Source organism: Athene noctua, chromosome 15, assembly GCF_965140245.1.
Source record: "Athene noctua chromosome 15, bAthNoc1.hap1.1, whole genome shotgun sequence".
Taxonomy (NCBI): domain Eukaryota; kingdom Metazoa; phylum Chordata; class Aves; order Strigiformes; family Strigidae; genus Athene; species Athene noctua.
This window is the reverse complement of record NC_134051.1, coordinates 8,841,954-8,978,584: the sequence shown is the minus strand read 5'-3', so window position 1 is coordinate 8,978,584 and position 136,631 is coordinate 8,841,954. Positions and strand designations below refer to the sequence as shown.

Below are 136,631 nucleotides of genomic sequence, written 5' to 3'. Positions count from 1 at the left end.
CTCACTTCTGTAGGTTGGTGTTCACTGTATGTGCTCCTCCAGCAAGCCCAGGGTATGCCCGGGGTGCCCAAAAGAAGCAGAGCTCTTGGCTCTCATTCCACTCCCTCTCTGAAATCAAGAGACTTTTAACTTCAAAAGAGGCAGGCTTGGGGCTTGCTGGAGAGGATTCAGCGGGAGCACATCCTGGGAGCAGGTTCTTTAGCTGTTGGAAGAGCCTTAGGGCTCATCCTGGTGCTGTTCCTTCCAGGTGCGAGGGAAGCCTGGAGTGACCTGCAAACAACTCTGTCTGCTCCAGCCTGTCCCACTTTAACACCCTTGAACAGAGACAGGATGGAGGATGCTCATGCACGATTCCCCTTGAGGACTAAGCTAACCAGCCACTGGATGTCATTATTGCTCCAAACCAATACATTGAAGAATCTATTCCAAACCTCAAAAAATTGTGACTTTTCAGTATGGAAAGCTTAAAATGTGCTTCCTGAGGATACAAAGCCGTTCACCTCTCCTCCTACAGCTCTTGCCTTCCCCGGCACACCTCTGCATGCCCCGGGGACAGGGTGCCTGGGGTTTGGCACAGGGAGGACTCGATCCCGTATGACCTCTCTGCCCTTCCCGGGAGCTCCTGCACTACCTCCTCATCTGCGGGGATGACATCATGGCTGTTTCTGTAGCAACAGAAGGGGGCACCGCAATTACTGAGTGATGACACTGTAGCAGGATTGAGCAGGAGGGAGATGTTCCCCCAGCAGTGTCCTGTGGGTGCCCCTGGCATGGCCCTGGGCTGCGAGCAGAGCTGGTGAGTCAGAGGGCTTTTGGCTGGTATCTGATCCAATAAATCAGGAAGAAAAATTTTGGTTCAGGTCCCCCTCTCCTCTCCTTTTGTCTTTCAGCTGGGGCCCCAGCTGTCTCAGTGGACCTGAATTGAAATGTTTTGCTTTAGGTTATTTGACCTGTCAAAAACTTTTCCTGCCTTCTCCCTGCTTTGCTTTAAAGGTGAGGTCTGGTCTAAAAGAAAACTTCCCTTTGAAACTACAGCATAAAGTTTCATTTACAAAAGGGCTACATCTTCCCTCTGCCTCCCTCCCCCAGGGATCTTCATTGCAATTCTCCCAAATTCAGACTGATTTCACCAATGATTTTGCTTTTGATTGTCCATTTACTTGATGGTTTGATATTTACTGAAAACATTGTGCCTAGTTTGATGTGAGAGCTGATGGAAGTAGGGGATCAGGGGTTTAGCTGATGCCTGACCCTCCTCTCCCCGAGCTGCTCGCAGGTCCTCTCCCAGCACTCTGGATGCAGCTGTGCCATCACAGCCTCCCATGAGCTCTGCCTGTATCAGATGGCTACAGGCTTTTCCCAACATACTGGAAAGTCTTGGGCATCCCATTTGCTGCCTCCATTTGCTGCCTATATGATTAAGACTTTATGGAGAAGTGGAGAGCAACTGCAGAGGACTGGCGTTAGCACCGCAGTGCACTGTGGAGAGGAGTGGACAGTCCCCAGGGAAATCCTGGCACAATGCTGGGGAGAGCTTCCATATAGCCTCACTGATCTGTACTCTTTCATCTTTATGTGCCTACTTTTAACTTGTCCTGTTTCAGTTATATCACTTTCATTGGCTTTTCTTCTTCCACCACAACCATAAAACAAGCTGGGGAAACACCAGCTGCTGCAAGTTTGATGTAAAGAAATAATCCAGAAACAGCAGAGCTGGATGCACACAGGCTGTGCCTCATCTCTAGCGCTACCTCGGGTCCCACAAACAGCTCCTGCCAGCGTCAGCATCTTCTGCTCCCACTGCAAACCACTGCAAGGAGCTACAGCCCACGGGGGGAAAAAAAAAAATTCTGCTCAGCCTTGATCTTAAGCTCTTGCAAAGAAGAGTTTAGGATAGGCCTTGGGTGCATGTCAGCAGAAGGGAAGCTGTCTCACAGCCCTGGTAATAGCTCTCAGCATATGCCTGCTCTCCCTGCTTGTTTTGACTTGCGTGGGAATCTTTGCAATCAAAATGATACGACAATTCCAATCACTGTTGATCGCTTTAGGCAGGTGTAATTCAAGCTCTGGCTGCAGACGGTTGTCATTTAATTAACAAGGAAAGAGCCAAAATTCTGCGTAAGACTGAGGAAGGCAAAGAGAAGAGCCTAAGGGGGACTTGGGATAATAGAGAGCGGAGGATGCCAGCAGACTTACTCAGAGTTTAGCTGTTCACACAACCGGGTAGTGCCGACATTGTTCCCTGCGTCACAGGCAGAGACATGTGCTTCGCAAGCTGTGGCAGGCAACACAATTATCCACTTACTTCAGTCCAAAACGTGGGGAATGACTTGAGGACAACACAGAGGGAAGCCCTGTGCAAATCTCTTCTTGGTATTGCTCTAGGAATTCACAGGCTCTTAACCCTCTTATCTCTTCTCTCTTGCCATTTTACTGCTTTGATTTCATTCCTGGCCCAAGCAGCACTTGCTCTCAGCCCTCAGTTCCCCAAGTTCAGCTGGGGTACAATGGCTGCAGCTCTCTCTGGTCAGTGGAGCACTGCTGGCAATCCAACAGTGCAGGATTTGTCCCTGTTGCACTCCCTTTGCAGCTGCTGACTTGCCCAGGGTGGTATTGCTTTCCAGTGGGCTATGTACCGTGCATGCCTCTGCTTTCCCCACTTCCAACCCAGATTTCAATTTTCTACATCTAAAATGTAATTTATAGGTCCTGTTACTGCAGCAGAGGAAGTGGAGGCAGTGAAGGAAGCTCTTCAGCCCTGTTTATCATGGGCAAATTGAGCATGTTATGAAACCATTTTCAGTAACTCATCTGATGTTGCAGTGCTTCACCTTCTGCAGCACCTGCTGTGCAAGACTCTCCCTCTTCTTGGTCACCCAGAGGCATCAGCAGCTGGCTGTGGAATGTGTGTCTGAAGCTCGCCTTCATGGAAGGGAAACTGAGGCACACACCTTGCAAATACCACACGTGAGGTCATTGGATGGAGATGAGCTCAGAGATCAGTTCTGAGCTTTTCCAGCCCTTGGACCATCCCATTATGGAATAACTAAGACAAAGGAAAAAGTCAATCTGTAAATATATAGGCAAGCAAGGTCACTTGGAGAGACACCAGAGGAGTTTTGTGTCTCTGCTCCAGCACCTGTGGCAATATCACTTTGCTCATACAGCCCCTCTAGCAGGGATCCTGCCGGCTGCTGCTGCAGCCCGTGCTGCCATACACAGACACTGCCATGCTCGAGTGAGGAACTGAGGGGAAAGACCTCCTGTGCTGGGAGGTGTTGAGCTGATGAAGGGATTTCCAGTTGCAGAGATAGTAAGGAATGTCCCTCTGCTGTGTGCACTGGTACAGCCTTGCACATGTGTGACCCAGAGTGTGCATCATGCGGGACCTAATCCAGCTCAATAGAACCACCCTTGGTGTCCCACTTGATGCACTGGCTGCTAATTTGACATCTCTGAGCTATGGGGATGGCAGGGCCTTGTCGTCTTTTAATTTAGTCCTGTCACAGCAAATGGCTGAGATACTAAGAACCAAATTTTGGAGAGAAGGGAGATGAAAATCCAGAGGAAATTGATGGCATCCCACAGTGCTGACTCTGAGCTGTTTGATATTCTCTCTTTTTTAAGGTTTGCTTGTTTTAAAGCAACATTAATTGGAAAGATGCTGGAGTGTCAAATAGAAACCACTCCCTGAATAACCTCGCTAATGAGCATGTTATTAAAGCAGGGTTAGGAGCTCCCTAGAGGGTTCTTGCTGGATAGGATTAAATTAAAAAAAAAATCATCTAAACTAGAGAGAAAATCTCTGTTAGTCTGCAGTGATGAATATAGAAAAGTCCAATGAAAAATGGCTTTGAAAGGTTTAAGCGTATGTCTTCCTATCTGGGACTAGTCTTTTCCATCCCTCAGGGCTCGCTCAGGCAGGGAGGAAGGTTTTAATGAAGCAGAAGGTGGAGGACTTGCAGTGCAGAGCCTGGCAAGCCCACTCTCCAGGTGGTCACATCTCCACGTCCCCAGCACTTGCCCCTGTAGGTCAGCAAGGGCAGTCCCTGTGTGCCACCAGGATGGACAGTGTCTCTGCCCAAGCAGCGTGGCTTGTAGAAGGCAAAGGCCAGCGGAGATGGGGCTGCTGGGACCTTGTGTCAGGATATGAGAGGGTGCCTGTCCTCTCTGCAAAGTGCAGCTTTAATCCAAAAGAATTGCACTGACTCTGTGGCAGTGTTCTCTCAGTAAATCCCTGCAGTGCTCTGACTACCTTGACCCTTGGAGATGCTGGAATCTCTGGCTCCCTGTTCATCTACCTCTCCCATAGGTCTGAAGGCCTCTATGAGAGCAAGGAGACAGTGGTAGTTCTGGGGCAGATGGGGCCATGGGAGGGGGTCACACATCCACCCTCCCCTGACAGCAGTGTGGGGATGCTGGTCCCATCTCCATGTCCAGCCAGGAGTGCTGGTTGCTGGGGCAGTTTTGGGGAGGGATAGGGAAGGAGAGGTTTTGTGGTTCCCGGTCCTTTCCCTCCTGCTGGAAAGGATATGAGAGGATTTAGGGCAGGAAAACTGTTCTCATACCATCTGATAACAGGCATGAAATGCTTTAGCAAAGCTTCCCTGCAGGCAACGATAACTTCCAGAGCAATTCTGGCTTTTTGTGGCTTGCCCTTGCTTCCCATGGGTGGTGGGCAGGTCAGCCCTGCCCCAGCCACAGTGTGGGGCTGGCTGGAGGACTGGTTTACTGTACTTGCAACCAAGGAGTTTAAGGCCATTCTTTGCTTGCATTACCATGGAGCATATTTTCAGGAGAAGCTTGACTGCCTTGCCTGCTCCTGCCCAGATATTTGGGCTTTGCAGGCACGAGCATCTCTTCAGAGAGGATTTTGTCTGTGTGCAGAAGGAGGTGTATTGCCTACCTTTGCACAGCACCATCTGACAGGCTGATGCACAACATGCCAGCACCAAGCTGTGACTCTAAACAAAGAGAGGGAAAACACTGTATTTTTATTTTCTCCGCTGCTGGAGTGAGTTGGGATTTTTTTTTGCTTTCCTCTTGGGTTTTTTGTTGCTTTTTCTTTAGTTGAGACAGGTATTTGGATTCTCTGTGCTCCCCAAACTCTTCCCCAGGCTGTCTTCAGCAATCAGACAGAGTGACAGCTCTGAAACTCTCCAAGTTAACAAGTTCAAGTGCTGATGATTAACTAGATTCACAAAGTTGATTGGAAAAAAATAGGGATATAAATAAATATTCCTGGAGATATTCCACCCCCTGTAGTCATGAACTTTGAATAATTGGAGGGAATTATGCTGAGTACTAATCAAAAGTTTTTTTTTTTTTTTTAATTTGCTAATTACTGCTGGGTTTCATCAGTGTCAGACTCTAATCATCTCAAGACATGTTAATTGACCCTTGGGAGTTGTTTATCTGATGCTGAAAGTTTTAGATGGGGTCATACAAAGAAATGCAATCACTGAGGTTACTTCTTGCTTGCCACTCAGCTGGAGGGAAGAGTTAAGGAGACTTTGGGCCATGAGGATGCATGTGCTGCCCTTCCCATCAGGTGAGCTCCAGAACGGCTCCTCCTGAATACCATGGCTTCCTCCATCCATTGGGGACCTTCTCTTTCTTGTCCCTTGCACTTCAGTATCCTCTCTGCAGGCCTCTTGTTTGTTACACACACAGGTATTAACTTCAGCGATCCACATTCAGTGAGTGCTAATAGTGACATCCCTCCAGGATGTGGCAGTGCTGTAATGCTGCTCCTTTCCATGGTAGAATCTGCTGGGGCAGGTCTATGGTGCTCCAGGAGCTGGCTGAGGGTCCCACTGTGGAGGTCCCTGAGAGTCTGCGTGGTCCCCTGCTCCCCACGGAGCCAAGGGTGCTGAGATGCACACATCAGAGTTGGGTCACCTTTGCACGATGTGTGTATGCAGACCAGTCTCTTCCTTAAGATGTGTAATCTTTTTCCATTATTACCCCAAAATTCACTTCCCAGACGGTTTCACAGCCTGGCTGTGTCACCTAACTCATGCTATTAATTAAACCAGAGGAGGTGGGAATTAGTGGGATAAAAGGTGGGGTGGTGTGGATCAGGGAAGCACTTAGAAAAGGGCTGACAGTTCACCAAGTTTCTCAAGGACAGGTTTTAGGAATGACAATGTTTTCATCATATAATGTTTTAATTAGTGACCTTGGTATAAAAATTAGTCTTATGCTAATGAAATGCTCTGGAGATGCAATGCTGGGAAGTATCCTCAGTACAGAGGCACATAATGTCATACCAGAAGACCCGGGTGATCTTGACACGAGAAGAAGGGATTAAAGCTAAGAGTGCCGGTGGTGCAAGGTTGCACATGTAAGGGCAGATGATGAGAACTTCTGCTACCAGCTGGGAAATGAGCAGCAGCTCAGGAAAAATGCCTGAGTCACCTAGTTAATGATGGGTGCTTGCCAGTGCAGGATGGGTCTGTCATGTCCATCGTGGCATCACAGCAAGAAGTGGATGTCAGTCAAAAGTAGGAGGCAGAGGAGTATTCCCAGATGGTGTGTTACCCCCATAGTATGTAGGGATACCACCAGGGAGCTGTACCAGGCTCATGAAGAGGGATGAAGCTGCCACATTGGTAGCTCCAAAAGTGTGGTGTAATGGACAGCATCCAGCTGCTGGAAATACTCAGAGAAATGCTCTATTGGTGCTCTGTTAGTGACATCCCAGCATGGTTGTGATGGTGTTACCTCGAAGGGCTTTATATTGCTCTGGTTCTTTGGCATTGCCCTGCAGGAAGAGCAGAAATGGTACAAAGCACCTCTGATGGCTCCGGCTGCATCTGTGCTGCACATATCTGTGGAAGGAGGAGCTCTCAGGCAGGATCATGCTTCTGGAAGAAAAGAAATGGTGTTTCTGATTTACAAAGGCTTGCTGGTGATGGGAGGTTGAGAGCAGGGCCAAAGAGCCTCATGAAATCTGGTAGCTGGATTTCTCCCAACTCCACAAAAAGTCTTTAAAATACATCATTGCGAAGGACAGGGATTTGCCCCCATGGCTGGTGGGGGTGGAGGGCAGCCTGCTTCTGCCCCACACTGCTGTGCCCAGCCACAGATGGTACCCAGGCAGGTTTGGAGACATGCGGAGGCTGGAGAGGAGACCACAGCATCTCCCCGAGCTCCTGGTACCAGTCCAAACCCTCACGGTGGAGCAGCAGGCCCTGGGGCTGAGCTGTGCGTATCTGCTGGAATTGCAACTTCTCGGTGACAGTGATGGAAGGACCCATGTTCCCATTCCTGACTGATAATATTTCACCACCTCTTTTGTACCCATTTTCATTTTGATTCCGGGATAATTTGTATCAGTTTATGAAATGTGGTCTTTCTTTCACTGCAGAAAATCACAAACCCAACTACAACATCTAGGTGTTATTGACTTAAGGCATATATATGCGTGTGTTTTTATTTCATCATCATCATTATTCTAATTTTCGCCTTCCCATCTTCTTTTTCCTCTATTAAATTTCTGACTGTTGAAGGCCCTTGGAATGGAAATAAACTTTCTAGGTAATATTTCTTAATAAAAAACATCATTTATTATTGTTTGTCTCTACGAGTAAATGCCAAGCGCCTTCTCTCATTTGTTATAAACCCAGTTTAATGTTTCTTCTCACAAGGCTGGGATAGATTCCTGAATATGATGGCTCTTGTGCCCCATCCTGGCTGTACCCAGCTGTAGGTGTGCTAACAGAGGTCAGGTCTCAGCCATGGACAGTGTGTCACATGTGAAGATGTGGCAAGTCCTTGCTGCCACAGCAGCAGGTGTGGAACGCTAAGTGTGGAACAGATTTTTTCAGACTCCTGCATTTACCCATAGCGGTGAGAGACTCCCAACTGCAGCACCTGATCCTGCACCCCTTGTTATCATCGAATCAAGCTGCTGCTCTTGTGTAATCTCAGCTCAAACCCTTCCCCTCCTGTTCACTTCAACAGTTCACCTGAAAGTAGAGGTAGAGATGTCTCCACAAGACACCTGAGCTGTTGTTTACTATATCGCTGTTTCAAGGAAAAGCCTTTTCTGTAAAATACACAAAAATAACTAATGACATTAATATAAACATATACTTTAACTACTGTTAAAAGCTGTCACTGGGTTAAAAAAAACCCCTGGTGCTACATCCCAAATGCATGGTAATTATGTGGTGAATCTCTTTATTACAGGGTGTCAATCAGGCAATGATGTAGCTGTGAGTGAAATCGCTTTGTGTCTCCACTGATATTCCCATCACGGAGCTGCAGGCTTTCGCCTCTCCACAACGCTTCTTGAGGTCTTCGTGCCTGTGCCCAGTGCATCTGATTAAAAAGTGGCTGTAGGAAGGAGAATTGGGCACAGCATCTGCACTTGGCTTTTAGCAAAGGAAATGGTTCTGCAAAGTGTCTGTCCATCTTTCTGTACCAAAGGGAAACACACAAATACTTGTCCTAATTATGTGTATTGCCAGGAGATGCTCACAGACGACTGCACTGCAGTCCTCCAATCTGGATGTCCAGGTGGTTCAGGCAGAAACTAGTCCTGCCTTTGCTAGTCCTGGCAAGCACAGAGCCACACAGGCAACCACCCTCACCCACAGCCCCGGGGTTCAGCCCGAGCGAAGCCGCGGCGGTGCTCCTGGGAAGGTCTGCCCGCACCACCGGCCGCGGCGCGCTGCCTGCCCCGTGCATGCACTGGGGTTTCTGGGACCGTCTCTTCCCGTTCCTCGTGCTGTGACAAATCCACAAATGCGTGGTGGCAGGTACTGTCTGCCCTCGCAGGCACACGGGGGATGGTGGCACTGCGCTGGAGGACTGCCAGACCCTGAGTGCAGCTGGCTGGTGGCAGCGGCGGCATGGGGAGATGCCCGAAGGTTCCCGGCATCCCCATGCAAGGTCCAGGAGGGAGGTCAGGGCAGCCTGGGCTAATTCTACAGAGGTGGAGTCTCTGGACCTGGGTGGGGTGGATTATTTGTGTTTTGGCCTGGAGGCTGCAGGGTTTGGGCTGCTCTGTCAGTCGTTTTGGGAGAAAGCCACTCAATTTTGTGTCTAAACACAGTAGCAAGCTTCTGCTTTCCATTGGAGATCTGTAACCCCATCGATTCTCTCTTTTCTCAGCTGGGAGCGGGAGAACAGATGCCAACACCTGAGCTTCTCAGAGTCAATGGAAGGGTGATGCAGGCATTTCCCCACCTGGCAAAGGGCTTTCATTTTTCTCCTGCTACTACTATCAGCTGCTGGGATCGAGTTGCAGCTTTTGCAGGGAGATAAATCCTCGGGCAGAGATACGGCATGCATGCTGTGGGGCTACAGAGCAGCAGGGACTATGTGGCTGCAAGCAGTCTCTCCCTCTCCCACCCTTCCTGGCCATTGCTCATTGAGAATAAACCTTCCCTTTGCTTTTCCTCTACTAGTCTCACTCCTTCTCCCACTCCCCTACCCCTCCATTTTTCATCTCCTTTTCCCTCTAACACCACCTTCCCCATGTCTATGCTCTAATATTGGTGGGTTGGGCGGTTTTTTAGCAGAGGTTACAGAAATAACCCCAGGTTTTGCTCTGTGAGCATCCTTCCACAACAAGGGCTGGAGAAATGCATTTCCATGTGTTCTTGCATGAGGATGGTGGCTCAGGCCTGGCAGTGGGGGTGAGCACAGGCTGTGCTCTCAAGGGCAGTGTGGGTCCAGTGCAGAGCAGCGAGAGATGGGTTGGGCTTGAGGCAGGAGCCGCCCCTTTTCCTGGGAGTCTCTGGTCCGAAGCTGGCCAAGGTTGGAGGTTGCTCTGTCATCCCACCAAGCTAGAGAGACAGAGTGAACTTTCTTGTACACAGATCTTTTGGGAAGGACCATAAATCTCACATCCTTGATGGTTTATGTGGGTCTGAGGAACCAAGGACGTGATTTTCTTGGTCCAAATTCCCCCTTGCCCCCACCTGTAAGTGGGGTGGCGGCTGCTCTGCTGTTGCTTCCTGACAGGGCCTGTGTTTCAGCAACTCTCAGAGGACATAATAGCAAATCACTCTGGGAACCGTTTGTGATAAAAAGTGCAATACAAACAGATAATATCATCATACTCCACTATTAACAGGTTTAAATCCCAAGGATGGGTGAAGCTCCTGTGGAGAGCAGAGCTATCTCTCAAACACTTCTGCTGCAATTTAAAAGCCCTCCCTATCCTGGCAAGGCTAATTTCACATCTCTTTTTTTCTCCAGGGAATATATCTGGTTTTCTCCCTGCTTGAGGCCTGAGCCCTCCGTGCTGATTAGATTCAGCTGGGGGTTTTGGTTATCACTCTCCCTGAGTCCCGATGGAGCGTGACGGAGGTGCCCAGCTGGGCTGCGTCCCACACGCTGACCTGCCTGTGCATCCCTTTGGCGAGGGCAGACCCTGGGGTGGTACCTTGTCTCCTTTCATTGGACCCTGCTCAGCTCCTGGCATGAGTTGTCTTTGCAGGCACCTCCCCAGGGAAAAACAGTTCTGGGTTCCCACTCTCCCATCCGGGATTAATCCTGGGCTGTGGCCAAGTGTCACTGTACAAGAAGGACACATTGGATGGTCACAACAACCCCACTGTAGCAAAATGAGCTGTGAGCCGGGCAGGATGTGCTTGATGAATGGGGTCCCCGTGAATATGCCACCTCTGGGGAGGATGGCTGCTGTATGGCTTGTCCTTCTGCCTGCCCCAACTCCCCATCTCCCTCTGCCCTCCTTTCCCCATGGGATTTTCATCCTGAGCCATCAGGATAAAAACTTGAATTAGCACTGCTATCTGGTGTATGCATTGCTGACCTGCCTCCCATCTCCTCTCCCATCATTTTGTGGGTCTCTTCAACCACCTCCTAGTGGGTGATTTAAGCCTCCTCTTTGCAGTGCGATGGATGAGGCCACCTCTAATGCCCGCAGTGGCACAGGGGAGGGATAGTTCATGGGAACACAGGGCTGCACCACTTGGGGCAGGCACTGAGGGCACAATCATTGCCCATTGTTATTAATTGCTGCTGCTACGGTCCATGTGGGAGAGACTCATGGGTGAGGCAGGAAAGTCAGTAAAAATAAAACAGAAAAGGAAAAAAGCATGAAACGCAAAACCCCTTTTCCTAATTAAGCCAAATGTTCCACCCTTTCAGTTTGCATTGAGGGATGGAAATTTCTTTCTCAAAATATTTCTCTTGGCTGGAAATGAGGCATTTATATCCAGATGTTGCTGGTGTGGATGGTGTCCTGACTGGGCTTTTTAATTTTGGTGGCTCTTCTGGAAGAGCTACGTTTTTATGCATTAGGTTTGGTTTGTGCTTTGAATGCACAAAACCTGGTGCTGGGTATGGAGAGTGGGTGCAGGGATGTCCTCAGCAAGAGGAGTAGGGGTAGTAAGTTTTGAGAGGCTGTGCGACAGCTACAGCTGCATAGTGCCTTCGGGAGAGCATCTTCAATCCCTGCTGCTTACTCTCCCACCAACACCAGCTCAATGCATGACTGGGCCCCAGTTCAGATACTACTTAGTTCTGACTGATTTTAAGTCACTGCATTTCCCTTCATCATTTCTTTTGCAGTAGGGGCTTTTCCCCCACTCGGCATCATTTCCCTGCTCATCTCCGGCTCAGACAAGGCAGGAAACGTATTTTCAATGTATTAATTAAAATGTCTTTGCAGCAGAACATCTGCATGGAGAGCGATAGATCACCGAAGTGTGTGTGTGTGTGTGTGCGCGTTGCAGGCTTCCAGATAACGCATTGCTTTGCATAATTTATTCCAGCCAGCACAGCAATAATTTTCATAGCCTGTGATCTTCAAGTATGCGATTATCAATCTGCGACGCAGCTTCATGTTACCCAAATGTTAGATTATTGCCAGATAAACCTATAGGAGATGCAGGACATTTGGATCTCCATCACCTCTGGCCAAATGGGTTGTATGGGATGAGATCAAACACTCTGTTTTCTTAGATCCTACCGTGCTGAAATGATGGGTCTTCTCAGGTATTCATCACTGTCAGATATTTGGGGAGAGGATGGTCTTTGCCTATGATGCTATTCAATTTCCTGATTGTTCAGCTCATATCAGTTTAGCTTGAAAGATAATAAGATAAGAAACAGAGACTTCCCAGTCAATAAAAGAAAACCTCAGGGGCTTTTTCCATCTTGCGTCTGTCATACTTTGTTGATATTTTAGCTGCAGAGCATTTGACAGCTGGCTGTAAAACTTATTTCCTCCTTTGAGAGTATTAAGTGAAGAACATTTAATTTATCCCATGGAGGTTTCCCCAAGTGACCTGTGGAACAGGTTCCTCTCTGGCAGCTGGACCAAAACGGGAAGATTTTGGAGCTTTCTCTACCTGGAGGAGAAAAATGTGATTTCATTACCTCTTCGCTTTTGTTTTTCATCATCAATCCAATTCCATGTTTTCCAGCATTTGTTCTACCTCCCCTGAGGGCCACAAACTGCCACTGGCATCTGTGGGGCCAGCCTGGCCCTGCTAGTGGTGACCACTCCTCCTGAGAGGAGACCTTGGGGCAGGATTGCACTGGGGTCCATCCATCTACAGGCACTGGTGCAACTGGGAATGGCAACTGGGAGTATTTCTTCTTCAACAGGCACATGGTGCTCCCCCCGTGGGGTGGGCAGACACAGAGGCGGGTGCCTGGCTACATCACACTGTGCATCCCAGCCCGTTTAGTGGGTCAGGACGTTAATGGGCTAATGGTTAATGTCATTAACTAATATCAGATGAAGGCTCCCTTAACTGTGCCAAGGGCAGGTGGCTGTTCAAAGCAGCACAATAATTATGTATAGCCCAGGTAATTATTTTTGTCACATCTTCCTGGCAGGAGAAGACCATTTGTGGGATGGGTTTAGCTACCTTCCACAACACGCCTATGTCTTATTTATCCAGAACAATAAGCTCAGCATGATTTTTCTGTCTCCTTTTTCCTTTTAACGTCATTTCCAGCCCACACGGCTTTTAATTTGGCGAGGTAAATTGAGATTGGGAGGGGAAGCTGCAGAAATCCTCCAAACTCCCATTCTCTGAGCAAAATATTCTTCGAGGATCTGATGGCATTGCTGAATAGCAGGTCCTTCCTTCCCAAGGGGCTTGTGAGTCTCAGCAGAGACAAATGCTATTTTGGATGGCTGTAGTTCACTGCATGGCCGGGTCTCATCATGGGATCTGCTCCCAGCTTTGCAGCCTTCCTGGTGACTCCTTCCTTACCTGGGTACATCTGAGTCAGCAGCCCTGCATGCTGTTCTATTTTGAATGTCATGCCAATAAAAAGGAAATTACCCCAGTGCTGCCTTCGTAGTCCTGGTGCTGTGGGTTGGTGTGGATGGAGGTGAGTTGCTCCCCACACTCTTATGTCAAGGTTGTGTTCAGCCTGCCTGGAGTCAGATAAAGAAGATGAACGACTCAGAGGTCTCTGCTCCTGGGATCCCAGCAAAAAGGAGATGCACCACGTGACTCATTCTGAACCCATTTCCAAATCTCTTCCTGAATATGTTCATGTTTTAGATCCTGGATGTTCTGGATCCCTGGTCAGCCTTAAAATAGTGGAGTAAGATGAGATGGTGACATTAATCCCAGATTAGGTGTATTGGATAGCTGAATTCCCATCTGAATTTCCAGTTTGTCCACTACTTTCACCCATCTTGGGTTTTTTCTGCTTTTCAGAGCCAAAGAGTTTAAATGGCCACAGCCATGGCCTTAACCAATCCTGTCTTGTAGCTTCACCTACACATCTCAGCTCTTCTCTTCTTTCTCCCCAACTCCCTTTGGCCTGAAACACAATTGACCCTTAAATAGCCAGGTGGCCATGCACAGGAACCAGTAGCCAGTCTCCACGGTGGCAGTCAGACTATTGCACTGCCATTTGCCCTTGTTGTGGACATCTCAAAAATGCAGCTTGAAGGTCCTGGTGAGGTTTCCCTGTCTGGATTTAGCACATCTCATCTGTTGTATCTGCTGTGGAGTTACACACTCTATTTTGCATGGGGACAACCTCCAAGACTGTTTAATACACGAGTGCTCACTCAAAGGTGTCCTTTCATTTACTGCTTTCACCATCAGCAATCTATAAAAGTTTAGGGTGCCTTAGGGAATCACTTGTTTTAACATCTTTGCCTCAGTGAGAGAGCAGCTGCTCCTGGTGCAGATATCTGCCAACCCCCTCCCCGCCACGTCAGAGCATTGCCCATCCTCTGTCTTGGCTTTCTCCCTCCTCCTTGCTCTTCCTCTGGGTCTACTTGCAAAGTGTTTGCTATAACTATTGAAATGGATATAGTGGCAGTTTGGGAAGAAGATGATGTTTAAAGCTCTTTAATTTAAAGGATGCTAATTCACTCTGCTCCAGCCTCGAGTGAATTATCCAGCTATGTGAAAGCCTTCTTTTCTCTGGATGTCAAATGGAAGAATGATTTTCCTCAGTCAATATTTAGAGACTTTGCTGAGCCCATGGCCCACAGGGCAGCCTGCTGAGGATGGTGGGGGAGCAGGGAGCTCGCAGGAGACAGGGGCTCTTTGGGGCACCATCCCCATGGAGCTGGGATGCTGCAGCCCTGGCTGGCCCTGAGGTCAGCCCCTTCTCCTTCAAACTCTGCCTTTTCTGTCCTGCTTGGGACCACAGCACAGCAGGAACCTGTGGCGGGACTGTGTTCGGCAGCCAAGGATCTGTGTGAAGGCAGTTGCTGGGAATAATAATGAGAAACTTGGCTACCGTTCTCCATCCTGCAGACACTGCTGGCCTCCAGCAGGTCGGGTGCTCTAAGGGCTGTAGCTAGCCCATGTGAAAAATTGGCTGGAGACCTCCCTGTAAACCAGGTGCTGCCTGCAAGACAAGCTGGATAAATTGCTCTTCAAGCCGGGAGGGGCAGCTCCAGTGAGAACCCGCAGGGTAATTCCCTGTGTTTAAAAGATGCCCCCACTGGCCACCATCCCGAATTATTCCTGCCCTGTGCCCAAGCATGCTCCGTTATCTCTCAGGCTGCTCCACATGCCCCTGTGCAATTGCTCTGCAGTCTCCCCCCATGTGATATTGCGGGACATTCCACTGCATTAGCAAGTTGAACTTGTTTTCACTGCCCAGTGTCTCTCGATGTAATATTTCACTGTCTCGCTGGCTATTATCCTGGCGGCACAAAGTCCCATTGAAATTCATGGTGCAAGTCGCCCATTTGTTTCCTTTGAGCTTTGCAGGTTGTTCTATGCAGCTTTATGCATATCATTTTTGCTATGCAAAGTGAGGGTAATGACTTTACCTGCTCTCTTTCAAAGCACTGAACAATGCCTGTCCCCATGCTATAGACTGATTTTGGAGTATTTGTTCTAGGGTTTGGGAGGGATGAATCAGAGCTCTTAGGGAATGTGCAATCTGATGCTGTGTAAATAAAAAGAACGTCATGCTTCATCTACATGTCTCTGAGGCAGGCGTGTGCTCCCTGTCAACTTTTCTTGCTGGTGATCAGCTTCAGGGATGGCTTTGGCAAATCCGAGTAGCTTCATCTCAGTGACTGCCCTGGAATAACATTACTTGGTTTGCCCAGTGCAACCGACAAGCCTTGAACCAGCTCTGCCTTTTGAGGGACAGTTGAGGTCCCTCATGAGTGACAAGGTGAGGGTTCTGGAGCAAAGAGTCACTGGAGATGTCCTTGGGTGGACGCCAGGAGCGTAGGAGAACTGAAGGCAGAGCAACAAAGGAAGAAGGACTGTGAAAACCTTCAGACCAAGGCTGAATTACCTCCATCACCATTCCAAAGGACACTAAACCCTGGGTACCAGCAGCATGCCTTTAATGTCTTAAAGGAGGCCCCCAAGTCAGTGGGCGCTTGTGAAAATGGGGGTCATTATGTCTGTCCTTGGGTCTGTGCAGTGCCAAGAAGGGCAGAGACAAGTTTCTTCTCTCCATCCACTGATGTTTGGAGGTGGCTAAGTATGCGGGGTGGATTTTGGACATTGACCTGGGACACATGGTTTGAAATGCATGTTTTATTGGGCCGTGACCCAAATTGCAACTTGAAGATTTGGTGGCAGACTCCTTGGTTTGAAAGCACCTGCAAGCTGAGAGTTATTCACCAAAGAGACTTGTGAATAACACCAAACAAATGCACTGGAGAATTTCTCATTCTCTTCATGGACAATGTGTGTATGAGAGGGGAAGAAAAAAATCTTTAAAGAAATTACTCATTGTGAATTATTCACTCTGTTTACTTGCTTGGAGGTCCTCCGGCAGAAGGCACTATGTGATCTGCACTATGTGAGGGTATCTAGAGGGGCCAAAAGAAACCATCAACAATGGGATGGGTCACCTGGGGCCTTTGTGAAGGACACCCAAACTTTGCTGGACTGAAGTCATAGGCCATGGGATCCCTTATGCTCCATAGGGATGCAGACATGGTAGGCAGAGAGTGATCAGCATCAATGAAGGGCGATAGGAGCAAATCAAGCCCATTTTCAAACTATGGTGGTCAATACAAACAGCACATGTTGTAGGGAAGTGCATCTGCTTTGAGAGGTGGTTGAGCGGTTGAGTGTCTGCATGACAACTCCACCATCTTCATGGACATCACCTTAGCTGCCAGGCCCAGCAAGTAAAGGTAGATCTAGAGACCAAACCAGGCCTGGATGTCTCCACCACTTCCAGGTGAGCAGAGAAATTCATGATGCACAACCACTCTGCACTTGGGCTGTGGGCAGCCCGACCCCTGTCCCCACCACTGACATCTTTTGCTGACGTAGAACTGACTTCTTCAGAGTTTCAAAGACAAAAATGAAAAAGAAAATCAAAACAAATGGGAATCTATAAAAATGCATCCAAGCTGCCAAGTCTACAGCAGATATGATTTGCAATGGATGAGGTATTAGCACCCTGAAAAATTGGAGTAATAATGTGCAGTAATATTTGTCATCACCGAGGCTGAGTATGTTAAACAAAAATGTGAAATGCAGCTTCTGCCTGAGCCCGGTAACTCTTTCCCAGATGTAAATATTGCAGTTGTTTTCCAAACATTCTTTAAATACCATAAGGCCTCAGTCCACTTACAGCACTAACAGCCCGTAAAATGTCATTTTTTGTTTTCTAATTAGTCTGATGATTTTTAGATAGGATTTGACAACAACAGCAAAGAAGCATCTCAGGCTGCAAAAAATTATCCCTCGGATGGCGAGTCACCCACAGCTGAGCTGGAGCACCACTGGGAACCGCACAACAGCATCCCCTTGTGCTGCTGGATGGTGACTCGGTGGTGGGCAGATCTGCTCACCCTCCAAGCTGGGGGACACCGCCAGTCTCAGGGGGATGTGAAGGGGGAGATCATGCCCTTCCTGCAAGGATCGTTCTCCCTTTTTGCTGGCGAGAGCTTCCTGTCATGGCCCGTTTTGTGCGTGGCCGCGGCAGGACTGAGGAGCTGCAGGCAGAGCCCTCGTGGGAGCCCCGGGTGGAGTGAGGCTGGTTGAACTTTTGCCTTCTGTGCATGGTGGGTCGTTGCTGTTATGGGTGTCAGTGAGGGAGTTCAAGCACTTGTGATTTTTACAATACTTGCAGGCATTGCTTTTGGGAGGAGAGGAATAGTAAAACTGATCAAAGGACCCCCAACCTCCACCCCTCACTCCACATGGGGTCCCAGGAAGGTGGGGGCATCTGACTCTCCCCCAGGCTCTGTGCAGAGGCAGCCACAAGGCTGTCACGTTGCCACCTTTCCCTCTGGACTCCCCTATTTCAGGGAGTGCTTTCCTCTCTTGGAGGACACCAGCTTGTCACAATCACTGCGACACAAAGAGAATCCAGAGCCGAGCCCTGCTGCTGTGGGCACCGAAGGGGGGCCAACTCAGTCCCTGCCCTGAGCAAGGCCAGGGGCGATGTTGCTCACTCAAGGTCACACTGGTTTCAGAGCCATTGATGTCCTTACCTAACTTAACACCTCCCGGTTCTGCACAGACAAATGGAGCACTGCCCAGCCAATGCTCTGTCCCTTGGCCAGCATTTCCCTTCCAGGTGATGCTACAAAAGGCAGCAGAAGAGCTCTTGTTCCCATACCACCTCCACATCACTGGGAGAAGCAGCCAATGTTTTATTAACCACCTCTCCCTCCTCTACCACTTGTTAAACTGGGTTAGGACTGCTCGAACCTGCTGTGTCAGGCGTCTTCTGCTGGTTGAGGGGAGGAGCCCGCAGAGGCTCTCCTGACCTGAGACACCTTTCTCACAGCACTCCTCCCGCCGTCTCACGTAAATAGATCAGTCATCCCAGCAACGCTATGTCTTCTTTTACTCCTTCCTGTCTTTAATAATATTATCAATGTCTGGTTTAGATTTTTACTAAATATAGGGCCAGAGGCTGGGCTGGCGTCACTTCCTCCCAGAAGAACTGGAACAGCTTGCTCAGAAGTACTTACTTCTTTTATTAATTTATCTTGGTTTGCAAAGTTATCCCAAGACTTTCCACCACCCCCGTTGACCTGGCAGCTGGTAGGAACAATGCAGCTTTAAAGCCTGTCCTGGATACGGATCCATGGGGGCGAGGCTCAAGGTTTTGGGGGGGGCTGCCTCTCCCAAAGCAGCTGGGGGAGTTGGGTGCTGTGTGCCAGTGGGCAGCAAATTTGCAAAGAGCATTTTGCAAACCTGTCCTCTCCTCCTGCTGATCTCCATGGGTGAAGACCTGCAATGGAGCACAGTGCTGGTGGCATCCCTGTCCCCTCTGGGCGATTCTTCTTCCAGCTGCCAGGGGCCAGCTCCAGGGCTGGCATGAACCCACAGTGTTTCTGGCTGCCCCAGGGACTGTGTGGCACTGAGGAGGGGGCTGCACCCTGGGACACCCTGCTCCCAGCACCAGGAGGGTCCTGGCAGTTTCCTTTCCCTGCCCAGCTCACTGACACGAGTCCTGGGCTTGAGAGACTTCTCCAGCAGAGGCAGAGGAGGGATGAGCAACCTCTTATCTCCAGCCTCCCCAGGAAGATGTATTTGACCCCAGAGCAGCCCTTGTGGCAGCACCCTGCCTATTTCGTGTCACTGCCTGTGCATTTATTAGTCCAAAGCAATTTCAAGGGGAACCCTTTGAGTTCAGGGCATCCCATGGGACATGGGAGAAATGGGATACCCCTGCTCCAGGGAGGGAGGGAGGGGCCTCCCATGCTTCAAGGGCATGAGCCCAGGTGGTGGTGGTGGGGAAGGGGAAGGGGGAGGGGGAGAACCTCAGAGCAACCAGTTCACACAGAGACCAAGCCCCACAGCCTGCCCAGCAGGTCAGGGGCCAGGCCAGGGCTCTGGAGCAGAGGATGCTGGAGCCCTTCTCCCTGCCCCGTCCTCCCCATCACGCAGGGGTGTCTCCTGCATTTCCGCGGGTGCTTCCCCAGGGCTATGTGTCTAACGCAGCCGAGCGCCGCGCCAGGTTGCCAGCTGCTGTTTGGAGAGGGGCCATGGCTTGCCTGTTCCCAGGCTGTCTCCTAGCTCTATTACTCCATGCTTCAGGTTTTTTGGCTGTGGTGGTGGTGGTGTTGCTATTAAATGAAAGCAGTGACATTTCTTTCCTGCACTCCACCTTCTCTGTCTTGCTGGCCACCTCCTTGCAGGGCTGCAAAAGGGACTTGCAGGCTCAGAGACGGCTTGAGGCACCTTGGCCCATCATGAGAAATGCACTGGGCAGTCCTCACCTCAAATGACAATGCCTGGGGAGAGAGAAGAGCACTCTTATTCTGAGGGCCGGCTCAGTGCCAACCATTCAACCTGAAGTTGCGTGCTGGGTTGATAAAGCAGCATAAAAAACCCCCAAACAAACAGAGAGGTGGGACAGCAGTCTCTGGGTCAGGCGAGGGGGGGTCTGGGGCAGGAGGATGCCTGGGAAGGGCTGAGCACAGGGGCTGGGGACCCCGGAGGGCTGTGGGTGGTTGTCCAGGCCCAGCCCCGTTGCTGCCCCGGCTTCCACAGCCAGCTCACCCCAGAGCCCGTGCTCCCAGTGTCACCTGGAGCTGCCCAGCTGGGCCCGGTTTGACCCACAGGGGTTCAGGATGGGGGGGGGGAGGCTGTCATGCACACATGGGGACACACAGATGTTCACATGGACTCACAAAGATGTGCATACATGCAGACACACCCAGGCTCCTGCTACTCCCCCCACAGCCTGTGACACACATGCACAGACACCCCCCAACATATGACACACACCCCAACACACCCATCCCTGCAACCCCCTCCGGGTGTCACCACACACACACAGAAGCACAGCGTCACACACACACACACACACACACACACACACACACACACACACAGAGGTATTGCCGACATGCACACTCACACCTTCACAAACCCCGACAGGCTGACAGGGTGTCACACACACAGTGTCACAGTGTCACACACGCACACAGGGTCACACACACAGGGTCACACACACAGGGTCACATGCGCAGTTAGACACACAGTGTCTCACACACACACGCCCCCCCCCTTCCCCTCCCCGCTCCCCCGGTGCCTGCCCGGCTCTCCCGCCCAAGCCGCTTTATCGCTTCATGTCGTGACAGCGCGGCCGGACCCAGCCGGGTCGCACCGAGCCCAGGCGAGCCAGGCTCAGCCGAACCGGGCCGTACCGAGCCGAGCCCTACCGAGCCCAACCGGACCGTGCTAGGCCGAGCCGAGCCGCGCCGCATCCCTCCGCCCGGCCCGCCGCGCCGCGCCTATCCCAGCCGAGCCGAGCCGAGCCGGTGGGAGCCCCCCGGGCCTGGCGGCGCTGCCCGGCACCGCCTGCACGGGCAGGGCTCTCCGCCTGACGCAGTGAGGAGCTGCAGCCCTTCTCTTCTCGGAGGCCGGCTCCAGCGCTGGGATTTGCTCGGCTCCGGCTGCGTTTCCCTGCCCGCCTCCTGCCCCCGGTCCGCCCGCCTGGAAGGGCGCGGGGAGCCGCAGCCGCGGGTGCGCCCGCCGCCCATCACCGCGCCTCGGGGCTGGGCGCGCCGCCGAGCGCCGGGAGCCGCCGCCGGAGCAGGTAGGCGATCCCGCAGCACCCCCTACCCCCCCCGCGGCCTCGACCCCCGGCCCAGACCTCGAGCCGAGACCCCAGCCTCTGCCCCGCCCCGGCCCCGCTCCCGGTGCCCGCTCGCCCCGGCCCCCGCGGCCCCCACCCGGTGTCTCCCCGCCGCGGCGGCGCCCGGCGCTGCCCGGGGAGCCCCGGCGAGCCCCGCGCAGCCCCCGGTGGCCGCTCCGTGTCGCCAAACTTTTGGCGGCTGCAGCCCAGGTTGGGACTCCGGCGGGAGGGGACGGCGGGGCAGGCGGCGGGGGGCAACGAGGCGCCCTCCCCTCGGCGGGCGGGGGGGCCCGGGACGGTGCTGCCCCTTTTCCCCCGGGTGCGAGGGGGAGGTCGGGCCCGGAGCGGCTCCCCTCGGCCGGGTCGGGGGCGCGGAGATGGGGGAGCCCCGCCGGCCGCCCGGCCCGTGTGTGTTGTCCCGCCCCGCCCATGGGGGATCCCCACTTCGGGGTCTCCCCACCGCCTGCGGGGTGCGCCCGAGCCGGAGCATCCCCGGGGGCCCCCTGCGTGCCGGCGCTGCAACTGTTGCCTGCGGGAAGCCCCTGCGCTCCGGGGGAAGAGCCGGTGCGGCGGGCAGCGGCGTCCCCCCAGGGCCAGGGGGCTTCTGCCCGCGTCCCCTCCCCGCCTCACGGAGCCCTGGGCGGGGTGTCTCTCACCCACCACCTCAGATAACCCCGGCGGCCCCGGGCCTTGGGGTGGAGACTGTGGTAGAGCCGCTCCCCGGCTCTGCTCCCCCTGCCCCCCCAATCCCTTCTGCATTCCCACGCCGGCAGTCTGGACCTGCCTCCCCACATGCGCTCCCTCAGCGGCTATTTCTGTCCTCGCGAAACGTGCCGCACATAGAGCTTTAATTAAAGAAAATTAGTGGAGGAGGGCGGCGGTGACTGGGGGGTGGTGGTGGTGTCCGTGCTCCTGGAAGGGGGGCACCGCATCCAGCCGGGGGCCGGTCCCCGGGACGGCGCCGGCCCCGCATCCTCGCCCGGTGCGGCGGGGGCCCGGCTGTCGTCGCGCTGATGGCTCGGGGGAAGCGGGGGGCAGGTGCCTGTCTGTGAGTTTAAGCCGCTTTCGCTTGTTTTTTTGTGTGGTTTTTTTTTTTGTTTGTTTGTTTGTTTTTTGTGGTTTTTTTGTGGTTTTTGTTTGTTTGTTTTTGTTTTGTTGTTTGGTTTTGTGGTTTTTTTTTTTTTTTTTAAATAAAGGGTCGGGGGGACGGACGGGAGCGTGTTCCTGCCCGGTGGGTGTGTTGCAGTTTTAATTATAATGGCTGATCTTGCTATAAAGTTCCCCCTTGGTTCCCAAATTCAGGCTGAGCCCGGAGGACCGGCGCACTCGCCGGCCGGCGGAGACCGTCTTAAACCGCGGCCGGAGTTGCCACACAATTTTCTTGATTGTGCTTTAATGAAGCTCGGCCGGGGCTGGGGGTCCGCGGGACAGCGTGACGGGGGGGTGCCCCGTCCGCTCCCCGGCGTGGGGCTGGGGCGCTCCCCTCCTTCCCTTGGGGGGTCCCTAGGCAAGACCCCCACCCCTCACCCACCCCCCCCGGGTCCCGCCTGACACCGCCGACGAGGCCGGGGATGTCAGGGCAGTGGGGGACAGTGGGGGGCAGCCCCCCACCCCGGGCAGGACCCCTCCAACCAGCCCGACCCCTCGGCGGTCCCCAGCCCCCGTCGCGCTCGGTGTGGAGCGGGGCTGCTCCACCCGTGCGCGGCGGGACCCGGCCGGCAGCAGCGTCCCGGTGCCGGGGACATGCCGGCCTGGCGGGGTTGTCCCCGTGTGTCCCCCCCGCACCCTCCTCTCCTCCTCCAGCTCTTGCCGGCCACAAACCACGTCCAGGCTGTGATTTGCAGCCCCGGTAAAGCCCAGCGGAGGGAGGGGAAGGGCGGGGGACCGGTATCAACAGGCTCCCCCGGGGGCAGAGGCAGCGGGGCCGCCGGGCTCAGCCGCTCACGCCTTCCCCAGCCGGGGACTCGCCTCCCGTCGGCTCCGTGCGTTTCAGTGCCGGTTTGCACTCTATTAAATATTTAGAAGTTTGCAGCGGTGAATAAAGCGATCGTTAATAGAAATGGATGGCAACGTTGCGAAGGGGGTGGCACCGCCTGTGGAAACGGCACGGCTCACCGGGGAGCGGGCGGGGCCCTTCGGGGAGTGTTTTAAGGGGTTTCACCTCAAATTAACGGTTCGTCGCTCTGAAGGATCCGGCAGCGCCCAAACCCAAACGCTGCTCTTCAAATTTCCGACGGCGTCTTTAAGAGAAAAAGCGGATTTTTCCGCCCTGCCTGACTGGAAAGAATAACCCCGTGCCTGTGCAGAGAGGAGGCAATTCTCCTCAAGTTCAGCACCTAAAATCACACACCCCCCCCTCACGCACTTCTCGCCTGGCACCTTGCAGGGCTGACACCCCCCAGCCCCCCCAGTTTCGCCCCTGCCTGGCGGGGTGTGCAGGCAGCGGGGGGCACCGGGGTGCTGTCTGTGGGGGCCGGGAGCCTGTCCCCAGCCCCCCCCGAAGTGCAGCGGGAGGGCAGGCAGCGCCGGGCGGCGGAGGGACCCCCGTCCTGGGGAGGGCTGGGGCGGGGATGAAGTTTGCCCACTGAACGGGGGGAGTCCTCCCCGGGGCGGGAGGGGGGCTGCGGAACCGGCCGAGGGGGGCCGGTGCCTGGCTGGCCGGGGAGCCCTGGCTCCCCACGCCGGGCTCAGCCGCTCCTCTCCGAGCTTGAGTCAGCGCTTTTGTAAACCGCGTGGACGGGGCAGCGCTCCGCGGAGCGGGCTGCGGTGCTGCCGCAGGTGCGGAGGCAGCGGAGGACGGGGAGGAAGGACGGGCTGGGCCTAGCGGGGGGGCGAGCAGAGAGGGAAAGAGGGGGCGAGGGTTGCCCGGGGGGTGCGGGCCCACCACCCGCGGCCTCTCCGCGGCAGCCGCTGCTCGGAGGCGGGAGCGAGTGGCCACGGGCAGCGGCGAGGGGTGGGATGGGGCAGCACGGAAAGCGCTGGGGGCGACCCGACGCCCCGGTGACGGGCGCCAGAGACCGCCTGTACCCCCCAGGGCGGGTCGGTGCCGTGCCCACGCCCGCTCCCCTCTCCCCCCACCCCCCTCCACCTCTCCCCCCACGCGGGGGGACGCTCCCACGCCCCGGCAATGCCCACGCGTGTCCCAGCTCGGCCGCCGCTCCGGGCTGGGGCAGCGCCGCTCTGTGACAGCAGAAAGTGGCTGGAAAGGGGCGAGGCGTCACACGCTCTGCCTCCGGGAGGCAGGGAAACGCTGAGGGACCGATGGGAAGGCATGAATGAATGAATCTCCATAAAGAGCCCCAAGCAGCAGGGAGAGGGAGAGAGGAGGAGGAGGAGGAGGAGGAAGAGCCGGAGCAGGGCAGGCAGCAGCAGACGTGACGCCGGCAGGTAAGGAGGTGCCGGTGCCCGCACGGCCCCGCGGTGCCCGGGCTGGCAGGTTGGGGGGCACAGCCCAAGGGGGGGGACGACGACAGGAGCCACCGGCACCCCGCGTGGGTTGGTTTGTTTGTTGTTTTTTTTTAAGGGGGGGATTTTCTCTCCTGCCTCCCTGCAATATGTGTGATTCCCCAAACTTCCCAGGACTCCCCCTCCGCCGCCGGTACTGCCGCCCCGCATCCCGCTGGCGCTGGGGGCGGGGGCGGCGCTCCGGCCTGAACCCCTTCCCCGGAGCAGCCCCCTCCGGGCAGGGGGGCGGCCGGCTCGGCCCGGCCGGGCTGTGCTCGGCGCTGCACGCCGCGGCGGGAGCCGTGCCCCGGCCCTGCCGAGCGGGGCGGCAGCTCCTCGGCGGGGACCGCCACTGGCGGCCGGACCTGCCCCGCAGCGGGGCAGCCCCCAGCCGGGCCCAGCCCACCCGGTGGCCATGCACCTGCCTCGACCTGGCGTCTGGATTTACCCTACCGGGGGCATCCAGCCTCTGCTCCGGCCCCTTTGGCTTTGGGAGGGGTTCCGTGGGGAGCTCCTCTCCCCCTGATCTCCATCCGCCTTTCGCCACTACATCCCTGCTGCAGTTACATAAGGCAGAGGAGCGTGTAGCCAGCGCTAACGCGGCCCAAAGCATCGGGGTCTCACCCAGGGATGCCCAGAGCTGAACTCAGCCCCGTCCGCCTGCCCCCCATCCTCTGCGGCACCTGCCCCACTGCCTGGGGTGAGCCACCCCACTGCCTTCCCTTGCCTGCTACAGGGGCTGTGTCTGCGGGTCACGCAGGCGGGCAGCTGGGGGGTACAGGGCCACACAGACATCCACATGCGCACCCCCTGCCCTGCCCTGCAGCCTGCGCTTTGGCAAAGCCCGTGCTAACGCTTCTTACATGCATACAGTCCTTGCTGTGCGCACACACACACCCCCCCCCCCCCGTTTGATGAGGCAGCCTGGCTCTCGCAGATGAGTCCACTCCAAAGCGATGCATGCCAGAAGTGTTTGCACACAAGCACACGGCGGTAGGTAGCCCACAGGTCCTGCTCTTGCACACACGTGGGCTAGTGCATGCCGTGGGGGCTCGCCAGTGCCGGCACAGGGGTGGTGTGTGCTCTCCCTGCCTGCATGCTGAGGCAGGGAACTCGTCTTGGATGGGGCTGGCTCTCCCCTCATGCCAGCTCCTGGCCCGGGCCAGCGCTGGGAAAGCTGCAGGCCTGGCAGGGCAGCCCTGGGTGGCTGCGGTGGGCAGCTCTGCGGCTGCCCGTGGCTTTCCCCTCCCTGACTGAGGTGCTCTGAGCAGGGATCAATAATGCCTTTCTGATTGGCTTCAATTCCCCATTCAAAGTAGTCACTGCATTAGGACTTGATTTTTCTCCCCTTTGACTCCCGGCCAGATTAGATTGTGAATTTGGCTGATTTCAAGCAACTGGGGGAGGGAAGAGTCATACAGCGAGTGAGAGAGAACTGAAATATCCTACAGGATCCCCTGGAGGGGAGAGAAATCAGGTCTAGATAAGAGCTTGTTCTCCCTGTCTAGCTAATGCTTTCCTGTTTGATGATCAGAAAACACAAGATCTAACCTCTCACCAGGATGGCTTAACTATGAAAGGTCAGGCTTTTGGCTTGTTCGAGGTGCAAGGTTTATTATTATGAGCTATGGATTATTTATTTCAGTTCTCCCATCATATGCTAAATATAGGATTGCACAATGCATGCAAACAGAAGGACGTGGCTGGTGCTTCGGAGGTTTCTGAGTCAGGCTCTGGATGTAGCGCTGAGGTTGGAGAAGCTGCAACGGGGACGGGACACACGGTCCATGCTCCGGAGAGCCTCGTGCTGTCCTGCCTGCTTGTAGAGGCTCAGCCCCATCCTGGGGCAATTTTTAACGATGCTTGTCTTCCTTGTGCGTGTGCTGGGGGTTATGTCAGTGATGCCCTGTGTCCCAGAGGGACACAGAAAGCAGTAGCCAGGAGCATCCCAGCCATGCTGGCCCAAGTGGAGTTTCTTTGTCAGCTGCTTTAGGGCCAGGATTTCACATGGAGAAAAGCCACAGCAGCACAGCAATGCCTGCAGCATCCCAGCTGCCAGCACTCGGCTGTGAATTGGTGTTAGCTCCAGGTGTAGCAAAAACCTGGGTTTATGTGGTTTCTCAGTAAAGGGCACTGGAAAGCCCAGTGGAGCAGAGGAACTTAAGGAGCTGCTGGAGGGCTGTGAGGAGCCTCAGGAGGAGAGGGCATGGGGTTGGGGGCTTGCTGCAGATAGGCTGTGCCTGTCTGAGCTATCTCTGTGATGGGTGGTGTGGGGAGGCAGCTGGTGGAGTCACCAGCAAGACTTTGAGGTGGAGGGGAGGGGAAGCTACCTCAGGGACTGCAAGGCGGTATGAGCTGGGAGCACAGCCTGGGTGGTGTTCTGCCTGATGCGGTATGGTTGCTGGAATTTTTGGGTGTTATGAACTGTGGTCCTGGGGAGAGTCTGAGCGAGCCTGATGACAGGACAGCACTGGGGCTGAGTGCCTGGGTGTGGTGAGGTGGAGATGTGATGGTCAGCAGTAAACTGGGCTCAGAGGAGACTGGTGGTGGAGAGAGGACCTGGGTGGGGCTCTGTGGGACAGCTTTGGAGCCAGGTGTGACCCCAAAGGGTGGCTGAAGAAGGAGGCAAATCTGTGAAAGCAGTAGGGCTGTGGGGATCTTGTGGTGAAGGGGCTGGAGTGGAGGCTCTGAGCCTTGGTTCCATGTCTGTTATACACCCAGGAGAGCAGTGGCAGCTAGGGTGGACAGGGCTTGGTGCAGAGGATGAGCACGAAATGGTACATGAGGTGCAGTTTGGCTGTTGGAGTGATGAATATGTGTACAGTCCTTAGTACAAGGGTTGTCTGGGTCTCTGAGACCTCCCCATAATAGAAGAAAATAATAATAAATATCTAAGAAAGGAACTGTGAGATTAGCTCTGGGGGAGCTGAGGGGAACCTCGAGCCTCCGTGCACCACGTAGAGCTGGGACAGGAGGGTCTGGAGGAGGTGGCACTGAGGGCTCAGGGTGTGTATCAGCCTGTTTAAGGGAGCTGGAGGGACATGGGAGGAGGCCGGGGAGGTGGAGATGGGGAATTGGTGTGGTTGTGACAGTGGCTTGAGAGAAATCTGCGTGCATTTAAAATAAAACCAACCCTCAACAAACAAAAACCCCCTTATTAGTCAGGGGAGGCTTACAATCAGTCATTTGGGTCTGCCTTCTGTACCGCCTGGCATGGACTCCATGTGATGTAATGTTCCAGGTGTAATTCAAGATGACCCAGTGGCCAAAGACCCACAGGTTATGAGGAAAGCCCTCTGCAAACGGAATTGTTGTCAGCTGCCCTGGGGAGCAGAGCAGCCCCCACACCCCTGCCCTGGGAGCCTGAGCATGTTCTCCCCTCTGGGGACCGGTGGGGGAGAAGCGGGTGTCTTGGTACGGGGTCAGACCTGTGACCCCTGTTCCTGCTGGGTGGGACCCTGCCCAACTTGAGGACCAAACCATCAGGTGTTTTGTTCAAACACACGTGTATGTATTCAGGGCTCTCGGTGGGAAAAGACAAGTGAATGCAACCCCGCTGGCTTCCCTCCACCCCTCTCTCCTTTGTGCTTAGGGGGAACCGGAGGGGAAAACTCAAGGTTTGTGCCTTTTTTTTTTCCCCCTCCCCCATTTCAGCATTTCTTTAGGAGCTGGACAAGGGCAGTTTCTGTAGCTCACTCATATTTTTAAATCGGCAGGAATAAGTTTATGGAAACGTGTGTGTTTTACTGTATCAGCTGCTCTCAGCTTTTAGCTTTATTACAGTTAAGTGCAGAGTCTTTTGTGGGCCAAACTCATTCATTGTATTTAATGGAGTTAAACGGCAGGCAAATTTGGCAACTTGTTTGTGTATATCTTTGTAAAATGGACAGGCAGAGATAATAAAATTTTATATTTTATATGACATCTTTTAGGGAAAAGTCTTCCAATATGTTTGATAAACAGCTTGCATATTTTGCTACAGTATATGCTTATACCTAAGTACGAGACATTAATGCTTCTTCTTTTTTCCCTTTCCTAGAGCTATGTATGTGAGTGTGAACTTGGATTCACCTATGTTATTTTCTTGTGCTTCTTTCCTTACAAGTGCCTTCATCAGTTTTAAACAATTTCATTAGATTTCTTTTTCTTCCTTTTGGTGTATTTGTATCTCTTCCTAGAAACGCAGGTGTAGTAAGAGCCGTAAGCCTCACTGCGAAGGACTCGGAAGGAGGGAAGAATAATGTATGTAAAGCCTCTTGCTAAATACCTGAAGCACTTCTAAACTGTCCCAGCTGCAAATGCAATATCTCGGGACCTTTCACAGGTACAAATATCTGCTGTGAAACCTTTGAGGGGCTGTGGTTCTTCTGTTGTGTTTTGGGTTTTTTTTGTTGGTTGGTTGTTTTTGTTGTTGGTTGTTTTTTCTTTCCCCTGAGATGCTGTTTTCCTCTACTTCCAGGGTGTGATGATATAGGTTTCTTGACCTATTATGGGCCAGGCTTAATTCCTGCTTGTGCAGGGCCTTTCCCAGTGTAACGGGAAGCAAAAGGACACTTGAAGCTGTAGAAAAAACTGTATTTCTAGAAGATGGATTTGTTTTTTTAATGAGGTATTTGATGTTTTTCCAGTCTCCAAACAAATTAGACCTAGACCTTTGGCTACTGAGCATAGGGAGGGGAAGTGGTTGATGAGCTGAGCTAATTTATTACACAGTTTTGGCTTATCAAATGGTCATCATTACCCCGTATGGAGCACTTGGGGGTGTGGAATTGAGGGGAGAGGATACAGCTGCACAGGGTAAATGTGAAAAAATGGTGAGTGATAACAATGTAAAATTCTGGTGACATTAAAATAAATTGTGGGTAGTGAGGCGTGAGATGTATCTGATGTCAAAGGAACTCTATAACGTATTTATATCCCTGCTCAGGATTTGCTGGCGTTTCTAAATAATGCATTAATTTAATTACACATTCTTAATTAGTGTTTGCTCAAATTGGAGCAACACCATTAATTTACTTTTACTGCCTCTTATTTTTATTTTGCTGGTGTGGTGAGTTTCATTTTCTGACTTTTTCCCCTCTCAGCTTTGAGACTTTTAACACCCAGATGCGATGCCCATGCTGTGAACTGCAGCTTCTTTGGTAATACAAGTTTTCCATATTAAAAATAATTTTTATGCTCACAGGCTGAACAGTGCTGACCTGACCCTGTAATTGGAGAAAGAGAGAGAAAAAGAGCCCAGATGTGAAGTGGCTTCTTTCAAATGCTGAGCATCATCCTTTCTCGGTAGAGCAGGGCGATTGGTAGCATGCTGGAGCAGGATTAGGCCCTTTGGGCTCCCCCAGGCAGGGGGACTTTTGTGTGCATTTAATGTGGTGTATTTTTTGTTTGTTTTTCCTTCCTGGAAACTCATGGTAGTTGCAGGAATGCGTGCTCCCTGTCCCTCTGTAGTCTCGGGAGTGGCTGCGAGCATCCAGGGCTGCTCCTCTCTGCTGCTGGCACCTGGAGCAGGGTCGGGGAGGCACAGGGTGCTGTGTGTCATCCAGTGGGGCTTGTGTCTGTCTGCTTCCACATGGGGAGAGGTGAGGGATAACGTGTTCAGTGCTGTGCCCTTTATTGCTTTGTCCTGAGGGAAGACATGCTCTTGAGAGCTGCTCTCTGGTGTTTGCTCTTCAGTGTCTCCTGGCGAGGGCAGCGGGGTCAGGGGCACGCGTGCAGGGTGGAGGCTGGTGGCTGGGGCACTGGTCCTCTGCACGAGCCAGGTTTGGGTTTAGCACTCACTTGTAATAAATGTATTAGCTGATTTATTTAAGCTGTAGGATGATAACAGATCAGGGGAGGCTAACACAAGCCAAGACTGCTCCATCCAAGCCGTGCCTTCCAGCAGTGAATGAACACTTGTATCAAGTTTGCAGTGAGCAGGTTGGGCTTTCCTACCCCCCGCCCCTTTTCTTCCTTTTAATTCTTGTTTTTGGCTTTGCTTCTCTTCCCCACCCTCTGCCCACGCTCTCCTCTCGCTCGGAGGCGAGCGATGCAGCCTCGGAAGCCCCATTCATCACCGCCTGCTAGCGAGGCACTAGCAGCCGCCGCCGCTCCGTTGATTGACTGTGGCGGTGAGTGAATTTAAAATCATTACGCTCCTGAGACAGCTTTTAAATATGACGAGATAAAAATCAAATCTGTAAGAAGCCTTGTGAAAAGGGTGTCTCCAGCCAGGGAATCCCGGGTGCTGTTTGGGTCTAGGGGAGACCCCACTGCTCTGGAGCTTGTGCATGAGCCTGGACCGCTCCGTGTGGTGAGATGAGAGTGGGCAGGCAGCTGCCGGTGGAGAATTAAGTAGAAATATTTCACTGTAGAAAAGACTATTGTGTAAAGCCATCCATCTGCTGTCCATCTAATACTTTGCATGAATTAATGAGCTGATTGATTAGGAAAAGCTTGCAGCAGCCGGGTGAGGTAAATGATTCTTGTCCTCATGTTACAGGTGGGGGGAACTTGGAGACGCAGAAGTTAAGGCTAAGGTTTCTAAGGTGGGTTTTTTTTGCCATCAGTGAATGCTGTGGTTAAGACATTTGTCTGTGTCTTGTTTTACTGATTGATCGACCTGATTTTGGATGCCTTTTGGCTTGCAAGAGCAGCCGCGAGAGCTTGGTACAGCTGCAACTCAGCCCTGAAGAGTCTCAGCTCGGGATCTGATCTTTCAGCATGTTTGTGGCGAAACAGCACAGTCTGCTACAGCTCTTGGCTGTGATGTTTGTAATCAACAGCCTCTTCTCCTTCCGCTGGATAAGACAAACTCTTGCCATTTCTTACAACACTGGCTGTTTAACACGCCTTCCTCTTGCCCCGCAGCCTTTGCCAGGCAGGGCTTTCCATAAGCATCCCCCTGTTTCTCAGAGTAACTCTCCTGACCACCTGCAGCTTGCAGAGTCTGGTTGCTGACGGCTGGATGCACGGAGCATCTCTCTCCTCTACACTACGATGAGTGCAGCTTTTCAAGAATGGTGCATTGAGAAAATGTCACTCCACAGCCCCAAAATCTATCAAAGGAAATGACAGCGGCTGTAAGCATTAATCATCCAGTATCATCAAAATAAAGTTGTTGCAACAGAGCGTTGTCAAAGGATAAATGTCTTGACTTCAGCTCAGTGCTGGTTCTATTAATCTGGCAGTTCACCAAGGTATTCTAGGAGGAATTGGTAATTGCATAGCCCAAGTGCTCGTGACATTATTAATTAACTCTTCCCTCTCCAGGCTGGGCAGCTGGTCAGTCTGATCACAAGGAAAAATCTTGGGACAGTTGTGGAGTTGAAGTAGCTTTTCATCACTGCTGAGAACTTTGTGCCTGCCCCTGCTTGAGTAAAAGCAGGGGTGTGTGTGTGGACCAGCACCAAAAGGGCATTTCCTAACCATCCTTCTGAGCTCTCATTGCAGAAAGCATAGAGCTGTTAAGGCAACGCAAAAAAAGGCAATGATTAAAAAACCCAAAAGTATTGAACATCTGATTTGGTGTGTAAAAATACCTGCTTCTGCTTTACTTCTGCCCCAGGATGTGGCTTGGGAACAAAATCCATAACCCTCGTACTGGTTCTGCCCCTGCTCGGGGCACAGCAGGTACAAACGCTGCGAGCAGATGTGAGCGTGATGAATAGGGCATCCGTCAGGGCTGGCAGGACGAGGGATGTGACCACTGGTATCACCAAACCGATTAACTCCTGGGGATGGGGGAGGCACTGCAGTAATGTCATTTCCAGCCACCTTCTTCTGGGAAGGTGGTGCTGAACAGTGAATTGCAAGGTCTGGCATGTGGCCCAAGGGGATGGAGAGCTGCTGGAAGTATCTTTCTGTTTAAAATCCAAGAGTTCAAAACCTACCTCTTGTGTTTTATGGCACAATTGAACTTTTATGCTGCCTGGGTTTGAGTCTCTGTCTCTAGAGGCTGCGGGGACCTGGCCTGTGCTAGGAAAAGGCTGTGCTTGGCAAAGGCTGTGCATGTGCCCAGCTCTGCTCTGCAGGCAGGTAGGACTTGAACTGCAGGGTGCAAACAGGCTGTGTGGGGATGGACACCCCCGAGCCTGTCCTGTGTTGCTCACTTGGCCTGGCTCCTATTTACCTTGTCTAGGGAAATGCCGAAGCATGGGTACAGGAATAATGCAACTGCTTCTGGAGAACATCTACCACAGAGGAGTAAAAGGAAGACTTCAGTACATCAGCATGTTTCAACACCTGTCCCAATTCACAAAGGAGAAGAAATTGGGCTGTGGAGTCTGTGTAACTGCTTCATGCTTAAAGAAGGGGAAATAAATCTGTGGGATGAGATTATTAAAGCAATCATAAAATCATTTAGGTTGGAAAAAGCCCTTAAGATTGAGTTGTAATGCTTACAAGCAAAGTGAACATCACCACAGCATCAAAGTTCAGAGTTTTTCACATTGCTTACTGTGTGGGTCAGGTTTTTTTAATCTTGAGCTTCTCTGATCGTTTGCAGAAAAATCCTCTTCTGTATTAAAAACCTTTCTAGTTGTGAACTCAGTTGTAGGTTCTCTAATTCTGCATTGGCTTTAAGAAAAAGCCCCAAACTTTCTGCATGGCTTTTTCCCTTCTCTCTCAATGAAGAATTACTAGTTCTTGTTCTGATTTTTTTTTGTTTTGGTTGTCCTTTCCAGTCCCTATCGTACTAAGAAAGCAGCCATAAAACAGCATCATGTTGTATAACTTAGGATGACACACTCTTGCACTGGAACTCTTACTTGTGAGCAGCATAATGCACTTCATTTTAATTAGGCTGGGCTGGGAAATAAGTGTTTCACTTATTGATCTTGCTTTTCTCCCCGTTTGTTTTGAAGTGCTGTTGTCCATATTTTCAGCAGGCCAAACTTGAAGTATTGTTGCAAATACTGACTTTCTTCTGTGGTTTAGATTATAAACGGCTCCTTGGAGCCAGGGCTTGTGGGGTTCATTGGAGCTGCTGTGTTACAGATGACTTGTTCTTCTGGAAACAGCTCATAAAGAGCTGGCCATGGGGACCAGATGGGAAATAGTCTTCAAGGCTTGTCAGGTTTTCTGTGACCATCTGAGAGCCCCTTATAGCTGTAAGGGGAATCGCGCCTGAAGAGCTGGCAGCTGTATTCAGTGGGTAAACCTGGAGGTGAAGTGACATGCCCAGGGTTACCTGAGGTACTGGTGCTGGAGCCTGTGCTGGGACCAAGTCCTCTGACACCTGCTTCTGCTCTAACCATGAGCCTTATTTCCTTTCTTTGTCCTTAGTTTTGCAGCGCAAGGAAATTTTTGCTTAATTTTAAATGTTCTCCTAAATCTTGGTGACGGCAGATTGACGTAAGTGTGTGCTGGATCAGGGCCTGTTCTCTTATGCATATGGATGCGTACACAGCTGTAAGCATTTTCCATCTTTAGGCTTCTGCAGTCCAAAGGAGAGCTCTTCCTTCCCTGCCCGTGAATGTGTCCTCTCTCCCTGTGCACCATGGGCAGCAGTGTTGGGTCTCCTATCCTCCAGGGTGAGAACATGGGTGTGAATTTAGGTAAAATTGCTGGTTGCTTTGATCGTTTGTTGTCCATGGAGTTTGCTAATGAAGCTGGTGTGTGTGTGCATCCTCCTGGGATGCTCAGAAGCTGGGCCTGGTGGTGGGATGAAAGCCTGAGTGTTGCGGGATGATCTCTGGACCACGTGAGCTCAGAAATTCTTCCCAGCCTGATGCTCTTGGAGGTTTTGGGTTGTGTCATTGGCAGAGAATTACACGTTGGTTGTGTCTTGTCTTCCAGAGCTTGTCCCCGGTCTTGCTTTTACTGGTGTCACTAGCAGCTAAAATGCAGCTGCTGCCTTGGGGGTAAGTGTGAAAGGTTCTTCGTCATCACTGTGCAGTATTTGAGTTTTCCTAGAGGTCTCCATCCATTTACCAGCATGGATTGTGCTCATGAAGCTCTGAGATCGTGCTGGATGACAGCCTGATGAAACTGCAGGTGGAAGATTAAAAAAAAAAAAATAGTGGTGGGGAGCAAAAGTCAGCCCAAGTCAGTTTATAGCAATTCCATCTTATTTAAATCAAAAGGGATAGTAATGTATAAATGATTTAAATATTTTTTATCCGTGTAAGAGCCCTGAATGCGTTCATATTGCACGCACACGTGTAATGCTTGAGCAGGGATGGCAGCAGGGGTGTCAGCCCTGCTTGGATCCATGCTTATATGTGAGGAAGCAGCTGGGCTCCCTTCAGCCCCAGACTGGCTGGAGGGTTTTGATTGAAGTGTTTTATTTAAACAGGGGATTCATTTTACCCTTCAGTTGGTGAAAATTATTGGTGCTCTGACAGGTTGGGTCTGACTGTCTGGAGGCAAGGGCCTTATCCTTCTCCTCTGTGCTTTCTGCCTGCTGGGTGCCTGGTGACTTGAGGATGCTCAAAATAGCCCCAAATCAGAGCTGTGCCTGCCCAACCTTCTGGAGAGTCACGAGGTCACTGGTGTAACTGGGAGGAGAACTTGTCCTTCTAGCTTTAAAAATAGCTGTATTTTCTGTAATGGCATTTTCCTTGGGGCAGCCCAGTCGAAGTGCTGCTGAGTGGGAAGGGGTGTCAAGATGCCCCAGTTAATCCCATTTCTAAACGACGTTTGTCTCGAAAAATGAACCAAACCAAACAAAACTCTGTGGGCTGCTTCTTCCTCCCAAAATATTTAATTTTCCTGGCTTCCTATAGCCAGGTTGAAGGTGTTCCCTCTGTGGAAAATGCTCTCTGATATCGCTAAATAGCATTCTGTGATCTTCAGCAGCTAAAGTGTTTAGTTAGGGTCCAAGGGTATGGGGTGGGGTTTTTTTTTTCAATCCCACCTCTGCCCGTCCTTACCAATGTACGGGGTTTCTGACAATGAGCGATTTGGGTCTTATCATTGGGAAGTGCCGTGAATACCAGACCTGCACTTACATGAGGAGGCAAATGCATGAATTTTTCCACATCAGTAGGAGCAGGAGATTTTGCTAAAGGTGTCTCCAGCTGCAAGTAGTGAGATATGGCTCTGCCAGAGACCTCCGAAGAGGTAGAAACCTGCGTAGAAAATTTAAATGTGGATTTCATGCCTCGGAAAGCCATCTATAAGGAAAGCTGCAGGTGCTGGCCATCTCTCGGCCATGCAACAGGTAACTCGGGCTCCCCAGTAGCGAGGTTGGTGAAGCACAGATATTGGGGCTGTCTTTTAATCTGACTTCAGAGATGTTTATTAGGGAGCTGTGGGCTGGATGCTGGCTGGGTTGTCTTGAGGCTGTAGCACAGCCAGGTACCCATGGGGATGTGTCAGCCCCTGGGGTTGGTGTTGTCCCTGTGAGTGCCTCTGTGCTCTGGCTGTGTGGGGCTCTGCTGGGTCAGCTGCTTCTGTCTCAGTTTTTATATTTAAAAGCTCCATTAAAGGTTGTCATGGACTGGGATGCAGACGGAATTGAGGCAAATTGACCGCAGCCAGGGCAGGGGTGGTTGGGGCAAAGTTACCTTCCCAATTACAGCCTCTAGTGGTACATGCTGAAGGAAAAGGAAAAGCAATAAGTAAATTGAACCTCTGTTTGTTGTCCTTAAGATCTGTCTCTTAGCTAATGAGGCAGACAGCTGAACCTCTTATTAAATAATACTACCTAGTTGTAGAGTTATAGGTAGTAACTTGGTTAAACCTGAGCTCTGTATTGACAAGGGGCTGAAAACAGCACCTCATTCTCCCAGTGATTTGATTTCGCTGTGGAGGCTATGTTAGGTGCCCTGGTAATGAGGGCATGTCCGTACCTCAATGAGCTCTAGAGCAAACCGACCCTGGGAGGGAGCATCACCTCTGGTTGTGGCTGTGCTATGACCCCTCAGTGCAGCAGTGCCCTGTTCATGGGGTTCCCACAGCCCTCTGTGCCCCCAGCTTTGCCTGCTGCCGTGTGCACCCCGTGCAGCGTTGCGTTGGCTACCTCACTCCTCTGCCTTGCCCCCTCCTCACACCCCATGGAGCTGTCATGTGGTTTGGTGCCCAGCACGTAGCTAATATCTATTTGTAAGACAATACTTCAGCATTACTTAGTGAAAACACAGACAGCATTGTACAGCTGGTAGCGACATTGATTGAAGTGATATTTAATCCAAGGAAAATACATGATACATAGTCTAGGATTCCTTGCTTATCCATCATATAATGCAGTTCATGGGGATTAAATATCCCTCCTGTAAAGTTGTTTGAGACCACTGTTATTATTTGTTTTGCAAATGATCCTGACAGGGATGCTGAGTGCTATTGATTACCAGTGGTTCTTTAAAAATTACTATTATACTGCGAATTATGAACCTTGGGGGTATCCAGTTATATGATAGGGGAAAGGCATTGGTGTGTAATGACACATATGCATCATAATAAATTTGCTCTTCCTTTATAACAGAGATTGAAAGGGACATGATTTATGACCAATAGCATTAGCTGCCTGCCATGGTACGTCCAAGGTAACATGATAGAATTACCTGGTTGTTCACTGTGGCAAGAAGTGCTAATGATTAGGAAAGCAATCTAGAAAAAAAACTGAAGGGAAAAAAAGCCCTTATTCTGAGCAAAATCTCCTCTATCCTCCCATTTAAAATATGTAAACCACTGTTCTAATTCATAAATAGCTAAAATCCCTCCATCATTCTCCCATGCTCTGCTCCCAGAGCATCCACAGAGCACTGCATGGAGGAAAACCAATGCTGCCAGTCTTAGAGGAACTCCTGCGTTTGCTAGGAAAACCTTCACAGAGCTCCTGACCACGGCTCTGATGAAAGTGCAAATGAGAGCCCTGAATCAGCGGGGAATTTCAATGTGTTGGTGCCCTTGAAGCTGATGGAGGATACTCGTGTTGAGTTGTGTGCTCTCATTCTTGATGATGAACACATGATAATGCAACTGCTTATCTTCCAGGCTCTCCTGGTGTTTCCCAGCTCCATAGCTGAGGACTGAACACTTCAAGCATTTGAGAGGAGCCAAAGAGCTAACTTTGGGCTATGGTGGCTTGAGAAGTGTCACAGAAACCTTCCCCACCTTGGCGATAGTGCTGGGTGCTGTGACCTTGCCCTGACCATGTGCTCTGGGCAGTTGAGAGGTGCTTTTGATTGTATTTCCATTATGGGATGGCACGGAGGGCTGGTAGGGAGGATTTGATGCCAGGTTTGCCATGGGTAATGCATTCAGGAAGGTGTGTGGTGTGAAGGTTAAATCGGATGCTTTTTACCGTGGCCGTTCTGTGCTCTTGGCATCCTGCTGCAAATACCAAACGATGGCAATGCAAATCAGCCTTTTCCTCATCATTCCGCTGATCTACAGTGGAGCCCACAGACAGCGAATGCCTGGGTCTATGCTTCTATATTATCGTGCTCAGCTACTGCGGGAGAAATACATGTCCAGGAGCCAGTGCCAGCAGAAGCATGTGTAAATCAAAAGGAAGGGAAAAACAGTTTTCCTTCTTCCTCCGGCACCTTCTCAGCATCTTTTGTCATGAAGTCATGTATTGCATTGAGAGTCAGCAGGCTGCTAGTGTGGAGAAATACCCATACTCTCCCTGAAGTGCCCGTGGGCAGGAGACCTCGTCCACAGTTACTAATTTATTTTCACCCTGTGTTCATTTATTTTTCTGAGCTGCAGTAGGGACACTTGCACAGTAATTTCTTTAAAGAGACTCAGCACTTGATAAGATGGCACTTTGAGGGAAGGAGGAAGTGTGTGCTTGTTTAGGTGTTATTCTGCAAGCTGTATGACATCTACAGATCCAGCTACAGCCTTCCACGAATCCCACTAGCTCACTTGGAAACAGAATGGAGTAAGGCTGAAGTAGCAAAAGGGAACTTGGAGCCCACACACGCTAGTGGTCAGTGGAGACTGGATGCATCCCTGAAGGTGAAGAGGACTGTGCTGTTAACCACCTTATCAAGAGGGGTTATTCCCCCTGCATGAGGTAGAAATAACACCCTGGGATGAGGCTGCCAGGCTGTGTCCTGCCAGTCTGGCTCCTTGGCAGAGGCTGAGGATGGCTGAACACCTTCCTCCCAGAGTGATGAGGAGCAAGGGCTCCTTGTGAGAATGCTATCAGTGGAAATGCTGCCCCTTGACTTGCAATAAAGTAATTATTTATCATGCTGTTTCCTCAGCCCAAGTGCTCTGCAGGTCACTGTGTGCTCTACCCCATCTCGCAACCTGTTTGTAACCACGGTGTGATTCAGGAGTAATCGACAGCTAGAGAGATGCTGTTTGTCATCAGGGAAGGGCCATGTGCAGAGGGGGCTTTGGATTTGCAATAAAAACTAAATCCCAGGGTTTTGTCAATGCTTCAGATATGAGATTCTCCACTTATAATGACAGAGAGCTTTTCAGAGGAATTGCAATTTCAAGATTGTGGAAGAGAGTGAATTCAGGAGGGGAGATTAAAAGGTGGGACTCAGAAATGTTGGCACAAGGGACCTCTGGGAGTCCACAGTCTAGTTTCTCCTTTGAAGCAGGACTTTATCAGGCTGGTGTTAACTTTGTCTAGGCAGGTCTTAAAACACCTCCCAATCTGGATGTAGATGGTGGTTTGGCTGCTCATGTCCCTGCCTCCCTGGCGCAGCAGAGGTATTTGGAGATACAGGTCATGGGTTTCATCCTGTGACTCCATGGACCCAATGCAAGATCCTCTTGTCACTTCAGAAAGGCGGGGGAGGACCTGAGCTGGAGAAGTTTTCGGGGATGGAGGAAAAGGCTGTCTCTGGCAGTTTATTCATCTTCTTTATCGTGCCCAGCTGAAGCTGGGTCAATGTACAGAACTGGACAGGAGATGCCCTTATCAGGAGAGCGCTTGATCTCTGCAGAGATGTGCACAGACGTGAATATGCTGGGGAATTAGGTTTTTCCCACCATTACCTTTGTACGTGACCTAACCTGATGTCTCTGATCTAAACCCTCCCAGAAGAGAGAGCTCTCTTGCAAGAATTCTTTGAATAGCAAACACTTCATAGCAACCCAGGGGAGGCTGGAGTGGGAGGAAGAGAGCCCTTGTCTCTTTCAGCTGCACTGGGTTGGATGGACCTCAGAGTGGCAGGTATGAATGCTACTGGCACTGTCATTACCTTAATGCTTTGTGTCACAACTGTAGTGGGACACTGTCACATGTATGGATTCTGGGAAGTCTTTTGATCCAGCATCGCATCACATTTTATGACAAAAATCAATGTAAAACGGTTGTGATTGGAGCTGTGTCCTTCAACCCAGTAACTGGCTGCATAAGTAAGTCACCAAATTATCGTGCACAGCAGCAAAGCAATGCATATTCAGGAGGAATCTCTGATGACATAGGGGCTGCACGGCTGTCGCTGAATTGTGCAAAGCAAGTTGGTTGGGGTGAAGGTGGGGAGTCCTCTCTGTCCCCTTGAACACCCTAGGCAGAACTTTGACTATGCTTAGCGGGACCAGCATCACTGGGATTGTGTTGCATGAAGGTGAGACACAGATTGGGGCAGGACTTGCTTTTCTTTGGAGGTTTTATCTGGAAAATGTGGATACAGGAACATTTCTAGGGTACCTGGCATGGCCTCTCCCCACCCTGGACCATTGCCTGTCTTTACACAAGCACTTGCATGTGTCAAGCAACACCTTCCTGCCTTGATAGCATCTCCCTTGCTGGGGGAGAGTGAGATGGGCAAAGGGGGTGTCGGAAGCAATGTGACTGTGGTTTAGAGAAGGTTGTAAAGAGATTTGATCTCAGTTTAGGAAAACTTCTTCCTCTCTTGTGTGCTAGTTTTGACTTTGAATTTTTTATTTTCCTTGCTGCCATAATGAAAGTCCAAGTGCTACACAACTGCAGAGATCCTGATATTGGAAAGTAGCAGCCAGCATGCACCGTTTCCCTGGAAAAAGGGATCCATCCAAATGGTTCCTTTATGTCATGCTCTAATTTTGCCACTGTTGGTTTATTTTTGTTTTTGGCTTCTTTTTTTCACTGTATTCTTAAAACTTCCCTTTCAGGGCTTAACAGCTTAACCATTTCAAAATCATGCCAAGCGGAAATATAGCATACGATTTTCTCACTAAACATTGTGCTGATCGCTCAAATGTATTCTGGATTTGTAGAAAAGCTGCAAAAAACTGGGCTGAAAGAGGGTGAGAATTGGCACTCGGATGAGGAGCCAGGTCTTTGCGTGCTTAGGAAAGATCTGGGTGAGCAACCAAAGTGCTCCTTGTCGCCTTCTTGCTCTGCAGCATCTCATATTGACATGGCTCAGGGCAGTGTTGGTGGGCAGGTGGGTGGGCTGACATGAGCTGAAGTGCAGATCTAAGTCCTGAGGTGGGAACAGTCTTTAAACGTGGCTCTTGGTCCTGGTTGTTGGTCCCTGATAACTGAATTATGCTCCAGGCTCTGCCAGATTCCTCTCTGGGTTTCAGTAGGTCCCTCAGTCTCTTGGGCCTTCCTCTCTTTTCCACAGGAAAGGGTTTATAGTACCAAAAATAGTCTGTTTTCCAAGGAGGGGCTCTTTGTGACTCTCCTTTGTAAAATAAGTCTTTCTCCCTGTTCCTTCAAGTGAAATACAAAGGAGATGGTGTTTGCCACTGATGTTGATGTACCGGAGCTAGCAGGAAAACCTTACTGTTGGTGTGCAAAGGATGTTTTGTAGTTGCACAAGTGCCTTCTGACATGCTGATTTTCTGCTGGGATTCGTGGCTGCTCACTCTGCTTGTCCTGCTGCAATGCTGGAGGATTCAGGGTGGGAATGGTCCTGCTTGTGGTCTCCCCTGGTGCTGATGGAGCACCTCTGATGGGAGCAGATGCTGCTTTTGGGAGTTGAGATAGGTGTTATCTGGTCACAGGGACAATCCTGTCCCATGAGAACTCATTTCTGAAGGATCTGTTGTGAGTCTGTGAAGAGCTGCATTTTCCCAAGGAGGGAGAGAGCAAGGAACACTTCTGTAAATGCAGACTATCCCTTGGTGCTAAAATGGATTATCACCATTTAATGACTGTTGTGGCACAGGTCATTGTGTGAACCTGGGCTCTTGGGGTGATGATATGGGCGCAGGCTGGGACACAAGACAACAACTTGGTGTTGCAGAGCTGTGAGGTTGGTTCAAGTCCTTCTTTCCAAAAACAAGGGTAATGGAAAGTTATTTCTCTGTCATTTTTTTGGACTTTTTATGGTTGTTTACATTAGAAGACCTTTGAGGTTCCTCACTAGTTGGAGAAAATGCCTGTGGACCTGAGCTGTGGGGCTGGGGTCTGGATCGCCGCAGACTCTATTAAAGATGCTCTGAGCTGGAATTTGCTCTTTTGTTATAGCTCTCAGGCTTGCAGGGTGAAGTGAGGGACAGCTGAAGATTATTAGTAGCTTTAAAATTAATAATGTTCTTTATTATTAATGAAAGATTAAACATTATAAATATAATGCATGCTGTCTTGTATCTAGACCAAGAATGTTCAGGTTCCCTCAGTGCTATGGCTCAGGCAGCTGGGAGCTCTGTGTTAATGTGAACAAGGGGTTTCCCAAATCCGGCTTATTTGGCAGAGAATGTGGGGAAGGCCTCAGTTTGATTCCCACAAGTCTCAGCTGCTTAAATCCTAGTGCAGGGGACAGTCAGGATCCTGTGCCCTGCCAGTGCCATGTGCTTTCAAAGCAGCCCCGAGTCCCTGATTGCATTGCAGACCAAGAGCCAAATGTGGTCCCGTGATTTATTTATGATATTCCTAGGGGGAAGGGGAGGCAATGTGAAGGTCTTTGAGCTGCAGGTGGAGGTGAAGAGTACAGCTTAGATAGAAACCACAGAGTGAGGGTGCGAGTTGTGGATGTTCAGCGAGGAGGATGGATGGGCACATCTGCTGCTTGAGAACCCTCTGGCTGTTTGGGGTGCAGGAGAAGGGAGGAGAGGGATTCCTCAGATTGTCTCCTCACCTCTCCCAGGTAAATCCCTGCGGGCAGATGTGGTTGGCACATGCAGAACAGCTTGGCTTGATGCGTCAACGTATGGTCTCCAGCCGGTGTGATAGTCTGCTCAGAGCTGGGAGGTGGGGAGCATTAAGGAAGCTGGGGGGCAAAATGTCTTGCCATGATCTTCAAGGAACAGTAATGAAGAGCACTTTCTGATATTGCTTGTATTGAAGAAAACTTTCCCCCTCCCTTTTCAATTAATAACCACCAGAGAAGGAGACTTTCCTAGCTTGTAGGGGAACAAAACTGGAGAAACCAGCTGCAGTCATGTTGTTGGAGAGTGTCCGGCTCCACTTGAGTTGTTTTTCCACTATTTGGGTAAATAAGTTAAGACAATAAGAAGGGCTGCTGAGATAGTTGGCAGTGAAATGAATCCCCTGGGAGATCAGGGCAATGTTGTTTATTGGTGAGGAGCTGCCTGTGCATGAGGGGTCAGTCTTGCAGTTATGTAGAGAGAAGGGAAACAAACGGTCTCTGTTTTAGCACCGGATTCATTGCAAGGAGATATGCCAAGGATCATTAGTGCCACAGCCATCATTCTCTTTTGCTTGGATTAGTTTTTTCCATTTTTCGTTTTTTTAAAGGCAAAAATAATGGCTGGTTCCTGTTAGATCAGATACAGACAAAATAATAGTGGTATCACAAAGATTGAGGTCTGCAAGATTAAATTTGAAAGGGAGGAGAAATGATAGCTTTGGCCTTGCTTGCTGTTACACCAGCTGTATGGATAAATGACTTGGTATGCAGATAAGCAGGGCAAAAATAAGAGATGCTCAGGAAGAGATGGCAAGAAAAATAGGAACTAATCAGCAAATTCAACCACTGTAATAATGCAGTAAACATGGAAAATCAGATTATATTAGCTCCTCTACCTCTCATTGTATATATTAGCCACGAAGTCATCGATAGGCAATTCACTGTAAAGATGTAGTGCTGCAGATATCGGGGCTCCCCACTCCCCGGGGAAGGCATTTGCGATGCTGAAGGGGAAAGTTGTCTTTTGAACTGCATAAGGAAGAAGCGGCTCAAGTCGAGCTGGGGAAGTGCTTGCAGCTCTCAGAGTTAAAAATCTACTCTCGGGAAAAGGACAGCCAGTCTATTTGTCCCCAGTGCCCAGGCAGCAGTAGCAGTACGTGCTGAGGCATGGCTTCATTGCAGGCCTGGGATGTTCCCCTGGTGTGGCAGAAATTGGTCTGCTGCAGATTGTTTTCAATATATATATATATATGTATATATATAATTTTTAATAGTGAAGTCTATTTCCATTTTGTTCAATATCTCATGAAGAATGACAAGTAGCCACTGCAGCTTTTTCCCTTGAGTTCAAGTAAAACCAGCATGTAACATTATTTGCAAATTAGCTTCATCCCTCTGGCTCCCAGTTAAAGTAGGAACGGCTTGGTCTGGGGTCCCTCCCAAAATATCCATTTAAGCCATGTAATGATTCCGACTCTCTCGCGCATAGTAGATGAAAGAAGATCCACGATTTATTTTTAAAGCTTTGAACCCCAAACATGGTCGATCATAGAGGAAAAAAAAAAAATTAAAAAAAAGAGAAAGTCAGGATAATACAAAGCTGGAAGAAAAGCAGCCCTATACTTCACAGTAAAATCAGTTTGGTTTTTTTTTTTTCACTTTTTTATTAACAGCTCCAACTATGATCAGTGCATAAATCTACCTGCAACACAGGATGTTGGAAAATTACCGAGACACAGCCACGTCCTCCCTGCTGCTTGGTGAGAAAGGAAGGATGCGCCTTCAGGTATGGGCTGGTCTATTGTTTTATCCTCTGTTCCCTGCTTGCATTGCACTAGAACTACTTATTGCACTGACTTAGAGGGGGAAAATAAGGTGTTTGCAAGAAGGAAACTTCAGAAGTGATTCTCCTGAACTTGTCTTGAGACACAGCTAAATTGTCTGCCTGAGACCTGCTCTGCACCCAAGCAGCTCTGGGCTCTGCAGCTCTATCTGCTCTGCCTGACTGGGCAGAGGTGGTTAACGGTGTCATTTTTGTCATGCGTTTGCTGTTGGTCTTAATCTGCCCCTGTGGAAGTTAATTGTCCATCTCCTCTCGATGATAAAGGGTTAGGGCAGCGCTGGGCGCTCCTGCAGCCGGGAGCGAAGCAGCTCTGCTCTCCTCCCTGCAGCAGCATTGGGAAGCGGAGCACATGCTCTGCAATTACCCCCTTCCCGGGTCAAGTCGAACACCGCATATGAAATTGCTGCTTCCCCAGCACTGTAGCAGCTTCTCGAGGACTGCACGAAGGGCTGAGCAGAATGAATCTGCGATGGCTGCTGCTGAGCAGCCTTTCTGGTGTAGGAGCAGAGCTAGACACTCCTCCTGGGCTTTCTTAATTCAGCCTCAATCCACGCACTTCAAACAGGAGCCTTGTTTTAGGGCTGTGCCGAGCACTCAAGTCTCACAGCAGGCTGCTCTCCTGCCTGTAAGGGCCAGCAACAAGAAAAAAAGCCAGTTTTACTTTGCTTTGGAGAGGATGAGGCTTGTTCCCCCTGAGCAGGGGAGGACAGAGGAGCAGCGATTCCTAGGACAGGGAAAGGGAGGGCTGGTGACTTTCAGAGCATGGATTTTCTGACAGTTGTCTGACACTAGGTTCAACCCTGACAAGCCACTGTCTCTGAAACACTGGCCCAGCATGGCAACCGGATTATAGCCATCACATCCATCTCCCTAGGGAGAGAAAAGGGATTTGCAGCCACCGAGGCCAGTTTAAAAAAGGCCAGCCTTCTCCTGCATGAAAGATTATGTGCTTTATGAATTTTTCATAATTCATAGCTATATGCTGAAATATGTGGTCCTGGAGCGAGCAAGGACCCACGAATTACTTAATTTTTGGCAACTGGTCAGCACTGCCGTGTTGTAGGTTGGGGTTTCTCATTTATCTGGGTTGGTTAGTTGTTTGTTTTGTCTCCTGAGCAAGTGGTTTCACGCAACAACATGAATTAGCCTATCTGCATCTTAGAGTTTATAAATGCATGTCCAGTGGGACTCACCACTTCCAGTAAAGCCCTTTCTTTTCTGGTGTCTGTCACTCCAGTTTGCATTTCCTCATCACTGTGCCTGTGTTTGCTCCCTGCAGTGACCATTTGGGACTTGCAGTAGACAGATTGCTCTCGCTGGGGCTGACTTTCATCCAGTGCCTCTTAGGAAATGGCTGTGTGTGAGCATTGGGGTCCCCAGCGTGTAATGTGGGGTGCTGAGGAAACCCATGGTAGGACCTGGTGTCCTGACATTGTGTTGGAGTGTGGCCATGCTGGTGGGTAAATGGGATAGTGAGATGTGCTGGGGGTCTCAAAGGAGCTGCAGATTTCATTGCTCGAGTAGGTCTTTGTTTCATGGATGTATTGACCAGCACCAAGGTTTCCTCATCTGGGAAATGCTGGGTGTCTTCGAGAAGCAGCTTAGATCAAGTTGTGACCACTGAGGGCTCTTGGAGTGCTGTTGAGTCATGTCTGGGTTATGCAGGTACTCGGATACATATTTTCCAAAGAAAAAGACAAGGAGGCAAAATGGGGGGGATAGGTGTTAGAAGGGGGTTAGGTGACAGAGCTCCTCTCCTCATGCAGGGTAACCATTTTACTGAGTTTTCAGCTGGTTTTTGAGACTTCTGCCACTTCTGCCTCAGCTGTGGTGCTTCATCAGCACATGTTTTAGCATGGTGAGCTCTCCCCAGAGCTCCTCTGCAGCCAGGGCTGGTTTATGTTTTTCTCTTTAGCCTCCCCTGCACTGGAACGCGCCATGCACAAGTGTCAGAGCCTGACACCACATGCTAAGAGATGCTGTGAAGGTGGGGTTTGATCCCTGCAACCTGCATTTCTGGGGAGAGCTCCAGCATCCTGCTAGCCCATGGGGGGAGATGCCTTTTCACCCCTTCCCATCCTGTATATGACTCCTCATGCTGCGGCACATCCATGCATGCCTCCCTCACCCCAGGGAACTCCGCGTTAGCACAGGGAAACATTGAGTAATGCTGCACATTCAATAGCTTGCTCCTCTAGAGTAAGGCAAGGCTGAGTGTAACGCCTTTTAATGTTCCTTCTCCTAATTATCCTCTTAATTACTCAATGAAATGCCCAATAAAACAAATCACTATAATTTCTGTTTTATTCTCTGCCTTTTGCGGTTTTCTTAAGAGCGCAGGATCCATTAAGGAGGCGCTTTCTCATGAGGGAATACTTTCCAATAGATCATACTTACAAAATGGGTTTATGTTCCTATCCTGTGTTTCATCCTCTTTTTCTGTGCCAGTTTGCTAATTACTGGAGACACTGGTGGTTGGGAAGCACTGCCTCCCTTGCTGCCCATCCCCGCCGTAGTGAAGTCACAGCTCTGGGTTTGTGACATCCCCATGGCAACGGCTTGTGATGTCACTAGTGGGGATTACAACTTTGTGAAGCATCCAGGCACAGGCAGCAGGCTGGAACTCTTGGGCTCTCACATGTTTTTAAATAGAGAGGAATTAATATGCAAGAAAGTCTCTAAGAATGCTTTAGGGTTTCCTTTTTTCTTTTTTTTTTTCCTTTCCCCTCTCCCTAAAGAGGGGAAGGGTGGTGACCATGGGGATGCCACTAGCAGTCCCATTCCCTGGCCTGCAGCAAGCCCAGCTCCCTCGTGCAAATTTGGCATTTGCCTGGGGGGAGCTGAGCCCTGCAGTGGCCCCTGTGGAGGGTCCTGTGGCCAAGGGCTGGTGTGTCGGACATATCAATGTCCCTGGGGACTGCAGGTGACCCCCCACCCCACTCCCTCTGACTCTGCACTTCTCGGTGGTACAGTGAACCTACACCCAACCTGGGGGCCATAGCCCCCTGCAACAGCACCCCCTGCCCAAGCTTTGCCCCCAGTCCAAACTGCTGTCTCCATTGGCTTTCTTCAGTGCTTTTTGTCTAATACTCATAGTATTAGCATAATAAGATGCTGTTCATGCACAGAGAGTGAGGGAGGAAGATTCATGTGCATACCTCTCCAGCAACAGGAAAATCATGTAATAACAATACTTTATTTTGCAACTGGGGAGGAAATCCAGCTCACATGGCCAGTACCGCAAGCTGTGCAAGGTGTTTAAACTGATGGCACCAAAACTTACATGGGGAAGACGCCTGACTGATATTTATGTACCTTATTTAGCCAGTAGAAGCAAATCAAGCAGGCGGAAGAATCAATCTCTTTATTTTAGTTTTTCTAAGGTAGGAATAAAAATGATATTTCAAAGGCCGATGTGTCTCAGCTGAGCGGTGGTGGGGAAAAGCAGGCGCCACAGAACATATTGTCCTGTCTCCTGGTTTCTCAGATCATAACTTCTAAGCTGGATTCAATAGAAATAAATGTTCAGTAGTTCCAGTGGTGGCCTTTGGAAAAGGAGCTAATGGAACAAGACAAAAAAATCGTTACAACATTTTGACAAGCGCTTAAATATTTAATGCTATGCATGGCACAGCCCAGTTGCGGGGAGTTGGTAGCGTACCTGCAGGAAGCTGTGCCCTTCGTTAGCGAGAGATGGAGGAGTCCTGCAGACGCGGGGAAATTAAGCAAATGCTATTTGAGCTGTGCATTGGTAAACAAGCTGAGGGCAGCTATGGCTTCGGCAACCCTGTGCTGTGCAGCAGGCGAAGGGCCTGGTGGCATTTCCTGCGCTGGGGACCCATGGAGGAAGAGGAGGGTGGATAGTTTGTGGAGAAAGCCACTGGAGGAAAACATGAAAACATGTAACGTTACCCTGAGCCAAGACAGGGGAGATGAAGAGGCTACAGTGATTAAATAGGATCTGCTGAAATCCTTCCAAAGCAGGCTTAAGAATTAAGAGCCATCAATGTCACACTGAGGGTCACTCACTGCAGGACACCTCCGGCCTCCCCCCATGCCTCTGTTTAGCCCCATCTGAGTGTGAGGAAACACATCCTTCATTTCAGAGCCCACCTGGCTATTCCACCCTGCTGCACAATAGCCGATCTCAGCAAGGAGAGCCTCTAAAAAGCAAACTTGCCCGCAAGGGAAGGATTTTATTGTGTGTGCTGAGATTTGCTTTGAATTTGGGTGTCATTAGGAAGTTAACAACGGGGGAAGGTGGTGAGGAAAGAAGGCAGTGAATGTACTGGCTGGGTTCACATTGCCTTCATGCAGAGGGCTGACAGCTGGTCCCCTGTCAGCAGCAGTGATGGAGACTAACCTGACGAAGTGTCAGCCAGCAGTCCCTCTGTGTCGGTGCTGGTGTGGTTTGTTTGCTCAGATTCTTCCCACGCCCGTGGGACTTGCAGTGAAGCCATGGTGCTGTGCTTTCTGGCTGGGGGTGCTGGCCATGCTCTGGATCAGGGTCTCATTCAGAGGAGCCATGGCCTTGGGCGATGCTCCTGCAATACCCTGGTCGCAGATAATACACACGCACCCCTGGTCCCTGCAACACCAGTATGGAAATATTGGTGGTACCAGCCAGAGCTAGGACTGAGCCCACCATGAAACCTGCAGGTGTTCCCTGCCCGGGAGTGAGGTTCCAGGGTGTCTTGGCCTCCTTGATCACAATGACCAAGGCTCCCAAAGTGGGACCTCGATTCCTCTGCTACCATGGAGCAGAAAGCCCCAGGTGCCACATACATGCACATCCCCATTAGTACTGTGAAGCAGGGCTGCCTCTTCCAGGCATACGTGGCAATGAGCAGAGCGCCGGAGGGACCGTCCTGAGTGACAAAACCTCTGTCTGATCTGGGGCTCCCACTGGACGAGGTTGGTTTTGTTAGTTCCTTCTCCCCCCCCCTTTCTCCTTTTTTTCCACAGCTGGGAATGGCTGGTCACAGCAGGGAGATTTTCACACATCATTAGAGCCAAGTGTCCAACTCCATACAGCCATCAACCCCAATCAGAGCGATTTAAAAGGCAGTGCTTCCTTTAATCATCCGGGGATGCTCAGATTTGTTAGTGTGAACCGAGTGCTCCCGGTGATCCCATACGTCGGAGAAGCAGGGGGTTGGAGTGATGGGAAATGATGCTGAGATGAGACTCATGATATTGAAAAGCAACGGCTCCTCACCTGTGCATCAAACCTGGAGGATGAGGTCCTTTGCTGACTGTCTCTTTGCGTTTTCCTGCACGGATGATTGGAGGTAGCCACAGGTCTGTGTCTGCACGAGCAGGGCCTGCGGAAGGGCTGCTCTCTGCAGCTGAGACCTCGAGCAAGAGGGGATGTATAAAAGTGTTCATATGCATAAGGAGAAAACCTCGGCACCAGCAGTTCTGGCTCATGATATCAAAGCATCAGTCTGCACAAGGGCCTGAGCATTGGAGGTGTCCAAGAGAATTCTGGGTGCCGCATCAACCTGCAGCCTCCACAGATCTCCCCAGAATGAATGACTTACCTGAAATCTTGGAGCTGTGCTTCATCTCTCACTGTCCCACCCAGCTGACCCTGACAGCTGTAAAAGTGTGTCCCGGGCTTCCTGAAGCGATGCACCTCGTGTATGTGCAAGCACCAGGAGACATGCAGGCACAAGGTCCCTCCTTCCTAAAGGGCATCCGCAGCCCTGCGTGCTTGCAAAGCTGTGCACACACGGTGCAGTGACGTGCATGCTGTATTTTTTCTTAACTGTATGCCACCATGCGACCTTCTCTTGGCCTTCTCCCAGGCCTGTCACAGCCCCACATACTGCGTACATTGCACGTGGATACGGGAAGGACAAACACATGAGAAGCATCACAGAATTACCAACGCACCTGACTGCATGGAGACAAATGTCCTTCCCAAATGCTCTGGCGTGCGCAGAGACGCTTCCGCAGCGCCTGTGTCTCAGAGCTTTCAGTGCTTATGATTTGTCCAAGGACAACTTTGCAAAATGTCAATGTTTTTATCAAAATTCCCTGTGACAGGCTTCAAGTTTTAATTAAAGGAACTTTTTTTTTTTTTTTTAAATGGATGCTAGATATTTTTTTCTAAGAAAGAAAATGTTTTTTCAGGGAAAAAAATGCCTGTCCCTGTGTTTTTGCTTCTCTGCCATGTCTTTTTGGCTGACTCGCTTTCTAAGACAACCCTGTGAGTCACTCCAGGAGGAAGCTCAGCAGCCTGGTGGTCCTGTCTCACGGGTTCTTCTGAGAGTGGCACTACCAAGACTGTCGAGGCAGTGTGCATGCACCATGCGGTCAGGATCCACAAGTGCAAAGACACCTACAGCGCTGCACGGACAGCCAACCAGCACTGCAGATAAAGTCAGTGGCTTGCAGACATAGTTGTGCCTCAGAATCCCTGAGACCAGCAGCTACACAGGCAAAGGCTGGGAGAAATTTTGCCATTAACCTCTGAAAACCAGGAAATTTGTACTTGTGAAGCGATCAGGTTGGTGTTCTGCCCTTACTGCTGTTAATTAAGGATTAATAGGACTGCAGTCAATGGTGTAAGAGACAGTCATGACATCCTTCTGGATTTTGATTTGATCTCTGCCTTTCGTGGTCCTCCCTTTTGCTCTTGGTTTTAAAAGCAAGTCTTTGATGGGAGGTGGCAAAATCTCACTTAAGCAGCGTTTTCCTGGCAACAAACATTTGCTTTTGGAGCTGCCCTCATCTGTTGGGTAAACATGAAATTATCATCTTTGACTGGAACTGATCCTCTGGAGCCATGCTATTCCACTGGGGAGAGGTATTTTCAACGATTTTCAATGTGGATTATTTTTGTGACTGACTGTAATAGTTTCTTTGGCGGTATTAGGGCTTATTATGTCAGGATTTATTTCGGCATGAAGTGATTCGACATGCTGTAGTTCTGTAACTTTCCTTTGCATGCTGAAATCCAAAAGCCCATCTCCTGCTTCCTCTACGGGCACAATGGAAACAACCTTTCTGCAGCCGGACTCATCTCCTGAGGTTAGCTTTCCCCAGTTGCTTCATAACTGCTGAAGGAGCAAATTTAAGGAAACAAATTTCCTGCAAAAGACATAAAAATTCATCTAGGTGAAAAGTCTATAAAAAAGCCTCCTAGAAAGAGGAGGAGAGGACCACAAAGGAGAAACTGTACCTTCAAAGGAGCAGTGCAGGCACTGGGAGCTCCCTGGCATACGCAGAGGGGTTAGCAGTGGAAAATGCAAGTGAGGATTAAATGTGGATTATACTGCAGCAATGCTGAAACATTATCAGTGCTGAGACATTTAACAAAGGGCTTTATTTCCTTAGGAGAGGAACTGCTGGACCCAAAGTAGTCCTAGACATCGCTCTTCAGGTGTTACTTGTGATGAGCTGGTGAGGCAATGAGTATATATTGGCTAAGGCAGTATGTTGTGGCATCTGGTACCTCCGGGACACCTTGGCGATGCAAGCTGGTGAACTTGCTTCTCAAAGATGTAATATGGGATTTTGGCAACCACTCCTCATGCTCCACCAGATATCAGAAGAAAAGGTTCCCTTAAAAACCTTCAGTGCTGTTCAGTGCCAAGTAGAAATGAATTGGTAACACTGGCATTAAACTGGTTACTGTTCTCTTAGCTCCATTAACATCATTAAAATCATCTAGGACCTTTGGTTTATGGTTCCTGTCTTGCTGGGATTGAGGAAGGATTCGGTTCGTAATTTTTGGTCTACTCTCAGTCAAAATTAAGACTTATGTGTAGGAGCTCCTCTGGGCTATGCAGTCAGACAGTCTTGAGGCTTTCTTGGTTTTGTGATCTCAGTTGAACACTTCCACGGGGCAAGCACCAGCTCAGATCAAACTTTGACATGTAGAGGTGGATGATAGGGATGGATTGACTAACTCACATTGATAGAGATGGTGGATGCCTGGAAATTAGGACTTTACTTGCCCCCAAATCCCACCATACTCAACAAAGGGCGATGGGCAAGTCTGACCTCCTTGAACTGAAGTCTGTATCACGCTCTACTTTGGCAAAAGGAGGCATCTGCAGCCTGCTGAGCAGGCTCGTCCAGTTCTCTTCACAAGCTGAGACCCTGCGGGGGTGCATGTGGGAAGGGGATGAGCCCTCTGCTCTGTAAAACAGTGAGCAAGGCAGTGCTTGCACCCTGTGTGTGGCAACAGGGCACCCATAGGTCCCCTGGCAAGAGCCCTGGGGCTGGGAGGAGCAGAAGGCTGTCTGTCCATCTGTCCATCCTCTCCCACCATACGAGCCTGAGTTAGCCTCAGCTACTTTTGGCAGCCCGATTCCCTGCTCCAGCAAGTACTGGGCTTCTTGGGAGGCAGCAGGGAGAGGAACACTCTGTTCGGCAGCTGCACATTCCATTAATTTAATGAGGATTTTTTTTTTTTTTTACAAGGCAGATGGTAAAATAGCTATTTTCTGTTGTCTGATAAATACCATCAGCAAGGCAGAAAATGTACAATCTCGCCAAGTCTTTTCTGATTCCTCGCCCTCCTGTACTGATGCATTTCCCTGTTCTCTACTGGCAGCCCGTGGAGCTGGGTGCTGGGATGGGAGGAAGAGATGGGACACCAAGGCAAGTCCAAAATTGCTGGTGGGACCCATGTAATAAAACAGCAGCTTCCCCCGATTGGGCAGAGCCTCTGTGTCCTGCTGGGAGAGCTGCGCTCTGGCAGCCTTCGCCGATCCAATTCTCACTTCATCTGATTGCAGTAATAACAACTCGCACAAATTTCCTGCCTCAACCTGAAATCTTCCAGCTCTGCAATGCAAATAATATAATGTGTGATGAGGAGCCCGATGACGGGGACAATAATAATAATAGTGATGATGCCTTTATTCAATGAATGAGTGAATCAAGCAAGCAAAAATAAATGGTATTCAGAGCCTGAAAATCAATAGAAAGAGAAATCAGGAGGAAATGCAGGGGGACTTACATCTTTGGGGGAATGCTGTCCTTAGAAATGGCGTGAAGGAGAGATGAGCAAAGCCCTTTTGGGCTGGGCACTCCTCGTCAGCCTGTGTCGCTTCTGGGCTCCCTCCTCTCCTGTGATTATATTGCATTTGCTGAGCTCACTGCTGCTCTGTGCCTGGTCCCAGCCTCTCTGTGATCTCTTTGCCCCCCTTGATTTACAGCTCTCGTGGGCTCTCTGAATGTGTCTAAGCAGTTGGCAGGCTACAGACCTGACCTGGGGTTGGTAATAACTTGTCTTTTGTCCCATGCCCAGGAGGTTGGCTGTAAAAGACCTCCAGACATCAATTTTCCTCTCCACCGGGGTGGAATTGCGAAATGATGAGTTGGTCTTTGCCCTCATTTATCTCTTCTTTCTCTTTCTCCTCCTCTTTTTCTTTTTCTCTTTTCTCCTTACTCTACTGCTCATTGCTCTCTCCTTCCCCCCCCCCCCCATTCTACTATCTCCTCCACCATTTATCAGCCTCCCTCCCCTTTTCACATCACTGCTTCTCTTCTCTCCCCCTCCTGTCCTCTTCTGCCTCATTTTTTCCATGTGTTTCTTTCCCATCTCAAAACTTCCATGTTTTTTTTGCTGTGCATCACAGTTTCATATCTATACCCATAATAGCTTGCTAATACAGTAATTCTACAAGAGACCCTTTAAAAACCTAAAGCCTTGTCAGGCAGCAAAACTCACCTTTTAACTTGGCTTCCTCTTTATCAGGGATTCATTTCAGGCAGGATTTCCATGTGCACAGCTCTGCCACTCTCTGTTAGTAAAAAAAGGATTAATTCCTTCAACAGGTGAATAGGTTTCACAGCTCTGATGAGCGGGATATATTCCCCATTTCCCGCAGGTACATGGGGGATTTAATCATCTAACATGGTGCTTGTCTTTGTCGAGTGTGTGTTTAAAGGTTTGTGTTACATACTGGTAACTGTGCAGAGACCTCCTGGGGAATGCCTTCTTTCACCAGCAGGGTATTCCCATGAAACCTTTGCATTATCCAAGGGATTCTTCCTCTTTCTGAAGAGATGCTGTGTATCAAGTTTGGAGCTGACATCCTGCTCTCTCAGGTGGTACTGGTGTGGGTTGAGGTTGCTAAATGCTCTACCCCAGCATCACCAGTGCCAGTCCCTGCCCTGAGGATCTCAGATGCTTGGACCTATCTGCTGAAGCCTCCTCTGCCTCCTGTCTGTCCCTCCACACAGTGCTTGCTCAGGTGAGGGTCTGGCACTGCTGCTGCCTGGCAATGACCCTTCTCTGAGTGGCATCTTCCATAAGCCTAAAGAAAAAGGACAAGTTTCTCCTGCCCTTTACACTCTAGCCTCTTTTGATGGTGTCTGCAGCTTTGTATTGTGCTTAAATCTATGCAAATCTGTTAGTAGATAAAATATTCAAAAGATAACACTGGGAAATTGAATCTGACTTGCAACTGTACTGGAAAGAGGCACTTGGTAAATTGAATCAGACTTTTGCTCCTTTTGCCCCAACACCTCCAGCAGGATCTGCCATAGGGCAGTAGGGAAATAGCAGTGTCCGAAAGTCCTCTCCCTCTCCACTGCCCTATGGGCCTGGGGATGGGAGGGATGAAGAGACCAGGACATTCTCCTGTATTGCAAATACTGCAGAAGGACTGATCTCTCTTGGGCTCCCCAGTGTCAGCCAGTCTCCCTGCTGGTCCCTAGGCCTGTGTGGAATGGGTAGTGTTGGATGTGCCATGTGGTTTCTCTGCAGTAGTGGCTGAGGTAGTGGTGTCTTGGGTGGAACATCGTGTGTGATGGCAATAAGCAGTGGGCAGCCCTCAGTGCTAGCAGCAGGCAGCGAGTAACTGACTGCCAGTTCCTGATATGGGGTTGCCAGCTAATCCCAGGATAGAGAGCACAAGTTTCATCATCTCTGGTAGGTTACTGAGCAATGGGGCAGGAGATGGCACTGGGTGGGGAGATGTGACTTGCAAATCTTCCTGCCAGGCTGTTTTCTGGACAGCACAAATCTGGAATAATTCCCCTGGCCAGGCCACCAGCTTTAGAAACAGGAGATGAGGTAGGAGATAATACGGCATGTCTAGTGCCAGGTATTTAAGAAATTCTAAGTACATTGCAAACAAGGAGCTGCAGGGCAGCATTGCTCTTTCCATTTCACTCACAGGAAGGTCCTTGAAAAGTGGAGTACTTTCCAGGGACCATAATCTCTGTTTTATATTTACAAAAGTTTGGGACAATGGCTCCCTGCACTCCATAGCAAAATTACAGAAATTATTCATCTTTTCTAAAAGAAAAGAGCCTGATCTAACAGAGATTCAACTCTGGACTAGGTAAACCTCAGAAAATGGCATTTTTCAATAGCAAAAGGTTGGCCAGCTCCACACGAGACAGGATCTTCAGCAAACAAGATGGCCAGACTGTGGGGAGAGAGTCTGCAGATAGAAAGGAAATATATCAAAAGATTGTGCTGAGATGTATTACCTTGCTAACTGGGTTGTGATCTGTCCTTCGTGCGTTGCTGAGTACAGTAGTGGTTGCCATCTGGTCCACCTTCATCATCTTACTGATCCTTACCAAAACAGTTGAGAAGGGTCAAGGAGCCCTGTTGGAGGGACCAGAAACTGGCCCAAGGAAGTCTGTGGCTTCCTCTATAATTTAATGCGGTGCTGATATTCCCTTCACCTGCAGTGTCAGACCAATGTTTCAAGACTTCCAAAGACTCTGCATTCTGATGGCCAGCAGGATCCCAGTTTGAAGGACAGCATCAAATAACTACAGCTGTGTGGACAGAGCTTGCAAAGATGATAGAGCCAAACTCAGTAGCAGCAGGCAGCCTAATGAGGGGCAATGGGCACAAAACCAGCTTGGGAGGTTCAGATTGGGCATTTGGAAAAAGATGTTCACTAAGAGTGTGGCACAGCACCAGAACAGGTGTCCAGAGAGGCCGTGAGATTTCCATCCTTGGAGGTCTCCAGGACTCAGCCACAGTAAGCCATTGCTGATCCAATGTTGCAGATAGTTTTGGAGATAACTCGGAGGGGAGCTCACTCCTGCATCCAAAGATCAGAGGAGTTTCACCTTCCCTTCTCCTCAATGACATGCCTGGAAGAGACTTTCCACCCCACACTGTTGTGTACCTGTGGGTTGAGAGAAGAGCCAGGCTTGAAATGTCACCTCATTAGAGCTGATAAGTCAGGTTTATTACAGAAAAGGAGCCCTATCAGTCTTCTTGCTCCTGAGGGGACTAGCTCTTCAGCAGGAATAACAGGGATTTTAATGGAGTTAACTGAAATTTCCACCAGGGAGCTAAGATGTTGGCATTTAGCTGAGGAAGAGAAAACATCTAATTTTCTTTTGGGAGAAAATCCCTCAAACCTGAAGAAAATGGCATTTTCTCAAAGTGGAAGGAGGGCGCTCCTGACACGTTGGATTCCTGCCTGAATGGAGGCTGCATGCCTGGGATGGTATGTGTGGTCTGTTGGGGTTACAGCAGATGGATTAGCGCTTTCCTTTTGTGGAGGGTGATCTGGATAATTTGGGAAGGAGATATTCGTGTGTGTGTGGTGGAGGGTTGACTTTGTGAATATAGGCCATGTAACATTAGTTCCTTATTTGCAGAGAATGTATCTCATTCCAGAGACTGTCAGGGCTCACGTGTAAAGCGCTGGTGACTGGTCTATGGTGGCTGGTGTCCCCAGAGAAAGAGCAATGGGTGCATCTCAATAAATATGTCGGAGAGTCCCACTAGTGGCGCTCTCAGAAACAACATTGTCTTTAACTTCCTGCTGGGAGAGGGACACACATATTTTGGTTAGTTGGCTGCAGCCCATTTTGTAAGCGTGGAGACACCAGGCGTCACTAGCACAGCAAACCCCAATTAGTTCTGGAAGCAGCACACAGGATTGAACTTGCTCCCCAAGGCAGCAGCAGGGAAGCCAGACTTGAAAGCAGTTGTTTCCTGGGGCAGGCACAGAGTGTGCAGCCCTGTGCCCAGTGCCGGCGCTTGCAGAGCTCCGTGGCTTCCCCGAGAGGAGCAGCGGCTCCAGCTGGCCCCAGGAGGGTGTTTCTTTGCTAATAGCTGGTTCAAGAGACCAGAGTTGGCAGTGCTGGGTTGTGATAACTGCACTGCAGTGCTGCGGATGCCAGCAAACTCTGTAGATTAAATCCCAGCTAGATCCCAAACCAGATGTTAAAACCATTTCCAGCCAGCTCCATCCACCTTCAGATGCAGACCCAAAGTCCCCACTTGCAGGCACATCCCCACCTTTACCAGCTTCGCCCTAGATGGGTCAATAGTAGCTTGGTAGCACATCCCTGGTGGCCAAAAAGCCATTTTAAAGCAGGTTTTGCTGCTGTTACTGAGTTGTGCACTATCTCTGCTTCCTGCCCTGTTGTCCAAGGTTACTCTGGGTCTGCCCATGAGAGCTGCGGTCACTGCCAGGACTGGTGTGCTGACGTACCCTCAGCCATCAGTCTTTCCCTTCTCTTGCCTGGGTGTGAAACCCTTCCTCCAAATCAGCTTCTATCCCCTTGGCTGGAATGGGGAACCAGTGGAGCAGCAGGAACGCTTCGTTTTAGAAGAAATGCTTTACTGGGAGGCAGATTCAGGTGCAGGTGAGATTTCAGCAAATAACACTGAACTTCTGTGTTATGCAGCTTCCCCCAACAGGGGTTGTTTTGTTGCAGATGCTCCTTCCCCGCAGCAGCGGTACCCACCTGAGCCCCAACCCTGGTCCTGGCCCAGCAGCTGCTCTGCCCTCTGGCTCCCCACTCCAGGGGCTTTGCTTCATTAACTTTCTGATAAGTTGAGAGTTCAGTGCTGAGTCTTAAGAAATCAGCAATAATGCCAAGCCTTCATACAAGAGTAAAAATAGCCCTAATAATTTAGTCAATTAGTTAATTAGCCTCTTTTATTTGAAAACACAGAGTGGCATGGAAAGACTTCTGCTGGTTTTGTTATGCTTTTCCCATTCACTTTGTTTGCTTTTCCCTTGCCATTTTCTCTGCTCCCTGACATGGATAGACACAGGGACCCAAGGCCCTTCAAAGTGGTGTACGCAGGGAACTGAGCACAAACCAGTGCAGGATGCTGCACAGAGCCAGGGCAGTGCTGCAGGGAAGTAGGACTGGTTCTGGTGCCCGGACTTAATGTGTCATCATGTCATATTGGGAAGCAGGTAGCTTCTTTCCATGCAGTCCCTTCCCCATCCCACCTCTGACCCTTCATCACAGGTAGAAGCTGTGGCACATTCAGGATGACTCACAGCTCTTTGACAAGTGTCTAAGGGGCCATACTCTGCACCTCGCTGTTCATAGCATTGCTCCTTTGTTCCTAGCTAGAGCAGGCTGTGTTAGTCCTTATCTAGTGCTTAGACTAGAACTGACTGACAGGTGAAAGAAGGCAAAATAAAATAGGCATTTACTGGGGGGAATGGGGGTGCTAAAATAGCACAAGGCTCAAGGCAAGGGGACTAGGTTGGTCCTTAATATGTTGGCATCCCACTGTCAGCTTGCACCTGCCAGCCCCGTGCGAATGCATCCCTTGGTCCCCACTGTTCCCACCCAGCCCCTATGGATCACGTGTAGTGTCCAGGCAGAGCTGCTTAAAACATTTGTCTTTGCCCCTTGCATGGCTGCACAAGCTCACACGGTTTGGGAGAGCTGGTGGTCAGATCCCCCCATCCTCCTGTGACTCACATGAGTCCCATTCATTAATGACCTGGGGAGCTGAATGAATTCTGTCTTCCTGAATTATTTCTGAAGATATTAGATCTTCTCAAATTGTTCATCTTCCCCAGAAATGACAGCTCGCAGGCACCTGGGAATAAATGGTGCCTTGGAACAATTTCATTGTTTCTATTCCAGGCAACAGGAATTCCTCAGATCTCGACATCAGTCCCCAAACCCTGGCGTGTTAGCATAACCTCCAGACAGCTATGAGTTTCTTGACCCAGAAAAAGGATGAGATTTATTATGAACCCTGGGAGACCAGTGTCCTTGCAGCTCATGTACCCTAATGGTGTGCAGCATACTGTGTGCTCCTCTGGCTGGAATTTTCTTGTCGAAACAGCTCTCTGTCAGCAAATGCCACTTCCACGAAATGGGCTTTTGTGTGTGAAATCAAATAAATGTTGATTAATTTTCATTTTGGAAAAAGGGAAGAAAACCCCAAACCCTGTTAAAAATGTCAAGATGCCGTCTCTTTTCATTCTCGCAAGAAGGACTTCAATTCCTTATCTCTTAATGACCTTTTGTTTAAAGCCTTTGTGTTTTCTAAGAAGTATTCAAAAGGGATGAAGCAAAATGAAGTGTTAAATATATTTTGAAGCAAAATTTGTCCATTTCCCTGAACTTTTTTTTTTTTTTTTAATTTAAAGGAAGGCAGGAATCGCACTTCTTTTTTCTCTGATTTTTTGCCTTTTTGTCCTAAACCAAGCATACTTTCCAAGGCTCCCAGCCCTGCCCTGGCTGATGCGTGTCAGCCTCTCCCACTATGCTCTGCGCTGCGGGGACAGCTCTGACTCCTGCCTTGACCCTGCTCACATCGTCTAATCTCGCGGTGATGGTGCTGGAGCTGAGTGTAAGGGTCAACCCTTTTAGCCCTGCTCGAGGCTGACACCTCTCTCTGCAGCACCAGAGCCTCTGTGGTGACCTGCAGGCACATCCCCTCTCGGCTTCTGGAGCTCCTACACGTTTTTGTAAGCTCAGGGTCCCTTGCCGCACCAAACGTGGATGACAGCATCCCAGAGCTCTGACTCGAGCCAATGTGCAGGCACAGACGTTGTCGTGCCATCAAACCATGGCTGCATCCCGCTCCCCTTTGGTCAGCAAAATGCTCAGCCATCCCGAGGAGCTCTTAGCTCTGACTCCCTCTCCCTGGCAGCCCATCTCCTCCCTAACCACTTCTACCTTCATGGGGATGTTCTCTCATGCTGAGTGCAGCATTCCCCAGCAAGTCTACCTAATCAAAAAGCTTAAAAAAAATTGTCTTAATTGCTCATTACTTTTTTTAATTAGTGGCTAAATTGGACCAGCGTCTAGCATGAAGGATCCTTTTTTTCTGCAAGCCAGGGGTGATGTATCAGCATGTTGGCAGAACACTGAGCTTTCTCACCTAGCCCTGGAGTCCTGCCTTTGTTAAGATATCACACGATGGAGGATGTATTCATGGAGAGAAGGCATTTGCACTTGCTCAGTGAGTGTAAATCATAGTGGACCATAGTGTAGCCCCAGTTGTGTAGCACACACCATGTGCCTTGTGCGTGCTTCAGCTGCAGGCTGGAAAGGCAGGAGAGTAATGCAGGGTGCTCAAGGCAGAAGGTGACACCAAGGTGCAGTCAGTTGGGACAAAGCTTTCATTGCTATGATAGCTTATTTTTAGAGCTGGTCTACATTGTTTCACACACATTAAGGGTTTTTGTTTGCGTTTTTTGTTTTATCCTGGGAAAAAGGTTTTTTGACCTACATAAAAAGGTTTGCATAAAGCTTTTGCATCCTTCAAAATCACTCATAAAACTTTTTTCTAGAAAAAAAGAAAAAAGTTGTTTCAAGTTATTTGAAACTAATGGAAAAAAATTCTCTCTGATTCTGTTAGTTTTCCTTCCCTCATTTCCTTTTTTTTTAAAAACTCTAAGTAAAAATCAGGGTAGTGGGGGAGAAAGGAGTCATTAAAGAAACCCAAACATTTCTACCTTCTACTTGAAAGAACTAGAGCTGAACTGGAAAATGTTCTTTCAAGTTAAAGAAAAAAAAAACAGGAAAAAGTTTTGGCTGAAGGGTAAATATAAATGTTTCCAGTGAAAATGTTCTGAGGGGAGAGTGGTTATTTTGGAGCGTTTCTCTTCCCCAGCCCCATGGGATGCCCTTAGTTGTACGCTTAGAAATGTGAGATGCACAGATCAGAGCCAGTGAACGTTTGGGTTCCTCCTTGGGGCTGGGACTCCCCTGCTGTTACTTGGGGAAACAAACTCTGGATGGGGGCTGCAGAGTTAGCACGGTTTTGCTCCTATGTTAGTGGACCCACATGGACAACTTTACCCTCTGGAGCTGGAATTTCACCCATCAGCAGGGCACAAGCACTTGCTCTCATGGTTAATGAAATCTCCTGTCTTAACTGAGGCTACGAGAGGCAATTTCAAAGTCATCGAGCCTTTATTAAATCTACATCTCTTTCTCTTGCACAGAGCAAAGCTCTCCATGCATGCACCGCTTTTCATTTTCCTGGCACCACATCCCTCTCTGCCTTCTGACACATACGTCTCTCACTGGAATTTCTTCTCCCAGCCTCCAGCACTTGAACAGCCGAGCAACGTTTGTGTGTTTCCAACAAGTAGCTGCTGAGCCTGAGAAACGCATTAGCTGCCTGACCTGGTTCCAGCCAGGTGTGAAAAGATGCAGTGGCTCTGGCTCTGTTCCACCTTTTAAGACCATGTGAGGAGATGCAGAAGGCTTCTTCTCTCTCCACCAGTTCGCATCATTCAAATCTACCTAGAAAAAAAAAAAAACACAACTGGGATAGGAGTGGCGAGAGGATAGATGAAGCCAATCACGGGGAAAGCTGGGCAGATTAGAAGGCATTTACTGGGCTTTCTGTACTAGAAATGAAAGAAACCCCTTCAATTAGACATCCGCCCGAGCTGCTGAGCAGGAGGGGATAAAAGCTGAGATGCTTTTGCAGGAGCAAAGGGAATTTGCCAGCCACAAGACTGGGCTCCAAGTCAGATGTTGTCGTCAGAAGGGGGTTCAGCGTGTGGCTGGCGTGGAAGCAATGGTGCTGAGGGGGGACCTTCCCTTGGAGGGCTGCCAAAAGGGTCCATCCCACTTCTCTGCCTTCCCTTGCTTTCTCCTGCAGCTCTCCTGCTTCTTGGGGACAACCCGTTTTTACAGTCCTAAACTTGTGCTCAGAGCATGGGAGCTTCACCTTGGCAAGGGCTGGTGCTCATGTCTGGAACAATAAGCTTGCGCGTCTGCTCGGGGAGGTGATGTGGCTGCTGAGCAGTGTGGTTACATCTTATGATCCTCATCCTCTGGAGCCAAGGGCCTCCTGCCCCCATACCTGCACGTCCCAGATATCAGCACACTCAAACCCTGGCCAGTGCTTTGGGTCACTTGTCACCATTTTGTGAAGCAAACAGGGCACCTGGGAAGGGAAGAAGCAGCTGTTCTGCCTCGCCAGGCTTTGAGCGCGTGCGCACACACACACACACACACACAGAGACAGGCTCCCTTTACCTAATAAACAATTATTTAACAAAGTATGCAAATAGTATAATTACTGTTATTTGTTTAGCTTTTATAAGTGTTTAAAATGTAAATGTCAACTTCAGGATTGTTGCAGGGTATGTGTGTGTTCTTGTTGGTTTTCCCTCTCTTGCGGGTGTTCTCCCCAGATCACAATTTGATGAATTTCTCCTTGTCCTAGAAAAAAAAAGCTAATGTGATTTCTCTGCGATTACAGCAGAAGATGCCAAAGTGGGGATTACTCACAGTAACTCCTCTTACTTAGCAGATCTGAGTGGGAGGCAGTATTCATTACACCGAGCAGAGAAACAAAGAGGAAATGTCTTTCACCCGAGTGCTTGTGTCTGCCGAGGCAGCATCCTCGCTGGTGCCAGGGCTTCCCTCCCTGGAAAGCACAGGGTCAGGCAGGGCAGCAACAGTGATGTCGGGACCTTGGCAGTGGGCTCACAGGGACCTGCTCCCAGTCTGCCACAGCTCCTCCATGCACAGGAGGAGTGTTGAGTCTGAACTCTGTTTTTTAATACTCAAAGCAGAGCCCTGGCACTGAGTACAGTGATTTTTTCCAAGGGTATGTTCCACCATCACCTGTCCTGGCTTGCTTTTGTTATAAATTGAACACTAAGGAGATGGTCATCAGTAGATCATAGCCTGTAGTTCACACAGTTAATCCAAGGCTTGTTACCATCACTTGTGCAGGACTTGGGGAGTCAGTCCATACTCTAGATGCTATTGAGCGACTCTTTCAGTCCAGTATCAGCAGCTGGTCCATGCTGGGAAGGCTGTTATAGACAGGGCAGGGCCTCTGAAACTGCAGCACCTTTGCTGCTCTTTCATGGATCCCATACCCACTGGGGAGGACCCAACCGTGCTGGAGTTTAAGAGCTTTCTCAGATGCAGAGCTGCAAGATGAATCCAGTTGGATTCATCAGCTGGCAGCAAGCCTGGCACCAGCTTGCCGTTCAGTTGGCTCAAAAGCCAGCCTAGGAGTTGGCGTGAAAAGAAGAAAGGCTGCATCAGTCCTGTATCCCACCCTCCATCGCCTTCATGGACCCCCTCCATGCAGCATGCCAGAACGTGGAACTTAAGGTTTTCATGTGAATCCCAGGGTGGAGAGATTTCCACCTCCAGTGTGAACCAGGGGAACTGGAAAAAGTGAGGTAGTAAACACAACTAACAGCTTGGCTTCTGGAGGAGGAGGGAGAGCTTCACACCCAGCTCAGCACTGAGAGGTGACACCCAGAGTGCGGTGCATGGCCAGGGCACAAGCTGCTTGCAACAGAGCGGGTTCAGGACTTCTCCACATGTAGATGCTGGCACTGAACCGGGTGAGTCCATGCCCAGCATGGATCCAAGTCTACTGGGTTCAGTGGTTGCAGCTGAGGATGGGTTGGGGTGTCAACCTACACAGGGTAGTGGTGCAGCACGAGCTGGGCCCTGTGACATGGCTGTGGTATAGCAATAGGATGCTGCACCAGGCTTTCCTGCTGCTTGAGGTTTCCCCGTTGCTCTCTGGCAGGGCATGAGTTGCTGGCACAGGAGTGCTTTGGTGTGCTGGCTAAATACTAGGAGTTGGTGCATGACTGAGACACGTTCATCTCCTAAATGGGGCTGTCCATGCTCTCTGGGCTAGCTTGTTAGTGCCCTGCTGTCGGTGCGGGTACCTACAGCCATGAGTGATGCTGCTGGTCCCCAGACACTTGCACCAGTCGGGCCGTGGGGTGGAACCAGTGAAACCGCTTGTTTCTTAATTGCAAAGATAGAAATCCAATGACCTTTGGCAGATTTCATAGCCCAGCAGGCTCGTGTAATTGAAGCTGGTGATGATTTGTCATGGCTCTAGGCTCACCCTATCTATTTAATTCCTGCTTGCTCCCTCAGTATCTCTTATTCCTCTTTCTCTTTCCTTCTTTTTGGTCTCATTATCTCTTTACCTTTCTCTTTTACTCTCTTCAGTTGTAGTGCTTCCTGGCATGAAGAGGTGCCTCAGGTTCTATTTGTCTTCGAGGGATTTAGGTTTTGTCCCTCACACTATTTTCTCCACTTCACGCCCATTATTCAAGAAAACCTCTTTCTTCCCATGACCAGGAGACCTGCACCCACCAGAAAATTCCAGCCCATTCCAAGAGTAATCATAAAAAATGCATTGCTGTGGTCAATACCCCCAAAGCAGCCATGAGCTCCAAATCCCAACTTCCCATCCCCATCAGGTGAAGGTTGAAGCAACATTATTATTTTTATTAAAATTCCCTCGTAGGTGGCAGGTTCAATGCTATTAACATATTTCAGTTCAAGCCATTTTTATTTTAATTAGCCTTAAGTAATTAGTTCTAATTCATTGCCATTTTTTGCTCTGCATATTTTGGGTTATTTACTTCCCTTGCTAAGTAACAATTTGATGTAATTATGTGCTACTCATTCTTTCTATTTACATATGCTCACTCACTCAGATTTCCTCGTTGAAATTTCAACAGATCCTTTGAATTCCCTCTTGAATTGTTTTCTGAGTTGTCAGCGGTGTGGAAATTGTGGGGTGGAAAGAGAATTGATCCTCTTCTCTGGACATCCCTGGTGCCAAAGGCAGTGACAGTGCATGTGAGCACCTGGGCTGGCAGTGGGCTGCTCTTGGCAGGGAAGGTCCATTGCCAGGCTTTGTTCCTGGGAGTCTGGATTCCCATATGAAAGGATTTTGGGGATCATATCCAACTCATGTCTTCCTCTTGAGCTGCTTTAGCCCAGATGCCAAAGGGACCAGTTGCTGTTGCCACTTCGCTTCATTTTCCTTGTGCAGCCAAAGATGTTTTGGCTTTCCAGAATGGAAATGGCCTTTCTTTCCACAAGTGCAGTGCCTGCATTCCTCAAAAACTCTGCACCCTTTAAAATGTTGTAATTTTTTAGACATTTTGAGTACTTTGAACAAATTTGTATATAGCAGTTTCTTACTGGAATGTACTTTTATCTCAGCAGCCATTTTCCTAAATCCTCTCAAGGACCATATTCTTGTATTCATCTTCTTTCCTCAAGGATTGACCTTCTCTTAGCACTGTCTCTGTAGCTGAGCTTCTCAGAGGATCGTGGTTCATCCATCTGAGGCTATTTGCTGATCAGCTGCTCTGAATCCATCTTTTTCACTCTCTCAGAACTTGATTCTGAGAGGCCTTAACATGACTTCCTGCAAAAATGTGGATTTCATGCTCATATGGAGCGTGTGCATACCTGTGTGTATACGCCTAGCAACTTTTAAGTGCATTATCCAACTCCATCCGAATTTGATAGAGGGTAGCAGACTCAAAAATAGCAATCTCCCCCAAGGTTTGAGCAGACAGGCAGAGGTAGAATAGAGATGCCCTACTTGTGCTGAGGAAAAAGCTGCCATGTTGTGCTGAGCCTTTGTTTGATGCCGGCGAATCCATTTGAGAAAGAGCACACATCTCGGCACCCCACCCACAGGAAGGACTTCAATCAGCACACGCGCCTTCTCAGGAGCCCAAGTCAATCCAGCACAAGGAAAGCAGAATTTCATAGTTCTGGTGTTCATGGAACTACTTGGTTTTTTTTTTCAAGTAGCTTTTTCACTAAAATCTTATCAGCCCTTAGAATCCGTGTACCATTAGCAAATGCTGCTTGCTTCATGAATATGCGTGTTCACAATGTGTAGCATTGGCTTAACCGCTCCCATTGAAGTTGATAATAAAACTCCTGCTGACTTCAAAGAGAACAGAGCCAGGCAATGCTGAGTGCTTTGGAAAATCCCACCCCTGCTTGTTATTTTATTTTTAACACATCTACTCAGGAGCTGTGGGATGGGACTAAATACTCAAGAATGAGTAAAGAATTAAAAAAGAAAAGATCAAACAGCCGAAAATGAAAATCCTATTTCTGAAGTAAATATTTAATGACCGGTCTTTGGATCTAAGACTTACAGTGGCAGCAGTTCTCCTTTTGTGTGAGAAGGGTCACAAGCTGCTGCCTCGAGGCATGAGAGAGTCGCTAAACACCTCACCTTGGCCTCTATCCATGATCTTCTCGTAGAGGTCATTGGTGGAACTTTAGATCTGAATGACACAAAGTGTGGGACCTTCAAACTGTATCAAGGCTACACAGGCTTATAGGTTGGAGTGGAATTGATTCCTTAAATTCTGCCCCTACACTTGAGTTTTTCATGTCTAGGAGGGCCCAGAGAGGAACTGGTCCCCTCAGCTGGCACCAGGACAAGGCAAAAACTCAAAGTATCCCATGGGTTATCAACTCTGCAGACTAGCATACTACCAGTCTCTTCAATCACATCTTAAATGATCCGTTCCTCCACTCCTCTCTTGCTGTGTATTGTGACACTAAAAGTTGTTGCAGTTTTACAGCTCTTTAGCCTTTTTTTCAGATGAATTACATTCTCAGGCCTCCGTTTTCCCCATACTTGGTGCCATAGTTTCCAAACTGCTATGTGAAGGTGAAGGATCCCTACTACCACCCAATCTAGCAGAGCTAAATGCATCCAGCTGACTTCAAGGGGGCATAAACATGCTTAAAATTGTAACACAAGAGTGATTTCAACTGGGCAGAACTCCCTTAACATAAGCACGTGTTTACCTGTTTTGCTGAATCAGAGCGTGTTCTTCTTACAGGGACTTTGTGTTTTAGTATCAGCTATTTTGGTATCTCCTTCTCCTAAGATTATTTCCAGTGGAAAGAACACAGTATTTTTCATTCCAGCAGTATTTTTGGTAACAGTTACTATTTCCTGACAATATGTCTGTATTTTAGGACAAAACCAAATTACATGTTGGAAGTTCCTTTCCCCACTGCAGTTTCTCCAGCACTACTCACAGCCAGTAACATCAAGACCATAATCTGGAAGAGGCACAATAGATGCTATATTAAGTTTTATACAGACTTGCCATCAAATTACATGCAGTAGCTACTTGATCATGTTATATCAATCCGTTTTCGCCTGTTCATCGGAAAAGCAATTGCTTTTATCTTGATGGCTTAATTTTTAATTGAGACCTTGCAAGGATTTTACCCATAGTTTTTGTCTGATGACAGCAGAATTCTCCTGCCCATCTGTCTTAGTACAGTATGATTTTGTTGGTGCATAGTTGAATGATAAGGGGTATAGGCAAAAAGGACCCTCTCACTGTAACTTATTTTAAATATTTTTCTGATTTTTGTCTTCTATTACCTGTTGCTTCAAGTGAAGTCTATAAAAATCTTCACAGCAGTTAGGACTTCATGCTGTAAAACAGTCATGCTGAAAACAATTACAAATATGTTTTTCTTTTGCTCTCCTGACTGACACCATGCTTGAGAAGACTGTAAATTTACCATCAAACTTCTGCAGAGTTAGAACCTGTCTTTTCAGCTCAGAGATTAAAGGTAAAATCATACTCCCTGGCTATACCATATAATTGTTATTACCATACAAATCCCAAACACTTTGTGTAATCTTCCACACTGTTTTCCTAATAATCAAGTGCTTTAGAAGAAAACAGAAGGATCATAACTGTGGAAAATTGTATCATGTTTCATCTTTTGCCCATTCCCTGAGATCAAAAGGGTTAATTTTCCCTTGCTCTATACCTTGTACAAACTTTGTAGCAATATAATTAACTGAATTTGGTGCAGGTGAGCACAGAATAGGACATTATCTTATGATGTTATTTTATCCTACTCATTTTTCTTGATGGTCGATTCCTTAAACTTGGTCATGAAAAGACCTAGAGAGGTTGAAAGAGTCTCCAGTCTGGATTCAATACAAATTATTTCTAACTTCCATCCCATCTATTGTGCTTCTGGTTGGTATTTTTACTTGAAGCTTACTAGTTTGCTCGAAAAGCAGTTGTGAAGAGCTGTACTTGATTCAGTAGGTTTTATTATTTTAAAAAGCCTGTAAAGTTATGGTTGCACTTTTTTCTAAGTACCAAAGAGATCTTGGATAGTTGCAGAAGTAACCCACAGAATGAGTAGAAATCAGGAAGAAATAAGTTCATGCAAGTGCTGTGTCACCTGCCTAGTTGGAACCTGCATACTTTGTTCTAGATTGCAGTTTCATTCTGAAACTTATATAAAAGCACCTTATGGGATGAAACTTTTAGGTGTATTAAATCCATCCCATAATGTTTATTTTTGTATATGGACAAGAGATCGCAGCTTTTGTTTTGAGCTTTCAAAGTCATCATCAAAAGCAATTGTTACTTTTTTTGAATACTTACTTTGTAGTCTGGTATCTATCCTACACTAGTGAATTCATGTAAATCTAAAGAAGTGGTTGCAGGCAGGATGGCATCAGAAATATGGAAATATAGCATCTGGGTAGAAAGGGTTGGGTTTTGCAACATTTCCATTGAAATTATTTTTTCCTGCCAGATGAACAGATGCATTGAAAACAGACAGTCTTATCTGCAGCCTTTCTTTTGGGGAGATTAAATGAGTGAATCATCTATCAAAACATTATTTCATTTGATTAAACAGAAGACATTTATAGCATTTCTAAATATAAACCAAACTGAGTCAAAAAAAGAAAGGTTCACAAGGAATGGCCACTCTACACAGTCAGATGCTTTTTCTGTACCTAAAAGTATTTCAGAATTCCTATTTCTTCACCTAGGTTGGGTGAACGCAGTTCACTGTGCCCTGAGGGTGTTTAACAGACTACAGTCCTGATACTCGTATTTTGGTCTGATTCTGTGGGCTGAAGATACGTTTGCTTATAGATTTCCCTTTGTTTCAGATTAGAGTAACAACAACATACCTCATGATTTTCAAGAGTCTGCCTTTTTCTTATGTTTTGGTACCAGTTCTGGAATAGATACCTGGAAAGCCTGAAAATTTAGCAATGAGATGATAGAATAATTTGTATATTGCAGGAAATTACAAGATTTTGACGTTTGGTTGCATTCTGAATAGAATATTAATAAAATGTATTTCAGGTTAGTTTTAATGACAATTAGATACGAATCTTTGAAGATTTTATTAGGTGATAGAAATTAAAAATTCTCCTGAAGTCTTGAAAACTAAATGTTTGATTTATGAAAACATTTCTAATTATTTTTAAATATGATTTTACCAGAACTAATTCATGTCAGGAGAAATTTCAGTTTTGCTGACATGCAGCTTTCTGGTGGGAAAGTGAACTAACATCTGACCAGGACTGCCTGACTGTGGAGCTATCTGGGCACAGCCTTATGCCAGGAATTAATTTTTTTTAGCCCTTTGACCATTGATATGATACTGTAGTGCTGGGAATTTGGTTTTTGTCTTTTCCCGACTGAGCTACATCTTATTAAAATAATTTTGCATTTGTTCTGAAAAATTTCCATATTTTTTATACATATGTATAAACTCCCTTGTAAGAAATCAAGCCAAACTCTTTTATCTTACTGCCCCTTTCATGGAAGTCTCCTTTGGCCATTTTTATTTGTGATTTTGCCTTTTCCCTTGATTATGTATTGAGACTTCTGTTAGACTTTTTGGTATTCTGTCTTGCTTTTGGTTTACAGTGTTCATCTTTGGAGCATGAAAACTTTGTATTTCTTTATCAAGGGAGGCAGTTTTTCTATAACTATATTTTCTTTACATTGTTAGCAATTCCAAGAATTTTCCTGAAATAAGAGCTTTCACTGCTTCTTGTAAGATATCATCATGAGTAATCCTGAGTCATTTAATTTTACATATTCTAAAATATCTTTTCTGAGATGGTCATACTGACATTTGTGTTCTCTGTCAACATAGTATTTAATACTGAGTCTAATGTTGTGTTTTCCCTGCTTTCCAGTGAACAATTTGAACCAAAAATATACCATTATCTGAATGTTTTCAATCAAATATTTAAACGCTAGTATGGAAGATGATTATTGACTTTTCAGTTAAATGATGTAGTCTTCTGCAGAAATCAATTTTCCTTATATATTCACCAGCTGTATTTAAGAACTCGCATTTGGCTAGCACTTGTCAGGATTTAAAATAGAAAAATCTCTCATGCAGTGTCTTTCCTTAAGAGATCTCCAACACTTCGCACTCACACTGGCCTGTTTTTAAATACATAAAAATTGACGCACAGCTGTAGAAACCTGTCACAGGTAACTCAATACCTGAAGCAGGCAGAAAAGGCGAAACCAAGCCAAAAAGGAGAAACCAAGCCCTCAGTGTTGTATCTGTCCTGCTGGACTGTCATACCATTAAGTAAATCTCTTCAGTTCACAGGAGTCTACTTTATATCTCTAGGCTCTAAGAAGCCCGTGTGTCACGCATATGTCTATTTCCTAGGTAGGTAAATAGCTGTACACTTCACTTGTCCATGTTACTTTTGGTATCGCACTGTGAACTGAAGGTCTTGCTCAACCCTGTCTTGAACACGTTCCCATGAACTGTTGACATCCCCCCTGCTTTTTCCTGATGGGTGTAAGCTGATTGATATAGAGAACTGAAGTCTCCAAGGCATTTCCCTTATCCCTAAGGAACCCCTTAGCTTCCAGCCATTGGCTTGTTGTCGTCAGCTCCATTCTGCTTCTGGCAGTAGTATACCCCAGGAAAGAGCACAAGTCTTTCTCCTTGTGAATTAAAACCCACAACTCTGGGTAGCTAAAAATTCTTCATCTTTGTCTTTAGCCTCGTGAATTTTGTTTCCACTCTTCCTGCATGTTTGTTGGCTTCAGAGAAGAGTCCTGACATGCTGTTTTGCCAATTATTAGGCCTAGCATAAAGGACACAGCCAGCATAAAGATGAACCAATAACCAAATTGTATTTGATACAAAAGGGTCAGTACATGGGTGAGCGCTGGGGGTACAAACAAGTCAGTCAGATTATACATAATCAGCATCAATCCCACTGACCCCAACAACGACACCGCACGACCAACAATGGGTGGAATAAATGGTGAAATGCAGTCTCCTATAGAAGGGACGGGAGACAACCGAGTCAACAAGCCAAACACATCAGACCAAGGAAGCCACAGACTGAATCTCTACACAGCCCGCGTTTACAAAGGCCAGACCTGACTGGAGCCCAGTCCCAGGGAGGCGGGAGGTCCTTCCCCAACAGGGAACTCTGCACAGGGCATCCACCTCACACACAGACACTGCCCTGCCTGCAAGTGGTCCCAGCTTTTATCCCTCAGTGGGACACCTGACCTTGGGTTACTGACTGCAGGACACTGGGGCTCATTTACCCAATGGCTCTGTCTGCCAGGCCCCACCCTGGAGGGAAGCCTAAAGGGAAACTCACCCCCCCTTTGGGAAGGGCTGTGGGAATCACCCATATGTCAGCCTTAATTTGGGGCTGGGGGTTGAAACCCCAGCATTTCATATGCTTTTCATAATTTATCTTCCCCATTCAGAACCAGTTGCAAACATTCCCTTTAGAAAGCTGTTTATGGATAGCAGTTGGCCTTCCTCTGGTAATTTCTCCCTCCATTTATTTCTCTATTTCTATTTTATTTTTACATGCTGATCTTTGAAGTTGCAATGTCTGTTTTTCCTGTGGAGTTCCTGGATCTCCAGTCCTGGGTTTTGCACAGATAACCTGATCCATGGTATATTGCAGGAGCTGAAGCTGAAGAGATTTGGACATCATGGCTCTAAGAGCTGTATAGATTTTGCTTTTCTGAGAGGACTGAAATTGGCCCCCACTGAATCCATGGCAGTAATAATCTCATTGTTTCTGGAGGGCTAATAGCAAGAAGCCCCCTAGAAGACAGTAACATTATTTTTGCAGTGTAGGTTATTGGCTTTGTCCCAAGGCTATGGCAAAACTGAGACATGGAGCCTTTTGTATACAAGAAAGCTCTCAAAGTTGTAACCAAACCCTTAAAACGACAAGACATGGCTGCTCAAAACTGGAAAGATGGGTACAAGAATACAACTGTTTTTTCAGAACTAAATTGTTGATTTTTGGAAGATTGCTGATCTCAGGAAAACCCAAGCCTGGTAAAAGGCTTGATCCTTTTGAAAGACTACATTCAGCTGAGAGACCAGTCTCTGCTTTCCTCCCAGGAATGCAAAATTACAATGTTCAGGCCATATTTTGGAAAGGATTGGATGTGAGCTGTACCTTTTTGCATGACATAAATGAATTAGAGAAGCTAATCAGGCACCAGAGTGTCCTCAGGTCTTAGTTAAACATTGAAACAACCACAGTGTGTGCTTATGATGAGGAGAGAGGATTTCTCCTCATCCATCCCCCGCCTGCAGAGAGAACTGCTTCTCATGTGCCTGTTCTCTGTAGGTTTGGCCAGGCTCTCCCAACCTACCATTGCTATGACACTATATTGCCACAACTTGGGTTACTCTCACCAGTCAAGTGCTGCCGGTTTTAGCAACATAAAGGTTAAGTGTCTAGGCTAAGTTCATCATCTAGACTCCTCCATAGGCAGTGGAGAACATTCAACACCTCCAGAATGTAATTCATCCCATCCAAAAATAGATGTCTAAGGAAGAATGAATCACTCTCTGGGGGCTGGTACACATCTCTCTGTTCACTGATGATAAAAGAAGTCTAGACAATTACCTTAACCTAGACATCCAGCTGTAAGACACCTTCAGCTGTGTGAGATCTAGCTATGCTTTCAGGTCCCTAAAGACAGATTTCAAAACCCCTGTTCGAATGCGAAGTAGCTTTCTGATTTCCCTGCAGCTTTCAAGCTGAAGTCACTTTTGACAATCAGACTTCTGTCTCAGTGAGACACATATGGCAGTTTTACCATAACTGAATAGCTTTTTAATGAAAGGTTTTTTACCCTCAGTCCCATCTGGGAGTTATCCATGAGAAGTTGATGATGGTTTGAGGACTATTTCTTTCTATTACTTGCTGAATCATTGCCACCATTAAATATTGCTGCATAATTTCCTCACAAGGAGTCTGTTCCATGTAGATAATATTCAAAATGTGGTCCCCATTGGTTACTTTGATTGAACACATGCCACACAGCATGTCCTCCATGAGCAGGAGCACAGCTCTTCAGCTAGTAGTTGCAAAAACTCATATTTGTGAGTTCATTTCTCATGGTCTGAAATTCATCTCTCATCCTTACTCTTGCCTTCCTATGAGCTCATTTGTTAGAGCATTTGGGGAAAGACAGACAGGGAAAGGCAGTGGATGACTACAGAAGGGGAAGGGAGAAGGCAATAGAGTAACAGGTTTGTAAGGAGTTGCAGTGCATCCGCGGAGCCCCGGAGAAGGAGGCTGAAGTGGAGGCAGCTGAGAGGAGGTAAAGCCTCTCACATTGGCCACACGAAGAGCTGCCATATCCATCATTGCAGTTCCTCACTGCCCACCCTGCCCCATGGAAATGACCATTTCAGGAATAAAACTGGCAAAGCAGCCCAAGGTGCTTGAAGATCAGCTGCTCCCCTTTCCAGCCCTTAGAGCAAAACCACCTTCAGCTGGTGTTTCCATGAAGAGACCAGACAGTGAGGGGAGGCAAGCACAGCCAACTCCAGCCCCAAGCAGCTGTCCTTGCTTCCAGAGTTGCAATATCTGTTCCTGTGTGATTGCAGAGCAGATAGGTGAGGATGCTGATGTCTCTACTGGGACAACATGGTTCACCAGCAGAGGTGGGCAGACATGTTGCTCCATGGGCAGGTTCAACTGTTAGAGGGGGAATTTCAGGGTTCCAGTCTGTCTAAAGCTTCCATCCTAGGCAAGTTAGAAGGAGAAGAGACTACTCACCGTTGGTGGCTCTGCAGAGAAGAACATCTTGGTTCACCTTGAAATACATGAAGATTTAATTCCTTTGATTTTTGCTTTTAGATTATTTTTTGCCCTTGCTGTTTTAAAAGATTCAATTCAACATGCAAGCATAGTCTTCAAGGAAAATACTGAAACATTTTGACCATTATGGTTAACAGAAAACATTCCTTTTTTTCAAGATGCCTTTTGTCCCTCTTTCTTGTGAGAGGGCAGTAACTTTGGATGAATCCTGAAATGCTTTTTTTTGTGTGTGTATGTGGATTTTCTAGCTGCCAGAAAAAATCATCTGCCCAGTGATGTTACAGGTGTCTCTTTGCCTCCCCTGCCAAGACATCTGCCCACTGCTGCCTGCAGGAGCCCTCGGCGGAGTCCGAGCTGAAGCGATGGATGTGTTTCTCTCTGGGAGTTCCCTGCTTCAGTCCTCACTCTGTCAGCTCTCAACGCAGCCTGCCAAGATTCAAGCAAATATTCAAGAAAAGGTTGAGGTATTCACCGAGCTCAAACTATTGTACAAGAAATACCCTGAAGCAAAAACAGAGCTATGAGACACTATCACACAGAGTCGCTTCCCCCACCCCGGCAGGCACCATGCCGTACCAGACAAACTCCTCCAGATAGGATCCAGGCAGAGATGTTTGCTTAACACAGCAGCTCTTTGAAAAGGCAAATAAATGGACAGTGAAGCTACACAGACATGTCACTGTGCAGCGATTTCCGTTTAGCATTTACGTTTAGTGCCAGGAAAACCTGACTCATGAATATGAAATCAGAAGGAAAGGAAGAAAGTAGTTGTTCTTTATTAGAGCTTTGAATTCGGCATGTGGTGGAAATTAGCATTAAAAACCGCATAGGTTAAAAAGAGAGAGGCTGGCTCTGATGATCCAGGAGGCTTGAAGACCCGAGCTCTGCAACCAGGTGATGTGCTTTTGTGGGGCACCCTCTGCTCGCCGGCTTTGCCCACGGGGTGTTACTGATAGAGAAGAGCCCTGAAGCTCAGGGTTACCCATGATAAGGCTCTTGCTCGCATAGAGGTGGGGGAAAGCAGGTCCTTAATATTCTTGGAAATCCTCCAAATTTACACTGAGGCAATGGCAGGGAAGAAGAGATACTTAGTAACTATCAGAAATAAGAGAAATAACCAACAGCAACCTCCAAGGGAAAGGAACAACATCAGATAGAAATCCCAAGGTTTAGAAAAGGAAGCTTATGTTTAGCTGAGACTTAGTGGGGTCAAAATGAAGGAGCCCACAGCCCCAGTCCTGCAGGTGGGATGCCTGTCTCTGCCCCACACCTGCGCTCCGGAGCTGAGAATAGCCCCTGTGAACCTGATCCAAGCATGGCTCCCTTTAACACAAGCTGTCTTTCTTCCAGCCATGAAGGTGGGACACCATCCTTCTTTCTGCACCTGTTTTGCCTTGCAAAAGATCAGCTCATTCTACCTCCCCCTGCCCCAGGGAGGGATGTGGGTCAGAAGAGCAGATGCTATCACAGCAAATATTTTTGATGGTACTGGGAAGGAAGAAGCCTGTAGAGACATTGCTGCAGGGCATCAAGGTCTTGATTTCCAAAACAGCTCTTTGCATATAACCCTGGGAGCAGCTCAAGGCAGCGAGGAAACATGCCATCCCTGCTATTGTCTTTGTCTGACGCCGCCCAGCTGTGCTGTATAAGTACCCCTCTATTTCCTTGCATCTTGGTAATTCCAGCACCCTTAAAATATTACGAGAGCTAATCTACCAGCATGGGGCACAGCAGCTCGCAGCAATAGCAACACATTGGGCTGATACTCCAGGCCTGGGGCATGCAATGTGCCATACCAGTGGCTGCAGGGTGGGCTGGGCAGGCGGTTGGATGATGGGTTGGGTGGGCAAGCAAGTGTGCGTGGGACTGGGCAGATCTGCCAGGGTGCTTCTCACCCAAGTGCCACCACTGCCCTTGATGACAACACCCGATCGTGGCTGTTATGCAGACCCAAGCTTTGCCCTGAGGCTGGGCCATGGGAAGCTGCCTGGCAGGACTCTTCTCCACCTTGGGCTGGCTATGACAGCTTCAGGGAGTCGTTAGCAAGCAGGATGAGCTTGACGTGAATAATTAAAATACCTGCTGTGCTTTTTAAATAGTTCAGAGCCAGCCTTGGAGCTGTGTGTGTGAGCAATGGCTGCTGTCTTTGGAGAGGCCTAAAGAAAGGGAGGAGGGACGATATCCAGTGGGAAATTAGGGGCTCAGTGCTCCTTCTGGCAGGAGGAGGGATAGTGCTGGCAGTTCCCATGGGAATGTGGGTAGTCCCTACCCCTGAGTGGAGACAAGAGGCTGACACAACTCTCATTGCTGATGAACAGGCATCTCTGTGCAAAACTCTCCAAAGTCTCCTCTATGCCAAAGGTTTACGAGGTGGCTGAGCTCAGCACCTGCCCTTCCAGCCATCCCAGAGCTCTCACGCTGGTTCAGGTCTCCAAAACCACAGGGTGAGGATGTGGGGCAGGGGGACAGGGACAGCACCACAGCCTTGGGGGCAGCAACTCACTCCATCAGCACAGGCAACGTGGGGCTCCTCGCCTGAGCACACGTAGGCGGAGCCTGGGCAGGATGCGCTGTCTTTTCCAAAGATGCTGTTTCCCCAAGATATCAATTAGACACCGAAATGAAAACAGTTTCTGCATGAACAATTAACAAAGAGTTTCCCGCAGTCTCTCGGCGGCCAGACTCCCTCTGTTCCTGTGATGCTGTTGCTACCCCCAGCTGCCTCTGAGTTTTTATCACAATAGCACTGAAGGGGCCAGTCCCCCACCACTGACGAGCTTCGTGCAATGGGGGAAGATATCAAACACCACGTCAGTGTCAGTGCCTGTGGAGTGTGGAGCTGGGAAACTGTAAATCATCTCTTCTTGCGAAAAAATGGGTTTCTAGGCAGGGGATGGAGGGAAAAATTACATTCCCCGTGAGTTAGTTTCAGATTGAATTAAACAATTGGTTGACCATAGATTTTATATATATATATTTTTGCCATGGAGAGCCCGGGCAATTCCAAATTGGGGTCACTGTGCAGTGATTTTTTTTCCTCCATTTTTTTCGTTCAGCCAATGATCCAAAAAATCTGTTATTTTCACAGCTTTGCCATAAATACCTCTAGGGCAGGCAAAAGCCAAGTTTCTAGTAGACACAGGAAAAAAAGGCCATTTTGGGATGGGGGCATCGCATGGGGAGGGAGGGAGGGAGGGAGGGAGGGAGGGAGGGAGGGAGGGAGAGAGGTGTGTGCTGGCAGCTTTGCAGCAGTATACAAAAGGCATCCTGACATTTGGTCCTTTCCCTGGTCTCACGTGGAAGGGGGGGCTCCTGCCTGCCACCCTCACCTGTGGCCCTTTGCCCACAAAAGGTGAGGGCTCCCAAACTGAAGATCAACAAATTAGTCTTCTTCTCCCCTTATTGCAGAATGCTATCCATCTAAAGATTTCCTTTAATTTAGAGCTGTGTAGAGTTTGAAAAGCCCTTCAAGTTCACTTGGCCTGATGAATTGGTAATTGAGTGTACCTGGATGTCGGTGCCGTCTTTGCTTCTCTCTGCATTTGTATCAGTCTGTGTTTGTTTTCCCGAGCTGTAAATCACTCAGAGCTTGGAGAGGCTTTTATCAAATCCTTCTAGGAGCCAGTCGCTTTCCCTTTCACAAACACATTGCTAATGCCACGTGGAACCCACTGGCTTTGCTGCTCATTTAAAAACAATGAGGATGTTATTAAATGGGGAAAAAAAAATTTCCTTAGCAACGGGGGGGAAGGAGGAGGAACAGAATTGCTCCTGTCTCTCTGGTGCTTGCTCCTTTGGTCTAATATCTGTCCCATTGATCTCCTAATATGCTCTGCTTTGAAAGCCTGATTTATTGCCCCGTGCTCTCTTATCTCCCTGCGTGTCTCAGTCCGTTAAAGCACACATTGTTCTCAGCTTCATTAGCAACCAGGCAGGTCGGCTGCCATCCCTTGGTCCAGCCTCATGTGAGCAGCGTGCCACCTCCTGGGCTGCAAACTGGTGTCCACTTTGTCTGCAGGATCTCACCTACCCTGGCCAGCCCTAGGCATAGAGAGTTAAGCACGTGGTTTAAGGGAGTCAGGTTCTTCATCTTACGGTCTCCAGGTTCTCCAGCATGTCCTTGGTGTCCACCTCTCCAGGGGTCTCTGACAATACCTGGCCCTCTCCATCAGCTCTAGAGGGACCACAGCTGGCTCTGTTCCCATGTGACCCATATCCATGGCTGATATTCAGTCCAGTGAACCTGCTCTAACGCTGACAGGTTTGGCAAAAGGGAATTTCAGATGAGAGAGGTAACAGTCCTGATTTGCAATTCTTGGAGCTGTTCTGATCCCTCACCCAATGGAGGAGCTGAAGCAGCACCACGTGTCTGGCATAACCCATCAGCACAGCCAACGTTCTGAATATCGATTGTTTTCAGTGAACTGTTACAGTGCTATTTGCTCAGGGGAAAAAATAGCAAGTTATTTCCATTAACAAAGAAATGTGAGAACTTTGCAATCTACTTGTGGACATTTCGTGAGCATAAAATGAGGTGAAGTTTGCCAAAGTGATTATTCATTACGAATTGTTCATTCAGCGCTAATTGCTTGGGTCTAGCTGTTGTTAGAAGGACTGTGTGATACCTTTGTAGTAGGCAGTTAAGGTCAGACAAGTGTCAGTAGAAATGACTTCATGTTAAGTCAAGCTTTTCTTTGGGTCTAATGGTATATACCTGCTTAGCTTAGCAAGAGAAGTAAAAGATGCTGCCTGGCTTCTTGTTGTCACCCTGCAGCCCAGCTAGGTAATGGAGAGGGAATTGTGCCTTATTGACACCCACTTTCTCTGTGGAAGGAATAATTAAATTCACCTGCAGAATCCCCATCTTCTCATGCATGGCAGTGTGCAACTTCCCTGCATATTAGCTAACTAGATTAGAGATAATGCATGCCGGGATCATTGATGAGAAAGCACAAGGTAGAAAGGATCTGGCTTGGCTTTCAAATCCCATGTGGTATTTGCAGGACTTACACTTAGGAAAAGCATCACTTTTTTTGCTTCTAACCTGACAAACTTTTTCTGAAAACCCAGAGGAACAAGCAACAGGGAGCCCCACTGTCTGTCTTTCAACAGCATTTTCTGAAATGGAGCTACACTTTAAAGTCTCACCAGTTCAGTCTTTCACTTTACAGAATATATGCCCATCTCTAAAATACCAGGTTATTTTTTCTTACCCCCATAATATTCTCATCTGACATTCACTCTCCTGGAAATCACCAATCCAACATTCACTTACCTGCATTCAAATACCTGTCATTGTTCTTGTGCTACTGTCCTTCTCCTTCCAATTTAGAGATTATATTTCATAACTGACCTCCAACTACCTATTGCCTCCCCGTGACACTTCTCACCCTTGTCTATCTGATTGATTAGTCTATTATGCTCTCCACTCTCCTGATGACTTACAGATTGCCCGGTATCTGTCACAGGCTTGCTTTTGTTCTGTAATATTTATTCTTGGAGTTTTGCAACACCCTCCAGCTGCCATTCTCTCTCCCCGTTCACTGTCCTCCGCCTACCTCTCTTGTGAATGTCTGGTTTGGAAAAAGGAGAAGAAATCTTTTGCGAAAAAAAATCCTACCTGCTGCGAATTCACACATACACTGGTTAAAAACCACATTTAAGATGCTGTCATTTTCAATGGGGCTCTTTATTTTCTTTGCACCATTTGGAGGTAATAAAATGTCACCAGATCAGACTGGGATCAGTGACATGGTTTAGAGGACAGCTTTCTCCAGAAAATTTCCTCACCTGCATAAGTCAATGAAACAGCAACAGAACAGGGAGCAATGTTGTGTTTAAAGATGCGTGTAGATAGGAGGGTTCTGCCTCTGCTGGGGGAGAGGTCTGGGACGTGTCCCGAATCCATCCATCTCCCTGTGCTTGTCAGAAGTTGTCCAGCTCTCTGATATTGTTCAAGGCTTGTCCCAGCTCTGTCCATCACTCTGACGTTTAATTAACTGCCCTGTTCTCCTGGATTTTGCACTGGATTTGTGTTGTCTTTCTGAAATACCTCTTAGGTCATGTCTGAATATTACTAACAGGAAGAATAATAAAATGGTTGTCACGAATATTGCTATTACTGTTATTATGTTGATCATAATAAAACAAGACATTGAGTATCACAAAGATGAGTACTGTTACGATCAGTGTCACTTCTTCTTGCTATACTGGTTGTCTCACATCACAGGTGAGCAGGAGCTTAACAGCAGTGGTAAGCATAGAGAGCCCTGGCCAGCCAGGCATCGAAAAGTAAAAGAAAAACAGAGAGGTGGTTGAAAGTGACCAATGAGCACAATAAAATCACACTTAAGATTTAAAAACACATTTATGAGACAAATTCCCAGGTGTAGGGATTATTATTAAGCTTATTAAAATCTCTGTGCTGGGTGGCGGGTGCTGGTGGTGGCAGTGACTCCTCACCCCTCCAGGAGCTCTGCATTGATGTCTGTGTGGTACCATCAGCCCTGTGCATGCCCAGAGCTATCCATCTTCCCTACATCTCTTTCAGTCCCTGTCTGGCATTTGTCCCATTCTCCTTACTTCAGTCCCAGGTCCCCTTCCAGCATTTCTTACAGTCCCTCCTCTGCTGGTGGGTGGATTTCTTTTCCCTTTTAGTTACTATGTTGAGCAACTGATGTCATTTGGACCTCCCCTTGGTTCTCTTCCCATTCACATCTGATCCTTGTGTCTCTGTGTCTGATCCACGACTTGAGTAGCTGTGCTGTCCCTCAGATGGTTTCATGTTAATCAAGCCATCCATCAGTCTTTTATACCCCTTGATGGAATTCCTTCTTATGTTTTCTTTTTTCCCCTTGCAGTTCAAATACCCGGCTTGGTGACCTTCTTGTGTGATCCCGAATGCTGCGTGCAGCGTGCCTCCCAGCCCCTGCAGACAACAACTAGGAGATATTCATGACCGTAGCAGGAACCAACACACAGGCACAAAGGTAAGGGGTGGCTTTGTCAACTGCATCTCTGGAGTGAGAGAAGTAGCTGGTGTGAGACGTCTAGCCATGGGAGAGAGCCGACGGGGATCACGTGGATGGAGCAAGTCTCTGGGGAGGGTTCAGGTGCCTGGAAATCTTCACCCAGGAGTGGATCACGAAGGGAAGCCTCATGGCATTCATTTCCAAGAGGGAAGAGTCTGGCGCAGACATGGACAGCAGTCCAGGGTTGTGTTTCTCACATTGCGTTCTTGGGGTGATTTCTCTGAGTTCTGTCCAAACATGGACCTTCCTGGGGAAAGCCTGGGTGGCTGAGCTGCGGCTGCTGCTCTCCTCAAATTGTGATAGCAGTGAAAGTTATCATGGTTATAATCTTTATTTTTATTTTTTTAAGATTGAATTCACATTATTAAGATTTAAAGAATATCTCCTGTTAAGATTTGAGGAATATGGAAAAAGTGCATTTTTTTCCCAAGATGAGAAGTGCAATGTGTGCCTCCATACCAACTTCTACAAAATTGTATTTTACAAAACAGAAGAACATCAGGTTCATGTTGTGCTGTAACTTAGTTTTCTAAGACCAGAGTTTTCCCTGTGTTCCCTGTTAAAATGACTAGCTGTGCTGGGCACTCAGAAATTTTCCCCCTCTTTCTCATCTCCACCTTGACATTATGGAAAGGGTTTTCATCAATCCGTCGAAAGAAAGAGATAACTTTTGTATAAAAGTGCACAGTCGACAGGGTTGAGTTTTTTGGGTAGTATATAATTTTTTTTTACACTGTTATTATTTAAAATATGCTTTTTAAGAGGACAAAAGGGAATAGTTTAATGGAAACAAATTTCTATAGCAAAATGTGCAGCTGGATGAAAAAAGATTATTTCTGTTATTACTTGGGTAGACAGGTGAATTTGGAATTTGAGTACAAAAGGTGTTAGAAAGTGTGCTTAAACTTCTCTTCAGTGTGCTGTTGAGATTGAAAAGAGTAATTTTTGGAGAAAAACTTTTCTCCAAGCCTCCATTTCCAGCATTGTCAAGTCTATAGCAGCGGCCTTTTCCCACAGCTATTATCATGTTTTCACCTTTTCTTCTTCCACCTCATTTGTCCTTTTTTGAAGAAAATGTAGTGCTGGTGAAAGGCGGGCAGGTCTGCAGGCTGGAGCTGGTCTGGCAGGGAGGAATGGTGGGGCTGGAGGTGCACTGAAGGCCAGAGGGGACCAAGAGGTTACAGTCCCTGATGGGAGGGGGAAAAGATGGACAGTCTGGTTTGGGGGTGGTCATTTTGAAAGCATCTACAAGTCTACAGTTCTTGAGACCCCCTTTCCAAAGTGACTTTTAACCAATTAGGAACCTAAGTGTCATTGAAGATAAGCAGAGCTTAGGTGCTTGGGTCCATCCAGGCAGACACACATATCTCAGCAACACAGACAGATAGACAGCGTTGCCTGTCCTGATGGATCCAGACCCAGAGCCAGGCAATGAATTACAAATATAAGTGCCAAAACAGCATGCTTGGGACACAAAGGATAAAAGACAGTTGTGTTATTTGAGCTGATAAGCCCTGCATCTCAAAGATGCTTGCATCAAAGGCTCCTGCAGAGTTTTCACAATTGAGTGTTATACCATCCAGCACTGAGTTACAAAGATGTAAAATGGGACTTGCAGAGAGAGCTTCATGCCTGCCACAAAGGAGCAGAATAAGAGTTTGTTTTGAGAACTGTTAGGCTGAATAATTTGGGATTGGTCTCCGTGGACACTGTGAGATATTGCTCCCCACAGAACAATGATTGCCATTAATGCCTCAGCTCCCTGCCTCCTTCCTCCTTCTTCTCCCCAGCCTCTGCAAGGGCTGGGTCAAATGCTGCCCAGCCAGCATAAACAATATTTCCCCCTTCTTTGGTAATTATTATGCCTTCTATTAATTTCTCATAAGCCTTTTCACAAGCAAGAGGTATTTTCAAGGGTTGCAAGCATTCATCTCAATGTACATTTCCACAGCCATTCTCCTTGGGAGAGCTGGAAAGCTAATTTACTTTATTAGACCAAATGAAAGGAGCTTATGAAGGTAGCCCGTGCAGCATTGTGCAGGGCATCAGGGATCTAGAGAGGAGAGTCTTCTGAGATTGCCACTGAATTTCTTGGAGAAGCTGAGAAGTAGCTGAGCTGTGTAGTTGGGCACCGTTCTTCCTTACATTGTGTAGGCTCCCTTTCAAACAGCCAATGCTGAGATCTTCTGCATTGTCCCATCACTGCTCTAGGCACGAAGGCTTAAGAGCAGTAACATTTGTAGGGAATCATAACATCTCTGTATTGCAAGCCTGGAAGTGGCTGTGCTCGCGACCCTGGATTGCTCATTTGGGGACCAGGTGCCCAGGTGACTCCGTTGAAGGTCCACATGATGGGCAGCCCTGGCCAGCCTGTCCCTGATGTTGGCAGGTAGCTGGCAACATCCGACTGCATGGACTGTCCTCTGAGCAGCTTCATGCAATGTGCAGATGACTAAAAATCATCTCCTGGGCAATTCATTTCATTCATCAATTAAATTGTTTGCTGTGAACAGTTTGGCCCCATCCAGCTCCAGAATTTCAGCCTTGTAATTTTGCTGGCAGAGGACAACGGTGCCATGTCCGTGAAATCTGCCTGCCAACTGCTTCCCATGCTAAGCATTTTCTAGGCTAACGATCCTGAAAACCTTGCCAGCAGCCCCAGCTCTGTCCCTTTCAGGGCAAGCCACTCATTTAAACGTGAGCACCTCTAAATGACTCCATCTGCTAAGTGACGTTAGTAAAGAAAAGATTATAGCAGGAGTTATTGCTGTGTCCTCGGGTTATAACCCTGTTATAAAATGGGCTGGAAGAACAAGGGGACTGTGAGGAGCTGAGGCTCAAAACCACCTGGGTGACTGTCAGCTTGATTTATTTTCTTGCTCATTAGATAGATTAGAAAACTGGCAAAAGAAATCATTGCCCACTCTCAGCTGCTTGGTAACCTGCCACATGGCACAAGATGCTGGCTGCAGGGAGACATGTCTCCTTCCCACCTCCCTGGCCCCTCTACCCCGGCACTGGGGCAGGGGGGCAGGGACACAGGATGGGACTTGGGTCTGCTGGTGTCACACATCTCCTTGGCGGTCCTGTCATCCTAAACCACCTCATTGAGCCATCTGGCTGACTGCTGGCAACCACTAGTTTTGCTTTTCTCTAATACTGTTGATTTTTGAATAGCAGCATTTTCTAGGTGAAAACAGCAGTACCAGTATTGCTTTTGAATACTAGCTGTGACCTCAGAACTGTTTGTTACCCTCATTTCACAAATCAGACAAACTAAAGCAAAGTAACTGGCTTGTGGCAGTGTTGTCAGCCAGGACCTGCTGCCTTCAGAGATGCTGGTCAACATTTTGGACTTTGGTATTCAGGTGACTTTTGATCAGTCTGCCTCCAGCAGCCACCCTTCTTTCTTATGAACCTGGCTAATTTTTGTCTGTCAGAAGGCTGGAGATTAATCGTCAGACTTGCTTTAAATCCCTGGGTAAAATTCACTAACCAGGAGGTCAGACTGCAGTTACAGTGCCTTCTAACCTAAAAATTCAATGAAATCTTCAGACTACATAACCAAATGTTAAATTTGGATAATTTAAGCCATCTTCAGTATGTTTAGCTACATCTGATGCACTTCCATAGTATGAAACGAGGCCACTGTTATACACATAGTATTTACATAGGAAGAAAAGCTTCCAGCCAGGATGAGCTATTAAGAGATTGCAATGCATTTCTCAGCCAATGTGGAGGAATCCCCGCTGCAAACAGATCCTGAAACCGGGGGAGAAGCGGGGCGGTTACCTCCTGGGGAAGGACATCTCGGAGATCCCACATCGCCGTGCCTGTGCAAGCAGTTAGGGCAATACCTGCCCTGCAGATCATGGTTGGAGCAGATTTTCTCTGCTCTCCACGCCCCTTCTTCTGCCCATGGGAATTCTGCGCTGCCCGCACAGGGTCCTTGTCACCCTGCCTCTGGCAAGCGCTGGGACATGCGTGTCCCCATGGCTCAGCCTCCCGCCCGGTGTGTGCCCGTGCGTGCAAATGCTGCCAGGCGGCACAGGGCGGAGAAGAGGGGGCTAATTCCTTCCTGAGATTCACAAGGAATCGGCTTATGGCCTGAAGCTCTGATTACTCTTATCTTAGCCTGCATGATGGTAACCACATCCTGAAATTACCTGGCTTTTTTCAAAATCCAGGAGCTGGGTTGGACTCACCTGACTGACATGAGCAGCCCTCCTTTCACCCCCATTGAGTTCGAGAGGGGCTGTGAGTTAGCGCAGACACAAGGCTGAACGTGGGGGAAGAGGTTTGAACCCCCAAATGCATTTGGTGGGAAGTGCCTGGGTGCGATGCCCAGTCCCACCTGCCAGACGCGATGGAGCCTGGTGCAGAGCAGCCCCATCAGCCCCTTTCCAGCCGCCCTGCTGGAGCTGGGCACTCAGGTGGACTCACCTTCTAGGATCCTGGCAGCTAGCGTGCTTCTGAAACAGCCAGCAAGGGATAGATGCTGTCAAATAAAACACTGACTGAAATGTTTGGCTGATGGGATTAAACTGTGAATCCTACCTGTCTACAGCGCGAGATGCGGCACCGCATGCTCCCACCTGAGCTGCTCCCTGTCTCCCACTGCTGCCCGCCAAGCCCACCCTGCTTGGAAATTAAAGTGGGGAAATCAGTGGCCTCTCGGCCACTGATATTAACACCAAAATGGCTGACATGAGCTTTGAAGGGATTTTAATAACCCCCTTGCAAGCCTGAATTGCCCGCGTAGCATGAGGTCCGGTGTGCATTTGGAGACCTGGTGCTGAGCCGTGCATCAGGGGCTGGATCAGCTCCCCTGGCTGTGGATGTGGGGCCAGACCCGCTCCAGGAGCTGTGGTGGCTTCTGCCGATGCAGCCCCTGGCACAGAACCCTGGCAGCTGCCTGGATCCCAGAGAGCTGCTGCTCCGGTACCCGCTGCCTGCAAGCGTCCTGCCACCAGCGGGTCTGCAAGGGGCGTGTGAGCTTCCCAGCACCGGGGACGCTGGTCCAGGTTACCAGATCCATGGGATATTTTCCCCTCTGGGGCAGGGTATGGGCTGCTGCAGGGCGGTGGGAACCCTCTGGTGTCATGAATGAGAACAGCCCCAGCCCCTGCCAGCACGTGGCATAAAATAGCAGCCTTGGTTTAGCAGAGGCCTGTGGAATCCTAAATGAGATCATGCCTGGCCCAGCTGAGACTCCAGACCAGTGTATGAGAATCTAGCAAGAAGATTAAAAGGTGTTTCCAGGCAGAAGAGGGTATTTATTTCTTTCTTTGTGGCTGAGATGCGCGTGGTGTGGGAGTCACAGGGACAGTGACCTCCCCTGAGTACCTGCACGTGGGCAGTGCTGTGTCGCCATGGGGCTGATCCTAGGGACAAGACACTGGCCAGAAAAGCTCCTTCTGAGATGCAGGTGGACACATCTGATTTCCCCTCTTGCACCAGGAAAGGGCATCCCAGCCGGGCTGCAGGCTCAGCATCTTCACCGCTAGCCCTGCAGCTGCTCTGCAAAGAGAAAACCCCACATTTTCCTCCTCTTTTATGAGAGGAAAAGCTAAGAAAGATTGTCAGGTGATTCTCACATCTTCTGGAAGATGAAGAGCTGGAAAAATGCTCTAAAGTTACTTTTCCTCAGTCAAAGGTCCCGAGATCTGAGTGAGCAGTGGAGTCTTCTTGGCCAGTCACAAAATATCAGCACCGTTTGGGTGAAGAGTGATGGTTTCAACTGCTGTCGAAATCCACATGTATTTCCAGTATGGAAACAGGAACATCCACAGGGATGTGGACACTGGATCACAGCTGGGGTGGGCCAGCAGCTTTTCCAAGTCAGGTTTAACAGGGGCTGTGAAATCATCAGGCACTTTAAAGAACTGAGGACTAAAAACAACCCCTTAAAATAAGTCCGTGATAATGATTGAGTTATATTTAAGAGGCTCATTCGTACTAAGTAAATGCAAATAGTTTACATGGAAAATATTTCCCATTAAGCTCATTTCTACATAAAATGCTAACAGATTGAGATTATGACTCTAATGATTATTTTTATTGCTGGTTTGCATTTAAATGGCATAAATTTCCCCCTACTGTTCTCTCTTTGGGTTAAATCAATAAAACCTATTAAGAAGGTTCGTCTTCCTCTATGATTCCTCCTCTTTCTGTCTCATCTCCACTGGTGCCCTTTTTATCCACCCACCACCAGAGATTTTTCAGAGCTTCCTCCACGATATTGGTGCTGAGGATTTGAATATCCCCTCCGGCAGAGGAGAGTGAATTTGGTCTTTCCCGAAACAGGGGACTACAGAGGAACTCAAGTGTTGATTCCTTTCCTCTATTTGGAAAATCCTTAATCTCTTTATTGCAAGGAGATGTGGTTGGAGTCAGCTCTTTTCTCTTCTAGCCTCTCCCCCCCTGTTTTAACGGAGAAGCTATACCTGTCTGTATACCTGTACCTCCTCAGCTGTGGATGCTCTTGTCGTGCTCCTTCAAACAGTGGCTGTGGCTCACTGAGCAGGTGCTGGATTTCTGTTTGGAGAGGAATTATCCTGGTATATACACAGCGAAAGCCATTAAGATGCTGACCTTTAAATTGGACTTCTTCCTGCTCATGTAGGGAGGAGGTGGGTTGAGTGCCCAAATCTTATTCATTTTAATGACAAATCCCTCACATGGAGGCTTTGAAATGCTCAGCATTAATGCAATTCGCCTGCCTCTGCTGCAGCCTGGCTTTACTGTGCAGGGGATGTCTCTGCTTCTCCTGCATAGTGACAGACCCTATAGATTTGTTCCATAACTACTGTGCCCAGGTACCATTGTGTATAGATTTGTGAGCTTTAGGGCCATGCTGGTGCAGGGATCTCCATGCTCCTTAATCAGTATCTCTGACCTTTCTTTCCTCCATTATTCTCAGCCTGCAGCATGGACAGACGCCCTCAATTTGCTTAATTTGCATAGGTTTCATGTTATCCATGTTTTTGCTTTGTCCCTGTTATCCCATTACCCTGGATAATCAAAGTTGGCTGTAATAGAAACAGCAGAAACAATTTGCTTACCCTCCTATTACAAGATATTCCCCCTACTAAATCTGAGAATACCTGCAGTTCTGTGGTAACGCTAATTAACTGTGCATACATATAGAAAGTAACGGCACTGGGATCCTTTGGGATGATGGGGATTAAAGAAAGATAAGATACTTCTCTTTCTCTGTGTTTCAGTGTCCCTACCCTCAATGGAAATTGCTTAGCACTTATAAAATTTAATACATGGTGGGGGGAGTCACTGACTCAGCAGAGAGGTGGAGTTGGAAGGAGCAGATTTCCCTGCTAGCAAACCCATTGTGAAAGTAATGCTCCTCCCCAATGTCTTGCTCCTTGTCCCTATTCCCAGAAAGGGGTAGGATGGGTCAGTCTTCACCCCATGCTGTCTGCAGACCTTGGAGCGCGGTGGTGCTGGGCAGGGTTGTGCATGGGCACTGATTCCTCAGGGCTGCAGCTATCCCCCAGAGCTGGGCTCCAGCTTCATATGGGTGGCAGGCCTCCTGTCCAGCCTCAAGGGCTGGTGGCAATAATGTCTGTAAATATGAATGCCTGTTGCAGTGCAGGGTACCTGCTGTCGGAAGTGTCTGTTGTGTCCATCAGGATGCTCACATATCCTTCCCGCATCTTGGGCAGCTGATGCAGCAGCAGTTTCACAGCAGGCCAAAGTCCTGGGGAAAATAAGGAATACGGTAATGAGAGGAGGAAAATCATCAGGAGAAGGGAGACATAGTGGCAGGACAGGTTGCTGGTAGTGTCCCAGCTACCCCTCTTCATGTCGCACTACATAGCGCCATGGGCTCCAGCTCACCACAGCCCATCTGTGAGGATACGCGGGGAAATCTCCCACCATTTGTATGCAGCATCCTCTAAAAGTCTCACACGAGGCTTTCTTCTGAGTGTCAGCCAAACGAAGAGTGACTTACACAGCCAGGCATGCGTGAAGGACTGTCAGAGATCTCCATGCAGGAGAAATCCCACTCAAGTCCACCCACCAGCTCCTCACCGAGCTCCCCAGCTCCTGTGCCAGCAGCATGGACAGACGCCCTCAATGCACCTCAGAGGAGCAGCTGGGACTGTCCCTGGAGCCACCAGCACAGACACACTGTGACCCTGAGCTACTGCCACCGCCCGGGGATGAAAGCTCCAGGAGGGTGGTTGGGCAGCCCTAGCTCTCCCCACACCCCTGAAACTGTGAGGAAGCTGTTATTTCTCTGTGCTCTGATAATTACTGTACCTTCGATGCAATACTCATGTTTGGGATTTTACCACATCTCTCATCCTCCAGGTCTGTCAAGGAGCTTTATGCAGCAGCCATGACTCAGAGAGAGGCGTCAGTGGAAAGATTCTGTAAATACAGCCAGCAGCTGTCGTGTGGAGGGTATAAATAATGTATACCCACATATATACGCATGACCTACAAGTTCAGGACCTTCCCTTCCTGAATGGCACCAACTCCTTTAAAGGATCTCTGCATCATGCCATGGCTCTGGCCATGCTCAGGTTACATAGGTGGCCCTCACATCTGTCCAAGATATATGGAGTTGGGCAATAGAAGGGCTGATACGGGTGAGGGCTTGGTGCTGCAGGTCCCTCCTTGTCTGCTTGGAACAATGTAATAACTCCTTCCTTGTTGCTGAAACCTTCACTGCTTATTGCTCACCATCGTTTCTGTGTGTGGTTTTAACACTACAGGTACCAGAGTGCTTTGCTCTGCTTGCCAACCTTATGGTCAGTAAGATGCTTTGAAACTGTGCCCATGGTATTCATCCTTTAAAGCAACCCAGGTGCAGGGAGCTGTAAAGGGCTTTTCAGGTGCTTGGGTGCTAGCCAAAGAGATTTTCTGGTCAGGGTCCAACCGTCTGCACACGGAGGGGCTGAATGGAGCCGTGTGGCGCCTTGTGCTGCAAAGGTGCAGGTGCATCATCCCAGCAGAGAGCTCAGTTCTGAAATACATTAACCTCAGCAGAGGAAGTGGGGAGTCTCAGGTTTGAGTGCGGGCTGATGTCAGCCCTGAAATCAAGCTCTTTGTCATATTGCCAGTCATCTGAGACATTTTGGTTCTGATTAGGCAGTGTAAGCTTTAATTATAAGAGTGGGTTTGAAAATTAAAATATAACATGAGTTTGAGTTGTGAGAAGGGATGCTTGGGATTGGAGATGGGACAGTGTATCACTATGGGCAGTTGGGAATTTCTTGTTGATTTTACATAGCTGAGGCAAAGGTAAACTTCCTATTAACTTCCCTGAGAGAGTTCATAATGATTTGACCCTTAAAATTAAAGATCTGGAGCTAAGTGACTGGGCTACCAACTCCAGCGCAGCCTCCGCTGGTGGAGTTCAAGCAGCATGATGAAACAGCCAGCAGCTTTCAACAGCAATTGCACTTGGTGCTGTTCTATCTCTTCAACTCCTGACATCATTTTGAAAAAAAAAAAAAAGGCAAAGGTTGAATTCACAGGCTTTGTTTCTCTCCAGTTCAAAGGATAAAACAGCCTGGATTTTAATTGGCACCGAGTTCTCCAACTGGTACCCAGGACAGTCATGAAGACTGACACCCAGCCAGCCAGGCAGAGCAGCAGCCGAGGTGGGGAGGGCGGTTTGAAGCGCTGGGTGCCTGCCACCCATCTGCAGGTACGCAGAGGTCTCCTGACCAGCATAGCACTGCCCTGGGGGCAGAGGACCATCACTTCATTTCTGATCATTAATACAACGGTCTCTCTTCTGGTTTCCTTCCACTGATCTTTGCTGTGCACAGTCCAGGGGGAGCCACGTATTGAGTGGTTTGTGCTGGAGATCACAGCACAGAGATTATGAAGCTGTTTGCTTACCTTTTGCATTTCCTGATGGTACAGCTCAGCCTGGTCGCACACCTCATCCCAGCACCAGGTCTGGAGCCCACAAGAGCTGGTGGAAGGCAGATGTTCCACAAGCTGCTGGCAGCAGGGGCTGCATGCCCCTATGGGGAGAGGCAGGGATAGATAGCTCAGGCTGTGGTCACCCTCAGCTTAACCTTTGGGTGGGCTTTGCTAGGGGAGCCCTGGGAGATCAGGTCCCAGCCAGTGAAATCCCCTACCCTCCAAGGGTAGGAGGGAGACTGTGGCACTGTGCAGTGATGCGTGAAGCATGGGCGTACTTCAAGCACAGGTGGGGTGGGGAGCAGAGCGACCCACTTCAATCAGCACAGTCATCATCCGTCCCAACGGGGCTTGGGGCTTTCAAATCCCTTCTTGATCGAGATCTAACAAGAGCATCTTTCCCAGCTCCCTTCTCCTCTCCCCAGGAGCAGGTAGGCTCTCTGGACAGCAGCTCCAGCTGACGATTTCATTAATGCTTAGAATGGGGTCCCACCTGCTCCTCTCTGCAGTGTTCACCGTCACTCCCACCTTTCTAGTTGCCTGCTTTCCTTGACCTCAGCTCTCCTTCCTGAGCTGGCTCATGGCTTTGCATCCTGTAGGCTTCTCTTTCCGTCTTTCCTGCTCATCTATGATCTGACTCCAGGAAAGTGCTTTTACATGTGCCCTCTGCTCTGTGCTCACTGTGCTGCATGCAGATACCTGCTTTGCCCCAGGAGCCTTTATCATCTCCATCAGCATAGTCTCAATATGTCCCATGCAAGACAAAAACCTCAGCAAAGCATTGTCAGCCGGTCTGTCCCAAGCCAAGCTGTAGCTATTAGTCCCAAAAGCCCAGTGGGGCGGATATAGTTATTGCTAGGAAGCTTTATATTTACCACGGCCTTTCTGACCTTACAGTAAATGCATTTCAGAGCCCAAGAAGTGTAAAAATAAACTACAAGGAAATCAAGACAGCTAATTAGCCAAAGGTTACTGCTGGGCTCCGTGACTGTCAGCCTTTTTGAAGTTCTCCTTCACACAGGCAGATGTGTGTGCAATGATGCTGCTCCTTTGAATAAATGTCTTGGTTTCCAGAGTGGCTTCATAGCTGGCTGTGACTAAACTCAGGTGAGGCCTGTCACAGCAAGCCTGGACAGGATGCTCATGTCCTTTAACCTCACACTTCTCCAGCTCTGAAGAGCATCTCATCTCGTAGAGTGGCTAATCAATGTTGCGCTACCTCCCAGCACCTCATGAGCAGGGGTGAGCTGGGAGGTGAGGAGAGGCCAGAGAGCTGCCTTTCTGCACAGTCAGCCCTCCGTCCTGGAGATGGCCTTCCCTGCTGGCGTCCCTGCCCTCAGCACTGTGGTCACAGTGGAGGAGATTGCTGGTCCGCCAGCCCTGGCTGAGCCGAGGGCTGCATCGGTCATCCAGGGTTTGGATGGTGCTGTTGGAGTGCTGCTCCTTGGAGATGAGGAGCCTGGGGAGTGCTGGAGCACGTCCCCAGCACTTCATGGTCTCAGCCCGCATGTCCATCATTCCTCAGTAGTGCATATTTTCCTGAGGATAAGCATCTTGCGTAGAGTTGCAGGTACACCAGACATCACAAGAGGAAGGGGAGCAGGGGTCCTGGCTGAGAGAGGGGTACGACTGCCATGCCAAGAGAGGCTGAGCGGGTCATGATGGAGGCTTGGGGGAACTAGGGCACTGTGGTCAGTGGGGTATTTTGTTCATATTTGGTCAGGAGACTTCTGGAGCAGTGAAGGCCTCCTGGGACTTTGGGCTGTGTCCCTTCAGCCCAGCCATCCTCCAGCCCTGAACTGTGGGAGCTTTCTCCTCCTGGTCTCTGAACTGCTCCACACAGGGATCAGGGAGGGTTTGGGCACAGTGACCTTACAGGTAACACCATCATCATCTGAGCTGCCCTCTCCCTTCTCCTCTTGGGTTTTCCTCCTTCCCTTGTTCTGCTTCTTTTGAGCTTCATTTTCCCTTGGAAAACCCTCTTACAGCTCCCTCTTCCCTCTCTGCAGGTTTCTCCTCTTTCCCCCTTTTCTCCTGCTGCTTCACTCCCTCCTGCTTGCAGCTCGTGCCAAGTGTCATGTGTTTGCTCAGCATTGCTCCTCCTGGAACAATAATTTGCTGCTCATTTCCTTACAGACTTTGCACCACGAGTTGGGGCTTTGTGTGCATGTGTGTGTGTGATTCAATTAAACAAAACACAATAAAATCAGGGAAAACAGAGAGAGACACTGACAAACAGGAATTCCCCACTCTCCGAGGGCTAAGCCTGTCTGCCTGTGAGCTCGGCCCCAGCATGGCTTTCTCATGTCGCCACATGGGTTTGCTTGTAGCAGCCCTCCAGATCTTGTGCTTGGGGTTTCCATCCCTCCGCTGGGACCCTGGGATGGCAGCTACTTCTGCTCCACTGTCAGGAGCCGGGGCTGCTTCATCAGATGAGAGATGAACCTCGAAGGATCTGGCTGTTCACTTCAAATAAGCCCTGAAATGCTGAGGCGTCTCCAAATGCTCAGCCTCCTCCATCCCTCCTTTCCCTCTGCACAGCTCAGTCCGTGCAGACTTTGAGATCCTTCCTATCTCCCCCTTCCCTCCTCCAAGCCAACAACTTCCCTGCTCACTGTCCTGCCCTATCCACGCCCCTTGTCACCCTCCTGGTAACAGATTTTCCCCCTGCTAGGACCAAGCTTTCTCCCAAATCACACATTTCACTTGCAGTCCAAGCTGAAAAATAGCAGCCGTGTTGTGGTGGGGCTTTTTTATCTTGGCTGGCTGGTGGGTTTCCCTCCCACTACCCTGTGCCCCTCTCTGCCATGCCCTTCACTCCCTTGCTGCCTTCCGGCCTTGTTTTCTTTTCCCTTTTCCCCTCTAATCCATTCATAATGTGAATGTATGCTTTCTTAGCATCCTTTGCTCCCAGTCATCTCCCTGGCAGGTTTCTCACCTCTCCCCATGTGCGCGGGTGTGGGTGGCTCTCTCCTGGAGAGACTGTTTCTGTTCAGTCGTCCCCGGCTGGCTCCCCAGCTTTGCAGATTTATTCTGTGAATCCAGCCTCTTCCCCCAGTGAGCAGCTCAGCTGTAAATCTGACTGCTGAAGTGGGTCAGTGTAAGTGGAAGGAGGTGGTCCCGGGAAGGGCAGAGGGAGAGCAGGCATGAGAGGCCACCAGTGCCAGATAATGGGGCGGGTGGGAAAGGAGGAGACGAGTGCGATGCTAAAAAGTGAAGATTTCAAGGGTTTAAAAAATGTATATGAAATGTGATTAATAAAATCCTGGCACTCAATACCTTCTCCTTAGGAAAAAATATTGACAGGAAAAGTGACTCCCAGCTTCCAACAGCAGCCTCCACCACGCAGAGCCTTACTGGGGATATGAAAAGTCATGCTGTGCCATCTCCACTGTGTTTAATGTCCCTCTGAAATCCTGGCAGGGGACTTGTGCTGCTGGAAAGGAAACATCCCAAGGAGGACAGACACTGATTAATACACTGGGGCTTGTGCATTCAACAGGGCAGTTGCCTCTTGCCCAGATACTCACTAGTCACCATCCGGGTGGACTCCAGAAATGACATAGAGGGATGCTCCATACTTTGAGCCTCTGCCACCTGTCCCTTCCATGTAATATCAGAGCCCCTTTGTTCACATTTGGAGGGTTCCTCCTAGAACCAAGGAGCTATAATCATCTCTGGCTAATCCAATGCTTATTTAAACAGCAGGAAGAGGTGCTGCTCCCCATCCTCTGGGTCACAGCAATGGTGGTGGCTGTGAGATAACTCTGTCCCTCGCTCCTGTCTCTGGTGACTGCATGCCAGCAGAGGCAGGATGGATTTAATAGCATGCTCCACCTTAGTTTCAGCCCCTGGCTTTCGCAGGCTGAGACTGTCCTGTCACTTAGTCCATGTGGACCTTCTTGTTGAGCAAAGTCAAAAGATGGAGCCAGCTTTCCTGGTGTGCAAGTCCAGGCCTGGAGGAAGGAAGGTGAGGAGCTTCTGTGTGGAGCAGAGAACCAAGGAACCATCCACCTTCCTCCTGAGCTTGACAAACGCCTCCACATTGGGACCTATGGTCCCCACACTTTTATCCTCATGAACCACATGCATCCACAGTACAGGAATAAATTTTAGCTGACAGCAGTTCTGCAGAATTTCCCGTGCATGCAGCCGGTGCACCTGGAGCCATTCCCAGATGTCTCTCCTCATTAATGCCCCCTTAGCAATTTTCTGAGGACCAGCCTCCATCTCCAGCATTAAAAACAATCCCTTCCTCTTTGATTTATGGATATTAATCCACGCCAGCAGGCAAGAGGCATGACATGTCTACATAATATATTCATTACTAAATTGTTTTTGTTCCTTTCTTTTCTCCTCCATCTCCAAGGCTGCACCGTTCTTATCTCTCTGTAACATTTGAACTTGCATGCTGCACTCAGAAAGACAACTTCCAGCATGGAGCAGTGAGCATCACTTGGTACGTCAGCCTGACAAGTCCATGCTTTCTTCCCAGCAACCATACAGATTCCAGCAGAGAGAAGACCCTTTTAGCCTATCTCCAAGGGTATGGCTGCTCCAGAGCTGTGCTCAGGGTAACTGCTGGTGTGGCCAGGGCTGTGGGACACTGTCAGTCCCACGTCACTTGTTCTGATCATAACACAGGACAGGCCAACTGCATGAGCCTGCTGGCAGCTGTGCCTGAAACAGTGCCCAGGCAGGGATCCAACGAGTGTTAGTTTCTTCTGCAGTCATTCATATTCTGGCTCCAGATCAGTAATGGCTAATGCTGTCCAGCCCTCTGATTCAGGGACCAAAACCCAGATAAAATAGTGTTAGCTCCACCAGCTCCAGTCTCCCACCTGCTCAAGGCATGCTTCTGTCTCTGGGTTGGCAGCCACCTTCGCAGCATGTTGCTAGCTTCCACGGTGCCATGCTGTTCCCAAAGTACATGGCAGATTAGATTTAGCAGCCAGCACGTGGTTCCTAGTGATCTCACTGTACTATGGCCTGGGAAGAGAGGAGAGAAAGATCTTAAGACCTGGGACTGCTTTGATTTTCCTTTCCCATGTCTGTTGTGTATGAGAACTCAGCCTACTCTTCACCCTTCAGACAGCCCTTGGACTACTTGTGGTGCCCAGGATGCTGTTTCTGCAGGGCATAACTCTCAGCCTACCTTTCTAAGTGCAGCCTGTCTCAGGGGCAGCACCCTGCAGGAGTGATGGTTATTCCCTTCCTGTGCTTGGCTGCTGTGCTCTCTCCCAGCCCTGATGCCTGGTGGCAATGTTCTTCATCCCACTGAGATGCACCCTGCTCCTCATGGCAATTTCTGCAGACCCATCTCCCTGCTGCAGTCACTTGTTCTAGTCAAGAAGTGGAGGGCAGGCAGTTTTTCAGGATCCCATCTGTCTACTTCCAGCCTTTGCAGGCCTGTCAGCACATTCATTGCCCATTTCTGGACCTTACTATTGGCAGTGAACATCTCTGATGGGACAGTGAGGTAGAGTTATCTCAGCTATTCCCCTTGATAACCCAAATCCAAGAACTCCCGCAGCTCATACACCTGCCCACCAAGCTGCCGTGGACCATACCTCCCAGCACAGAACCTTCACAGTGGCAGGCACCCACTGTGTGCTCGTGGGCTCTGTGCACACCAGGTCTTTGGAAAGTTGTGCTATTCTCTACTTCTTAATAGGAATTGAAAGGCAAGCTTACCTGAATGGCTGTGCCCCTTGCAACACAGCCTGTCCCCTTCTCACTCCTCAGCTGCACCCAGGCTAAGCCACTGGTTTCCTCAGACCTCCTGTCACCCCTCCATAAAACAGCAGTTAGAGGAAAAGAGTGCAACTGAAAACGGATGGCATCTCTCTCTCTTTGCAGCCTGGCTTAGCTGAGCCTCCCCCAAAGTACTTCCCTCTCTCTGGACCACAGCTGAAGGGATTGTCCCTGCTTTGCACTGCCCACATGACTCTCCCCGTCCCCGCTGTGGCTCTGTGCCTCCCATGGCTCCCCGGGACAGAGATGAGGGGAAGCAGCAGGATGTTAGCAACTTCAGGAGCTCAAGAGCAGCTTGAAAAATATTTGTGTTCCTTTGGTAAAAATGAATCTGTCCCACTGGTAATAAGGTTGCTTTTGTTCAGCAGGCTCTTAGCAGTGATTATTGTTGTTTTTCAATTTAAAAACCAGACGGTCTATTTATAATATATAGTATGTGGACTGAGAATTTTTGTTTTCTTTAATCCAGCCTTTAAAATGTGCGCTCAGTTCCACTGCTGACAATCTAAGGAAGCAGAGGGTTATCTGTCACCTGCAGACCCCATGAGTGAAATGATAAGCAAAACACAGTTAATGGAGCAGGGCTGCAGTGATGCTTTGGGGAACTAGTGGAAGATGCCAGGTGGGAAAGGTCTGGGGCTGTGGCTGAGAAGTGCTTTCGGTGATGTTGGAAGGGCTGTGGACACAGGTGCAGAGTACTTGGACTGTCTCTGGCCACAGCACTGTCTATCCTTTTCTGTTTTGTCCAAAGCAGAGGTTGATCAGAGCTGACATCAGCACCATCTGCAGTGCTCTCATCACGGAGACCAGGAGAAAAGCCAAACTCCAGTCTTTGACCTGGCACTGGCTCCAAGCTGGTAAAGACGTCTGAAAAGTAGCTAATGCCCATGGGCACTGAGGTGACAGTGAGAAGGATGGTGGTCCCAGGGGTGCATTAAGGGACCCAGCAGAGCACTGCCATAGGTTCTAGCCTGGACTGACACGCTCTTGCATACATGAAATGAACATCTCTACATGCTTTGGGTGTAGGCCCAGCGTTGGCCTGGCATGGCCCCTTCCAGTCTAACAGCGTGGATTACTCTGGCATGCCAGCCCCGAGTGCTAGTCAGCTAGCAGGCCTTGCTTTCATTTGCCAGTGCAGGACATTTGCAGCATCCTGGCCAAGGATGCTTTAGCACAGAAATGTTGTAAGAAGCAGGCACTGAACAACTTGTAGCAGCATTGAAGGTGCTGCTTTGGGTGCTGTTGAATGCTCCCGTATAGGGCATGGGCTGCTTTGGCAGGTTGGTGAGTTGTTTTCCATGCACAGTCCAGCATCACCACCAGGACTGAACAGGGGGGAAAATTCACACTTGTGTGTGAATGACGCAGTCCCTCTTGGCCAACCTTCAGCTCACCTGTTGACCCAAGAAGCTGCTTGTGGCAGAGACTGCTGTACACATGTCTTCTGCAGGCCAGATTGCCTTGAGTTCATGGCCAGCTGGAGGCTGTGGCTCTGATGCCTCTGCCGTGCTGAGCTTGCCTTGTGTTCCCCTTCTTACTGCAGTTTATCCGACAGTGTTTCTGTCTCCATTTCCCCACACAGCCGCTTTTACTGCCACCGTTTAGTTATTTTCTTAATTAAATATAGATTATGGCACTGGGAATAAGGGATTATTACTTATTCATAAGCTACTTAGATTTTAAAGTGTGTGCAGAGCAGGGCTTATCACATGTCTGTGTCTGCATCATTACCATGTCAAGGGCCAGGGCGAGCTCCTATAGCTGCTGGGCCTCCTCTCCTCTCCCCATGGTCTCTGCACCCAGACAAGCTCTCCCATCTCTCCCTTGCTGTCCCTTTTCCAGTTTAGGCTTGCCAGCCTTTTTGCGAGGAAACTGTTTTTGCTGCTGTCTCCCAAGATGTTCTGCAACACCCCCCACACCCCCCCCATTCTGCCTTTACTTTGCCCCCTCCCCAGATTTGTTTTCATGTCTCTTGCAATGCTTTCCCCAGACCTCCCGCTGTGCCTGCAGCTGAAGTTCAGACATTTCACCTGCCCCTTGAGGAAGAATGGGGATTTATCAGGAGACAGCTCTGCCTGTGGTGCTTTTTTGCAAAGTTTTCTAGGAAATTGCTCCCAGTACCTGGGTAATTGTTGACTGAACTTCAGCTTGCCCTAGGGGACATGAGGAGGAGGCAGGGGAAGGTGATGTTGTCAAGCTGATGGGAGAAGCAGAGGAAGGAAAGTGCAGTGGGAAGGTGGGTGCTGTTGTAGGTGCATAATGCTTCCCCAAAGCCTTGTGCTTCTTCAGTGTGCCCAAGCAGAAGCATTAGGAGCTGCTCCTTCCCCCATGGGTCAAGCAGTGGCTTCCCAAGCTTCTTTCTCTGCCTTAAACAGTAGAGCACTCCAACCTCTGGGCAACAATATAAAAATAACAATAACTATCTACAATAACCATCTGACCTGGTTTGTGCACACCAGGGTGGACTTCTATCTTCATCTTAGTCCAGTTTTTGCTGTCCCCAAATAGTGACATTAATATGTGCTGCTGCAGGGTTTCTCCTGGTCTACTGGCAATCCCCCAGGTGGGAGCAGGACAGCTCATCACATGCTGACCTGAAAAGAAAAAGGGAACATTATATCCCAGTGCTCATCTCCCCTCCATTCTCCTGCCTCTAGGGCTGTCCCCGGGGCTGCAGCTGAGTCACAGCATCTCTCGGCAGGTATCCCTGCACTTCACCCTCAGGGACCCATTAACATTTTCATCATGTTTGTTCCATCTCCTCCTGTTGCTTCTGCACCTTGCCTGGCTGAGATGGCAGCATGGGGCCATTTCTGTGTGAGCCAGCCTGATGTCTCCATCCTCTACTGTCCCCATGCCTCCTCTGTGGTTCTTTCTGACTATTTTAAGGACTAATGCAACGTCCTGGCTTGATAGCCCTGAGGACTAAAGACCTTTTGTCAACAGAGTAGATACAAGACAAGCTGTTGCAAGATTCCTCAGAGTAAAATGATCTTGATAAATAGGAGAAATGGCCTGAAATCAATACACTAAAATTCAATAAAGTCAAGTGCAAAGTGTTTCACTTAGGAAGGCAATATCAAAATCGCAGATATAAGATGGGGAAGAACTAGTAAGCCAGCAGGAGAGCAGCCAAGGCTCCAGCAGTGGAGTAGCCCTCAAACTGAGCAGCAGACAATAACCTGATGCTTTAAGAAGAGAAAGAAAAGGTACATCTTGCCCGCAGATGTATTAATAGTTTCAAATGGAAGACAGCAAGGTAATTTATTTGGTTCTATTTAGTGCTAGTGAGGCATCAGCTGGAGACATATATCTCCAGGTTTGGGCATCACAACTTTAAGAGAGATTCAGACAAATTGAAGGAGTTTAGAGAATTTGGAAAACATGCCCCGGGAAGATGGACTGAAGGAGCTGGGTTTGTGCTCCGGGACAGAGACGGCTGAAGGCGGAGGGATGTGTAACATTCATCCAGTGTGGAAAAGGCAGTTATAAAAATGACTGTGATCGATTGGTTGAGGGTTGGACATGCTGCAATAGGCTTAAAGTACAGCCAAGATGCCTTGGGTTAGATGCTCAGGAAAAGCTTCCTAAGAGCAAGGTTGTCTGAGAGCCAGCACAGGCTACAAAGAGTGTGTTGGAGCCCTGTCCCCTGGAGGGCTTCAGCAACCAACTGAAGAAGCATCTGTGTAGAGGTCACCTCCATGCAAGTCCCACGCTCTCTCCCACTATGGGGATGAGGTTTTGACAACACCACAAGCAGGATTAGCCATGTTCTTGGGGTTACCAGGCTGAGACAAGCAAGTCCCTTCCTCTTGTCTCATGTCCTCTTACCAGCCATATCAGGTCATGGTCAACTTCGCAGTGCCCGCAGGGGTTATGTCCCCAGTGTGCCCAATTCATCCCACCCACCCAGGCTTCTGCTGGCTGTGTCCCTCACGCCTGGGCAAGATGCTCCCAGCCACACTTCTGCTCTGGGTTTCTTCTGCTGTTGGACCACAATTTATTTTTTGTCCATCATGGAGATACCTAAAGAGCCTATTTGGGGTCTAAGATTGGGGAAGAAGGAGACGAGCATGACTTTGCAGTGAGCAAATTACCAGGTTGAGTTGTTCCTGTATTTTACAGTACTGTCTGAGAAGGGTCTGCACCATCCCGCTGATGTGGCTGTGGTTATTCCATGCCTGATCATGCTGAAACCTTTAGGATTTGGTTGTCATAACTAAGGGCACCTAGATATAGCTACATGCACATTAAATTCATCCACTCCTCTGTATGACTTACACCACAAGCTGGAAAAGCCAATAAAGAAAATCCCAGAGACTAGAATGGTCAAGCCAGGTGTCTCTGAGGATGCTTTGCTGTTTAGACCAGCCACATGTCCCCATGGCCTCAAGCCCCACTGACTTAGTTTTCAGTAATTTGGTGGCTAGCTTGCAGCCCTCCTCAGATCAATACCTCTCAATTGCATTTTTTGATCATAATTAATGTTTGCTGCGTAATTACATTGATTTTTTAATGTACTCTGAGAGATGAGGGGAATTCATTGCCTGGAAGTGTGAGTGAAGGAGGGGACGTGACGTTGGGGCTCACTGTGCTGAAGGGAAGAACAGTGGGGACTGCACCAGGGATGTGCAAGGAGGGGATCTGCTCAAACACCCCGTGTTACACAGGGATGTTACCAAGCTACAGTGACAAAGGGCTAGACACAGAAATATTTGCACTGGCACTCCTTTGTTCCCTGGCTGAATGGCTCTGCTGGCCCCTGCTTTCTACCTGCCAGCCCTGGTGAAGCCCAGGGAAGACTGGTTGTCTGCAGCCCTGGCAGCCCTGTTTCCAGTACCGAGCTCAGCAGGGAACAGGTTTTTATTTATTTACCAAGTCACAGTGGGAAGAGGGATTTCAAGGCAGCCTGAGCTTCCCAGAGCTGTGAGGAGTGGATAAAACCTTTGTGCAAGGAGGCTCCTGCAAGTAAGAAACCTCAGCCTGGGCACAGCCAGAGCTGCATCCCCCCTGCTCCTTGCTCACTCTTCCTACCAGCATCTTTGTTATGAGCATGTATAAATGTAAGAGACATCTGTAAGCCTCCCAGGTTGTTTTGTGCTTTCTGAACAGCCAAACTGTTACAGTCAGCACCTGTGCAGCAAGCCCCAGGAGATGTTGCAAGGAGGAAGCTTTCAGTGGGAGCTGCCTCAGCATTCAAGGCTGTCAAAACCATGAGGATTTGGGTGGCAACACCAGCAATGCACTTAAGGATCCTCTTACTCATGGTAAAAACTACCTGGGTGGTGCTGGGATTCCAGACCTCATGATGAAGGAGAAGGATTCTGGGCTTTTGGCCACCCAGCGGGGTCTGCTTGCCTTCTGCATCCTCTGTGGCGAGAGGTCCACAGCTGGCAGGCTTGCCATGCCAGTGCTGCAGCGGCTCCCCATGCTTCATGCAGTGGCATGGCTGGTGACACCTCCCAGTCCACATCTGGGATGCTGCAAATGTGCAAATGTTCATTAAGAACATGGATGTGCATGGTGGATCCCTGCAGCTTTCGCAGAGCCGCTGTGTAAATGGCAGAAGGGCAGTTTGTAGTCACGTTGCTGACAGCCGCCTTGGGCTCAGCAAATACCAGAGCAGTAAGTCACTGCCAGTGGCACAGGCTGCTGGAAAGGGCTAGTGTAAGGGGGGAACAAGCCTTGCCATGCCCTCATCAGGGAGCAGACAACTCCTGGGCTAGAACCAGGGACAGCCTCGAGGTGGGTGCCCGGCAAGGACTAGGGTGCAAACACTGCCCATGGCACTGATGGGAAGGCCACATCCCCTCTGCACCTCCTCTGACTGTAACACCAGAGCTGAACTGGCAGCCAAGCTCTCCATGCGAGCAGCAGCAGGCATTTCTTCAGAAGAGGCATTACAGACTCATCACCTGCTCATTTCCAAGCTTTCCCCTTGTTAAAAGGGATGTCTCTCATATTTTTTTCACGGCATCTTGTTTTGCATCGCCTGATAATTACGTACCCTCCAAGGATCATTCTTGCCTGAGCAGTTCACAGGAGGCCACGTGGCATTGGCTCAGCACTGCCCAGATGAGAACACTGACAATCACGGCTGAAAAGCAGCCTTGTTGCGCACAGGTGTTATTAAGCAGCCACAGATGTTACACATTTTTTTCAATTAAAAACCCATAAATTAAAAAAAAAAAAAAATGAGGCAAGCACTACGTTCAGTAGAGACAAAGGAGCAAGCTGCCAGTGGCATTGTGCTGGGCACGCTTGCTGCTCTGGGCGGCAAAATGCTCAGCTGGTCAAACAATGCGGCGGCCGAACATCTGCAGGGACTTTGTGTTACAGCGCTGGTGCGAGGAAGATTTCATTTCTGCATTGGCGAGGGGCCTTTGGTACCACTGCTCCCCCCTCTTCCTGGCTGGCACTGGGGAGAAGTAGGACCAGTCCTGGCTGTGGCTGTTGGCGGCCGCTCCTCACATTTGGGTGGATGTTGCAGGAATTGGAAATTAGCCCTTTAAGTAGGCTGTGAGCCCACTGGTATAACAAAAGTTTTGTCTTCAGGGTTTGAGAGCTGTGGTGCATGGAGGTGGCTCTCCCTTCTGTGTTGTGTGCGTGCCCTAAATGCAATTATTTGGCTCCTACCATGTCTGATATTATTATTGTTCTTGCTATCTTTGGTACTTTTATGGCCCCATCACCATAGTAACTGAGCATCTCAAAACCCTGTGAGGAGGGAATAATATTATTCCCATTGTAGAGTTGGGGGAAGTGAACAACAGCAAGGCACAGAGCTGGAGGTGCAGGAGGACTCGGGCAGGTCTGTCCATGGCCACGGACTTAGGGGTCATATTCCTGCTACTTCCAATTTTAAGCAGTCACTCTAACTTTTCTTGGGCAGCCCTGGGCCATGTTTCCATTCCCCTTCTCTTCCTTCTGTCTCGAGTTAGCTAAATAACAGCCTCCACATGGAGCTGCTCCCTCCTGGGCTCTCTCTTGCTGCCCTCCTGCCCTGTGGACCACCAGCAGGCAGCACTGCCCAGCGCAGAGGAAGTGTTGGTTTGCTCTGCTGAAGACCTTTCATGTTGCACAAATTATTTGAATGCATCTCAGGCCAGCCCCTGCTCGAACGCATCTTTAAATATTGAATGAAAAATGGAGTAGCGTCAGAGCGAGACATGTCAGATTTTCTTCATCCCTGACCTATTCCAGACTAATTTCCACCCTGGGGGTTTGGCCGTTTTTCTTGAGAGACAGCTGATAGAGATTCAGAAAGAGGGATTTGAAACAAAGTCTTCTGCTGCACAAGCAAATAATTCAACAGGTAAGGGTAAGCCAGTGTGGTGGCCAAAACCCTGGCAGGGATGTCCACTTACCTGCCTCCAGCCAGGCTGTTCTCTTCTTCCCTGGACACCTTTTCCTGGTGGGATGAGGCTGCTCCCTCCCCAGCTTCCAAAACTGCCAGCTCCCAGCTCATGGTGTTGCCATCACATTCCCTGACACGCCGGCTTCTTGCTGCCTTCCCTGCCTTGGGTTGTTCTGGAATAAAACAATCTTCAATTATTCCTCTCCCTTTTTTCCCCTTTTGTGCAATATATCATTTTTTAATTAAAAAAATGCCTTGTGGAAGTGTAACGGGCTATTAAATGTTTTGGTCCATAATTAACATCAAACCCCTGACTTAAAATCTTTATGGATTGAGTGAGCTTCATTAGCTGCTACATGAACAACACTGCACAACTCTCAGAGGCCCACGGGGTTCAAATCACCCCGTTTCCCCTGAAAAGGGGAAAAAAAAAAAAAAAAATAAAGTCCTTGCTGGGGACTCACTACTCCTCTTCCTGCAGCCACCGCATTGTGGGCCACCCCGGGGCGAGCAAACCCTGCCCTGCACCCAGCGGTTCCCCCCAGGAGGCATCTCAGAGCCCCATGACAGCTGGGAGTCCCATCGCCATGCACAGGGGAAGGCAGGATATGACCCTGGAGGAAAGTTATCTCCCTGCACAAATCGCTCCCTGGTAAATAGAGCAGCGGCGGCGTGAGCGGCAGGGTGAAGATAACGCCGCGCTATCTCTCGTGGGGATTGGCACGATGGTGGCAAACCCCCACCGGCAATGACAGGCACAGCTGATGGGGTGCTCTTGCAAGCAGGCAGGAGTGGGCATGTGTTACTGGGGACTTGCAGCGCATTTCCCACCTTCCTTCCTGGCTCCCAGGGGAAGGACGGGAGGTGGCAGGGTGCCTTGTGGTTTTTACACTTATGACAGCAGGTTGGAGAGAAACCCCATGCACGGAGGAGAAGACAGCAGAGTCCTGTGTGTTGTCCCTGCAGCACAAACCCAACGGGCACAACACTGGCTTGTGCCAGGGCTGACCCCAAATCACTGCCCAGTGCAAGCTGCTCCCCACCTCCAGCCCAGGTGTAGGGTGGCCAAAATGCAGGTTTGGGGTTGCCCGACTTCATTGATCATCATTACTGATGCATGTCCCCACTCGCTGCCTCTGGAAAACAGAGGACTTAGGAGTTGAGGAGCTTTGAATCCCTGTAATTCAAATGATTCTCAGCATTTGCTATGATTAATTAATTGCATTTCATACCCCTGGATCACTGTCTAGCCTTGGCTCTCAGCAGCAGTGACACATCTGTTTGGGCTGCTGGCAAATTTCAAGCGTTCCCACCCATACTTTAAGGGGGCAATAACATTGGAGATGAAGTACTTTGATACTGCTGGATTATGGATGACCAGCTCTTGTTTGAGCTGATGAATGCAGCCGCTGCTTTGCCAATTTATGGTATTATTCTGTCTGGGCATCTACACTGACATTTTTATTATTGCCATTGGACACAAATGGACTCACTTCTGTATTCCTGGCCTTCCGAATGAAGCTGGAGTTAGGAGATACTGGTGTTCCCATTAGGTTTTTGCTGTGTACTTAGCTATTAGCCTGCTCTTGCTAAGCAGCTCTGGACTGTCTTTTGAGCTTTCCTTCTACATGGAATGAGCTGTCAAGTCAAAAAGCCTTGGCTGTATTTCATAGTCCTGCTGTCACTCAGATGCCTCATAACAGCAAGGACATCAGAAGCAGACACTCTCCAAGGTAGGAGAAGATGGTCAACTTTCAACACTCTTCCGTTTTTCCCTTGAGCTTAAAATGAATTTTTGCTTGAAGTGAAGGAAACTTGGTTTACCTGGGACAGGATCCCACTGCAGTCCCCAGTGCTACATTGGCAAGGTAGCTTGGCCATCCTCCAAGACCCATCTTCTCCTTCCAGCTCCAGGTCTTTGAGGAGGAGAAGAGGATGAAGACCAGGCTCTAGTGCTGTGTAGGAGATACTCATCTCCCAAGCAAGAGCTGCTTGGGGCAGCACCACCACAAGAACACAAGCAAGACAGGTTGCCGTCATGCCCAGAAGCCAGGCTGCGCCACAGGCATGACTAAGGCAATCGCAAGGTGGGAATGGAAAGGCAGAAGCAGGCTTTACACCATGGGCTATGTTAAAATCAGTCCAAGTCCCAGCTTGCTCTCATTGTGGTGTGGGAGCAAGCTGGGACTAGCTTCCCCTGGACAGGGCATCCTGGGGGGAAACAGAGTGATGTTTTAATAAGCTAGGTATTATTTTACATCCCCAGCCCGCTCCTTGAGACTGATGCTGGGCAGTGAGGCTGAAAATTAATCGCTTACAGGGTTTTCATCTTGTTTCATTATTTCTTCCTTTTTCTTCTTTTTGTTTTGATTCCCGTCTCAGCTGCACTAAACTTTAAGTCAACAGAATGTGGGATACACAACAGGGAGTCTGCCAGCTACCTTCTGTACTCCTCCACTTCTCCAGCCCCAGCGCTCCAGGTCAGCAGGAAGGTTTGCTACACGTAGCCAAGAACCTGTGGAGAAAACAAAGGTGGGGGAGAGTCAAGTTTCTGCTTCTTTGTTTTCAACCCTGCGCAATAGTGGTATAAACTCAAATAGGCACCGCTTCAATCAAGCTGGCTTCTGCTGAGTCAGCTTCATTTAAAACTTGGCCTTTCCAAAAGACTGCAATTCTCAGAAACCCCGGCCAAGATTTTATGGGTAAATATAAAATGAATTAGGAGGCAGGTTTTAAAATAAAGGATTGCTCTTGGAATTCATGGGTAATAATAATTTCTCCTGAGAACGCAGAATCTCTTAATCTTTAGCCCAAAGCTGCACTCTCAGCAGCATGGCAAAGGCGCGGCCGAGTGGCAGTGGATCGAACTGCTCTTAGACACCTGCGTGGATCCCCTGTACTAGCCACTGGCACGCCGGCTACTTCCCAGTGTGAGCACACCTGGGTTGGACGGAGCCCTTTTTTTGTTTTCTTTTTGCCTCTCTGGTAGCGACAATCATCCAAGCTGGTTGAAAAACATCTCAAGGCAAGTCTATTCACTCAGAAACTGGTGATTCAACTCCACCTAATTGTTTGGAGGGGAGAAATTGATTTCATTGATGTTTTCAGCAAGGACATTATCAAACGGGTTTCATTCGGACAGTGTCATTACAGCTTGCCCATGCAGTGTGGCTGGGATGCTCCGCTTTGTGTTGCAATAGAGTGGCTGAAAGAGATTGGGAGAAAAAAATCCATTCTGGAGTATTTCTTTACTGCAAGAAAAATAACCCAAAATGTTGACTTGTGCCCCCAATCTGCCACAAAATCAAATTTTGCTATTTTGGAAATTCTCACAAGCTAAAGTGTCTGAGATTCATCTAGCCAGCTGTAGCGACTGCTGCAGGACAATCTCGCGTTGGACAATCCAGGACCACCAGACATCATGTTGAAGGCACCACAGGGGCATGGAGAGGGTTCAGTCCTGCTCCAGCACAGCTCCTCTCCCCATGGATGTTTGCCAACCTGTCCCCAAAGAGTGTTTGTGTGTTTGTAGTAAGAGAACCCCTTCCAGGTAACCCACTGCCATGCTCCACGAGCCGTTTTTGTCCTGATGTCTAACCTGATTTCTCTTGCTGTAATTTAAGCCGATTATTTCTTGTCCTGTCCACCATGGACATAAAGAACAGATTATTCTCTTCCCCTTGCTAGCAGCCTTTTAAGCACTTGAAGACTGTTATCACATCTCTTCTTCCATCATCTCTTTTAGGCTAAATAACCCAGTTCTTTCAATCTTTCTTTGTAGGTCATGTCTTGTAGACCTCTGATCATCTTGTTTCCTCTGTGCTGCCTGCAGCACTGCCACCTCCTTTTTGATACAACCTGCCAATACCAGAATGTACTCCGGCATAGATCTCACCACCCCGAAATGGAAAAGAAAGATGATTTTGTGAGTCTTGTAGGCCATGCTGCAGCTTGTCTATCCCAGGGCACTGTCTGCCTCTTGATGCAACACTGATACCTTCTGTTCAGCTCATGACCCACTATAATTCATAGACCTTTTTCTGGGGAACTGTTTCTGATTGTTTGTAGGCTTGGTGTTTCCTGTGAGGTTTTGAGGTCAATAGCAAAAGGCAGGAATGAAGTATCCTGAATGAAAGTTGTGTTCTGTTGTACTTGTTGGTCTCCTCCAGGTTCTGATTCTGGTGTGTTCATGTATTCAAAGTACCCTTTTGATCAGGCTTTTGACTAGGCTGTGTGATACCTGGGTTGGATACTATTCAGTCCATGTTGAAGAAGCTTTACTGATGATTGTTTAAGTTGCTGGCTCCCATTGCCTCATAATGCTTGTGTTTTATCCCTTTCATGCATGTCCTTTCACAGTCTAAGACATGCATATATTAACACTGGATAATCAGCATTTTATGCAAAAAAAGATAAGATTTATAATTTTCTGCAGTCCACATGGCACTGAAAAGCAGACCAGAATGGCCTGTCCCCATCCTCAAGTAGTTATGTTTAGGGTGAGCTGGGAATTTTTCCATGACTTGTTTTTTTTCTCTTAGAAACTGGAGGTTTCTGTTCAGAACTCACTAGTGGAAGGCTGAAGGCTGGTCCCCGGGACTCAGACCTAAGGGCGCTCAATGCAAGGACTCCAAACAGTCCCAGGGGAAGCACTTCCACCACCCAGCTATGGAGTCAGTCTCTTGCTCCCAGTGAACATTTAAACCCTTTAAACAATGTGGAAAAGACCAAGCCCCAGAGATGGGGTAGGACCAATGCTGTTGCTCAATGAGACAAGGGGAGAAGGAGAGGAAGGAAACCCCCATGCTCCAGGGAAGCCTCTGAGCCTGGGCCAGAGACAACCTGTCAGCAGACATGTTTGCCTGTCCTTCTCCCCTGTGGCTATCCCAGCATCAGCTTTATTCTCCTGCAGGAAGCAGCACTGGAAATCCCAGTCATGGGAAAGGTCTCAAGGGGAGAGAAATGCAGGTCACTGTTGGGACAGACTCTCCAGACAAGGGAGCGCACGCAAAGGCACTCGGGTTATGATAGTAATTAATGTGGACATTGCTGGTAATGGCAGAGCTGGTGCTTCAAGTAAGTGCACGGAAGCAGGAAATGAACCCCATCAATTTTTAAGATGTCATCTGTTTCATGGGGCAGCTGCAGAGATGGGAATGGCTGGACCTTGGTTTGTTAGGCAGCCCCTACCCACAGCCAGCAGCAGGATGCAAATATGTTCCTCCCGTGCCACGGATGGACCTGCCTAGCTGCCTCCAGGGAGGGGCCCTAGGCAGCTGGAGGTGGTCCCAGTTCAGCAAGTGCGTTAGCAAGACTGGGTGACAGTGGGATATTCGACCGTTCAATCAGAAGGTGCATTTGCATGATGATGGTTTAGATGAGGGTCTCTGTGTTGCTGGTTGCAGCTATTCGGTCCTTGCTTGCAATGAATCCCAATTCAGCAAAACATGTTTGACTGCAGGTGAGGGTATTTCTACACCAAACCCTTCTCATGCAGTGGAAGAACCCCTTTTTGGCTAGGACCTGAGGGGTATTTCCAATATCTGTGAAACTGCCCTGTTTCCACTGAAAACCAGGAGCCTTTTGTGCCCAATTCCCTCAAAATCAGGACAGAGACTGTCGCAGAGCAGGTGTTTTTATGGACTGGCTGCTTTGTCCCTTCACAGCTCTAATTACATTGTATATTTTGGAAATAAGAATGTCCTTTTTGATGATACTGGTCAGGAAAGCTCTCCAGCTTCCCAAGCACCAAGAGGGGGAGAGGCAAGTGATCAAAGGAAGGCTGTAATGAGCTATTTGAGACAAGCCCAAGGTCACTGGGGGCAGAAAGGCCACTGTCATGCTGGCTTGTGATGCTCAGCTGGCTCTCCACTCCCATATGCTCCCCTGTCCCTGTCTTGTAACTGAGCATTTGGGTCTGCACACCCTAAAGACAAACTGATGGAGAGAGGCAGTCCCTGCTGTGTGGGCACCATGGTTTACATACTTGTGGTGGAGGGGAGGGATGCTTACCTCACTTTACAGATGGGACAGACACATGCCAAGACCAAGGCCCTTCTCCCCACAGGGGTGAAAGCATCCAGTTGCTCCTGAAGAGCTGAAAGCACTGCAGGAGTCATCTGCTGGGAGAGGCATGGTTGTTGCAGCAGGCGATCTAGGGCACTGATGAGTGGAAATCTAGGGCATCAAAAGCAGAGATCTGGATAATCAAGGAGGAGAGATCTAGGGCATAGAGAAGCAAATATGTAGGTAATCAAGCAGCAGAGATCTAGGGCATCAAAGAACAGAGATCTACATAATTAAGGAGCAGCAGTCTAGGTCACTGAGGAGCAGAGGTCTAGGTAATCAAGAAGTAGAGATCTAGGGCATCAAGGAACAGAGATCTAGATAATCAAGGAGCAGCGATCTAGGACATGGAGGAGCAGAGGTCTAGGTAATCCAGGAGTAACAATCTAAGGCATCAAGTAGGGTTGCTCTAGGGCATCAAGGAGTGGAGATCTGGGGCACTGAGGAGTGAGACATGATCCATCTCACAGGGATGCTCCCAGGGTACTGGCATCGCTCCTAGGCTCACAGCCTGATGCTGAGGGTCATGCAGGAGGGCAGAGGTAGGACTAATGCCCAGTCCTGGGTGCTGGGAGCAGCCCCAACCAACTTTTCATAGTCCAGGGGAGGAGGAAACAAACTTCCACAAGAAACTCCATGCATCACTGTAAGCTCACAGGGTTGTTCAGGACAGCTGAGTCTCGACTGGCAGCTGCAGGCTTCTCTGAGGGGGAACCACGGAGCTGCTTCAGCTAGCGGGAAGGAGCCTGCCTCCACGTCACCAGCAGCAGTAAACATGATCTGTCTGAAAAATAGAGTCACGTTAACAGTTATCGATCTATAACTTTTAACCAATTTCTTTTTTACAATATTGGATTGTGTCCTAATTTTAGCTTTTTATGTTCGGCACTAGGCAAACTCCACTCCATCAGCAAAATACAGCCCCTGTGGGCCAATCTGCACCTTCCATTGAGCTGAATGATAGAGGACTGGAACAATATTTTTCGACAGATCAGTTCCTGTTCAGGGTAGTGGTGGCCATTATGCAAATTGAGCTATAAGAAGTTTAAAAGTCTGGAACCATTATATTTCTTTATTTCATTAACATCAGTGCCAGCAGACGAGTTAATACGACAGTGTGATCCCATTCCAGGGCTTACAAAATATGGTCCCCCCACCATTTAACAAGACTGGTGATTTCCCCTAACGGGTGGTCCCAGCAGCTGTACTGGGGGCACTGAGGCATTTTTCGCAGCATGCAGCTGGGCGAGGAGTGGGTGACAAATGTCTCTGAGCAGATTAGTGTGCAGGAATCCTCTGCCCAAGCTGGCAGATGGCTGGGAGGGCCCTGCTCATTGCAGCAGGCAGACATCCAGGAGGATGGGGAGACAAGTAGGGGATCAATTACAAGAGCTCGATTTCCCCCTGGCTCCTTGGGGAATTTGCTCCCCTTCAGAGCACCTGCACAAAATCTTTTACATGGTGTCCTCACCCCTAATTCACTGCATGGGCCAGGAGAAGCTGCTCGGACGGAGATGCTTTGGTATGCACAGAGGCATAGGCACGCAGCATTCACATTTACAGGGCAAAGCGGGAAGCATGAAGAGAGCAGTGTTAACCCCATTTCCTCCTCCGCTGGTGCTGGACACACACATTTTCCCAGCACAACAGCAATATGAGAGCCTCAGGACTGATTTAATATAAGCATGATATTATAGGGCAGAGAGATTTGTGCTCTGGCATATGCCCTGGTGCCCAGGCAGTGGCTGTCCCTCCTCCATCATACCAGCACTGCCACAAACGTGTCACCCCTGTCCTCCCATGTATCCCCCACCTGCACCCCACCAAGGAAGGCACAGATGCATTCTGGAACAGCAGTGCAGAAAAACACACGTCCCTCTTTGTGGCCTTATTCAGCTGAGGGTATTAGCAGCCAGCTCCTCTTTACAAATAGAAAACTAATACATAGCACTATCATGCCAGCAAGGAAATTACAGGATCCTGCAACCCAGCCCTTGCATTAGTGTCTTAAGGAAGAGAGTGGGTGATACCTGGCCATCCACAAAAGCCAGCCCACCCTGTGTGGTCCAACAACCCTGTGAGAAGCTGACTCTCTTTCCCATACCATACACCCTCTTCCAGCCATATAACTCGCACAAAAGAAATGCAGACACATTATATACGTACATACATACGTATTTGCATAGATCTGGAAAATAAAGATTACAGCGTGCCACACTAATGGATCCCAGCACTATAATAGCTCCATTATAAATGGCAATGTCTCAGAGCATTACTGCTAAAGACTCTACCTTTTAGTGTTGAAACTTTTAATTGATTTTAAAATACACAATCAATCACAGTTAATCAAGGAATCATGAAGACGCTATCGTACACAAATACACAAAGACAGCATATAAACCACAATTAATGACCACTTAAACAATGGTAGGAAGGAAAATAGGATTATTTATTAGTGTTTATGAACAGTAATTGATAAAGTAATAAAGCAGTAGCATTGGGGTGTGTTAGAAGCCAAAGTTTGCGATATTTAACACCAAGTGGCCGCAAGAGACTTCTCAGTGAATGAGTCAATGACACATTTTAGATCAATCTTGCCAAAGGAAGGAGATACCATTTTTCACTCCTCTAAACACTACCATCACCCCGCGGTCACTGGGAGAGGTGAGCCATCTCAAAGGAAGGTGGGGACCAAGCTGAGAGCAATTTCTGGGTTCTCACCACAAACTCAGCCTCTGTCCTAGGGCTGGGCTGCAAACGTGTCAGGCACAGCCTTGCTCCATAGCAGGGAGACCTGTAGCCCCCTGCCAAAAATACTTCCAGGCTGCCTTTAGCCAAATGTCCATCTGTAACCTGCCAGGGAGGCTGTGTCTTCTCCTGAGGACTATCTCATCATACTCCAATGCAGCTGCGTGGCTCTGGCTTTAATATTAAGGATAGTGGTTAAAAACCAGCCTTGGAGAGCCAATGCCTCATGTCTCAGAGTGCCACACAGCCTGATAGGCCAGAAAAGAGTGAACAAAGCAAGGGCTAGAGGTTATTAAGCCTGTGCCTGAGCCAAGGATATTGAGCTTGGGCTGGGCAGAAGAGGTGAATTCCTTGAGACATCTTGGAGGCCCCTAAGGTCTGTCCTTCGCCACAGCACCAGGTGGTCTGTCTAGGATTTAGTACAAAAGACTATTTTGCCTAAGCTGGCTTTATTCACACCTGTGTAGCAAGCCCAGAGCCATGCACTACTGAGGCACACACCAATACAATCCTACCCATGTTGACTGCAGACCCATTTTGCTCTTTGCTGTGCTGGATCAGGATCTTCCCGTGCCTCGTTGCAATGCCTGCTGTCCCCAGGGACAGGCAGAGGCACAGTGATGGCATTCCACCAGCAAGCAGTGGCAGATCCCTGCTCCCTCCTGTAATACAGCCCTCACCTAGCTGCCATGCACTCAACAGCTTGGAGCTTTGCAGCTGGAACCATTTAGTTTCTCTAAATTAAGAAGCGGCACCCAGGACTCCACTCTTAGCTGCCTGGCACGTGGTGCAATGGAGAGGCAGTGATGAAGTGACTCCTGGTAAGGAGGAGGGGAGAGTCCAGAGGAAACTTTGTTCTGTTGCACCATTCCCTTAAAGGCAAGTGCCATCTAACCCCAAAACACTACCAGCATGTCACCCTAGTTGGTGTCCCTGCAGAAGGTGGGAGACTGGGCAAGTCCCTTTTTCTCCACCCTGGAGCGGGAACATGGGGACACACTTGTGCACAGACATTGCTGTAGCAAGATGGAGGTCTCGTGCTTGACCAGGGACAGCTTTTAGCACTGGAAATAAACTCCTATTAGTCATCTCAGATCACTTCTTACTGTACCATCAAGGCTGGGTGCTAGAGGCCTGAAAAGGAGCTGACAGTGGGTCAGACCCCATCGCCACATTTTCCGTGGGGTTTTGGTGTGGGGCTGAGGATGCTGCAGTCCCTCACTTCAAGCTCTGCCCACCAGCAGCCTCCTTCTCCACAGTGCTTGTGCTCACTCACATGGATCAATGTCTTCCTCTCCTTCTCCATCTTTTTTATTGCCTTGCAAGTTGGCCCCAGGATGTTTTATCACACCACAGCACATAATACAAATGAAAAACAAAGGGGAAAAGTTTGAATCATTTTTTTAATATATTCATCCCTGTGCAGGGGAACAATGATCCATCTGATTAAATCCACATGCTAGAGTTTATTAAACCAGGTTGGCCTCTCGCTTTCTCTCTCCTTTAGGCAGGGACAAGCTCATTAAAATGAACATGCTCTGCTCCCTCCCCGTTGCAATCCCACTTCACAGTGTCTCTGTGCTGCCACTATCTTGTAGGCATCGCCAGGAGCTGATGAATAGGGCTCTGCAATTCAGTTTTCTCTGGCAGTAGCACAGCAGTTGAGCCTTGGTGTGGCTTTTTGGCAAAGGGTACAAGATGTCTTCAGCCTACCAGTGCCTCACAGCTACCATGAACATGCATGTGAGGGGCTGTAATCTGAAAGATTGTAAGAAAAGGGCCATTAAAATTGGAGGGAGCTGGGAGGGCAGGGATTGACCACCTGCCCCAGCACCTGATGTATCATTCACCTCCTCACAATCTCTATTTCTTGTCTGTAAAATGGGTTTGATGGTCACTGCTTCCCCATTAGAATAATTAACGGCTATAAAGTGCTTTGGATTCAGCACTAAGAATAAACCCATCAGTAACATCAAGGTGACAAGTGGGTATCTAAGACAGTCTTTCCCCAGGACAGAGTCCCTGCGCAGGCTCCCAAATCTGCTGGTAACTGCCCACTCTGCAACCCCCACTCTCCTTGGGCTACCCCAGGAGGATCCCCAGCCCACCCAGACACCTTTGCTGGGGAGGCATTTACACAGGTCAATATTTTCTGCAGCTCCTCTTCCTCCTCAGCAGCCCTTCAGATGCAACCTCAGTCTGTTACACCCTGGCGATAACAGTGGCTTAGGACATATAATCCCTCCTTTACTTGACTTTGGGTTATTTTGAGCAGGAGATTAAAGGAGATTATCTGCATCACCTGAGATGCTGCACTTTCTATCTCTGCCCTCTTCCCTCCATCCCCAGGGCTCACCCAGTCCCAGACAACAAAACCCCTCCCTCCTTCCCCCATTCTCCACCACACTCTTGTCTTGGGGCAGCTACCTGGCTGCAGGGCACTGCCATGTGGTGGTCCATCAGCAGACTCATTTCCTGGACCCAGCTTCTCACCTGGCCACCCATGTATCCTGCACACCTGTGTCCTGAGCCATGTCCAGAGATGCTCCACAGCAGGGGAAAGAGAAAGGAGGGCACCCTGGCATGCTGTAGCACTAATTGGGATTAGCTCTTCGGTGGGCTTCTTGAGAAGGAGGTGGTGGCATTGAGGATAAAGTCCTCCTCCGGGCACCAGGAGCTTGTGGCAGGGTGTGCTGGGTTCAAGAGCAGCTTCTTGTCTCCACAGTCAGAGGATGGAGAAGAATTGCCTGTTAGGAGAATCCCACACTACATATATAAAATAGAATCACAATACCACAGGAAAAGCACTGAAAAATGTCTGTGTTTCATGCCCAAGGAGGAATCCCTATTGATTGGCAGCACCCAGCTACAGGCATCACTCAGACAGGGCAGGGAGTTCCTTCCCATGTTCTGGAGACCACATGTTGCTCTCCAGTTCGCTTCAGCTTGGGTTTTGCACACTTAAGTGGTGGTTTGAATTCTTCCCAAAGCCTTGCTGAAATTAGCAGCTTTGTTGAATCAAGGTCTAAACAGGCGGAGCTACTAGCAGTGACCAGGAAAGTTATTTCTCCTTCCTGAGGGAGAGATGCTGAAACATCCCAGGGGCGGGAAGCAGCTACTGAGAAGCAGTAGTTCCCCTGGAAAACAAACACTCACACATGGCATCCCACCAGCGCATGTGTGACCTGTGCACACGTTCATGGCAAGCTCGCACCTTCATGGTCTGTTTTTCCTCATTTCAGACTACACCAGGCTAGAATCCATCTGCCACCCTGGAAATTAATAGCAATCATTAAACAAAAAGAGCTGGCAAAAAGAAGCCTGAGGTGAAAAGCAGCTATTTCTGCCAGAAAAAAAATTAAAACTATTTAGACATACAGAAAGTCATTTATTACTGTGAAGTCCTCCCTCCACCTGGGGTTTAAATCTCATTACAGTTTGTCCAAAACAGATGTTACCCTTTTAGCAGTAGATTATTAACGATAAACTCCATTCCTCCAGAGAGGGTGGGTGTTCTGGGTTCACTTGCTTTTTCAAGCTGGGTAACCTCCACAGGAAATGTTTATGAAAAGGACGGGCAAATCCAAATCCTGGCATAGTTCCCTGCTTCTATTGTCTTGGACTCCAAAGTTTTTCTTTCCACTCTCCGTATCTTTTGCAGGTCTCTGGACAAGCAGGGAAATACAGCAGCCCAGAGAGTGGCCACAGACATGCTGAGCAGCAGATACGATGAGGAAGGGCTTTCGTGTGCTGCAAGTGCACACTAACACACCAACAGCTCCTACTGCTGCTTTTCCACCAGCAGTTTGGCATTAACCATGTGTCAAGATAAAACCAATTTCTCTTGGATGAAGCCTGGCATGTACCTGACCCATTTTGTCAAGCTTCTCTGCCTCTACCCCCACATTTTTGGGTAGAAGGCCATTTGGTTGGGTTTTAGACTTGCTGGCACCACAGAGACCCAATGGTCCCTCATACCTGTGTCTGAGCATCCTCTATGGGCAAAGATGGGCATTGCTTATTCCCACATGTGCATGGGCATACTTCAGTGAGAAATCAGCTAGCCTTGACAGAAACACTGACTGCCACCCAAGCCTGTAGTACAGCCATATCTTTGTTCTGTTCAGATTTAACATAATAAAGATACTTGCTCAGGTATCTAGGAGCCACATTAACTGTAAACACAATCGGGAGACATTAATATCAGCTCCACACAAATATGGCCATCTGGCTGCCTGGCCATCCCCCTGACCATTTCAGGTAGGAGGAAGCACATCCCCAGCACTCTCCAGCGACCCTACTAAATAGATGTTCTCACAGTGCCTCTCAGAGCATGCCTGGGAAGCCATCAAGAATCAGCTATTTTGGAACTGTTGATGGTGAAGCCAGTACTGGCATCTGAGGGCTCTCTCAGAAAACACTTTTTGCCATCAGTACAATTTTTACTGCCCCCTGAGGGAAGCAGCAAGAGCTCTGCTGCTGGCCATGTATGTCTACAAGTACTTGTTGCTGGAGGAGAGTCATTCTCTCAGCATAGCATGTCTCCAGCCTTCAGACTTCATGGCTCATAACCAAACCCTTCATGGAGCTCTGAGGGACCCAAGGGGAGCCCCAAGTAAGCAGTGTACGCACTTCCCTACCGGTGTGGGGTATCCTTGGGATGAGTCCGTTGCATGTCCGTTCATGTTGTGTCAAAGGCACGGCAGAACAACTGCGGGGGTTGCACTGATGGGAGAAAAAGGCTGAAATTAAGCTGTTAAACAGCAGCTGAGATGAATAAATACCCACAAGCATCTTGTGGGCTCTGCTCTCTGTCAGAAGGTACAGTCCCTGCTATTTCACATCCCTCCACAACCTTATGTGCTAATCTGCACCAGCCCTTCATCCTCCTACCCCCATCCTAGACCCAGCTGGAGCAAAGACCTGAAACATCCAAGCCACCAGCACCAGGCTGGAATCACTGTCCCACATCCCTCAGCTCCTCCTAGCACTGCAGGGACCTGGAGGGTGCAGTGGGCCTGAACACCATCCCTTCATGGGGACCAACAAACTAAGGTGCTTGGGGCATGGATACTTGTTTGTAGCACGGGTGTTTGACCCAGGAGGAGCATCCTATAAAATTTTATCTGGAAGGATGAGTGCATATTTTCACTGCTGAAACAAGAGACCCACAGCCTGTTAAAGTGTTTTTCTGTAGAAACACAGCATCTGTTTGGGTTAAGAGCTCAGGACATAGACAGGGTTGAAAATGTTGCAGAGGACCTATCTTGACCTGGGGAAGGAGAATAGGGTCCCTCCTCTAAAAGCCAACAAACCTGAGCTCCTCCAGTAGAGCCATGTACAGGAATGGGGCCAGGCTGGGTAAGCTGTGCAGGGAAGGTGGTCATGCTCGGTTTCCTCTGCAATGCTGTTATCCTGAATAAACATTAGATTGGTTTTGGAGAGCTGCCCAGATGATCATTAACCTTCTTCTGGCCCATGACAGGAAGCCAGCCTGCAACACTGAGCTAAAATTAGGCCTGTAGGGCACTGGGGCTTGCCAGATATTGCTATATCTAGGCAGAAATCCCCTTCAAAAAAGCAGACAACCAGAGGGTTCAACCTTAAGGTTGGCTCCTCAGCTCCAGAGGATAAGAGCTAAATCATTAAAATCACAAAATAATTCAGGTTGGGAGAGATGTCTGGAAGTCTTCTCCAACGAGAGAAGCAGGACCAACTTCAAGGGTGAACATGTCAGTAAGAGCTGAGCAAAGGTGTTTGCCTACATCTCAGCCATGGTGACTGCTGTGTGCAGGACACTTGCTGAATTCCTTTTTGCCCACCTGGCAATCACAGCAGACCATTGCCATGAAGTCCTACATGTGCTGTGTATTTTTCTTGTCCATCTGCCAACACTCAGCAGTACAGTCCACCTAGGAACTCCAGCTGAGGTAGGCACTGGTCACAGACCCACATTTTCTGGCTCGTAACCCAGCCCTTCACAGGGGATGAGTGGGACAGAGAGAGAAGAGTGCTTTTGAAAATATGACCATAAAAAAAAAGGGCAAAACACTTGTGCCTCTGAAAGTAATTTGAAACAAAGCTCACTATTTTATGGATCCACCACCAGATTTCATTCTGTATAGAAGTGGGTTTTCTTATCTGGGATGCAAAGGGTTACCTGGGCCTCCTGCAAAAATAAATTAATGAATGAAAGCAGTAAAACCCTCTTCCAAATAGCAGCAAAGATCTGAGCAAGGATGACAATGAAGCAGAGACAAGGCACAGTTCAGATTGTCAGTGCTGAGGAACACCAGCAGCTTCGCTTCCCTGCACAGGGCTGGCTCCCTCCATTGTATCGGTGCTGGAAAAACATTCTTTGATCTTCAGTACTGTTTACAGGGGGGAAACAGGAGTCCTGCTTCCACCCCAGACCTCTGTTTTTCTCCAGCCTAACATCAGCATAACCATTCTATAATGGAGCTGTGATTCAGGCTGATTATTTCTGAGGAAGAACTCTATCAAGTAAATGCTGAGAGGCTTTCTCCCATGGAAACACACTTTTCTTATTACTACTGTTGTACCTGATCAGAGCTTTTAGTACTCTACATCCCCTAAAATCTTTTTCCTCTTCGCCTTCCTCTAACTCTGCCCCTCTAATTGCACTCCTTGGCTCTTTGAGGGCTCAACTGTCACAGGCTGGAGCTGACATTTCATATCTGCCCATGCTGGTATTTCAGAAGGCTGGTTTAATGCACAGGTAGCCCAGCTGGGCTTAAGAGGACGTTCACCAGGAAGATCATTTACGCTTTTACTTAAACTCAGCAGAGACTTTTGCTCAGTGGCCCACAGCAGTGTGCAATAGGGTTGTCATCTCGATAGACCCTGGAAGCTATGCAGCATGAGATGGATGCAAATGACTTCAGACTGCAGCTGAGTGAAAAGCAGAATATCTGTATTTCCTGAAACCCTAAGAGCTAACCTATCTTGAAAACATTGTAATTTTAACCCAGAATTTATTTTGCCATAGAACTAAAAGGTTCTTTAAAGTGTTTGCACAAACAAGTTTCTTTTGGCCATTCCCAGACTGCAGTGCTGGCCTCAGCCTGGCTGGTGGAGGCACAATGGCCTTGACCAGTTACAGCTAAATTGGCCTAAATCTCAACTTCCAAGATCACAGATTTTCAGCCAGAGGTTTAATTTTGCAGAAAATACTTTTTACACCAGAAAATTATTTCACTGGAGAATTCCTCTCATACAACCAGCTGCTGATGCTGAGGAAGCTGTCTCCTATGGAAATCTATGTCAGGCAGCAGCAAGGGCTGGCTGTTCAAAGGCAGGAGTCAGGGGTGACCCCAGCACAGGGGGTTCTCTCCCCACCCAGGGTGGTGTCTCCCAGCTCATGAACACAGCAGGCAAGGTGCTGGTAACAGGGCCCATGGTCCCAGGCAAGTCCAGAGATGACCCATATCCAGGGTCCATCAAGGAGTCAAGTCAGGAGGAAAAGGAGATGGGCCCGGGGCAGCACTGGACACAAGTTGCAGCATATGTCTGAGGGGTCCATCGAGGAGACTGGCCACCTGCCACCACACAGGCCTGAGGTCTGTCCTGGAGGCAGGACCACAAGCAGGGCTGGAGAGAGTCACACCATCAGCAGAGCTCAGGAGCGGACTGGATGCCCAGAGCTGAGCTTATATGAAGCTTTTGAGCCCATGGGCAGAGGGAGTGGGTGGAGGTCCCAGTTGAGGCTGATCAGGGTCATTAGTGTCTTCAGGGCCTTGACAACCAGATGCATTTCAGGCTCCTCAGACAGAAAGTGTCCCATGCCTCCTGTAAAGAGACTGCAAAATGATCCAGCAGCCAGAGACTCTGTGGACACCAAGGAGCCATCAGTGTCTTGATTTCTAATGACTTGTATTCCCCTTGAATACAAAGAGAGAAACATTGGCCCTGGCACCATGTGGAGCCCATGAGGGTCGATACAGTGGTAACAGTGTATAGAGACCAAGTGTGTAATTTCTGTTTGCGTCTTCCAGCCTACCCCAGAAAAGTGATCTCTTCCCTATCCCTCCCACCTGGCTACTTGTCATCTAGTTTGTGACCTCCTGAGGTTTCAGTAAAAGCTATCCTGTATGCGATGCTGGGCACTTCTCTCTCAACCCCCTTTTACCTCTCTGCTTCATTTCTTCTTCATCTCTCTTCAAATCTCAGTGGAAAACATATCTTTTCTCCCTTGCCTATTTTTCTTAAATAACAAATAATAGCAGGAGAGAGAGTAGAATTGACTGGAGGACTCTATTATCTAACATTGTGAGGCATTTGGGAATAAGGTTGTGATGCACAAAATGCTGCCTAAACCCTGTCTGTGGAGGCAATATTAGTCCCAGGACCTCTAGATATAAAATGAACTTGAATTTTACAGTCCTGGGCATCTTTATTATTCAGTGTGGTTGTGATTCTGACCAACATCACCCGTCAGGAGGCATGTAGCAAACACCAGGAATACGAATGAGCAGAAAAACCTGCCTGGAAGACTCCTTTCCCCACCTGACATACACATGATGGACGTCAAGCCGTTTAGGGGAGACTTTATCACTGATAAATGTTTTCTCTACCACCTTGCAGAGATTATTTTATGCATAATGAAGACCCAAAGTTAATTTTAAGATTTGGTGCTTGTTAGCCAAATTTTCCCTCTCCATCTCTGGGTGACTAAATATTTAGCATTTGTAATGTATTGCTCCCGTTTTGCTCTGGCTCTCTTTGTAGTGGGGCTCCTCCATTTATTGATAAAATGGCCCAAGCAGCTGTGAAAGGGTCTAAGAGAAGCTGAAACACAGCCAGCTGGAGATGGAGCAGCTAGGGAGAATGAAGATCGGAGATGCAGAAATGCCAAAGAGAGGAGCGCTGTTGTGTGTAGATGCACGCACACGCGCGTGCATGTTAATCTGGCTCCTTGCCCTCACTCAGTAAATCTAATCCATAGTTTGAAATAACTCATTCAGTAGAATAACAAAATTAGGAACTGAGTGCCAGGACAGCATATTTTATGTGCTGCCCAGCTCGCTCTCCCTCTACCTACCCAGCCCCCACAGCTGCTTTGTTTGCTTCCTTGCAGCTGCTGCTCTGGTTTAATTTACTGAGATGCCATTAGTTAGGAGATGGAAGCAAGAACTTACCAGCCAGCCTGCACTGGTTTTTGGAGCCTCAGCTTTGCCTTTTCCTTTCCATCTCCTTTTCTGTGGGTTTTCAGCCCGGACAAGGTTGCTGCTGCTCATCCAGTGCAGGCTGCAGCCTCGTGCACATCACAAAATCACAGTAGTCCTCCTTTGCTGCTGGTTGTTGATGGGGACCAGGGCTGGTGAAGCAGGGACAGGTATGAGGGGAGGACATCGAAGGTCAAAGCAAAAGATTAGCAGGGTGAAACACGGATCCGGACTCCAGCAGGGATGCTGGAGATCAGAGGCAATGCGTAAGAGCAGCAAGGAGTGAGGGAGTTGTCATTGTCTCTTTGCTGGCCTCTGTAAGCCGCATGAGCCCAACATCTTCTCAGTTGGTCAAACCATACTTCCTTATGAAAGCAGAAGGAAAGGGAAATACAGCAGTGTCTGTGGTGCACAGGTAACTCTGTGCAGGAATGATATTTCCTGCAGGGTGCTGGGTGGGTACCATGGTGTCCCCATGGACACGCCCTGTTGTCGTTGTCAGCACGGTGCCACAATTCAAGTTAGCTCTGAATTGAGATGAAATTAATAATTTAAAATCATTACTATTGTTATTCCACACTGTCTTAATTCCTCTATTTTACTTCTTTCTCAGTCAGTGAAGGAGAACCCAGCTCTCCTGGTTGTTTTTCACATTAGAGTTGTAGGTGGTTTGTTTCCAGGTTCTCCCAAGCAGCTCTGCAGAGGGTCAGAGGACTGGGAAAAGTGGTGTTCAATTGGGTTACCAGGAGAATAAATCCAGGACAACTAGGCAAAGACAAATCAGTCAGGCAGGAGGGTTAAAACAGTAGCTTTTCTTACTGATTTTTATCCAATCTGTGGGGAAGAGGCGGGAGGGGTCTCGTCTCTGCTCTCCAGATCCATGTCCCAGCTGCAGGAGGTCAGGGACAGCAAAGGCTCCTTGGCTGCAAGAATCAAGCCTGAGATTTCAGAAGCAGAAATGAATAGAAAAGAGAGATTAGTGGCAAGGTAAAAGGTAGAAAAGGGAAGAAGGAAAAACCTCCTGGATGTTTGTTCTCTGCTGTTACGGAGTTGGGAACCACTGCAAGTGCCCCTGCTCCCACCCGGCCTTGTGAGATGCTTGGTGCTTTGCTGATGTTGCAGCACGCACACACAGACACACACCCACACACACTCGCCTTGGCATGATGCTGGGAAGGAGGCTTTCAGAAGCCAACAAGATGAACAATTATGCCTTCTGTGCAAAGCAACAAGACCCACATCTCCACTCCCCAGTCATGTCCCGGCAATCTAATAAAAAGGGAGATTAGCCCCTCTTTCCTCTCTTACATCTCCTTAATGCTGTCATTTTATTCACACTTTGCAAAGCAAATAAACCAGCAAATTGCTTGCTTTAATGAGTTGAAATTAAACTCAGGCTGCTGATAAAATGCCTTTTCTCCTTTCTGTTGTTGGGAAGGACTCATCTGATAGGCAATGTACAGGAAAGAAGAGAAAACACACAGCAGGGGCCTTATTGAACATGTTTGAGTCATTTACCGTTGCTCTTCTTCATCACCAACACCTCCAATTAGATGAGGGAGTCACATGGGTGACGAGAAGGCTGTAAGGGATCAACCTGTCAAGGTCCATGGAAGGTCTGTCTCCGCTCTTTGCCCACAGGATGGTCCCGCTCCTCTAGCTGATGCCCTCTGACACAGGCTGCAGCCCACAGCCTCCCCAGGGAGGAGTGACAAGAAACCTTCCTCTGCAAGAAAAAGGCTGGTTTGGCTCTGCAGAGCAATCACAAACATAAGCTTGCCCAGAAGGATGGCTGGGTCAAAATGGGAGTTAGAGGAGACAGAATAAGTGCTTGCTAAAGAGAATATGCCAAGATGCGTCACTCCCTGCTGCCTGTTCTGTCCCAACTCGGCAGGGCTTCCCCTGCCTGCGGGAGGTGCCCATAGTGCACAAACCCGTGGAGGAGGGCAGGGAGATGCTCGCACCAAGGGCAAGCACTGCAGGGCAGCAGACAAGGAAAGCATCCTCTGTGCCGTCCCAAAGGGACAGCTGGGGCACACCATTGCTTATGGCTCTGCAGGTCAGGACCACCCTTCTCTCACACCCTTAGGGGCAATGTGCACTCCCACTGGAGGCACTCTGAGGAGTTGAAGACCAGGCTGGTCCCTGTGGTAGAGGAGAGTGGGCACATCTAGAGCTCAGCTTGCAGCTAGAGGGAGAGAAATTCTCCGCTTGAAGTACAAGACATCTGCTGGGATTTTCATCCCAACAAGAGGAGCTCAGGGCACTTTCCTTCAGTCTCCCACAGCCCCGTGAAGTGCCATCATTATCTCACAGTACCGGAGAGGAGACTGCAGTGCAGAGAGGTTAATTGAGTTGCCCAGAGCCGGGAGGGATGTAGCAGCAGACGTCTTTCAGCCTGGCACTGCAGCCTGTGCCTCCCTGTCAGCTGGGGAGGTGGTAAGGGGGGGTCACTTACCTGCAGTGCCCCAAGGAGCACAGTCTCTCTTCCCTTCTTCACTGGCTCCAAGGGCTTGGCTATGCCAAAATGGGCTGCCAGGTCCTGGCAATGCATCCCAGGGCAGGGACGGCACATGTTGCAAATGTGCTCCTGCCAGTGCAGCAGGTACTGTTCCCCAAAATGGTGTTACCCACAGTACCAGTGTCACTGTGCTGATAGAAGGGATTCAGCTAGAATAGCAATGTAAAAGCATGCTGAAGTCCAGGTTTCTACTCCCAGGAAGGAGGAGACCTGAGATTCAGCTGCCTTGCCCTCAGCATTCCTTCCACCCAAGCCCCACTTCTCGTAAACTTTTGAAAACCTGCCTTTGTTGAGTTTTCTGCCAATTGTAGCTGGGATAGGACAGCACCAGGGTCTGGGAAGGCAAAGAGAAGCCTGCAAGTACCCATGCAGGGCCCCACAGAAACATCTTAGGGCCAGTACATCTCACCCACACGCAACTGCACATCCACTGCAGACCATACCGTCTGCAAGAAGGGTGTACTGCACACCTGCCCTCCGTGGAGGCACTGAATGTCTGGCTGTTGTTTTCCCCCACAGCTGCCCCTAGCAGCTGGTGGGGCGTCTGCTGGAGGACAAGGTGGCCGGAGAGTCTCATGTGCAGAGTGCTGACACGAGAGCAGATCTTGTTATTCGTGTAATGGAAACCCAACTGTGCCATCAGGGAATAGATTCATTGTTCACAATCCAGAAAGAACAAATAAACTGTTTTACTGCATATTATTACTGGCCTGTTTACTGAGGCATAAACTGTGAATGGTTAACAGGGATCTCTGCAGTGAAACATGGTCTGCTTCACTGCCTGGTATCATGGGTAGAAAAGAACCTGGTTTCTTCAGAACAAGGGCAAGGGTATGACATCTGCCTCTAAATGCCCCTTGACAATCAGCCTCATGTGATTTTCAGGCGTGCAGCACCAAGCCCATTCCCTTCACTGCCTGGGCGCTGGGAAATGGTTTGGAAACAAATTTCTGGATTTATATTATTTTGCAGATGCAATTAAAAACAATTTAGATGTAAGATGTGCCCTTGCCTCCTTCATGGATGCCCAAGAAACCTCTAGTTCCTACCAGCTGTGTTCCAAGGAGTGCTGGTGCTGTCTTTCTAGTCTGTCCTGGGATAAGGGACACAGCCAGAGCTCCTGTCCCCAACAAAAGTCCCAAGAAGGATTTTTCTAGATAGGCAATGATGTTTTCTCTCCATTTGTGGCCAACTCCATTTCTGCCACAACACCTCACTGCATCTGTCCTGCCAGCCCAGAGAGATATTAGGCAGCAAAGATGTCCATGGATGATATTTTCAACATCTTGTGGAAAAGCATGACCCAGGAGATGCTGGTGCTCATGCAGTTCCCTCCTCTCCACTTTTGCCTTCCTGTTTCCCTAAGAAATTACAAAAGGAAGTAGAAGTTGTGTCCATGGATATTTATGTTAATATCCAAAATTCAAAAAATTCGGGAAAAAGTAATGGAAAATGTGAGCCAGAAGTGAGAGGTTTTCTGTGAGAGGTGAGGCTGCTGGCAGCCCCATATGTTTGTGTCTAGTGAAGACTCTTCCTGGCCTTCAAACAGCTGTTTCTGGCTGGGGAGGAAAGGTCTTATCCCATCTTCTGCAAATACTCTTGTCATGCCACTGAGTGGTTGAGGGTTTTCCCCACCTCTGCATCATTTCACGCAGGAGGGAGAGAGAGGTCTTGGAGACAGGCAGCAAGCCCCAACCACAGACAAGGACATCAGGTGGTGGACAATCATGCTAGTGTGTTTTGCAGTCAAAAAGTGCCCTGAAACTACTGCTCAGGTTCCCAGAAACAGGACAGTCACTTGATGCTGGGCTTTATCCTAGATGCCACACAGCAGTGCAGTCAGAGAGACACAGAGTCCTCAACCGGCATCCCTTTCTGTGGGCACTGCTGCTGCACACACCAGCATGCGAGACAGGATTCCCCTCAGCAAAACACTGCAGCATCAAATCTACATCAGAGCGAGTTGTCTAGACTTCATCTGCCCTCAGCAGAGAGGAACAGACACTTCTGGGGCATCACTCCTCTCCTCGTAAGGTAGACACCTAAATAGGTCACACGAACAGTGCCCTGGATGCGTGCTGGTCTCTCAACTACCTGTAATGTGATGCTGGACAACAGGCTCAGAGGACAACCTCCATGGTCAGTGACCACCTTCCCTCATGCTGCCAAATGCCACTGGTGGCAGCACCCCAATAAACCAAAGGCTCCTTGAAAGGTGGTAGCCAGAGTTAGAAGGCAACTGCCTAACATTAAGAGGGTGGTTGGATGCATCTACACCACCTGTAAATGCTGTCTTTCCTTTGTGTTTAGTTTGTGCTTGTGTTTTGTTCTGAGCAGGTGAGCTGAGGAACCAAGCGGGGACAGCCATACCCCTGGAGACACATGGAGATGGGGACGAGTGTCGCAATGGGCAGCACAAAGAAAACGAGGAGATGTACTATAAGAAGTGAGAGGAAGGCTTACCTCTAAGCCAGAGGGACTCCTCCACACAGGCACCTAACTTCATGACTCCCTCCCCAAGATGTCAGAGACCTGGTGACGTGGGACCAGCCACCCAGGCCTTGGTAGTAGCCCCTGGCCGGTGGCTGCCGAGTACCGTGGGCACCAAGGTCTGCTTTCCCCAAGGACGCTTCTCCCCCATCTCCAAGCCATGAGGAGAAGGGAGAGGCAAGTGAAGCTGCCGCAGGAGCACTAGCCCACATCTTCCCGGCCCCCGTCCCGCTTCCGGCAGACCAGGAACCCCTTCTCTGTGCCGCCCTTCCAGATGGCAGGTCGCCGGTGGGCCGCGACGTCAGCCCTCTGCGTGTGCGTGGCAGCTGTCTCTCTCCTGCACACCGGTGGGGTGCGGGCAGACTGCTGGCTCATCGAGGGGGACAAGGGCTTTGTCTGGTTGGCCATCTGCAGCCAAAACCAGCCCCCCTATGAGTCCATCCCCCAGCAAATCAACAGCACCATCGTGGACTTGCGGCTGAACGACAACAAGATCAAGAGCGTGCAGTACGCCTCGCTCAGCCGCTTCGGCAACCTGACATACCTCAATCTGACAAAGAACGAGATCTCCTACATCGAGGACGGTGCCTTTTCAGGACAGTTCAACCTCCAGGTGCTGCAGCTGGGTTACAACCGACTGAGGAACCTCACCGAAGGCATCCTCCGGGGCCTGGGGAAGCTGGAGTACCTCTATCTCCAGGCCAACCTCATCGAGTCCGTCACCCCCAATGCCTTCTGGGAGTGCCCCAACATAGTGAACATCGACCTGTCCATGAACAGGATCCAGAGACTCGACAGCAACACTTTCCGGGGCCTAAACAAGCTCTCTGTCTGTGAACTGTACAGTAACCCCTTCTACTGCTCCTGTGAGCTCCTCGGCTTCCTGCAATGGCTGGAGGCATTCACCAACATGACACGCACGTATGACCGGATGCAGTGCGACTCCCCACCCGACTACACGGGCTACTACTTGTTAGGCCAAGGCCGAACTGGCTACCGCAATGCTCTGAGCATGCTCTCTTCCCTCTGCACTGGTGGCTCCTACACTGTGATCCCTCGTTTTATCCCTCCCAGGTACCAGGTGACCACGGTGCCCTCCGAAAGCCCCTGCTCCGAGGAGGAGTGCTCCTCTGGTGACGGCACGACCCCACAGTTCTCCCTTTTCACACCCATTGGTGAAACAGAGGTGCGCCCCAACATACAGGTGAAGCACCTCAACCACAACTCAGCCGTCCTCACCGTGCAGATCCCCTACCCCTTCAGCAAGATGTACATCCTCTCCCAGTTTGAAAATGGCTTCTCCTCCATGATCACCAAGCTCAGGAAGAAGGAGGAGAACATCACCGTGAGCAACCTAGTAGCACAAAGAGATTACACCTACTGTGTAGTCTCTGTCCACCAATACTCCAAGTACAACCACACCTGTGTCACCATCACACCCACCAGACCCAACCGCAAGGAGCCGGTGCCCACCCCTTCCACTGCCACTCATTATATCATGACAATCCTGGGCTGTCTCTTTGGCATGGTGATTGTCCTGGGTGTTGTGTATTACTGTCTCCGGAAGAGGCGCCAGCAGGAGGAGAAGCACAAAAAGGCTGCCGGCAGCATGAAGAAGACCATCATTGAGCTGAAATATGGGCCAGAAATGGAGACCACCAGCATCACCCAGTTGTCCCAGGGACAGATGCTGGGCGGGGAGACGGTGACCCGCATCCCCTACCTGCCTTCTGCTGGTGAGGTCGAGCAGTACAAGCTGATTGACAGCAGTGAGACCCCCAAGGCCACCAAAGGCAACTACATGGAGGTGAGGACAGGTGAGCAGCCCGAGAGGCGAGACTGCGAGCTGTCCCTGCCGCCGGACACCCAGAGCTCTGTAGCTGAGATCTCCACCATTGCCAAGGAGGTGGACAAGGTGAACCAGATCATCAACAACTGCATCGATGCCTTGAAATCTGAGTCCACCTCCTTCCAAGGGGTGAAATCGGGGGCAGTCTCCACAGTGGAGCCTCAGCTGGTGCTCTTATCAGAGCAGATCCCCAGCAAGCATGGATTCCTCTCCCCTGTCTATAAGGAAAGCTACAACCACCCTCTCCAGCGGCACCACAGCATGGAGGCAGCCCCCAAACGCTCCAGCACCTCTTCCAGTGGCTCTATACGGAGCCCCAGGTCCTACCGCTCTGAGGGATCGGGCCACAAATCAGAAGCCAAATACATCGAGAAGACGTCCCCCACCACTGACACCATCCTCACTGTGACGCCGGCCGCGGCCATCCTGCGGGCAGAGGCGGAGAAGATCCGTCAGTACAGCGAACACCGGCACTCGTACCCCAGCTCGCACCAAGGGGAGCAGCACGACAGCATGACGGGGCGAAAGCCCTCCATCCTGGAGCCTCTGACCCGTCCTCGCCCCAGAGACCTGGCCTATTCCCAGCTCTCGCCTCAATATCACAACCTGAGCTACACCTCCAGCCCAGAGTACACCTGCAAACCATCGCACAGCATCTGGGAGCGCTTCAAACTCAACCGCAAGCGGCACAAAGATGAGGAGGAGTATATGGCAGCCGGCCATGCCCTACGCAAAAAGGTCCAGTTTGCCAAAGACGAGGATCTTCACGACATCTTAGACTACTGGAAGGGCGTCTCTGCCCAGCAAAAGTCCTGAGTCCTCACACAACTCGTGACTTAACACACTAACTGGACCAAAAGAAATCCGCAGCAGCTATTTTTATTCAGACTGTCTTTGAAACAAAATAAAATTAAAAAAAAAAAGAATCAATAAAAATAAAAGAGAGAACACATTATGAAAAAATTATAAATATTCTATATAATATATAAAGTGAGATATTAAAATGTCCTCACATTAGTGAGACACGAACCAAATTTGAACACAAACTTTACAAAACGAACAAACTGTGGAGTGAAAGAAAAAAAAGTTTTGTTTAATTTTGATTTTTTTTTTAAATAAGAAAAAAGAAAAAAATTAATATAAAAAGAAAGTGAAAGAGTGGGCAGAGAGCTGAGGTCTGGCGTTTCCCAATATTGCATTGCATGAATCCCTATTCCGTGATTTTGTGGATTCTTTGTGAACAGTTTGTGTTCTCCCTTCCTTCCCTTCCAAAATCAACAGCAACAAAAACAGCAACAAAAACCAAAAAGAGAACAGAAGGAGATCCATCCCTTGGGCTGTTTTTGCAAACGGAGTCTTCCATTTTAGACTTTTACCCAGTTGAAGGCCCGTTCACATTTTCACTCACTGAGAGGTTTTACCACACATTGCATTGTAAACTGAAGTCGTTAATTGTACAGAGAAAATTTCTATATTTGCAATGTTTGCTGTATAATGAGAAAGAGAGAGGAGAAAAAACCAATACTACATCTACTAAAAATATATATATATATCTCTATATTCACCTGTTTGTACCAGGTTTTAATCATGGATTTTAGAGAAAGAGATGGTGTTTGGTTTGAAAGACTTTTTTGTTGATTGGTTGGTTGGTTGGTTGATGGGATATTTTTTGGAGTGGGGGAGTGTTTGGGTTTCTAAGTGTTTGGTTTTGATTTTTCCCAGCATTTGTGTGTGTCCAAGTTCTCATCACTTCCAAGTATATTGAGGAAAAAAACACGTATCCAGAAAAGCAGAATCCCCCACCTTATTCCAGTTGGGAGACCATCACCACCAGGAAGAGGGAAGGGATGAGGAGTGAAGGGCTCTTGGTTGAGCAGGTGCAACCATGCAATGGGATTTCTCCTGCCAACTAAAAAGTATCAGTCTCTCCCCCCAAAACAGACATATCGGGAGAGCGGTGCCCTTGGGGCCAGCCACTGAGGGGTGGGTTATCCCTTTACCTTTCAAGATGGGGAGCTGGTGATAAGGTAGAGAAGAAAGCTTCTTCCTGCTCTCCAGAGAAGGACATCACTGAGGGGTGATTTTTGCTGAGGGAGAAGACACTAAGCATTTACAGCTTGCCCATATTGAGAGCTGTTACAGTAGGCACAGGCCCTGGCCCAGGAATCCTGCCCCTCACTCATGGGACTCCCACCACTGGATGTCCGGCAGCTCCCCCATGGATAACCCCAAATGCAGCCCCTGGCGCAGGCAGGGGGTGCAGCACCTCCTATCTGCAGCCCTAGTGCTGCCCGCAGGCCAGTTTGACTCCCATTTCACATGAGTGGCTTTGGAGATGGACACCCTGGAGAGCCCCTGAACAGCCCTTGGGACTCCAAGACTGGAAGGGAAGGGATGGTCCTGTGTTCATGTCTCATGTCCACCCAAGCAGCCACAGACCCCTCAACCATTGCTCTCCAATGCCTGCCCAAGACTCAGTAACTTTTTGCCCCATCTCTAAAATACTCACAGTAATGCCCTGGGGTGAGGAGGAGGAGGGTGGCTGAAGGACACAATTTTACACTGATGAGCTCCAGCTGAGGCACAAGCCCCCATAACTCACCTCATGGCCAACACGAAGCAGGGACCACATGAGGGTCAGGGAGCTGCTCTCCTCTCCTGGTGAGCGTGTGGGAGCCCAGTGAGCCAGCACAGCAAGGTGACAAGCTCCCCAAATACAGCCCTTTGGGGCCCTGCTGCCTGCTGGAGTTCTTCCCTGGCATCCTGCTCACAAGTCTCTTTGGACGGACATCCTGAGTCCTGATGGATGAGCACTAGGGCCCAGGAGCAAACCATATCCTATCTTGTTATTTCAATATTTCAAAGCGATTTTGACAGGTATTCTTGCAAAAGGTTATGTTTGTTCAGAAAGGAGCTGAGCCAGGAAGACACAGAGCAGGCTGAGAAGCGCACGAGTTCATTCCCCATGGTTATTTGTGTAGACAACAAACCATTAGCAGGGTTTCATAAGAAAAGACACGCAATTTCCCTAGAAACTTATTCACTCTGCATGAGCAAAGGCACGTTCCTCCACCTCCTCCAGGTGCCCCAGATCCTGCCCACAGCACGCAGCTTCCTAGGGCTGTGTCTTACTCACCAGTCAGTGAGCAGGACCTGGAAAGGGGAGCTGAGGATCACCCCTCACTTCTTTCATGCAATCATGGCGGGTTCCTCCACAGATCTCAGCTGTAGCACCCGGACCAAAGCAAACCCTTGAGCTGAAACCACCTTCCCTTGCAAACCCTGGATGCCTTCTGGAGAAACAGAAGCTGGTCAGCAAGGAGGGATAGGGGAAATGGTAGCAGGGCTTCCTGGCACTTTTTCATGGTCTCAGGGGATTCCTCAGCAAGAGGCTGGGATGGTCAGAGGTGGTGATAGTTCATGAGTTAATTTGCTCCAGCAACGATGTTCCTGCCACGGCAGTCACTGATTGATACCAAAAGACATTGCTCAGTCACTCCTCCCATTGAGACCAGTTCCTACACCGGTTTGGAAATGACATCATGACCATCATCCCCAGCATCCAGGAACAATAGCACAACCAGCAGGGCATAACGCCTTGCTGTGGAGGCAGCAGCACATCAGCAGCGAGTTCATTTCTTTACCTGGGGCGAGTAATTTTGCTCCTCTCTGCCTCTGTTTCTTCCTCTGCAAAATGCTTCCTTTTGGTGTTGAGGGCGTAGGCTGGTTGGGGAGGCTCAATTAATTAATTGCCTGTCTGTGAAGCCCATTTAGCTCCTAGAATAAAAGCTGCTATAGAAATGCAAAGTTGTTAGTGGTATAAAACAGCAGGGGCAGATGAAATCAAAGCCTGATTCTGTTTTCACACCAGGATTTCACTGGTCATAAACCAACAGAGATCAACACAGGAAATGTGATACAACAGTGCTGGCCTTTTTAAATTAAACACTTCCCAGATGCAAACTCTCTGCAATCGGTGAAAAGAAGGGTTAGAAAAAATCTAGGCCCCTCCATCTGCAAGGTGTGCACGTGCAGCACCCTGTACCCCACAGCTGGTGGGGCCTCGCCATGGATCTCGGAGAGCTCCAGCTGGCTCCTTGGCCACTGAGCACCTTCCAGCCTCCTTGCCCTCCCTCCAAGACAGGGTGCAGTCCTGGCAGCTGTGGTCCATGCCGTTTGGCATGAGATGCCATAAGATGAGCTGACAAAAAAGCCAGGCAAGAAAAGGGAAGAAGTCCCACTGTCCTCAAAGCTACTGCCCCATGCATGGACCTCCCGGGGTGCCTCTACGCAGGGCCTGGTGAGCTCTGGCCACAGCACCTTTCATCCCCCTGAGGCAGCTGCTTTACGGACCCCTCTGAGGGCAGAGGGAGAATTTCACCACCTGTGACCTGTTGGGTGCTTTTTTTCTTTATTTTGGCTCCTGTTCAACCACCAAAGCTCTCAATGTGTGTCTGCAAAGGGAAATGATATCTTGTCCAGCCAGGCTGTTCCTACTGCCCCAAACTCATCAGAGGACTCCATGCCAAGCAGAAAGGAGGGGGCATGGAAAGACACGTCTGAGTGAAGAGGAAGGGAGGTCAGGGGAAAGGTATCTCCTTTGCTTTGCCTCACCTCAAGGGGCAATGGGGACCAGTGAACTCCCTAGGAGCCAGCACAGAAAGCCACCGCCAGTGCCAAGAAGCCAGAGGTTCACATACCCTCCTCCTGCAGCAGCCTGGGCTCTGCCACTGGAGAGAGTGAGCAAAGGAAGGGAAAAGAAAGGGAGGGAAAGGGATGAAAGGCAGAGAGAGGCATGCAATGCAGAGGCAGGGGAAGGCAGAGGTGGTAGAAGCAGCTGTGCCCAGCATAGGACAGGCAGCAGCCTCTAGAGAGGCCAACAAAGGCCTCGAGCAAAGCTGCTCCAAGAGATATTTTTCTTTTAAGAGAGCAGTTTTTTCCCTATGGCAATGAAACAGAGAAAAGGAGCAGAGGGACCTGTCACTGCTTCTGCCCTGTGCCACCCTGAGAAATTTCCTCACTGGCCGAGGTTGGAAGGAGACGTGTCTGCTCCTGGGAAATGCTCCTGAAGAGCTCTGAAGGCAGCTGCCCATGGCTGCGCTGAGCTGCCTCATCACCACTGGCACGTCTCCAGGATGCTCCCGATGAGCCCCAAGGGAATGAGCACTCTGGTACCACAGGGTCCCCGGGCTGCTTGCCAGGCATGGGGTGTGTGTAGGGTGGGGCAGGGGACACAGATCCAAATCCACCTCAGAAAGCACAACTCAGACCTCCCTCTGCAACAAGCACCAGCCATGGCATTGAAGGGACACTGACACAGCCAGCGTGTGACAGGATGGTGCCTTCCGACATGGGTTTCAGGTTCCCATCACCATTTCCCAGTCTCTGCTTCCCCAAAACTCTTTTGGCATTTGTGTGCCCCTGTGCCTGCTCTCCACTCCCTGCTGGTGGGCTGTCACCAGCGGCCCTTGAACCCCCCCCACCTTATTGCTCCATCCTGTGAGCCTGCCCACCGCCTGTATCTGCTATATGGGAATTCTCCTCCTGAAGCTAGCCTTGGCGCCATAAGTAAATGCATTCTGCTGATGCCCTTTCTGTGTCTGTTGCTTAAACCACTGGTCCTCAAGGGCAAAACTGAGGCAGGACTAAAAATCCCCCATCTGATCCTTCCCCCAGTATCTCAGCCAAGACAGCTTCTTGTTGGAGCGTAAGTCCAAGCCCAGTTCAATCCTTGCTCTGCCATGTGCTGCAAAGTCTGTGTGACATCTAGAGCCTGGATATTATTTAAAAGCCTGTAAAATGGGACAGAAGCATCTCTCCATACAGACATGTGCCATTTAAATCCAGCTCTCCTGAGGGCACCAACCTTCCCCGGCGTGCACACCAGTTGCACCCATGTGTTTCAAAATATGGCCTGTGGGAGGTGTGATGTCTGCAGGTAGAAACATGGGGTAACAAGGAGTGGCAGTGGTGACAGGCACTGCCTGGCCAGATCCACCCCTGAGTCAGCAAAGCACTTGAGAAGGGTTGCAGCAGCCCTGGAGCCTCCTTCTTGGCAGCTGATGGGGCTGGAGGTGTTGCACCTGTCCCCAGACCAGCATCTGAGCCTCCTGCTGACTTCAGCTGAGTCTGCCATGAAAGCAGGTGCAGATCCCATGGGAGGGCACCTTTGAGGATGCATGGGGGCCCTAAGGCAAGACAGTGCTCTCTGTCACCGCCCAGACCATGACAACAGCCAGACTGTACTGGCTCTGCTCAAATCAAGCCAGTGACCTGCTGTGCTTGCTGGGCGGTGGGACCTTCCCTAGGGCTGCAAGTGCCACTGGACCCATCTCTCTTCCAGCCCTTTTGAAGCTTATGGGTCAGCCCATGCATCCACACCTGGGTGATGCCCAGGGCCACTGGAGACCCAGTGGCAGAGCAGGGCCCTGGACACAAGTTCCAGCAGTCCAGCCAGATCCATCACCTTCATGTTCCCTCACTCCCAGCAACGCCAGCTAACTCTCCTCCAAATTCTCCCCTCTGCCCTGCTTCTAGATCAACCCTTCCCTGAATTGGGGCTGAGTCTTGGCGAACCAAGAGCTCTGTTTCCTGAGCCCCCCAAACTCATCACCATGGTGGATGTGGCTCTGCAGAAATCAGGACCTGCAACACAAACCCCCCAAGTCATGCGCTTGCTGCAGTCTGGCTGCCTGTCAGGCTCTGGAGCAATAAATCATCTCATTTGCAAGACAAGGGGGTTAGCAAGGGTGGAGGTGGCCTGATCGTACAAATCCTTTGGGCAAGGAGGTTTCTGGGGGAGACCGCAGGCTGCGGAGGGATGCACTGCGGCGCTGCTGGACTGGACCCAAAAGCAGTGGATCGATGAGGGTGATTGAAGCCAGCATGCACTGCGTTGGGCTATTTTTAGTGCAGCCAGCAGAGCAGGAATTTGGGAGCCCAAGTCAGAATTTATTTGCATCTATGAGTGCTCATCAGGGGGAGGACCAACAACGTGCTGCTGGGGCGCAGCAGCACCCTCCCTGCCCATTTTGGGACCAGCTCACCTTGGCTTCTGCTCCTCTTCAGTGCACACCACATCCCTCTCCTCTGCTGCTCCCCGTGGGGATGGTGCCACCCCCTGAAGGCTTGGAGCTGTCAGCACGTGGATGCACATGGACACAGGACAGGGATACAGCAGAGGACGGGGATTCAGGGGATGAAGGGGTTATTTGGGAAACGCCTTGATACTACCTTAAATGTGCAGGGGGTGTGAACAGGTCTTGTCCTGTAGCAGGGGCGCAACACTGTCTGGCCCCAGGGAGCAGTACCAGGCAGGTGTGGGCCTCGGAGGTGCCCCAGCCCTCTCCTCCAGCTCCTTCACCATTTACTCACCCCAGACTTTCCATTGTGGGGGCCCAAGTTGGTTTTTCTGGGTAGGTGTCTGGAGATGAAATTGTTCTTTAGAGAGAGATGTACAGCACATTTCCATTCATCTCTAAACCACTGCTGCCAGCTGATGCCCTGAGGTGCCGAAGGCAGTGAAGCTCTGGTGGGCATGGTTGTGGTGCTGGAGAAGTCAACGGCTACTCCTTGGCTTGTAGCAGTGACTTT

General features: G+C 49.2%; 1 protein-coding gene across 10 annotated transcripts; it reads left to right on the top strand.

Moving 5' to 3' along the window:
• Nucleotides 1-20,469: 20,469 nt before the first annotated feature.
• Nucleotides 20,470-130,645, top strand: ELFN1 (extracellular leucine rich repeat and fibronectin type III domain containing 1). 10 transcript variants are annotated; one of them, XM_074919143.1, is made up of 6 exons: nt 24,157-24,387; nt 28,623-28,768; nt 30,469-30,557; nt 44,039-44,151; nt 80,992-81,120; nt 127,037-130,645. In XM_074919143.1, the coding sequence occupies exon 6, from the start codon at nt 127,464-127,466 to the stop codon at nt 129,852-129,854; it is 2,391 nt and encodes a 796-aa protein (XP_074775244.1). In that variant the 5' UTR covers nt 24,157-24,387; nt 28,623-28,768; nt 30,469-30,557; nt 44,039-44,151; nt 80,992-81,120; nt 127,037-127,463; the 3' UTR covers nt 129,855-130,645. The 10 variants fall into 10 exon arrangements, 9 of the variants coding, with proteins under 9 accessions (XP_074775246.1, XP_074775243.1, XP_074775240.1 ...); XR_012634589.1 differs by lacking the exons at nt 24,157-24,387; nt 28,623-28,768; nt 30,469-30,557; nt 127,037-130,645 and adding exons at nt 20,470-20,961; nt 106,562-106,711; nt 107,961-108,082; XM_074919145.1 differs by lacking the exons at nt 24,157-24,387; nt 28,623-28,768; nt 30,469-30,557 and adding exons at nt 20,495-20,961; nt 106,562-106,711.
• Nucleotides 130,646-136,631: the final 5,986 nt, after the last annotated feature.

Coding starts and splice junctions, on each gene's coding strand:
- ELFN1 (XM_074919147.1), top strand. CDS start 127,464: ATGGCAGGTCGCCGGTGGGCCGCGACGTCAGCCCTCTGCGTGTGCGTG.